Source organism: Aythya ferina, assembly GCF_964211825.1.
Source record: "Aythya ferina genome assembly, chromosome: 1".
Taxonomy (NCBI): Eukaryota; Metazoa; Chordata; class Aves; order Anseriformes; family Anatidae; genus Aythya; species Aythya ferina.
In genome coordinates, this window is record NC_140296.1 from 45,764,517 (window position 1) to 45,908,695 (window position 144,179).

The following is a 144,179-nucleotide window of genomic DNA, read 5'->3' on the forward strand; positions in this document are numbered from 1 at the left end:
AAGTGAAGTATTCCTAATAGAAGTAGGGAAATATTCATGTCACTGTGCCAGGTGAAGTTTAGTTAATTGGTTTCAAGCCATCATTTGCAATTTTCCCTCAGTTTAATTTTAATGTAGCTTTAGAATTTCAGTTCACATAACAGAAATAAAAAAGTCTGTACAAGAGTAGGTAAGTATTCAGAATAATGATTTATAAATTGCATGTATTCATAATAAAACATTCAGTTTCTTCTGACAAAAACATACCATAAACTACAATCTGCCCTATGAAAACTGTATAAAATAAAATTTAAAATTAAATAAATAGATTAATATGCATGGGATTAGAAAAGTATTAAGATGAATTCCTAGTTGTAATTTTTGTCAAGAAAGTGAAGAACATTGTAACTGATCTTCTGTAACTGATCTTGGGACAAAATACACCTGGGAGATGGTATGCATATTACAGACTAGGAAATGCATAATGTGCCTATGCTTTGTATGGAAAAGTTTCAAAGTTATACAGTACTAAGCAACAGTCTCTCTCTTACTATACGCTTGTGCACTGCTGCAGAGTCATCTGTTGGAAAAGGCACAGAATGAGAAAGACCTGAAGACACCAGTCTGATTTTTTCTTATAAATATTTTCCCCAAATCATCTCAAGGTGGAATTCAGCATCTTGAGTTACCCATGGAATGTGCAACATCTACACAGTATTAACTGATATAATAGATAGCCTGGAGACCAGGAAGGTACTCAGGACATCTGAAATGGCATTGTATTTAGGCCATCTATTTCCATCTATTTTTTAATGGAATATTAACAACAAGCATATACACAGATGCCTATCGTTATACACTCAAGGTTGGTCACTGGACATGAATTTCCAGCTGGTAAGTGGGATTGAATTGCCTAAACAGAGGCACCTACTGTCCATTTGGGCACTATGGACTATCTCATGTGGTCTTCGCCATGCCACCTGCAGTGGATTTACTGAAAGTCCTGCATCCAATGTGTGAGGTCAGTGCAGGTGTGTCTCATGATGCAAGTCAAAATGTATTACTGGCTGTGGGGTTATGAATCACACCTGGAGTATCTCTGCTGTCTGGAGAGACACCTGATGTATCTGCATTAGCGTGTAGTACAGTCCAAAGGGGAAAAGATTGAATGTTGAATTGATTGAACAGATGAATTTCTAGAATGAAACAGTTGATACTGTTCCCAACATTGTAATGATCCCAACATTACTACTGAAGATCTTGACCTTGGATTAGGTCTTCTGGTCCAGAGCCTGAAAACTCATTAGCATCTGGAGCTGACTAAGCACATATCTAGAGTACATACATGTTTCAGTTGGAAAAGAAATCTAAGACATGCGCACCGAAAGAGCTCAGTGATAGGTGAGAGGAGGAGAAGAAAAAAAAAAAGGAAGTGGGGGGCTGGGGGGCTGCAGGAAGATTTATTTCAGAAGGATGCTTATGCTCCCAAATAAAAATGCTATTGTAGACATTCTCATGGTCTAGCTCAAGTAGCAGAAAAGGTCTAATTGCAATAGCCAAGGGCTTTCTGTCTGCTAATTTGTTCCTTCCCTCCAGAGGCAAAAAAAAATAAATAAAAAAAAATCTTGTCCTTATGATGTTGAATTAACAAAAATGAGTTTTTTCATTAAAAGAATGCATTGCTATTTTCCTAGGGGAAAAAGGTGTCTTCAACCAGCATTAGCTATTTGCTATATTGCCCTACTCTGCAGTAGTGGAACTGAATCTTTCCTGGTAGCACAGCACTGAACTTCAATAGGGGAATCATCTGATCTTCTCTGATAAATGCTGTTCTCTACTGTGGTATATAGCTAAATTCTCCCTGCTCTTAATTAGCTGCACATATCTCATTAACGAGCTTTAAATCAAAGCCAGTCAGAAAGTGGCTACTGTCTCCTCTTGCAGGAGGGAATATTTCCTCCCTGTTACCCTTAGAGAATCACTAAACAATCAGCAAAGGAGATTTCAGAATAATGTGTCTCCTTGTCCCCTAAAGCTATGCAAATGATCTTTTTTATAACACTTTTCAATCTAATTGACACTTGTAATAAAATTCTGCCTGTACTGATCAATCTTACCTTAGAGTCATCCCACACCATCCCTTAAAGTAGTGCCCTTCAATTAAAACTTCCACAAGGCTGTGAAGACTGTAATAATCCACTTGTAAGGAGTGGGAGTTACTTGTTGCTCTGAGGATTTCATTAAAGATATTTAAGACTACATATTATAGGGCAATGGCTTTGTGAATCGAGCTTTGTGAGTTTATGAATTCCACTTGCTCTTTAATTATGGCCAGGAGCCCACTGCATGAACTCAATCAAAACCATCCCATGGTTTCAAACAGAATATATCTCTTTTCCATGTTTTCTGTAACTGGCATCTCCAACTATCTTTATTTGGTGCATTCTGCCACTGCACATCAATATAATGACAAAAACCACACATCATCAGTAAGCAAAATACTGTTTTAAGCAAATACTTCCAATCTCATCATTCCAGATTGATCACCAATTGAAAAGACCAATTAATTATTCTACAAAAGATGAATCACCACCAGCTACAGCTATTTTCAAGAAAACTGGTGAAACATTTGATGGAGCATTAGGAAGTCCTTCACATAAACAAAATAAACTTTATAAGAAATATAATAACATTATTTTTTATGCATAAACAAGATGTCTGCAAAAAAATAAAGCAGTTCTCCACATTGGTGACATAGCTGCCTATATTATAAAACAGCTTATATATGAAATGAACAGTCCTGCGTTCTGCTGGTCTCAGTCTCTGTGATCTCTTCCTAAAGGGAATCTAAGGGGATTTAAAATTGTTCCCTTTTACACTAGTACTGGTGGCACTGAACGGAGAATGACCATTGTTTTTCATCTAATACTTAAGACATTTTTATGTATTGTTGAAAAATGCAGTGTTGTTAAATAAACAAAGAAATTCAAGTGGTCTTATTTATTGTGAGAAACAGCAAAAAATATCATGTGATTGTCTATAATATAACTTACATATCAGAGGATTTAATATATTTTATTAACCATAAAGAGTGTGCTTTGGAATTGCATCTATTGAAAATTGCTGTTACCTTTGTCAGAACCATGAGAATCTCTATTATTGTTTTTTAACTCTGTGCGGATACATTTCTGATAACTACAATATTGTAATTTTCTGTTCTGACTTCAAACTGCTAATAAAGCATGCTACAGATAACAGTTGTAATTCATATTGCAGTATAGTGTAAGTAAAAGCCATTTATGTGCAGCAAAGCTTAAATGATTAATTTACAATACACATTTATGTACCCACTTAGTAACTAAATACCTGCAAAATGAATTGACAGTACATTTCTGTCTAGCTTTAGTAGGATTTGTGCTGTTACTTCAGTGCAGAATGAAATAAAATGTATTGCCAAATCATCACAGGTTATTCATACTCATGAAGTTCTGCATGTTTGCTCAAACTGTAAATGCAATGTCTGGAAATTCTACCAGAAAAGTTTCTAAACCTATCAGACAAATCCATATAAAAAATGGTAATAGGAGATTATGAAGTAGTTACTCAGTTTATCTTTAATGCATCACTTCTTTTTTCTTTTCTTTTTTTTTCTTTTTTTTTTTCTTTTTGTTGAAATAGTAGTGTTGTTCAGCTCATGAAGTTAATTTGATTGAATCCACACATTAATTCCAAATTGGTATTAATTCCCAGTGTGGAGTAAGTGCTGTAATTCATAATCAATGTCTTATTTTGTATGAATTTACAAGAGTTATCAGGTGTATTTTATCCAAAGTCTTTTGTTTCCCATGCTAAATAAAAGGTGTTAGTTTATTAGAAAAGTTAGAAAGATTCAAAGAGAGAAAGCTACACTGCAAAATGCTATAAGACAGACCTTTGGGACCACAAATACAATTTGTGATTGACCTTAAACAGCCATTCAGTTCAATGTAAAGACCTTCATTCGGTTTTGATGCATTTCAAACCTGGCATTTATTTCCTTCTTTCCTTATGCTAAGGTCCAATGAAAAAACTAAAAATGTTGGGAAGAATCAGAAAAAAATTCCCTCTAGACTCCTTTTTATTTCCCTAGTATTGTTTTTCCATTGTAAACAGTGTCATAGGTGTATAGGTCATACCGCAGAGGAAGAAAGGTCATGGTTTGTATTCCTTTAAAGCTTACAGGAGGCAATAACTTTCAGGTTAAGATGTTTTGCGTCTCTTTCTGAAATTCATTTGCATTTCTGGGGCACAGGATGGAACCTCTAAGTCAATTTACAACTGAATGGTTTGGTTACAGAAAGTGAGATTATTTAACTCACTTATACATGTTTAGCATAACCATTCAATATAACCAAGAGAAGAGAGAGCTGTGTGCTTTTACATCTGGACAAGTCAGAAATAGGCAGATACTAGTGAATGGGTTTTGGGAAAACTCACTAAAACATAGATACCAATGGGAGATAAGAACAGGACCTGCCCTGCTACTGGCACTGTAAAGAGCAAGAACAAAGCTGACTATGGTCTTGGCTTACTCCCTATCTTGCAGTTGCCTTCACTTATAAACACACACACACAAAAACAACAAAGCAAATAAACAAAATGCTGGAAAGCATAAGCAAGTCAAAACTCTGCCCAAGCTTTTTACTGCCTAATCATTTTGGAGTGTCAGATACAATGTATGAAGGAAGATTCTCACAGATGCTCAGTGCAGATGTGTGCATCAGGTCAATCTCCCTGGTAGAGAGCAGCATTTGTGTGGGTGTGAGTCGTTTTATCATAGGCCAGATACTGAAACTGTACCAGAATAATGGAACCCTTCAAATGCCTCTTTCTCTTTCCATCAGCTATAAAGAGAGCCTGCGGTGTCTGGCTCAGACATCGTCATCTACATTTTAGATATCTAAAATTAGATTAGATGAATCATGTCCTGTGAGTCTCAGAAAAGAACTGTCTAGCCTGTCCTCTATACATCCATCCCTGTGAGTGTATCTAAAGATCAGTCAGAGCCCATGTCATGGGCTGTGGCATTTCCTAGGCACTTGTTCAAAGTTTGTTACGCATGCTCAGTAATGCCTGTGTTGGGGAACAGGTGAACACTTCACCTTAAAGAGTTTATTTTATGAAGTTTAATCAGATTCTGTCTAATTTACTGGAATAGAACTGCACTGAGCATCAGAAAGCATCAATGATAGGGTTCTCTTTATGTTTATCTGGAGAATTTTCTCAGGCTGACTGATTTTTAACTAGGAATATCCCTCACCCATCAGGTTCCAGATGACTACAGGACAAGAATGACGGACATGGACACCTCTTTATTGTTCCCTCTGAATCTGATGGGTTTATAGAAAGGCTTATATTATTTAATAATGAGGATAAGGAGAAAAGTAAGAGAGAGAGAGAGAGAATACAGTTTGATAAGCAAAGTGAATTCTCTAAGGAGTACTGAGGTACTATGTTGGACAAATATTCTATAATCAGCAGTTGAAGCAGGAGACATGATTTTATTTTCTGGGAAACCTCACTAAATTACAGATTTTGTGTAGAGGAAGGAACATCCTCCCTCCACCCTGAAAGGCATCTGCCCTTAGCTTTCTGCACTCCAGTGTTTGAAGGTGTCTTCTTGAGACATGTTCAGACTTTCCTTGAATGTGTCCATGCCTAAGAGTTACCTCCAGGCTGTTCCAACATAGGCCTACACCCACTGAGCTGATCTACAGAGTTGGTTTAGGTCCCTCTGTGGTCAGTTCAGAGGAATGGGCTCCTGACCTGACATCATTTAAATGGATTTCAGAAACATTACCTCCCCCTTTTAAACAAGTTACCTAGGCTTTCAGTCTTGGAGTTCTGAAATACTCTAAAGAGACCAGAAATACACTCTTAATGTTTGCAGCATGGTGGATAGGTCCCTAGTCCAGCCACTGAAGATGCCTCTTCACCTCCAACCCAGTAATTTGTTCAACCTCTTTTATACTCAAACTTTGATACTAAGTCAGCATAACTAGCTCAACTGTCGTGACTAGTCAACAAATTAGAACGATTATAATTTTTTACTATTTTATAGATACATCAAAACAATGAAGAAGACAGCTCCAAATCTGTGCATTTTTATAGACATTAGCTTTGGTAAACGTATGCATTTTAAGTCAAAAGCTGCATAGGGCTGTAAACCGCCCCCCTGGAACTTCCTGTTCTTCCATACTTAATGAGAAGGCATAGACAGGATATTCCAGAGAGCTTCAGTGGCTGAATATCTTCCTGGAGACACTGAATGTTGCACTCATTTATTCCAGCCCTAAATTCAGCTCACATTTAGCTGAGCTGTTGCAGTCCTCAACAGTTTCTTGCCATTTTCGCCACCTACATTAGTGACATTTTCTAAAAGCATCTCCTCGCTAGCTAACACCAGTTCAGTTCCCCTGGGGCTAGCAATAATTTAAAATATATTTATCCACTTAGGAAGAGACAGATCAAAGAGCAGCTGGGTTAGAGAGGGGAAAAAGCGACAGCCAAGACTTGAGGGGATTCTTAGGTTTCAAAATAGAAGGGTTGCTTTTATACTTTTTTTGTTTTGTTTTTACATTATACATTTTTCTAGCATCTCCACAAATATGCTGATAGAACAAATGAATGCATTCTGTATGAAAAAATCTGTGACAGTTTGAAGGGCACAGGAATCTTCTGTTCCAAGATCTCTCTGTGGACACTGCCCAGAAGTGATGGGAATTCCTAGACTCCAAGTGCATACCACTTACATTAATTATTGAAATAAACTTCATATCAGGTTCAGCATTTTAAAATATATTTATTTGCACAGAAGAAGAAAGAAGTAGGATGCCTCCGATGCTTCTGCCATCTGCTCCTTTGAAAAGAAGACTCGTCTCCTTGTCTCCTGGCATAGATAATTTCTTATTTACAGAGCTGAAAAAAGAGCTCCAGAAGCCTATGTTAAACTCAGGACTTTGGAATCATAAAACAGTGTCTCAGTTTTATACTCCATTTTACAGTTTAGAAGTCTGCACCATGGATGTTCATTCTTGAAGATCAGGGTCCCAATCAGCTTAAGATGAAGATGATGTATTGAAAATGGCCTACTGGACTCTCTTTTCTGCTCACTTAATATTCCATCAAAAGCAGCTGAAATCTTGAAGTTGCTGCTTGTGCTATATTTAAAACATAGATTTAAAATCAATCTAAGAGCTAAAAGCACTCATTTTCTGATGTTCTAACTCCTCCTCTAAAGGTAGTTGTTACATATCTGAGAGTCTGGTGTCAGTCCAACAATCAGGAAATTGATTAATTCACCACCTACAAATTTTTCAATCATGTTTAAATCATAGGCTGACATCTTAAATAACAACAGGAATCTAGGTTCAAAAAGATAGTATCAGTAAGAAATTTATGATCAGGTTATCACCATGTAACTTAATAGTTACTTCCCTTATTTTTTTTTTTCTCCAAATTAAATTTAAAGAAAATATCGGGACACTTATTTTCTGTCCAGTGGGAAACAATTTTCAGTAAAAAAATAATTCTCACCTATGCAGCCTCCAAAACCAGAACATAGTCACAGCAGACGTTTCTCTTAGCATCTGATTGACTTTGCTTTAAAATCTCTGAGATGAGAGATATCCCATCATGGAAAATATTTTTCACAGTGGAGCACATAGCAACCTTCCCAGAACCAAAAAGGGAGAACAGAGCTTGTGAAATGGGGGTTTGAAGAAGGTGAAGGAAATCTGTCTGCAAGGGCTCTTACCTCCAGTGTAAATGTCTACAAGCTAGTCACTTGATGTGTCCTTTATATACATGCCGAGCTTTTTTTGTTCTTTAATGGCTAAGGTTCAGTCTATTCGGTGCCTTCCATAATGATGTTTGTCCCTTCAAAGCTGCTTTCAGACTTACGTGCTGAAGGCTATGCTCATGTTCAGCCTTCATCTCAAATTCCATTTTGATTCCCCGTTCTTTCTAAAGGCCTTCCAAATTAGTTTCCTTCCCACCTGCTACAAACTCTTCATGATATCTGAGAGGGATCAATGCAGCAGGATGTTCTGATGTCTGCAAATGAAACAGCAGCAATTGTTCCAAGTGTTCCTGCTCTCTTTGGTCATTACATGCTCAGTGTTTTGTCTTAGCATTTACAGCATCCTGACAATATTTTAGGTCAGTTCAAAATAATAGAATTAATTTATTTGTTGAATATTTCTCATGTAGAAACATCATCAATGTTTGTGAAGAACATGAATTGATTGTAAATCAACTTGGGAGTAACTGTGAACTAATTAGCACACGGTATTTTAACATAAATTGGATGGATGAAAAAGCCTATTCAATTAAACACCTGTTTGTTGAATGAGGTTTGTCTTACTTGATTAATGAGCCTGCAAAGCTAAATAACCGCCCAGATAACTGCTCTTTTATCTACTGAACCCTCTCTATTGAGACGTAAAGCAGATCTACAAATTCTGAGCTTTTCAGAACTATTGTCTGGTGATTTTGCATTAAATAGAGGAAATGTGTTAAATGTTTGGCAGTAACTTCCTCTGGTCCCTTTCATTTCTGATTGAATGATAGACATGCAGCTAAGGAGGAAATGTACTATCTTCAATTGAAATGGTCCTTTTTGTAGCAAACAGAATTCACCTACTTGTGCAAAGTACACTGCAAGCTTTCTTTTGGTGAAACTGGGGCAAAAACATCAACAGCTTGAGATGGAAGAATGAAAGATCTTTGTCAATGTATTGGATTTATATGACAACGTTTGGTAGAAGGGAGAGGCTGCTCTTAAGGAGACCCTCAATTCTGGTGAGGGTCCTGGAATATGGTGTTCAGTTTGGGGCCTCTCACTAAAAGAAGGACATTGAGGTGCTGGAGTGTGTCCAGAGAAGGGCAATGAAGCTGGTGATGGGTCTAGAGAATAGGTCTTATAAGTAGTGGCTGAGGGAACTGCGGTTGCTTAGCTTGGGGAAAAGAAGGCTCGGTGGGGACCTTATCAGGGGTTGCTGTTGTGAGCAGAGCCCAGCAGCTGCCCCAGGTCAGATCAGAGCCAGCTACAGCTGGCCCCAAAAGGGACCTGCTGCTGGCCAGAGCTGAGCCACTGAGCAACACTGTTTTAGCCTCTGGCAGAGCAGATTTAAGAAAGGGAAGAAATGCGACGCAACGGTAGCTGGGAGAGAGTAGTGAGAAAATGTGAGAGAACCAGCCCTGCAGACCCCAAGGTCAGTGCAGAAGGAGGGCAGGAGGTGCTCCAGGCCCCAGAGCAGAATTTCCCCTGCGGCCCGTGGAGGAGCCCCCAGTGGAGCAGGTGGATGTGGCCTGGAGGAGGCTGTGGCCCATGGAGAGCCCCCGCAAGAGCAGGCCCCGGGCCGGAACTGCAGCCCACCCGCGGGGGACCCGTGCTGGAGCAGTTTGCTCCTGGGGGATGGACCCCATGGTACGGAGCCATGTGGGAGCAGTTCCTGAAGAGCTGCTGCCTGTGGGCAGCCCCCACAGCCTCATTTCGGGAAGGACAGCATCCTGTGGGAGGGATCCCACGTGGAGCAGGGGCAGAGAGTGATGGTGATGGAGCGGCGGAGACTGTGTTAGGGACTGACCACAGCCCCTATTCCCTGTTCCCCTGCGCTGTTCGGGGGGAAGAGATGGAAGAGGGGGGGGGGGGGGGGGGAACATGTTTGTGGTTTGCTTTTAGTTTCTCACTTTTCTAGTTTGTTAGTATTAGGCAATAAATTACATATTTCTCCCTATGTTGGTTCTGTTTTGCCCGTGACAATAATTGTTGAGTGATCTCCCCATCCTTATCTCAGTCCTTGAGCCCTTTTCATTCTGTTTTCTTCCCCTCTTCCTTTGACCACTGGTCTAACACTTCATTGATAGCAAATGTGGAGAGAAAGGACATAAAACTCTGTGAAGAATGCCTTAAGAATTCAAAAAGAAAAAGGCAAAAAGCCTGTGGAGAACTAAATCTGTTTGCTAAGCTGCTGTGTCTGATATTGTGTAGTATTATAGTTCAGCAGCCTTTTATTTTAAATTCATAATTTGTTTACCTGTGATTTGTTTTCATCCCTGAGCATTGTAAATCGAGGATAGATTTTTTGATCACTATAAAATTATTGCCATGAAAAGGAGGCTATACCCTAATCTTACTCATACCTGTGCTACCTGAAGTCCCTTGACTCATACAGGTGAAACTATGCAGAAAATTTTGAGAGACTTCATGTAAGATCCAAAATTTTTCAAATTTTCACAGGAAAATAGGACCTGATTTAGAAATGCGCTAGCAATAGTTAGAACTTTCTTCTAAAGAAAGGAATTGTGTATGATCAGTACCTCCTTTGAATGAAGTCACACCGAAGTCCTTCTCTCCTGAACTGCAACACCAACAAAGTAAAACACTTTGTCCTCCATTTAATCTAATTAAGAAGTAGCATGAAAAAAGATCAATGAAATTGCATTGGCAGTCTGAGTATTTCAAGCAAGCAAATAAAAGTGTAAGAGTAGCATACAAATAATGAGGGGTTTTCTTATACACACACACACGCAAAAAGTGCTTTGTGCTTCCTTCATGGCTTTTAAGCTTTCAGCTCTAGTCTTTCATAAATTTCTTTGCAAACATAGTCAGTTCATTCTTTTTTTCTTTTTTTTTCTTTTTTTTTTTTTTTGATAATGACCTAGCCTATTAGGAATTATCAAAAAAGAAATAGGTTTCGTACAGAATGAGCTATATGTTTAAATATAAATGTTTTGTTAAATGTATCTTCCATTTGAAGGTTTTCTCACTGCTGGCTGTTCAGAATATCTCCTGTGGGGGGGTTCATGAGTGCTTAGTAAATCATAAGGTTATGCTTGACCCTTCCTCTCTGGGTCACATTGGTTTGGGAAATACTTACTATGCACAAAGAAAAACTGCTTTTATCCTGTTTGCAGGGTAAGATTATAAAGGCAGTAGTTACTTGTTAATGTACACAGTACACGCTACATAGTAGAAGTGACGGGAGAGTGGGAATGAAGCTGGTGTATGTTCTCCCTTTCTGAGAACATACAGCCAGCTGAAACAAGAAGGCTTGAACTTCTCCAGATGAAAGAAAGTGTCTACTGTATAATATTTCATAAATTATTTCTTTTTGTGACTGCATTTTTAATATAAAAATCTTATTGTGTTCTCCTTCTGTTCAGTTTGGGAGTGAAACACATTTCTGAACAATTTCCAGGGGAATAATAGGAAAGTACCTAACTTGCATTTCCTCCAGATCATACAAAAGATTCCGAATATACTTTTGGGAGGCACAGTTTCAGAAAATGTGGAGTAGCTCCTTAACTGCAAGGAGAGGTCACTTGGAAATGAGGTATCATTTGCTTCTCACAGGGACCATCAGCCAAAATCCTGACACTTACTCACAGCCTCTGGTAGGTAGTGGGAAAGAACAGGGTGTTCCTGCAGCACTGGATAAAGTGAAGAATTCAGTGCAAACATGATGTTTCGCTGCTTGGAGTGAAATGATGGTTTTCAGAGCCTGCTTCAGTGATAATGGACCCATGTCAAGAAGGGGTACCCTCTCCTGGCACAGCACCTCCAGTCTGTGGTTTTCATTTCTCCTTTCTATCCCCTCAGGGCCCCTGCATTTCCACCAGCAGCAAGTTGAAAGCTATTACATACAGACTCATTTTTAAAATATGAGCCGAGCAAAATCATCTCCGTGTACTGTTTTCCAGTTGCTCAGACTGAGGGATGGTGCCTTGTGTGAGAATCACAGTCTCTGTGATTGAAATTCAACCAAAGAAGTCCTCCTCTGACATTTTACTGTGCTAGAAATACGCTGAGACCTGATCTGCTTCTGCCTAAATATCTCTGCTGCCATCCCTGGTTCTGAGAACACCAGGTACTTTTTCCAGTGTGTGAATGGACTCACAGAAAGGGGGAAGAGGCCAAAAATCTGTGGCCTCTTACATCCCCCATTGCAAACAAAAGTTGTACTGGCAGAAGGAACTTGGAAAGTAACTGAAAGTCTTTGCCTTTCCTTCCGTGCTGCACTACTCATGTGGATTGGCTGCAAAGGAAAAACCTTGGGAAAGTATGTGAGGGAATGAGCAGAAGAGCATAAAGGTGTAGAGGACTTGCCAAGTGACATGATCCCCTGCTCCTGACAGTATACCACCCCCACATCCTGCTGGGACAAAACACTACCTCCTCTAAAACACCTTTCCCTCTGTGTCTGTGTCATCCAAAAAAGAAAGCCACTATTAGCAGAAAGGAAAACATGAGTGGAAGGATTCTGGAAATGTAGGAGATACCAAGCTATTTTGGCTGAGCTACAAGACACTAGGTAAGAACAGCACCACAAGGGAGAAGGTAAGCACAGTGAAAGAGGTGGCAATCTGCTCTTCCACAGACAGTAAGGAACCTCTTCAGGGATTCAAGTGAAGGGTTGGGAAATGGTGTAGGCTTTCTCTTTCAAATAACCTATTTGATGCCAATAAGCTTCTGGTGCAAACTCTAAGAGCCTGAAAGCAATGCTTAGAATGCAACAGTCCTTTACTCTTGGGACAAAGAGGATCCTTGGTTGCCTCCAGCCATTAATGAGAAGTTTGGAAATTTTGCTTCTTACACATCTCTCTCCCAAGAGCAAAATTAACTTACACCTCTTTTTCACAGAGATAAAACAGCAAAAAATGTAAAAGATGAGTGATGCTGGGCTAGGGGAATAAGAAAAGGAAATGTTAAAAAATGATATCTTATTCCCAAAGAAACAATATGGGCTCAGCCAAGCAAAAAAATGTGCAAATACTACTCTTAATTCACTCCAGACAATTTACCATTTATAATATTTTATTTAGAGTTCATGGAATAACCAACTCAGCTGTAAACTGCTGCTATTTCTCTTGTGTAGTTGCTTATTGGAGGAGAAGAATGGAAAGGTGGGCAGGGGGTTGTAGAAATCTATTTTAAAATAATCTGGCACCCTAGAAGTTAACACTGAGGTGCTTCTGATAACAGTTACTTCTCATTTATGTATTTCATTCTTTTTAAAGGTGAAATGTATGATACTCAAATCTCAGAATTTCCTTTTATTTTTGCTTTTTCATCATACTGCTTAAATATTAATTTATTTATGCAGTATAGAGAAATCTATACACACATGTATGTGTTGGAATAGGAGATCTGAGGGTAATTTACTAAAATGATGAAGTGACAGTTTCTTTAAGTCTTATTGACTTTCAGGGGAACTATATTTAAAGCTGGTCTTTTCAAGGAAATTGATGGCCAAAGTTTTCTGTGAGTTAATGAAAACAGTGCACATTAGTGTTAACAAATGTATGGCCAGTTATTCAGAAATAAGTTACCTTAAGCTGTGGCTTTGCAAAACACCAGCAAAAATGTAGTTGAACATTTTTTCTGAATTTGGCAAATAGCTGTGATGCAAATAAACAGAAAAAATGAGGCAGTCAGTAAATAAATGATCAAGTGAGAAATTTTCATTTCAGAAATTTTCATGAAATATTTTGATTTCTTAATTTGAACCTTTTCAGTCAAAAATCTTTTCAAGTCTACCTGAAAGGAAATTTCTTGATTTTTTTTTTTTTTTTAGCCTGAAGAGAAACAAAAAGCTTTTGTATTTCCTTGATTATATTTTTTAATTTGGTAGACTGAAATATCTGTCATTGACACTTATCCCATTAATTTTGCTGTGATTTCATTTTTTAAATCCCTTATCTTTTTCACAGTAGTTACACATCCTACATGAAAACTATAGTCAGTGCAACAACAGTTATTCCAAGTAATTATGCAAGTCTTTTTTCTCATGAAAAATGGCCCCATAGACATGAAAATTAAGTGTGGGCCCTTAACTTTCATTTTGTACTTCTTAAAGTCTTTCAATTGATTTGGAGGTAAAACTAACTGAAACAGATCTCCTAAATCCTAACTACAATACCAAATTTCTTCCCATAAGCAAATCACTTGATTGCCCCTCTGACTCTTAACTGAGAGGATATAATGTGTGGCCTGGTAAGCTAATAACAAGCTGAGAATATATTTATTTTTATTCTTAATTATTGCTTTACTGTATTTGAAGGTGAAAGTTACACTACTAAATCATTTTGGTGTCTGGGCATAGTGGTAAAACCATTACAAAAAACAATCCAATATTTTTTTGTAGATAATAGTTAATAAAAGAAGAAAAAAAAAAGTCTTCAGGAAAAGCTATAGGTTCCAATCATACTTCTAATGGAATTACTCGAGTGAGATCTGTGATGTTCTGATTATGTCAGTGAGCTTTCTCTACAATAAGTGTTTTCATTCTTCCCTTGAGATCTGAACTCTCAAAAAGGATGTATCATTAAGAGAATTCCCAAAGGCTAATTGCTAAGAATTTCAGGCTTCTTACAAAACATTTTTCTGTCTTATGTTTTGATTTCTGTATAGTTCCAATGTATTCCAGTTGTCACAGAGATTGACATGTGAGTTACGCACCTCTTGCTCCATACCTACGTAATGGAAGGTTTTATCCCTAATAATTTAGGCTCAATTTTTTTCTTTCTTTATGACTACATCTGGAAGAAATTATGCATGGATGTCATCAGCAGCCAACCTGCTGTGTGGAGATGGTCATCTATCAGAAGAGGGCTTTTACTCTCACTAGCTTCAAGCTACACATATCTGTTGTTCAAATCTTCCTTAAAAAATTGGAGGCCTCTATTACTGAGTAATTCTTCCCTGCATGTATTATCTTATGGTTGGAATACGTGGTAAAAGCTTTTTTTGTTGGGGAAGCTTTTTGTAGTGAGTTCCTGGTTTTATCCATTAGAGGCAGGGACATTGATGTGTATTTTAAAGCAAAGTATGAGAGAATCTCATCCAAAATACCATTCTAAGTCTTCTTTCAGTAGACTTTTTCCAATACTTTGACTTCTTGCACCCACTGAAAAAGACACAAAGTAGTATTAAACACTCTAACACCTGGCTTTCACAGCTGATCCCATGGACTATGTTATCTAATAAAAATTATATTGGAATGGGTCTTACGGAGGTTATCTTGTCCATTGCATTTTTTTAATTAAAGGATAACTCTGTTGCCATTATTCCTTGAGCATTACTTTAACCTCCTTTGCAATGAGAAGTGTTTTATGATGTACACTACTATCCCAGTGCTTCAATATCCATTAGAAAGCTTCACCTGTTATCCAACAAGAAACTATTTTTACTAGTTTCACTGTATTCCTTCTTTTACTGTTCACATGAATGTGGGAAAAAAAACGTTTTTTTCTGTCTTCAAAAGGAAATTTATGTGTTTTGAAATTTATACCAAATTTTCCCTTGAGCTACTCTTCTTCAATCTAAACAATCCCTATTCTGAAAGTCAAAAAGCTGTCTAAATATCTCATCATTCTTCTAATTCACTGAACTTTCTCATTTAGTCTGTGTCTGCCTTGAAATACAGTACTCAGACCAGGACAAAGTTTACAGTGGAGACCCTGTCAAGGTTGTCAAGGACATACTCATGCATCTTAAAAGGTATGTTCCTATTGATATATCCCAGTTTGACATTTGCCTTTCTTAAAATGTGAAATTTTCAGGCATGCTTGATTTGTGATTAGTTATAAATCCTTGTGCTAAAAACAAACAAACAAACAAACAGAAAAAACTAACTAGTTTTCTATATTTTGTATTTATACAGAATGTTGCTCTTTTTCATCAGTACCATTCTGACTTCTTAGCTTTTCCTAAGAACTATTACAGTCTTTTTTTATGCAATAGAATTACATTTAGAGACCCATATACTGGGCTACCTTTGGATAAAATTTCTACTTCCCTTGACAAGTGCAATTGCAACGTGGGGAGTCCACGTGGTTATGTTAAACCATCACAAGCAAGAAGAGCATCACTGTCTCCTCGCTGCTCTAACTGCTCCCTTTGATACATGTATTGTGAGGAGCTCAGCTTGATGGCACATCATTCTCTGCTTTCAAACATGTTTTCAAAGGCCTGTTTTCACTGTAGCATCCTGGAAGAGACATGCTTCAGAGTTTTTGCAAAGAATTGTTGCAAGTATGGTCACTGTGAGAAAAGTCAGACTATTGCCTAATGTTAGTCATGTTAAAAGGGAATGCTGGATGAGCAAGGCTGCTGCTGAGCTTGTCCCTGCTCTCTTCATCTTTGATCTGATTCAGATGCATCAACTAAACCTTGCTGGTAATCTGGAAAGTAGTGAACATAGTTCACTATGCTTTACAGAGCAGTAAACAGGGAATGACAGAGCCTGCCTCTGTTGCACTTCGTATCTGCTTTAACAGTGATATGTAGCTTTGGAGAAGCAGTTCCAGTATTGAAAACATTTAATTTCCCCACTGTTCTTCCTTCAGTTTCAACTCTGCATCACAGGGGTGAAAAGCTGTTCCTGATAATACCAAGTAGAGAAATGGAAAATAAAACTGGACAGATTTGGGGTTTAGCATCATTTTAAAAACTACAATGCATTCTGAACTAGTGAAAACGTTGAAGAAAATATTAAGTTCAGTTAATTTTTTTGTTTGTTTGCTTCAATTCTGAACATTGTAGAAGTTTTAAAGTTAAAAGAAAATCTTAGGATGTAAAAGCTTTCAAGTATGTGGAACTGCAACAATGCAAAAAATATTAACGTTCCCAAATCGTCTTTCATCTTCCTCACTCAAAATGCCCATCACAAAACTTTGCTTGTGTCTTGTAAAGTGAGAGTGTACAAAGAGTTAAACACAGTAAGAAGCAGAAATCTTTAGCAAATGGAAAAAGATGGGTCGACTTTTACTCCCCAAATAAGAGGATTGTTGAGTCCTTTGGGAAAATGACTAATGTAGAAGGAGCAAAAGACTCTCTTTCCTGGAATAACAAAAATACACATATATTTTAATCTCTGTTCTGGCTTTCATAATGCAAGTACATGCTTTTGACTCCGTGGTGCTGTCAGCAAAAATTAATTTTAAAAGTAGCACACATGAACGACTTCAGCCTTTGCCTTAATTTAGTTTTTCACTAAGAGCTGAGATAAGACGTAGCCGTGCTGAAAGAAGGATGGACGGCTGTACACTATATTGTAGGAGACGACAGTGCTAAATTAATCATGTTCTATCTGGAATTTGCAATTCTTTCAGAGATGCTCAAGACAATATAAAAAATTTAGTGGTAACAGTGAAAGTAGGCAGGAGGTTGTGAGGCAGAAAGCTTCAGAGGGCACTTTAAATGTGAAAGATGCATTACAGTTTCTCACACATGAACAAGATAGCATGCCTTACTAAAAATATAATAAATAAGGAGTGTATTCTGCCAGATGCAGCTGTGAAGGGAGCGCTCACCCAGTCAGATGTACTGAGCATGATTGACACCCCCTTAGCTTTGCTGTGATATGACTAAATATGAAAATGAACAGCCTCAGAACAATGTTTGCGTTAAGAACAACATGTCATTCTGTTACTTTGAGAAGCCCAGCAAATATGCCAGAAGTTTTTCTTCATACTAGAGGAACCAGTCTGTTCCTCAGATGTAATTTCACTTTTCATTGGTTTTCCTGCTTTTCCTGTTTTCTTTCTTCTTTCTCTCTCTTTTTTTTTTTTTAATTATTATTTTTATCTTTACCACATTGTCCCATTGCTTACTCCTGCTACAAACACCAGTTGCAGAAGGTGAATGAAGGGTGACAGAAGTTATCCCATTAGTAGCTTACTGCTGATAGCCTGCTCTAATTTGAATAAATCCGGCTGCTGCAGGAGCAGGCAGACAGATGTGCAGGCCTTGTATTCTCAGGTACCACTGCCATCCCTGCAAAGGCTTTCAGCACACATGGGCTTTGCAGTCTTGCAAGACTCAATACTACAAAGGGGCCCTCCTCTTCCAGAAAGTGAAAAGTAAAAGAAACACTCCCCTTTAGGTTTTGCAATAAATAAATAGTGAGCTTTCTTCTCCTTGCAAACTTACCTGCCAGTGTCAGTGGATTACAACCAGGTGTTAAGAGTTGCTCTGAGGGATATCACAGTACTCAGAGGCTCTTAAGGGGACCCTCAGCTCTGGTGAGGCTGCACCTGGAATACTGTGTTCAGTTTTGGGCCCCTCACTAAAAGAAGGATATTGAGGTGCTGGAGTGTGTCCAGAGAAGGGCTGCGAAGCCAGTGAAGGGTCTAGAGAACAAGTCTTGTGAGGGAAGTGGGATTGTTTAGCTTGGAGAAAAGGAGGCTCAGGGGAGACTTAATCACTCTACAATTACCTCAAAGGAGTTTGTAGTGGGGTGGGGGTCTGTCCCTGCTCAGAACCACCAAGTGATAAGACAAGAGGAAATGGCCTCCAGATGTGCCAGGGGAAGTTTAGGTTGGACATCAGGAAAAAATTATTCACTGAAAGGGTTGTGAAGTATTGGAACAAGCTGCTCAGGGAAGTAGTTGAGTCACCATCCCTGGAGGTATTCAGAAGATGTGTAGATGTGGTGCTTAAATGACATGGTTTAGGGGTAGATTTGGCAGTGCTAGGTTAATGGTTGGACTTGATGATCTTAGACACCTTTTACAACCTAAATGATTCCATGATTCAAAGCCTCCCCCTTTCTAAGGGAAGAAAAGATTGTTGGTGCCTTGATCTAGTGAACAAAAGTCCTTTCCCATCTGACTGAACTAATGATGTTTTTGTCTTAGAGCCTCTGCTGAGGATCAGTGTGGGCTTTTGACAGTAGCAAGGGACCTTTCACCATACCAGTATCTTTGCATTTGGGGATGCAGAAAAATGGGGAAGATACCAACCTTTCATAGTGTTATTACAGATTGTCCCAGCCTAGAAAATTCATGAAATAGAAAAGATGGTGGTAGTTTAAGAAAATTTTACTGCATTTTTTGACTTTGTTTTAAATGTCCTTCACACTATTATTTAATTTTCAAGTCTTTAAAAGACGTTTAGATGTAGAGCTTAGGGATATGGTTTAGTGGGGACTGTTAGTGTTAGGTCAGAGGTTGGACTCGATGATCTTGAGGTCTCTTCCAACCTAGAAATTCTGTGATTCTGTGTGATTCATACTATTGTTACAATTATGTTTATAACAGGTTTGTGTGCCAAGGTTTTGGTAGTGGGGTGGCTTCAGGGGTGGCCTCTGTGAGCAGAGCCCAGCAGCTGCCCCATGTCAGATCAGAGCCAGCTCTAACTGACTCCAAAAGGGACCCACTGCTGTCCAGAGACAAGTCAGGGAGTGACATTGCTTGGGTCTCTGGGGAGAGGTGTCTTCAGTCAAGGTTGAAAACTATTTAAGCCTTCAAAATTTGGGTTGGGACAGGAAAAACATTTATTTTTGGTGATGATTTTATGTTAGAGTGATACAGTAATTCTACTTCTGTATTGTACTGTGTTTCTATTATAGACAGGCTGGATGAGGAAAGACAGTCAACATTGGCCAGAGCTTTATCCAGAATGTGGAAAAGATTTCACTCAGAGCTGATGCATTCAAATCTGAAACATTCTGAAAATCTTGTTGCCTTTGGATCCCAAACACATTAAATAAATTAAATTAATTCAGCTGGTTCTGCAGTATTCTCACCCATTTGGAGAGCCTGTTCAGTGGTTCCAGTCACAGGGATATCCAAACATATGTTTCTAGTGGGACCTTCAAACTTTGTGTTGTGTTTCCTTGAGTGTTTAAATGACCATGATTTATCACTTCTGCCTAATAAGGAAAGAAATGACACTGATGGAGATTGTGTCATACTTCTATAAAAAATGGTCATAGAGAAATCACCACAAGACTGCCTCCCAGTCTGCTTTTTTGGTGAGGTACCTGCTGTTCTGCAGGTACAATGCAGAGGAACCAGTGCCCTTAAAGCACCTTCTCCTCTTCACATCCCTTCCAATTTTTCCCTGCAAAACTTCTGTCATTACATGCCCAGTGCTTTAGCTTTTTTGGAGGCCAGCAGGGTGCCCCAGGAATCAATAGTGGGTCAAGTGTTGTTTCACATCTCCATTAGTGATCTGGATGATGCAGTAAAGTGCACTTTTCTCTCTCTCTCTCTTTTTTTTTTTTTTTTTTTTTTTTTTTTAATTTGAATAGATTAATAACCAGTGAAAGGGGTAATATGCCCAAGGGTATACCTTGTGGAAAACTTCTCCAGTTGAATGAATAAAGCATAAGAGGGGTGCAGCAGCAAATAATTGAACTAGAAAAGAAATGAACTAGAGAGGTGTGAAAGTTAGTCTTGCTCTTGTTCTGTATACACATATATAAAATTGAACAATATAAAGTAATAGGCTGAATGCATGCAATGCAAAACTGCTTAAGGGCAGTTATTTATTTATTTATTTATTTATTTAGAAATAAATGCCATTGTTTGGCATATTTGTGAGAACCTACTCGTCCTAGAGTATCATAAGGCCTAACAAAGACTTTAATCTTAAGAGAGAGAATTCAAGGTCCTGAATTTGTAAGTTGGCTTCACATGTAAATATCATATACTGTTGGCATGAAAGTTTTTATGACAATGTTAGATAAAATATGTTAGTGCATCTGACCCTTTCTATTATAGTTGTTCAGAACACTTTCCAGTAGTTTAATTTTTAGGCAGATACTATTCATGACCGATTTTCACCTGAAGAGTAAACATGTTTGTTTTGGAGATGTGAAGCAAAAGTGGAATAGCCTTGCTGACACACAGATATGTTCCAGCTTACTTCACCTGGGAATGGAGTTTAGCTGAGAACAATATTCAGCTGCAGTTGTTTGTAGAACTCATCAAAGGATGCCTCGCTCTTGTGATGGTGATAGTAATCCCATCTCGTGTCAGTTCCCATTGGCAGTGCAAACTTTCACTTACCGCAAGTGGCCTAGGTGATAGTAATTGTGTTTCTTAATTAGGAAATATTATATATGCAGACATATAATTTGGGCTGGAACTCTGTTCACGGCCACTGCATTTGCGCTACTGCCCCTCATATCCCCTTCTGTATGAGTGAACTCTCTAGTCTTGAGTTGGCACTGATTTGAGGTATGGGGGGAGCAGAGGGTCTTTGTGGTGACAGGAATAAAATTTTAGATTAAATTAAGCTTCCTTCCATTAAATAAAAGTACAATAATTCAATTTTATGCTACATAAAAACAACTAAAAAAAAAAAAAAAGAACACCACAAAGCTGATTTTAGGAGCTTAGGATCAAACAAGGACATGAAAAAGGTAGATTCACAGAGAAAGATTCTTTGTCCTTTTTTTTTGTGGTAACCTATTGATTAGGGCATGCATCCAGAGTGTGAGTGATCTGGACATCAGCTCCTTCTTGCATTAATATTTAATAGTTATACAAAAGGAAACAGCATCTTATGAGAAACTAAGAACCTGGTACCATTGCACCATCAAGACAGTCCCCAGGGAAATGGGAGACTGATAGTCAGATATCATCACACAGAAGAGTGAGTTGAATCTAGGGCTCCTATATCCTGGTATGTCCTAAATGTCAGTAAAGGAGGCACATAATTTCTGCCAATATATCCTACAAATGTTCATCAGCTCTCCTCTACTCTTCACGCTTGCTTACTGCGAGGTAAACAGGTCAGAAGAGTGCTTGAAGACTGAGACTTACATGCCTAAAAGTAATTAATGAAAAATAATACACAAAGCCTTATAACATTGCCTTTGCCCTTGTCAGCACTGTTAAGCAGAGGTTTCAGAGGTATGAAGACGTATTATAACAAAAATAACACAATTGTGATTTAAATTAATATAATATGTGTCATGAGAAATGAAATCAGGAAATGCCAGTTGAAAAACTCTTATCTAAATTTGTTAAATAACTTTTTTTTTTTTTTTAATTTACTGTTGTTTTAAGAAGCTAGAGAGGTCCTGTGCAAAATAACTAAAGGTAGTATGAATCTAGAATTTGGGTACCATTAATTCAGGGAATTATGACCACTCATCTTTCATATGTATAGTTGTATGTTTTTCATGCCATTTATTTAAATGTTCTCAGATATGTTTATTTTCCTTTTGTTGTTAAGCTTATAACAAATAGCATATACTTCTAGTTAGAATGTCTTTCTTTTTTATGCAGTATATCCCATTCTATATTATCAGGTAGGATTGTTAGAGAAAAATTAATGTACTTATTTTTACCCTTGCATGAAGGTAGATTAGATCAATCTGTCTGGGGATACCCATATTAATCCTTTTCCTCCATTTCCTCAGAGTACATTGGACCCCTTTGCCAGCTTCCGACATAGTGGAGAGAGTTTTCAACAAGTAGGAGTGCTCTGCTCAGTGCCTAACTCAGAATTTGAGACAGGATGAACCTATCCTTTACTTAATTTTAAGGAACACGGAAAAGCAGTCTTCTGAAGTTAGTTGTTTCCACTCCATTGGAAGAGTTAGGTCCATTGATTCCTCAGAGGCAAGGAATCTCTCAAGGTCTTAAGAAACGGGAGATACTATTCAAATTTAGACAAATATAAAATTATATCCTTTGGGATCCTTTGAAAGCACCTCCATCCCTCCATTGACTTTACTGGGAAATTGTCTACTGTTGTAGGAATGTCATTCACATTGAGATGTAAGGTGAAGTGTCTGTATTAAACAAATTGTTTTCAATACTGTGTTTCAACAAATTACACAGGTAGAGCCTGGGATTCGTATACACACAAGCTCACCCCATAATAAATTTTGGTTTGTGTGCTGATAGACGGAGTCAAAGCAGTCTAAGTTTTTCTACCAAAATACTCTTTTGGAGCAGACTATAGACATGAATGGAGATGGTATGAAAAAAAAACAAAACAAAACAAACAAACAAACAAACAAACAAAAAAACACTTTACGTCAAGCATTCATCAAAATTACTTGCTACAAGTACCAAAACAGACTATGGAAAATTTTTTAAGAAACCCACCATGTAAATTCACTTTTTATGTATATTTCTGAGGTTAAAGGTTAGATACATAAAACAAAATATGTGTTCCATATATTTTCATTGTAGGATTGACCTGCAGTCCTTTATGGGACATTACAATAAGATATTCACTCCCCTATCTCTTCGAGTAGTAGGCATTCAAAAGACATTACAGAAAGCTCAGACAAAACAACATAAACATAATTCTTTAGGAAGTGCTTCTTTACCTGCAGCAAACCAATGCACACGGAGAAGTTTCTGATATTTGTATTCTGCTTTTTTTCCTAACATGGGTCAAATGGAAGTGAACTGGAAGGTATTCCAAAAACTGGGAATATGGAGGACAGGAGGTTACTTTTACACAAATATATACTTTATTTTGAACACAAGCTCAGAGGAGTGAACACCTCTCTTATTCTGATTGAGCTCCTAATTTATGAACTTAGAAATTTGAATCTTACAAGTACTTGTGTTCATGCCTGCTTAATTTTAAGCACAAGCAGTAGAGCCAAAATCTGACTACTGACACACCTGGAGTTCAGATTGCAGAACGTCTTTGTAGAGCTAGGCATTCTTGCTCACTGTGCCTTTTTAAGTGAGCCAGTATATAACGCTTGTGTCAAGGGGAGGACGTGGGGCACTGGCAGTAGCAAAGGCTGCAAGTAATAAAAAGCGCTTTTCTAATTGGCTGCAATAATGTTTAAATTTTCTAATAAATAACATTCACGCACAACACAAATAAGCCCTGGGTGGAATGTTCCAATAGAGATATTTATTTGATACACTGAGCGGATTACATTTAGAGGGTTATACTGCACAGCAGGGAAATCACTCTATGCGGAGTGACAGGGCAATGGCCTTATAGCCATCCAGTCCCTTTTATAGCAAAGCACTTAGGCGTGTGAGTATTGATTTCAGTGGAGCAGCTTGAGCTTAGTATTATGGATGTGTATTGCTGAACTGGGTCACGGAGCAGTGCAGAAACTAAGCAACCTTTAGGAAAATATTTATGGGATCCAGGTGGGGTGTGATAAGCCCAAGTTCAAGCAAAAGAGGAACACTGATTGTTTGTTTCCTTGTTCTTAGTATTATTCCCATATATTATAGGTAAAACTGTCAGAAAGATTATATTTTAAATGTGCTAGTAGGAACTGCATTCTCCAGAAGCACAAATGTACTCTGTCACGAGAAACATATTCACGACAATTAATTCATTTTTTAATTAAGAGATTTCATACTATTTGGTACCTTAAGCCATGCAGCTGCTAGTGTTTACTGCATCTCTCTGTGTATGTGTGTTTGGCCCTTACTTCTGTCAAAATGTTCTCCTCTGAGTATTTCTTTTTTCTCCTGTTCTGTGTAGAGATGCATGAGGGAACAAGATGAAACCTGACTAATATTGTTTGGTAATATGGTTGTTTGCAGTTTATTTGTTCTCTGGTGGATTTTATTATAGCTGCTGAATTTTTACTCATTAGTTTAATGGTGGTTATTTTGCAGATTTCTTTTATCCTGTATTTTTTTTATTGAATCCTTATTCACAATACCACAGTGATTTGAATGTGCTCTTCATGATGCAAAATTTAATTAGATACTAACTAAGTAAGTGGCCCATTAAAATATTATTCAGATTGTTCAGGGAAATGTTTTGGTAAACATTTTCTTTGGAAGTTGACTTTTTGGTAAGGGAAATGGAAAAAGATAAATGAATGTTACTGTTTATTTTGTCTCTCAGCATGCAAAGGGTGAGGCAGATCTCAATTACATCTCCATTTGCAGTGGAGGAAAGGACCTTGCCATTAGAGGAATCATAACATCCATTTATTATGGAGCTCAGGTCTAGACTGGCTATACTCTAGTCCATCAAAAAGTATTTTAGGGGAAAGATGCTCATAATGTAGCAGGGAGCTCCACTGCTTGAACGATGATGATGATGATGCACTGCAGTTGCTGAAGCCACATAATACACATTGCTGGAAAACATCCTCAGAAAGATTCGAGCTGGAAATAAAGATATACATTGTGTATATTTAAGTATGGCTCCATTCACTAACAAGAGAGGCTTTAATTATACATGGGTTTTCACAAACAAGTTAGTTCAGAGAGTGTTCAATTCACAAAGGTCTCTTTCTCTATACTCTGGGCTCCCAGTTCTAAGCAGTTTTGCAGCTATTGAAACAGCTGCACGATTTTTGATTTGGTCATGGATACTTTTAATGTGCACATAAAATGAAGAGGAGAGGGAGGGAACATCTCTCTGCCAGCTCCACACAGAAGAGTGAGCCAGCTTAGTGTCTGAAGAATATTGAATGGGTCTGTACTGACCTCATGGAGCTGAAAATCAGACCTCCCTAAATCACACGCACAGCTTTGATGACGAGCAGTTAGCCAAGTGGCAGCATATCCTTTGGTGGTGAGAGGGAGGGAGGGAGACTTGTTAAGTAGAGGGGTGAATAGGAAGAGAAAAGGTCAACTGTTAGAAGGATATGTGAACAGTATGCGAAGCAAAGGGACTAGAAGAAATGTCAGAAATAAGAAGGAAGAAAATTTCTTTCCCAAGACAGTGTAATGAAACCTTTAAGCCAGAGATCTGTGGTCAGAGGCTGTTCCCTCATCCCCCAGATAAACATTTTGCTTTATTACCAGAAGGCTTCTTTCTGCATTCAGGAATGCTCTGGTGCGAAGCATCAGCTGCTCTCTGCTGAGGTGTGGACATGGGGAAATATCATCAACATTTTGGTCATGGTGATCATGCAGACACAGAGTGTGGAAGCATTTATACCTAGGAAGCATGTCTAAACCAATGCTATGGATAATGAGAAAGTTAAATTAGGAGGCACAGCTCCAAAGTGGAAGACCACCAGCAGGAACTGCTATTCTTTGATGCTACTGTTCAGCAGATCAGTAATCCCACTGTGGGAAGAGGTCATCTGGGACTTGTACTGCTATGAAAAACAAGGTCTTAGGGGGATATAGCAGATGTGAGCCTTTTAGCATGGCTAGTGTTTTGCCTTTTTTTTTTTTCTCTTTTTTTTTTTTTTTTTTTCCTGAAGAAAATAAGGAAATTGCTAAAGAACATCTTACTGGACCAAAAAGTAAGCCAGATCCAAGCAGGGTGCAAAATGACCTGGGTGAGAAAGATAGCCATGTCCAGAAAAGATGAAACAGTCTTAAGATACTTTATAGCCAAGACTTTATACAAACCACTAACCTTCAGGTTTTCTGGCAGTTCCAAAACCAGGAAAATTTTCCATCAGTGGACTAGGCGATACCTCATTTGTTATGAATTTAAATCTTCAGGCTCACCTCTCATGTGAATTGTCTGTAGTGTTAGCATTTGCATTTGCATTGCAGCCTTTCTCCTCTGGGACAGGAGTAGGAACTCCTAGCTATATCTATAAACACTTAATTCAACACAATTTGAAAAAATTAGCACCTTGTCAAACATGGTTAAAATTGGATAATGTGTTTAAAATTATTGTGGTGAGAATGAGAAATACATATGCTTACAAGTGTAAAAACATACACATACACAGATGATCACAGAACACCATCATGTGAGATACATATCCTTGGGAAAACAGGTAAATGATAACATTTCAGGCTGAAAAAAAAAAAAACTTGTGTTTGTCATGTGCTATTCTGAAAGTTTGAGAGTTTGAGTTTCAACAGTGTCAATAAGATTTTAATAAATCAGAAAATTTGTAAATTGACTGCTTCTTTTCAGGCTCTTTCCTTCAAAGCATTTGCAAGACTATCTTGGTATTGCCAGCTCTGGGGTTCTCAGATCCTTTCAAAGCTTCAGTGGAAAATGACATCTAAATCTGAAAAAATTGCCTCTCTGAAAAACATTTAAAAAATAATAAAAAAGCAAACCCAAAATAACACCTATAAATTGAGCTTTTTTAGACACTTTTTCCACTCTCCTACACCTTGTTGTAGCAGTTGGAGTCTCTGGGGAATCAGGATGCCTTCCTGCCTTGGAGATTGCATGCAAGGGTGTGCTGCAATCTCCCTCCTTCCCTTACACAGATGGAAAAGATAGCATCCTTTCTGGAAACAGGATCTTCTCCATTTCCTTTCTTCACCTTTCCAGAAGTGTATGGATAAAAACATAGCATCTGTGGGAATTTGTGCCTGATCACCATAGGACTCATTGAAAATGTGTTAGAGAGATCCTAGAAACCATTCTTTCTGTGAGAGCCAGATGGGAAAGACAAAAAGGCATTGCAGGAGATGAAGGTGGAAGAAGGTGACTATTAAGCTCCTGTTATCCATCTGAGGCCTGCTCCCTCGCTCCTTCTCTCCCCCATGCAAAGACGTTCAGCCAACAGGCATTTTTAGCTTGCAAACAGAGAGCAGCAGTTTTCTCTTGTGTGTACTGTTTTAGGTTTCAGCAGTGCTTGAGCAGAGTCGCTTTTAAATGTTTATATTTTATTCAGAAAGCTTAATTGGCAGTTTTTCCTATCCTGCTGAAGCTATGGATAGGAAAAGTTAAAAACTGCTAGCAAATTACCACTGGCAAGTAATTTTTAAAGCATGAAGCAGCAAAAATTCTCTTTAGGAAAAAAAAAAAAAAAAAAAAAAAAAAAAAAGCAGTTGAGAACCATGGTGAATGAGTAGTGAAGCTGTATTTTCATGGCACTCTTAACACAGCATTGTCAGAGACAAGGGATTCCTGACCTCATCTCCCTTTCATTCTACACAGTTTAACCACTCTGTTTATGCTTTGAAGACAAATAGAGTTATTTAGTGGTGCTAGAGATGGTCTCTATTGTGATGAGTGTTTTGGGCAGGGCTGCCCCAATATGGGCTTTTATATAAAGCATGTGTGATGCTGTAGATGAAATGTGTGAGATGTCTGCTCGTGTTTCATCAATGATTCAAACTCAGCTGTGGGATCCCAATTCCTTTCTTCTTCTCTCTTCCCCTTTTCCTAAATGCCTTGCAAAATTCCTCCTTGATGACACTGCATCCACTGTGTCTGGTATCTAGTGCTGCAAACGGCTGTTGCTTTGCCACACTTGCCTTTATGCTGAATTATGTAGTAGAAGTGCCTTCTTCTTTGAGCAGTGGATGTTTCTCTTGTGTTTTCACGGTGAAGCTATCTAGGTTATTCCCATTCCTCATGTTGAACTTAACCAAAGAGGTTTCAAGAAAGGGTTTCAAGAAAGGATCAAATGAGAAACTGGGGAGAATTCAAGGACGTTTCAGTCAGAACTGGGCCCTTTCATTGAGTGACTTGGTCAGGTGCTTATCTGCAAAAAAACACAGAATTTATTGTATGCCTCTCAGCTTCTACCTGTCCCTACATAGTTTACCATTAAAATGGTGGTTGTGTGCCAAAGCTGTATGTTTTCAAGAGATGTTGGAGAGGTGGTTTCTCATGCAGTTTAGCAAAAGTCTCCTTCAGAAGCAACTGCCACAGAAATTAGATAGGTCTCAGTTGAGTCTACCTTGCTCAGCTACCTGAGTAACTTGGGATCCTCTCATAAAATATACTCCTATTTAAGTCAATATATGCAATTGTTACTTCTATATTTTAGGTACTATATATATACACTATAACATATACTGAGATGAGTGGTAAGGGGATGGTTGGACCAGATGATCTTGGGGGTTCTTTCCAACCTTGATTCTATGATACCAAAAAAGTAATTTCAATGCTTGAACTCTTTTGATGCTTTCTGTTAACTCCCCTTCTAGAATTTCTTGTGAGAGATCAAGCTACTGCAGGAACACTAAAACCAAGGGGTTGATTTGGATACTAATCCAAAATGCAGGTCTTCGTGTTAAAACTCTTCTGAGTTATAGGGAAAGTCTTAAAGAGAAAAGAGAAAAGCATGAAACCACTTGCAAAACTGCCATGTGACATAAATATTTTCTTCTAACTACTTTTGATCTCAAAAGGTAGAGACATGGGAAACCTTTTATTAAATAAATAGGTGGGTAGTTTTCGTTGGAGTCAGAGATAAGTATGATGTTGGAATGTAGCCATTTTAGGTTGCAGAAAAGAGATATGGAAATTGTAAGCTCGTAGTAATGGTGCTCTATATACTTTAACATACTGCCACTTAGTGATAGGAATGCAGTATGGCAAGAAAAGCAACACTGCTTCCATGGAGTAGATACCTATTATAAATTACCTGATTTGTTTTCACACTGTTAGGTGTGTTGATGTGGGGGGAGGGAGTTTGTTTTCATTTGTGTTTGGTTTGTTTTTTTTTTCAGAAATGATCTTGTGACAATTTTTTGTTTCCAGTCATCAGAAGTTATAAGGCTGATACTAGTTGAAGTCAATATACCTCTTAGATCAAAGACTTGCGTATTTACACATTCTCTTTATCATTTCAGACATCTCTCTGTCATGCTTTGCCTTCAGCCTGATCCTTTTAAACTTATTTTATATTTAAAGCTGGTCATGGACCTAATGTGTGGAGAGAGGTTATCTGAATCTTGCTGAATACAATGAAAATTACCTTCAGAAACAGGGCAGAAAAATTGAGCTCTTACATTTTGTCTTGATCCTGTTTTGACTCCCAAGCTATATTCTCTGGATTTTATCCTGTGTGAATTTTCCAAGACTGTAAAAATTCCCTTGTAGGAGAGATTGAAACTGATGTAAGATGTCCTGTTTGACATTATTGTCCTGAGCATGAGATACAATGACTCACCTTGGTTTAGTCACAAAAAAAAGTAAGATTCCCTGACTGTATTTTCATTATGAAAATACATGAAAAAATACATATGAAAAAATATATGAATATATGAAAATATATATAAAATATATGAAATATATATAAAATATATATAATATATGAATATATGAAAATACATGAATATATGAAACAATATGAAAATTTAGGACTAACAGGGTCTTCCTGGTCTTTCAATCCAGTGCCATATCACCAAGAGTTACTAGGTAACTTACATTCTCTCTTCCATGAATTTGACAAGCTCCACATGAAAATTGTTCCTTTGGGGGCTTTGCAACCATTCTTCATGTTGGAAAGCTTAATTTTTTTCTGCTGTAATCCACAGAAGAAACTATTTTTTTTTCCCCCAGAAGTTGCCCCAATGCACTTCTAGAAGATGGTCTTAACTTGTTTTGGTCCTTGCTTTGGACTTTTAATTTCCTCTTTAAATGTGTACTTAGATCCAGTCTCATTTTCCCCTATATTATGATAGAAAAATGAAGATGAACACTCTTTACCTTGTCATTTACACAGAACAAGGACAGTTTTGGAAAGAGAAAATGCTGGTGGTATGTGTTATATTTATGTTGGCTCAGTGATGAATACAATGAAATAAGTATCAAATTTTGGGGCAAGTTAATCTATCTCTATAGTTTTAGAAATTATAGTAGTCCAAAGATCTCTCCTTCTGTGATTGCTTCATACCTTTCCATCGTTTACTGCAACAATTGCAAAAGCAAGTGGTAGAATGGGTTTTAACCTATATTTTATGGGTCACAAATGGCCTCTAAAAACACTGCAGTCTTGCAATTTCATCTAGAGATAATTATTCAATAATGCCAGTAGTAAATTATTTGCTGCTCATATACTTCCTAATATTCACTACCTATTCCACCATTTTAAAGAGAAAGTACATTTGCTAGCACTTTGAAGAACTGTACACATAATGAGCAAACCATTACTGCTCCATCATTGACTGCTCAAAACAACCCTACCATTATAAGTGCTTGACTATAATCAGACATACCGCTGTCACTCCAGACCTAGAGTGACCTAGGCATGGAGTTGCCTCGTCATCCTTAACAGATCTCACTAGAATTGCTCTGAGTTCACATGTATGTAAGAGAGGTCAGAACCTGCCCAGAAGCCGGAAGTTTTTTGTTTGGTTAGTTGGTTGTTGTATCCTTAAAATCATTGGAATAGATAAATTTGACAATCACAATGTTCAACTTTTTTGAGAACCCTTTATCTGTGAAGGGAGACGAAAAGAAAGAAAGAAAACCATCATTATCATGAATACATTGTGTCCAGCTATTTCCACCAGGTCTGGTTAAGTGCTGAGGGTGCAAAATTGTACAGGTTTTACAATCTGGCACAGCTGGTAGCAGTATCTCATCTCGCTTCAGGCATCAGTAATGAACAGTGGAATCAGTCCCTCTTCAATCTCCCTTTTTGTCAGCAGTGAAAAACAGGAATGTTGTAAAGCATGCTTCTTCTGAACAGCTTTAAGCCTCTCCATTAGAGTGAAGGTAATCACATTCTGAATGTACCCATATGTGTCCATCAAGCACGCATGAAATTTCTGTTTCAGACAAACCTGTTCTGGTTCACTTTCTTCAGGTAACTCTTACCCAGTATGGTAAGAATTGATATAAAACTTTTCTGTTATAAAGTTGAAGTCAAAGACTGAGAGGCCATAAAATCATTTTAACACAGGCATAAAGGATTTAAACTTCTGTTTTCCAGGATAATATTGAATAAATAAATAGATAGATAGATAGATAGATAGATAGATAGATAGATAGATAAATAAATAAATAATGGGGGCTACCAACTTGCTTTTTTAGAGAACTTAATTCCTGTAGTGATGACTGGCATTAAACCATTTTACTGCAGAATGATCAACCACATCATCACCTATAATTTACATGCAGAGTAGATTGTGCATTTTATTTCTAATTAAATCTACATTCTATTTTCTTGTCCATTCCAGAGATGTCAAAACTACCTTTTCTGTTTTAAATTATAATTAATTCAGGCAACTCAGATTGTTTCCACATTACCACAGACCCAGCTACTGCTTGCAAAAGAGTTGTCCTATAGTCAAGTAAAATTAGATGATAAAACTAATGGTAAATTAAATTAATCCAAAACACATCCTTTACCTCCAATGAACCATGACTGGAAAGAAAAATGCAGACAGCAGTTTCACTACTGATCCACTGTGCTAAAAGTTCTTCATAAAGTTGATAAGTTGGTTCTGCCACGGACAAAATATCTTAGAAGTAATCAACAAAAAAGTGTTAGTGTAGTCTTGACTGTAGCCTTCGGTATGCAGTGAGTGAAGGTGTTCTGCAGAAGATTTTACAATGCCTTAGCATTTTTAGTAATAGCTTCCAAGCCACCTTTGTTTTCTTGTTAAGTCTACCTGGTGATGCTTTGCATGTCTTTGCTTGAGGATCCAGAACCCTTCCAGGGGATAAAAGAATCCTCTAAAAATCCGATTACATTATGTAAATCCTCAAAAGAGAAAACATCAGTTTCAGTTCTGACTACCAGTAAAAACATCTGTCACACTAATAAAACTATAGCTGGTCCTCAAAATGCAGCTTACGGAGCTCCTTTCTACAGAAACCACTAAAAGTAGTTACCTGTTCAGTGTTTTGGGAGTGCACTTTGCATTATTGGAAAACCAAAGAAAAGGGGAGAAAAAATCTAAGGTGAATCTGTAGCAATATCACTTTTTTTTTATATTTTTTTTTTTTGGGGGGGGGGGGGGGGGCGGGGTGAGGCTGGGTTAAATCACCATTTTTCACAAGACTCACTGCCCAAGTGGGTGCCCCTTACTAAAACTGCTGCTGGAGAACCTGTCAGATGGAGGGGACTTGTCAGAGCTGTGCTGGATAGCTCACAAGGCACACTGGCACAGTATCTGTGTTAGCTAATGCCATCAGCTTCTCTTTCATGAGTATTTAAATCATCCCAAATTTTTTAAAAGACTTGTCATTGTTTCTCAAGTAGATAAAAGTCTCGTTGCATTTCAGGCTACTGCGGCTGCCTTCTTCATGAGTTAGGTGATGTTAAACACCACTAAAAATTGATAAAGAATCAGATCACTGCCTAATTTACAAGCTAACAGTCAACTGACACCACATTAAAGGGCTGATCAACCTTCAAAATTATTGCAGTGTGTTTATTTTTTTAGATCATTTTCTGTCTGAAATGTCAAGTGCAGTGATCCATCGGAACTGCAAATGTGGATGAACATACACAAGAATGTCATCCGCTTGGAGAAGAGTTGAAAGTAACACCGCTTGGAGAAGAGTTGAAAGTAACAGCACATGGATTCATTACAGAATTTATACCTGCTCTGCATAAAATTCACGAAGAACAATGTAACCATTCAGACTCTGTGCTGTTACTTAATTGGTTTAACTTCTGAGAAGGATATCCACCTATTAGCTGACACGGCATTCAAGCATTCAGGAAAGACAGGGTCATTGTATCTGCCCCCTCCAAACCCTCCTGATGCAGAAATTCATGAATCTGCGGCTACAGCCCTTTCTCACACATTTCTGATGTAAATCTGATGCTGCACATGGTGCAGCTACACTTTTTAAACGATGAGTCTAAAGTGTCCTTAAGCCACACTCAGACTTCATAAAAGGGTTGAACTTCTGCAGACAGAGGCATCTGTAAATAGGGTATATATACTCACCAGTTCTATGTATGGAGATAGAAAAGTAATGTACTTGGGAATATGCAGCCCAGCTCAAGGGTTCTGTAGAAAGAATCATTTATTGAGAATAGCAATGATGTTACTTGAGAATTTCCTCTGACTTTGTGAGGAATTTCTTGATAGTCTCTGTTACTGGCTTTATTGCAGAGGCTCATACTATAAGTACTAAACAGCTTAGCTGCTTGACCTCAAGTGATTGCTGAACTGTGCTCAAAGCTGGGAGAAAACGGAAATAAAATTGTACTGGAGTATAAAAGTGGAAGAGTGCAGTACTTAAAAGCCCTACCACAGCCAAAACTTTGAGTATGGACAACATCTGGAGAAGGCTGTATTTCACTGTCAGTGCAAACATTGGTTACCAAAAGAAGGAGAAAACAAGGAAGAGGGTGGTTTTATTTCTGAACCTTTTTTTCTTTCCTTTTTTTTTTTTTTTTTTTAATAATTGTATATTAACTTGGGAAAAAATATTAATTATAAACTCATACTTGACATAGCCTGGTGCGTAATGAATTTATATATGTGACTGCATCTAAACTACAACTCTAGGTAGGAATTATTTTCCAGAGTTTAATGTCTTGGTACACTGTAGTTTCATTGAATGAAGTGGTGTAGAAATAATCCATAACGATGTCATCTATTTTATTTCACTAAAAATGGATCCTCTTTATCCCTGGTATCCCATTTAAACAGCGTACTGTTACAGACAATTTAGGGAATTTTAAAATAATATAATACAAAATACAGTTAATGTCTTTCAAGGTAATCTGAAAAACTGCATGATCAGTCACACAGACAACAGGTAGAGAATTCATTTTAATGAACACTTTTTTAAAAATCTTGCAGGCGGGAACAGAATGATGTGTAACAGAATGGCAGATACGAAATTCTGCTTTGGCAGTACTGAAAACATGTATTCACCATCATTAAAACTTGTTATTAAATGTAGTTAATAGACTAGAAATGCAACATTGTTGATGTTATTAGTGCTACATAGAAAGCTTATAATACAGGTCTTATCAGCAAAGCACTTAAAGATCTGCTTAAATCCTTGTGAAATTAATAGGTGTCAAAATCCAGGCACAATGTTAAACATCAGCCTTTGTTGAACATCTATGGACTCAAATGTATGCCTTTTTGAGCGTGGGTATCAATGTGAACATTGTTTGAATTATTTTTTCAAGTCTTGTGATTATAGTACAGAACAACAGATTCAGTGGATGTATAGTTTTAATTCCAATGTGTTATCATCAATAAAATTTTACCAGAAGCAACAGTCTCGAGAGACATGTTTTTGGAGGCATCTCCAAATAAAGTTCTGTAATTAGTAACCATTTTGTCAAGTGTCTAGAATAACTGCTGTATCAACACTAGGCTAAAATGAAACAAAACAAACAACTGCAACAACAACAACATATAAACCCTTTTTCCTATAAATTTAGGGTTTAAAATTATAAATATTTTAAGCTTAAATTTGAGCTGTTGTCATTTGCTATGTTTCTAGTCTACAGTTTTTATACTGTATCAACTGAAGATACTGTACCAGCTGTCACCTCACTATTACACTGTAATAATTTCTGATTTCAATACACATCTATTTGTTGTTGCTTAAGGCTTAATGACTCTCTGAAACATTGCACTGAAAACTTGCATTCAGTACATTGTATAAATTAGCCCTCAAAACCTTCCCTCTTTGTCATATTTAATGGATGTATTCTCTCTTTCAAGGTTGACCCATGCAGCCCCACACCAAGTCTGTCTCTTTTCTCTTACTTCTTATACCCTCAATTTTTACATTTTTTGTTGAGTTACTGTAGTGTCCAATCCATTCATGGCTAGTTCTCTACTGATTTTGTAAAATGCTAATATTTTAATCACAATATCGCTGATGTACATCTTAATGCCATGCAGAAACCCAGCTGTCATCACAGTTCAGAAGAACCCATGGTGAATTTCTGCTTTCAGTCAGATGAGCAACCCCACTCTTATACAATAAAATACGTTTTCCATAAATTTACAAGAATATCTGAAATTAACTTTTCTATTATACTTTCATTCTTTATTACTCATGTTTCGCCTCAGCTATTTTGCAGACGAAATCTCAGGCTAAATGGCCTACAGCGATCTAAGCTCAGCTTGTTGGTTTATTGTCATAATATTTTCCCTGCAGTTGTTCTTACATAGAATCTTTCTATAGAAAGATCCTATATATATATCTTATATCTTAAAGATCTTATGTTCTTATGTAGAATCTTTCACGTCAAAACAAAGCAACAAGTATTAATCATCAAAACCAAACCAAATCAAACCAGAAAAAAAAAAAAAGACACGAATGAACATTGTTTCTGTCCACATTTTCGTGTACATTTTCTCACTGTGAATAAAGAATTTTAAACAACTGAACAGAGATTTTTCCTGTTTTGCATTCAGACAATTCAACACTATTGAAATAAATCCATAGATGTGTAAGACCATGCAGGGAATGGCATTAGTCATTGCTTTAAATATATTTCTTATCTAGGTATGTGAGAAAAACAAAGTACTCACATGTACTGACATGTACAGACACATGGATGATTTTTGCTTTCAATTCTCTCAAATCAAGGAGGGATTAATTTCAAAAGAATCAGACTACTGAGAATTTAAATGCTTAAGAGTTATTGCCAGTTTTCCAGTATGCATAAATGCAGTTGTTTCTGATAGATCCCCTAAACTCTGAGAAATTATGGATACTGACCACTCAATAGAGGAAATTTAGGCATTTAATTTTGTTCATAAGGAAATATGGTAGTAGTAATAAGTTCGGAATGAGTTGTCACACAGTTGTCAATGGACTGCTGATTCAGACTTGCAGAACACTTTTTAAACTTCCATTGTTTTCAGCTTGTTGAAGTCTTTCCTCCTTTTTTTTTTTTTTTTTTTTACTTTTTCCTAACACAGAAGAAACAAACCCCAAAAACTTAAAGAGAAAAGAAAGTAAGAAACACTGCATTTATCATTTAATTTATAAAAAATTAAGTATAGTAGTGTGTTCTGCTCTGCTAATGTAACTTTATTCTTTGTCAGCCATGTTCCAAATTTTGTTCAGTTGGCCCAGGAATCACCAGGTTCTTTCTGAAAAGCCTTTTCTTGCCATGCTGCCTGCCCTGACAAAATTTGCTTCCTTCTTGAAATTCTGAAACATGTCAGAAATGGTGGAGATAAAACACAATGATTTTGAACCAGGTGATACACTCTTTCTGGAAACAGAGGAGAAACACACACTGAAGCTTTCTTGTAGTTCAAAGTCAATCATCCATGTGACATGGTTCTATTGGAAATTAGGCTTCATTAGTTCTGGTGCTCATGGTACTACTTGTTTTTAATTAAATTACTAAATGAGGGATTACGTGCAGAGACTACACTGATACTGTAATTGCTTCCAGTGATGAAATTCAAATTTCAAGCCATGAGCTTTTGTAATACAAATGGATCCTTTATTTAGCCAGATGTAGAGCTGCAGTCAGTTAAAAATAAGGTAATAGTTTTATTCACAAAAAAAGGACTGCTTTGACATTAACATGATTGTTCTGTGACTTTCCAAACAAACATACATTTAAACATGCACTCATACCAATGCATGAGTTGTATAGAAATTAGAGCTAAACTTGACTAATACCAATGGCAGTTAGCTCTCTTCAGTTATAATCTGAGTTTATGAGTATACATCTGAGTTTATAAGTATACATTTTAACAGAGTCAGAGTTTTCGATGGTGGTAGGTATAAGCCACATGAGCACAAGTATTCTTACCTCTATCATAACAATGGCTATAGAATTTCAGTTCTACACTACCGCATCTTGTGCAGTAACTTAATTACAGCTCAGCATTTACCAGAGAGTTGCAGGAAGAAGATGCATCTTGCCCATTTAGGTCCTCAACGTGAAACACATGGAAAGGCAGGTTATTCCAAAACTCCAGGCTCAGAAGCAGAAAATGCTTGTGTGCAAGAGTGGGACACGGATATGTTGGAGTGTCATTTTTCTTACTCCTTTACTAATGCCTTTCTTTCTGCCACATCTATATCCATATTTCATTTGGAAAAAATATCTGCCAACTTCCTTGGAATGTAAGAACATAAGAACTGCTTTCTTGAAGCTTGTAAAGTTCATTCAAGTTCAAAGGCATCTTCTGCCAAACAGGAAAGAAATAACACTGTCACCTATACTGCCTGTTTCTTTACAACATGCCAACAGCATTGCTCTGGCACTGCACATGGAAGGAAGGAGGGCTGTTGAAACAAACTGTGTATAACACATGCAGATCCCACTTACTGTAGTATTTGCATTAACCTCTGCTCATTTTCCTTGTATGTCAGTATCTTGATTCAGGTATAAGGCGTTTTTTATTATATAATACATTTTATTATTATTCTACCAACTTATTCCCCTAAAGGTCCCAGCAGTCTCCATTTCTACCATTTGACTATTAGCAGTGTTTCAAAGTAACCATTGGGTGCCTGTCCTTTTAGCATCTAATTACACTTTGTAAGAGCTTGATTACCAAAATGCATTAAACAATAATTAGATAAGGATAATTTACATCTAAACTATAAAGTTGAAAAGAACAATATAGCTAGTAATTGGCCTTGACCAAGGTAAATAATGTCCTCTTTTTTATTTACATTTGGTTTTCCCCATAAACTGCCTACTGGGTTGTATGGAAGTAAGAGGCTAGCAAAAATCTGAATCCCCATCCATCAGTATTAATCTCACACTTTACTGAGGCCCCATCCATTTATCTTTCCGACACAAATTAGAAATTCAAGAGTTTTAACAAATGAGCCTGCAAATGTAAACTTATTAGGCCATATATTTTTACTACACACTGTGCAGTGCCCTCCACAAAGCTGTCCCTTCAGAGAGTGTTTTCCTATTTTGTGTTATTGATGGCAGCTAACTAATCACATTTTTAATGTTGTCTTTGGGGAGGGCTGTTTGAGTGAATGTGGAAACTAAACTACCCAGAATAAATCTACCTTATTAAATGCTTGAAATTATGTGTCTTTTACAATAAAGAAACTCTCGAGCATTGTTACATTTGCTAACCTTCTTTTTGCAGAAATCAAAAGACTGGGATTAATTAAAATAATACATCAAAACAGGGTTTTGTACAGAATGTGTCTGCATGTGAGAGAAAGGCCAAGAAAAACTGGTTAATAGGTCTCTTCATCCCTGCTCACTTTCTCCCCTATCAAAATATCATTTAAATTGCTTTTAAACTAACCTTTTTTTTAGCTAAATGTTGTAATTGTCAAGGGCCTCAGAAAATTTACTAGTGAATCGATCAAAAAGCAAACCTTGAGACACAGCCCTCCTCCTGCACTCATCGCACAAGTTTGTCAAAGCTCCTGTGTGTCAGGGAGATTCCCCAAACAAAGTACTTCAGATTTTACAAAATTAAGTTATTTGATTGATAACCAATTCCTGAGAGTGTCTGTTAAGTGTCATATTCAGTTTCATATCTGTTTTTTTTGTTTGTTTGTTTTTGTTTTGTTTTGTTTTGTTTTCAGGCATAGTTGTTCAAATAAATGTCTTTAGATTTGTAAAATTATAAAGATGATGGCAAAGAAGGGACTGATCTGAATGGCATAGGCTTTTCTACAAGATCACATTTAAAACCTTTTAACATGCACAGATAAACATCTTTGACCAATTATATCCATCCATTATATCCATATATTTATCTCATCTTTCTTAATGTTTAACAAAATGATGTAATTACTTCAAGGATCTTTATTACTTTGCTAAAAGGTAGGCTAAATCATTTTAACCAATGATCAGTAGAAATGCTAATTGTCCTTTTATTGCTCCCTTCCCAGCAGCAAATACAAACACGGGCAGCGTCTAGATTCTCATTTTCAAAAATCAGGCATATTATCTCTTTTCAGTATCTGATAAAGGAAAGACAGCAGTTAGGTTGGAATAGGACCTTTCAGACTGCTCAAAGTAGTACATTACACTAGTGACATTTTCTGTTTTTCAGATATGTTAGAAATGAAACTTGAGAACTAAATATTGTATTCTTTCCTAAATGGAAGCGTGAGTTTTAAACCTAGTACCTTATAAAAAGAAAGAGTGGTAGCTTTGAAAACAAGGCCTGAGATGCCATTCATTTTGTGTTACATGTGTGACAGGACAGATGTCTACTTCTACACAAGTCACGAATCAAAATCATTTTCATATAGCGGTCACATTAGTTCCATGAAAATCTTTTTATCCTCCAGGCTAACTTGATACCAGCCCTAAGAGAAAAGAAGCTGTAGCACAGGACAAGAGTGAGCAGTATGACTTTTATTTCATTTTTCTTTATTCTTGCTCAAATATATTAGTTATGACAATAGACCAGTTAGTCATCACTTTTCTTAAGTAAACTTTAGATTCTACAGCGCTTATTAATTAATAAATTACTTGGGATTATTTTGTATCATCTGTATTTCCATATTAAACATATGGTTCTGCAGCTGTTGTCCCAAGCAAATTTACTACGTAGTCATCTTTTTTTTTAGCTAATTATTTGAAACTCTGTTTGAATATTTTTTTTAACACTAATATGTACCAACTGAGAATGCTAGAGATGCAACTATAGTAGAAAAATTATCTAGCAGAATTTCAGAGCAATGTGTATTCTGCCTCTACAATACAACATATATCCTATAAATAGCACTCTAATGCATATGAAATTACAGATACTGTTATGTTGTTGAAACCCTATGGCTTGTGCTATAGAGGAGGTCAGGCAGGATGATCATAATGGTCCCATTTGGCCTTACGATCTATGAATTTCCAAGAGTTATATGTATAGTTTAAGTGTACCCTCAGCATGAGTTTCCTTATTATTTAGCAGAAAGGGGGGAAAAGTAGCCTTATACACAGTTATAATGTAATACAGGGGGTCAACACACTTTTTACCCAGAGGATAAATGTTTACTTTTTTATATGTATAAAAAGAGAAGACAATTGAACATCCCTTTCTTAACATATACCCACAGACTATGGACTATATGCATGTATATGTCTAACCTGCTAATCCTTTCTGTATGTGCTTATCTATCTGCATTTTGTATTTACCTATAATCAAGAGTTAAATTTATGGGAAGCAGGTCAGCTTTGTTTAATAGAACATATAGGAAAGGATGGAACAATTGTCTCTCTTACATGCTGATGAAGTCAGTTGCAATCTAAAGCAAAACAAAAAGCAAGTTAATGGAAGTTTGTTTATTCTAACATTCAACCTAAGAGACTGAGCTGAGGAGAAACCTTTATTTACCCAAGCAGACCTGGGAAAATGAGAAAATCCCCATGAATTACATGAAGGTACTTACAGAAGCAGGGGAGATTGTTTTTAATCAAACATCAATAGATATCTAGTTGAAGGATAAATGGAAAGTGTACATTTTATTAGAGCTGAGGGAATATAGCAAAACATTTTCCATTAATACTTGTTCAAAATTTTAAAACACATTTCTTGCCCTTGCTCTGTTGTATTTTTCTGACATACCTAGCAAAACATTTTATGGGTAAGTATATTGAAGAATACAGAACTTGAAGAAATTTTGCAGTATATTTTCTGAAATTATATATCAGGCATTTACAACAATGAATTATAAAATTTGAGGATATAGTAATAGAGTTTCCACGTTCCAATACCATTAAATCAGAAATAAAGCAAGAAATCGACATCTTGCATTCTTGTTGAAATCTGAGAAAATGCACACAATAGAATAGTAACTTCATTTATCTGTAAGCATAGATCTTCCTATATAAGCATAGATCACACCAATATGGTGTGAGCCTAAATATTTAACTCAGTTCTACCAGCTTTACCATCTGTGAGATTTCCAGATCAAATCATTATATAGTAAGTAGATATAACATTTTATCAGTAGATATTAACCTCACTGTTGAAGAACAGTGTAACAAAGGAATTTTAATTACTCTCTTAATATGAATAAAATGGGTTTTGAAAACAGTACTTTCTTTCTTGAATAGATAAAACTTCTGCCTCTTTAGTCACTAAGATAGCTCAGGACATTTCAGCTACCAGGATGTATTCAAAAATTGGGAGGAGCTGGGTTAGATACACTATGAACCATCTTGTTGAAGGTTACTTAGAGTAATCTAAAAGTTGCAACAACAACAATATGGAAATCTGCTAGCCCTCTTTTTGGTCTGGGTCTTCCTACATTGATTGTAAGAGCTGCTACTTCATTGACATTCAGAATCAAATCTGTTGGCAATGTGGCTCTAGTTTGTCAAGTAGACAGGGAAGTTTCTTTGTTAGCTAATTTCTTGAATTTTCGTTGCTCTTCAGTTTGATGGTGTGGGCCTGACATACTAATGAACAGTCTCTTTCGAACACTTCTGACTCCATCTTTTCCAAAACCTTTATTTTGCAAATGTTATTTGTGTATTTAACATAATTCTTGAATAAACTTGAGAAAGAAAGCTGTTAGTGAGGAAGAACATAAAGTAGAGTGATGAGAAGGAAAGATGTGAAGAAGAAAATGATACTATTTTAGTAGTCACAAACATGTAAAATACATTGAGCACAGAGTATAGCATGAGTTATTTCTCCAGTTGCATTTTTAAGGACAGTAGAATTCATTGTTAAAAAATGGAAAAAGAACAAAATAATGAGGAAGTAAAGGACAGTGATCTCCAATACAGTGAGCTGTGAATGTTAATAACTTAAATTTCTTCTGTTAAATACATCAGACATCATCTGCCAAAGACCTTCCACAGTTCAGCCTGTTTAGCCTAGTAAAATGAAAGATGCAATGATATATGACAGCTGTTTATGAACGCATCATGGAAGTAAACATAGCAAAGGAACAAAAGCTATTTAAAACACAGGATAGTTAACCATAGTTAACCTGGATGTGAATAAGTCTAGGCTACAAATTAGATAGATCCTCATCATCAGAAAAATGTTTGCATTTTTGTGCGATCATACCAGAGAAATAGATTAAAATATCCTGCAGTTTAAAGAGAGGACTCAATTGGTTTTTGAAAGGGATTATGCCACAACTACCACTGCTACCCTGTGAATAGTGCCTGACATGAGCGTCACTTCAAGGTCTTCCCCCCCTTCAACAGATGAAATTAAACATAAATGCATTTTAAGCAAAATGACCTAATACTTATTTTTAAACAATACTGCAGACATATGTTTAATTTGGTGACTAACCATTCTATTCATTCCAAAACAATTATTTTGACATTTTAGTTCAGCCAGGAGAAAATATCAAATATTTGTATACTTGTAAATACCAGCTTTTCTTATCAGGTTGCTTTTAGAGGCTTTCCCTGGTCTTTATGGATTTGCATCCACTATGTTCGTGTTACAGTCCAGCTTCTTAAATGTTGACAGTTATGGACATTCAGAGTATAACCAAGACGGACACAAAAGGGATGGATGACTTGGATATGTAGATATTTTTAAACTTTTTTTTTTTTTTTTTCATTTTTGTATAGATAATCACGTGGCTGAGCCTCCTTCACCCTCACAACAAAATAAATATAAATAAATATAAAGAAGGAACATGACTTTCAACTGCTTTAATTGGTGACCTTATGTTATATATTATAAGAAGCAACATGTAAATTATACAGGTAAGTTAAGAGGAGTTGTTTTGAAATAGAAGCATGGTAGCAGCTAAAAGTACATTTCAAAAGCTGTGTCAAAACCCAGAGTTTTGAAAAAAAAAAAAATCATAGTAATTTGAAGAGTACTTCATTCATGAGATTACACACTAGTTCAAAACCAGGTATTAATTTGAAATAAATACGGCACATCTGTAATAGGCTGCCACAAATTACCAGAAATAGCCAGAAATAAGAATGTGTTATCTGTTATTCCTTTTCAAGAAGAAAATCTTAAGTCTTCATTTTGAAATAATATAAATTCTTCCTATATCAAAAGCAAAGGCTTTTTCAGGGTTTATAGGAGGACAAGATAAAATAGCAAAATGCAAAGGCATGTACCAGTAATAGACTGCAAAATCAATTTAAGAAGTGCAACTGCAGTTGTCTTTCCCAGGTTTTTAATTATGTGTTTGTTTGCCATGGTGGCCTAATTTAGTCAAGTAGATGAGCCAACATTAAAAGCTGGTAGGAGAGGTAAGTAATCCCTAGGGTGGGCTGCTTGTGTAGAGAGTTTAAAAGCTACACGTACAGAAGCAGAAGCCAACACAAATTTGAGAAGGGGGTCCACATGATAAACGGTGAAAAGCCAGCAAATCAAATTTTTCACAATTAGTTGAACAACAACTGTGACAGGTTCAGTGCTTAGCATTTTCATTTGTGTGCTCAAATTTGGTTATCCGTCCTCTTTTATGCAAATGTGATGTGACAGGAGAAGCTGGGAGCACTCAAGCAGGCCGATCACTCACAACAGGAGCTAGGTCTGTACAGCTGAGAGGCCTGGATTAAATGGACTGAGTGCTGATGGATAAATGACATAAGCCCTGCTGAAAGCCTCATGAAGTGATTTAGAACTTCTTGAAGACGATGCCCAGAACATAAATTATATTTTTTCCTCAAATTTAAAAGTAGGAGAAAAAACACCAGCTTCTACCAGTAAATAACCGCGTTTATAATCTCACTAAATCCAACATAAGTTACAAAAACTATCTCTAATAATTGGTTACGCACCACCATCTAACTATATAACTCACTGCAGTGCCTAAAGACCCAAAGACCCCAAAAGCTGATTAAGCAATTAAAGCATTCACTTGACTTTGACAGATGGGAGTATGGCTGATGAAATACATGTACCAACACAGAAAATACTTTCACATTGTATGTGCAGGTGACTTGGAAACAAAAAATATCCAGTAAGAGGATTCTATCCTGCTGCAGAAGGTATAATAATCAAGGTGATGAATTGAACTAGAAAGTGTACTTACACGTGAAGGGCTAAAGAACAATTTAACCACCTATAGGTTCCCCTTGGCAGGTTTATAGTAAGCTGCAATTCTGTAAGTAGGTTTTCCAGAAAAAAAGATCACAGCTTACTTCTTTGATTACAGCATTGCATTCCTTGCTAGGTTAATTTTCAAGATGGTTGATAATATTGGAGAGTTCAAGAGACCTCCAAACCTTACTAATGATAGGAAATGTTAAATATAAAGGCCTATTTGCATTTCAACTTTAAGACTTTACTCATTTTCTTTGATGAGATGATAAGGTTTCTTTCAACTCTTTATCTCACAACACCATCCATCATTTATTTTACACTTCCATTAAATCCAATAACTGCCATGGTCTATAAATTTCTGATAGTTAATTGCCATTTATTTGTACGCCAGCAACAGTACAAGCAATTCTGCTTTAAAAGTATCCCTTTTCTCTTTTAGATAATGACATTGCTAGGGAGGATGGATTCCTTGCAGAATAGTGTTGTTTATTGTCACTGAAGAACAGATCTTCTGCAAGACCTTGGTCTGCCAATGATCCCATTAGCTGCTACTGGTGGAAAAGCTTGGCTTTTAAATGTATTGCACATCTGATACAACATCTGAATTACTAAAACAAACAAGTCCAGCATATATCATACACACTGGAACTTTATTGTCAGTACTTTTTTAAATTGCCACAGCAGAGAGCTGGATTAGCTATCCCAAGCCAGACACCACTCCCAGTAGTGAATGTTGCTGTCCTGTTTGAAGTGTGTATGAGAGCTGTTCCATGCCAATTGCCCTCAGCATTAGCAGAGAGTACCAGCCATGTTTAATTTACTAGTATTGATGTAGACTAAGAGGATGAGTACCAACATTGAGACCTGGAACAAGACACTGAAATAACCTACGTCTCCAGTGAGTTCTGCTAAAAGCAGAAGCTACAAAGACATGCTGAAATGTGATAATGCTGGATGGGCAACAGACTAAGCCCCAGCGTGACTGTATGACATCAAGGTATTTGGAAGTCACCACAGTCTAACATCTTGCAAAAGCTTCAGGCAATGTGCTGCAGGCAGGAACAGTTTGCCTTGCGAGAACATTGATCAACTTTTCTCACTGCTCGTTTAATTGTTGGGGTAGAAGTGCAAGTTGTAAGCGATCATTTGTCCTTTGTTCCATAAACCTTTGGTGTAAAGTTCAGAAGGACCTGAGAGTCCTTCCTCATTTAAAATTTCATTCAGTATCTTTGTGAACATAACAGAATTCATGCTCAGGATTCCTAACACACTGCCTTAACCACTAAAAATACTAAACAGAGGGGCTAGAGAAGGCTAGTCATTTTTTGTTTGTACATTTGGGAGGAAATAAACTGTTGAGTTCTTCAAAAGACAATGCATACTTTAGCAAATAACACCATATATGACATTTGGGTACATTTTAGAAATTTATGTTACAGTAAGCTCTGAGATCTCTTTAAACTGATCACTGGATTCATGCAGATAAAAGAAAATTACTTTTCATTGTGATTTTTAGATTCCAATAAAGATGTAAGATTACAACCTACCTTTCCTTTCATAATAATATTTTCATTGTTTTCATCTTGATTTTTTTTTTAATTACCTGACTTTAGAAAGCAATCATCAAAGCATACACAACTTCTCTCAGATAATGTTTGGTATGGCTCCTAAACCCTTATGTGTTCAAGATCACTTGCCAATCTTTTCAGAGGGAAGGGCAAGACAGGACCATTGATTCTTTGGACACTTGGAGAGGTATCTGAAAAGAGTCAGGCAGTGAAATGCTTTGCACAGCAAAAGTGTCCACTTCTAAAGGTTCAGTTGACACAAACTCCTATTAATGTGATCCACACCTTCCAGCTTATTCTGCAGCTACGATGACCAAAGAGGACCCTGTACTCCTGCACTACATTATCGTTCATTTTTTCCATCTGAAATTATGATCTAACTGTTAAGTTGCTAATGCAACTGCTTCCTAACTTGCTTAATCAGGAAACAGGGTTAAACAGTTTAAATAACAGCAAAGATCTATTACTTGGCCTGCTTAAGGTAATAGATCTAATTTGGGCAAACAGGTTTGCTAGTCTTTCAAAACTGCAACTGTCTGACTGCAAGACACACTCCATGGGGATATCACAGAATTGTAGGAGTTGGAAGGGACCTCAAGAGATCATTGGGTCCAACCCCCCTGTCAAAGCAGATTCCCTAGAGCAGGCTGCCCAGGTAGACATCCAGATGGGCCTTGAGTATCTCCAGAGAAGGAGACTCCACCACCTCCCTGGGCAGCCTGTTCCAGTGCTCCATCACCATCACCGTGAAGAAGTTCTTTCACATGTTGGTGCAGAACTTCCTGTGCTCCATTTTTTGACCATTGTCCCTTGTCCTGTCCCCAGAAACCACTGAAAAGAGGTTGGCCAAATCCCTCTGTCTCACACACTTAAAATATTTGTAAACATTGATAAGATTCTCTATCCTCTTCTCAAGGCTGAACAAACCCAGGTCTCTCAGCCTCTCCTCATAGGGAAGATGCTCCAGGCCGCCGTATCATCTTTGTGGCCCTCTGCTGGACTCTTTCCAGGAGATCCCTGTCTTTCTTGTACCGGGGAGCCCAGAACTGGATGCAGTACTGAAGGTGAGGCCTGATCAGGGCAGCGTAGAGGGGGAGGATCACCTCCCTTGACCTTGCTCCTTTTAATGCGCGCCAGCAAAAAACAACGAATTCAGAGATCCCTAAGTCATTGAGAAGGAAATATCAAAGTGAAGTATATCTAAACTGTTAGGTATCTTGGATGTCATTTAACATTCCAGCTGAAAACCTCTCTGAAATCACAGCCCAGAAAAGCAGTATTTCTTTGCCCCATTTTATGGATTTGGTAGTATTTCCCTAGACTTTTATAGTCGTTTCTTCTGCAAGAAACTGGGCTGCCTCACAGGTGTGGCAGACAGCAGGTGGATTGCAAGAAAGAGAACATGCACATTATGGGTCATTTGGCCTGCTTCAGAACTTGAAACCTCAGCTTCCATCTGAGCAACTCTTTCTAGCAATACAATATTGGTAGTTTATTTTACCTGCACCCAAAAAGCTTTAACAAAAACAGCCTTGATGCTGTCTAACCTAATCACAAGTCTTATACATCATTGTACATCCTTGTCCTCACTCAGCTCTCTTCCCACCTGCTTGATTCCCTGACTAGCTCAGGTCCCTAAATGCCATCAGGATTGTCTGTGTTCCCTTCCAGCTTGTCTACGCAGGTCCATTTGTGGAAATGTTGACTTCCTGCTGCAGCCTGGCCTCAGGACAGTTTTACCCAGATGGAAATTTAGGAAGCAAAGTGCAGACATTGTGGCTCATTCCTTCAGCTCAGCTTTCCACTGTACCATGGTAAGAGGGAAGAGGAAGCAGCTCATAAGTATCTTGTGCTACTGCTTTAGCATAGTACTGACACAAGTCACACAGCATTTTACTCAAAACTAGTATAAAACCTGAAGTGTCTGACCAAATTCCTCCAAGGTTTCTTACAGTTCCTTTAGAAGCAATCCTTGATCCATCTGAGGGGCTGCCTTCCTCCTACCAGTGCCACTGAGGTATATACTGAAAGGAGTCAGTTACCACAGAGGAATCCCCATTTACATTGCCATGAAGGCTCCTTTTTACTGACTTCCAACTGGTTACAGAAGGTCACCTCAAATGCAGGGCAGTGCAGCTTCCAGTTGAGGAGCTCATCGCTGAACCACAGCATTGCCTCATATTTCTGAGGAGCCTCTGCAAGTGCAATGTTCCCAATGGCCCTTCTCAGCAATTACTCTTCCAATCTTTTGTTTGCTAAAAGCTTTGTTAAAAGCTTTATCCTGGATCCTGAAAATCAGGGGTAGAAAAGAGAAAAACAAGAATTGAAGCCAAACACATGCAATAGAGAGTAACACAGTGGCACTGCTTTTCTTTTATTATTTTTATTTTTTTTTCCCAATGGCAGTAGCTCAGGTTGAATCAAAACTGTGAGAAGAGCTCTACTCATCCCAGATGCTTACTCCCAACCCTAGCATCTGCCACCACAAATGTCTTTTCAGCCACATGGTGAGGTAGATTAGGAAGACAACTCAGTCATACTACCACATTTTTAAAAACTCAGCTCCTTGGACACTAATATTATCACACAAATACCTATGTCAAGTACAAAAGACAGGCAGAAGCAACCTGCCGGACTTTTCTTTAATGCTGGCATAGAAAAAGAGAGCATTTTGTGCAACTTAGTCCCAGCCATGAAAGAGTTACTTCAGCTCTATTCTAGAAAATGAGCTTTTGAAAAACACTATAAAGTTCAGTAGTGGGCAGAAATTATTTAACAAAAGAGATTCAAAAGCTAAAAGATAGCTTAGTGTTTGTTAATTCAGGGTGACTCCAGAGAGTAATTCATAAGCTTCTAAATTAATATTTTTAAGGAGGTCATAAAATGTGAACTTTAGTAACTGCTATAGCCAATCAAGATCCCATCAATCCTGCCTTAGACTACTAAAACACTAGCAATTACCTACTCAAATTACTTTAAAAGTTTAACAAAAGCTTATCTACACATAGTACGTAGCATGATTAACAGTCATCTTAATGGCATTGTAGTGAATGCTACTGGTTAATCTTTTTATCGCTTTAGATTCCATTTTCTGGAATTTATTCCTCCAATGCAAAGATTTCTCTTCAGCGTTTTCCTGGTACGCTCTCTTCAAAAAAAATCAGCATTTAGTATATGTGAAGGAATTAATGAATTTGAAGGGAAAGGCCATCACGAGAGTAAACACATCAGTTTTCCACTATATGTAGCATTACAGTAAATGAGGATGGAAAAGAAAAGGCACTTATTTTAAGCATATTTGAAAGGATTCTTAGAGAAAGTTCAACACAGAAACAGAAAAATAATTTTTAATGATTTTAATGTTAATGTTATCAAAACATAAATGGAGTGACTAAATATAAGTAATACTGTAGGAAGTTCACCAATACAAAATTGCAAATATGGACAGCATTAACCTGTTACAAGTTCAAGTGTAACAGTGACATGTTCTGTGATTTTTCATTATATATCAACAGGAAAAAAAATGTTCAATTTCACTCTGTTCTACTGTCAACATGCTTATATGATTTCTTATAGAAAAATAATTTTATAATTCAGGCCAGGAAGTAAATCTGCTAACAAGCAGTTCATATGTTAACCATCTCTCACCTTCTTCCACCACAAAGGTTCTTTGCTATTTTATCTCACATTTTTCATTAATACAATACCACCACACATAAATTTGGCTACATCCCAATGATACATTTAAGTACGCAATACACAGGCTGTTGGTTCTGGGAATGAAGGAGTCCGAGCTCTAAAACCAGAAAATGCACGTTTTTCAGATTCAAACAGGAATTTTGCAAACTGATAAAATTTTACCATAGCAGCAAAGCAAGAGAAGTAGCCTGAAGGACTACCAGGGGTCAGATGCTTGCATATTGGAAACAGATACTAAAAAATTATTGACTTAGCAATTTAAATGTAGGTAATTTTTTTTTTTTTTTTTCTGAAAGATACTAAATAAAATATTCCTAGTCATAGCAGCAAAAAAAAAAAACTCTCTGTAAAAAGATTACTCTCTCTGTAGAAAGATTAACCCATTTTAAAGGCAAACTAGCAGATAAGTAGTTATGGTTCCATATCCATCCCATTTAATCACTGGAATAATGTATGGAAGCAAGGTTTTTAGATATGAGCAGATAACATTTCCCATCACTGCAAGAATTAGTTTGAAAGATGGTCATGACTTCATTACTTAGGTATGGGAAGTCCACCTTTAAGGATATCTATAGTGCACAGTTCTATACGGCAAAGTTTTCTAAACCTGCTCACTTGCAGCCTACTTGGGTATTTCTTTTTCTGTGCTCTCAATAAAACTTGCATTTTAATCTTACAAAACTTTGCTTTATATGTGAATGTTATTGCACATGAGGAAGTTTTGAGAACTGCAGCAATGAGAAAGGTTAAGAATGTAGAACTTTGTAAACCAAATAAATAGTATGTTACCATTTTTCTCTGTTTTCTATGGTAAAATATTACTATGGAAAAATATAACTAAAAATTGTATCAAAATATATATGAACATAGTATGTCACTCATAGTATACTTGCTGCCAAAGTGTTAGAAATATCCCATGGGAGATATATTATCTTAAAGGTTATCTAACACCTCTCTGAGAACAGCAGTGGGTCTATCAAATCTGCATCATCTATCAAATCTGAATGCAAATAGGGGATTGTGATGATTGAAACCAAAGTATTCTTTCAACAAGAATTTCTCCTCTGACAATCACTTCTGGTAAGCAAGGCTCCCATCTTTACATGGGCTCAAAGATACTGACTTAGAAGTTTTCCAGGACTTTGTAATGTATACTCTACAGGTGACGATCCAGCTGCCATCTTTTAAGAAAACTTAAGAAAAAATGCAGATGGTGATGTCCACATAGCTGAATTTGTGCGTTACTAAGAATGTAACAAAATTAGTGGTTTGTATTTTCTAGTACTGTGCTTATCACTGCAAGGGAAAAGAAAACACCGCATAATAATTCAAATGTGCATCCTGCATATCTTTGGCCTAAACGCAATTTCTATGCATAGGTGTTGCACATTCAGTATTCCAGGTGTAGAGATGCATGGGCAACAAGCAGCTTCCCAGTTCACCCAGGCATGACAGTGGAGTACCTAAGAACTCTCAGGATGAACATATCTCAGGATTCCATATCATAGGTGAAAAATTGCTTTGTGTAGTTGCACTGCACTAGTTGGTGGAGCTACAGTAGTAATTCTTTGACATTTTTAAGATGAGTCTACCATAAAACAAAGATAACTGGTTACAGTGGTGAAATTACTTCACATCATGGTAGACTAGTAATTTCTTTTGCTATTTGTATAAAATATGTAATCCCACCTGCCCTGCCCCACCCCTTTGTAACAATTAACTTCTCTGTTCACTTCAGATGCCTTACTCTAGATCATAAACCCCAAAGATTTTTATGAAAAGCTTTGACAAACAGAAGGTAGCTACCCAAAGTTTTCTATAACTTCAGTTATAACCTATTAAAAACTAAATCAACTCCCAGAGAAGAACATATGCCTCTTGTAACACAGAAATGTGCCTCTGTTTTATCCAGATTTAAACACCTGGAGTCATATTTTATCATTGGTACCTAAATCCAAAGAGAGATACCTTGTTTCAGTTCACACAAATGGAATTTCTGCTGACATGGTACAGATGTATACAGGTTTCTGCAAGAAATGCAAATATTAGCATGAGAACTGAAACAGGAAAAATATTATAGAAGTGCTGAAATGAGAGCAAATTACTTCGAGTTATTGTCAGTTTCACTTGTGTAGCCATAGTGCCCTCTAGCATTGAAAAGAGAAAATACAGCATGTTATCTCAAGGAAAAGAAAATCTACAAAAGTGGAACTGTCCTTTTTTGAGCAGAGAAAGGACAGTTTGCAAACGTGAGAAAGAACATTTCCTCATGTTTAAAACAAGGTACTTTTAAGGGAAAGGACAGTCCTCTCAGCTGTTATGCATCAGAGTCCTGCAGAGCTAAGAAGCTCTGTAAAATGTGAGTTCTTATACCCTAGAGGCATTTCTGCACTTCATAGATCTCACCTACACTGTATATGCATTAGCAACTTGCACATGATTTTGGCAAAAGTATACATATTTTTACATGCATAGATCAACATACATATTTGTGAAGTCTTTGTTTTCTCTACAAAGAGAAAACAATGTAGTGCAAACATCTTTATTGCACAGAAGTCCGTACAATTTGAGGAATGAATTATGACTTTTAAAACCTAAAAAAAAAACAACTTTTTTAATTTCCCTAGAAATTTACTCTAAGGCATACTAAGTCTTCCGTCCATGTATTTCATGTCCATGTATTTCATGGACAGAAGACTCAGTATGCCTTAGAGTAGAATAAAAATAAAAATAAAAAAAGATCTATTTAGCTACAGATCATTAGGAAAACTTTTCGGAGTAGTTTTCCTTTGCATTTAGAAAAACACTAAGCCTAAAAAGCAGAAATTATGCTGTAGTAACTGTGAAATAGTCATCTATACCATTCACATTTTGAGGCCTGTAAATAAAATTGTGCATTTCAAATAATCTCCATAGCTTATCATGAGGAATTGTAAATACTGGTTTGTTTTTTTCTTTCCTTTTTAAGGAAAGTATATGCTAGGTCATATGAAAATATCTTTTTTGAAGAAAATATTTACCCATCAAATTACTATCAAAAATCTTATATGAAACTCCAACATAGAAAATCGTGTGCACATTAGTTAAAAAAAATCTTGAACAAATTGTGTTCGTAACTTTGAAGATGATTTTACCCTCTCTGCATGTGAAAGGCCAAAATAAAAGTACACAAGTCTACTGTAGATCTTTATAACTAAAGTGAGTTTTGAAGAGCACATGCCCCCATTTTTTTTTCACCCAGTTGCTGACAAAAACTAAAATCCAGTTCATCAACTACCATAGATAGATATGTTAACTAATATTCCAGTCTGTGCCAGAGAAAGGTAAGAAACTGAGTTAGTCTACTGTGCTAACATGAATTCCTGGAATTTAAAATACGTAAATTCTATCATCAAAAACATTAAAAAATACCATGGGTCAGGTGAGATGATATTCAAAGATATCTACTGGTCTCAGCATTACAAGCTTACTGTAAGAAGAAAATTAATCTTCACTCATACGGACAAACAAAGAAGTATTAACACTCAGGTAAACTTCAGCAATAACACACGTAGGAGGAATTTACAAATAACGATCCATTAGGAAGAAAAAGAGAAAAAATCCTTATGTAGTATGTTCTTGAAATCCTTCTCATTTGCAATCTAAAGAGAATTAAAATAAAGACCAAAATCAGTCTATTTTTGTTACAAGTGTTTTTGACATCTACAGATTAAAGCAGTTCAGAATGAAACACGCAAATACATTAAAATAAAAAATGAAAACTTTTTTTAAAACAACCAGTATTCAGATAACTGCGTGACAAGCACAGTAGGGGATTTACCATGGTCTACATGAGTCAACAAAAAAAAAGCAGTTCATTTTTAACTGAGAATCAGTTTACAACTATATTGGCTGAACAGAAAAACAGGTTTTTATTTTTCTTTGTGAAAACTTGATCAAGAATGCCTTTTTTGTATAATTTAACAGATTTATTGGAAATTAATCAAGATCTGTAATGTTAGTACAGTAAGAAACACCTCAGCTCAGGATAGAATGATAAAGAAACATCGAAATTATTCACTTTCATAATTAACTCAATTTCTTTTTTTTCACTAAAATGCCAAATTCCTGGTATTTGTTTCAGTTCTAGTCTTAATTTGTTAATTTTAACTTCATTTGTTAATTGCTGCAAAATTTAATCAGTGTAGGATTAAATCCAACCATACCACCTTTAGTTGCAACATTTGAACAACGCTGAATTACAGTAAATTAGGTGCATCATTGAAGGTCTACGCCCCTTTATGTTACTTTATGTATTGGTACAAAAGTAGTGTAAGAGAGTTGGAAAAAAGCCCCTCCCCACATCTATATTTGGTGACACAAACTAGGTTCAAGGTATCAGTTAAAATATATAGGGGACATAGGAAACTTCCATTTAGAATTACTGTGAGTCAAAAATTCTTGTGCATCTTTTGGTGTTCTTTTATGCTCATGAGACAACTGACAATTACAAATGTGCCCATTTCACCTAAAAAAAATAATCCTGGATAATATTTTGGACTCATTGCCTAGTTAAAGAGGAGAGACTGTTTTCAGAGAGTCATTTAGAAAAGAAGCTTATTTTAAATGCCTGAAGTTGTATGAATACTTTTCAATGAGTGCTTTTTCTATTTAAGAAATGGACTTCCTGTGACTCGGTTGTAAAGTCAGTCATGCGCCTTCGTGCTTCAGTAGGAGATAACTTGTGTACTTCTTCTGTGCGTATCCCAATTTGAAATAAGTGTTTTTTAAGAGACGGAAAAATAACTACAACACAGCCTATACATAATGCTTGAAAGAGGCATTCTTGCTGTTTTACTGTTGACAGCCTGAATTACTGACTCCCGTTACTTAACATTTCCTGTAATTTACCAAATGTGTCTCACTATTATATTATCGTTGAACTGCATATCAGATCACATCTTATTCAAGGACTTCACACCATCTAGTTGGAAAAGAAAATACCTTCTTAAACATTTACCTTTTTTTCCAAATAAATTTGGAAAGGCTTTCTGGGGAAAATGAGGGTAACCCATTCTTGGTGTTTCGGACTAGGAAAATCCATTTGCAGAACTGTTAAAAAGAATACAATGATTTAGCTAAGTACGCTGGAGACATACTTAAGAATGCATTCAGAAGGATCAGCTAAGTAAAGAAGGAAATGAAAATCAGCAGGATGCTTGGTTTGTTCGGTCAAACAAGGGAGGATGCAGCTCCATACAACAAGAGATTTAATTGAATGCTGAACTAATAAAGTTCTGACTGGACTGAATGGAAATGATAAGAGTTGGTTAAGTCAGTAGCAAAAAAAGGGAGAGCAAAGCTAGGCTAGGAATACAAGGTCAAATCAAGCCAAAAATAATTTAAAAAAATCAAGGAAATTATAAGGACAGAAGTACATACACCATCAATTTATATTGCAACCAGGAAACCATTACTTTATGCTGAATGGCATCCAGTCAGATTAGTTTCAACTAAAACAGGCATATAGGTTCGTTTTTAAAGTGGCGGTAAAACAAACTAATCTGATCCAGGTGGTTTTCAGTCATCCAAAATGACGTAAGATAACAGCAGGGAATAAAATATGACAGCAAGACTTTCTCTGACATCTTTCTCTGGTGGAGTTCGTGTACGGAAGGTGCTGAAGACTTTTTCCCCTTACAGGTAGACCAGGTTGCAAACAATTATTAAGAAAGCAATCTTCCATGCATGCTGAATTGAAGGCAAGCAAGGAAACAAGGAATAATCATCTTAAAAGTACATGATATAGCAATTTTGTATGTTTCATAAGCATCCATCTAAAGAATACACTAATATTTATCATTAGCTTGTGCTAGGATTTAGTGCCAGTGAAAAGGCAGGTTTGAGCAGAAAAGCACACCACACAACAGCCTTAAGGCAGCATGCACTGTTTGTGATTTTGTTTTTTGTTTTTTGTTTTTTTTTCCAGGCTGTACCTGTTCTGCAAGACAACACACTAAAAACTTCCACCTTCTGGACTGTCAATCTGGCAGCCTTCAAATGCACTAAATTATTTAAAAAGAAAAGTAGAAAAGCTTGTATTTAATTCAGTGAACTAGAAGTGCTCATGGGATAAAAAGGTTCTTAAAATATTTTATTTTGCTTTGAATTCAGTGTAAAAGGAAATCAATTTCCCAAATACAATTAATTATGGCAAGATTTAGAACTTACTTTAACAAGCATGGCAGTCAATTGTGATATTTCAATGTGAAACTAAGCCTGTATAAAAGTTTTAAGTGCATATTTTTTCAAGCATGCACACAGGAACACAGAAAAAAGAGCCAGGCTTCAGGCCTCAAAAAACCCTCAAACAACTGAAAAGCAGAGGACAAAGTCTACTCTTCTGTCTAGGACACTGCTATTTCTACTTTCCTCTGCTTGTATTATGGAATTAAGAAAAAAAAGAAAAGGAGGGAGGGATGTGGGAAAGGAGAGAAGTTCAGGAGAGCAGCTCTCTCTTCTCCCAATAGGCAAAACACAAGGACTATAGAAAATATACTGTTAAATGATGTACTATCCCTCTGCATCTAACTGATAGATGTGATAGTGGTATTACACTGCACTCATTAATGAGTTGATAAAAAAAATAACTATTATTTAATAAAGGGCTTTAAAAAAAAATACACAACAGCAGAATGCCACTGAAGGGAAAAAGAAACAAGTCCTTTAATGTGAAGAGCTAGGAGTTCCTCTTCCTAAGTAAAGGAGAAACTTCAGTACTCACACAACAAAATGCCCTGTTACAGCTATTTAAGTATTTCTGCAGAGTAGGAATTCTACTTACATTTTATGTATGTACATTTTCACATAATGAAAACAAACTACAGTATGAACGTAGTATCTGCCAAATACTACTTTTGAAATAGAAAAAAAATTAATTCTAGAAATCAAGGAATAAAAAAATGCATTAATGTGCGTAGTCAGAATTGTCAGTTAATACCTACCAAATATTCTGCTTCTCCTAGTGTGTAAATTACATTCCAGTAGCACATATTTTTGTGGGACCAAATTTTCTTCTATAATTGTACAGCGCAGAGGTAGAAAATAAATTCCTAACTGTTGAATCATTGACTTAAACCATTTTTAAAATTCAGAAAACACCCAAAAGCTTTTAGGTGATAGATTATACTTGTGTATTAAATGAAACTTCATTTTGAGATTTTTTTTTTATATCCAACGGTATTTTGAGGTGATAGTGATTATAGCTCCTTTTGTGAATATGGGGGTGGGGTTGCCATTTGGAATGGTCTTTTTTCTTTTCTTTTTTTTTTTCTTTTTTCTTTTTTTTTTTTTTTCATTCTGAAGGACCATTGCCTCAGCTTTTTTGGTTATTGCTTTTTTTTCTTTTTTTCTTTTTTTTTTTTTTTGAAGACCATTCCATTTATTTATTTTTTAACATCTTAAAGTCATAAGGACTTATATGCAAAGCAGTCATACACTTTATCATTAAAACCCATAGGTAAAATACGTACACAAATCCAACAAAAGGCTAGTACATAGTAAAGCCTAAGCATACTACTATGCAATATTATGAATACATAACTTTAGAGACTTCAGTTTAGTACTGTTATCTATTCATTTCTGAAAACATTCACAAAGATTTTAAATGCAAATTTTCGTTCCGTATCTGGAATAGAACAAAAATTATCTATGTTATAACAACTTTTGGTCATTTGTGCTTGACCAATTCGGTAAATTACAAAGAACCCAAAGAATTCTGTAACTTTCTGTAGAACTATGTAATAAAAACATTGCATATGTTCCTAATATGATGTCTTTAGCAATCATTTACTGAAATGTAACTCAAACATCAATCTCTCAAAACGTGTAACTGATCAGCTGCTTTTTAGCCTATATCCGAATTCAACTTCATCACAAAACCCCTTTTAATACAAAGATGCAGAAGTACATTAGGTAATACTAATGCAACACAGGTGCAGTTCTAGCATTGTCACTGATGAGTTGAATCATCTTCTCCATGAACGAGACTCATTGTCCTCCTCCTCTTCATCATCATCTTGAAGCAGCGAGTCATCCACCAAAGACTCTTCCTGAAACTTCAAGAGAAAAATGTGATAACCTCTGTTACGTCAGAAAGTGTAAGAGATCAAAAGGCAACGTACAATCCTCTGCAAAGGTTTAAGAACAAGCAAATTCATTTTTAATAGTTAAATGGTAATGCTTTCAAAAAAGTATACTGTATATGTGTGTATTTAATATGCACATATTAATATATGGCAAACGCAACTTGTTTTTTTCTTTTACTGGACCTCAAAATGACATCATAATTCAATAGATATTCTGATTCCTTAGCATGTCATCCACACCAAGGCTTTAACATTCTGATGGAACTTGAGATGCTATACTGAAAACTAATGTTAGGTTTTTGAAGTTAATATTAACTATGCCTCTTTTAATCCCAGAGCTTAATCTACCTGTGCTTTAGTATCAAAAAAAAAAAAAAAAAAAAAAAGAATATGGAATATTTTAATTTTGACAGCTTTAAGAAAATGCATTTTAAATCATAGCTCTGTCTGCATCTTGTCTCAATATACACTTCTGTACTGTAAGCTGAAATAAAACATTGCTTTCTGAGTACTCAAGTCTCCTCTTCTGGTGTACAGATGTCCAGCAGACTAAAATATGATAGCACTGCTGAAAAGGAGAGCTCTCTCTCAAGTAAAAAGCAACAACAGCAAAAAACACATCAAGGTCTTTCTTCAAAGTCTTAAGCCTCTTTATGATAGTATTCCTTAGGTGAATTAAACTTATCAATAGAGTTTAGACAGAAAAAATGAAACCTTTTTCATGTGTGTACCATAGTGGCTATAAAACAAAGTTACATAAATAGCACAATCAATTGTAAGCACATAGAAACTCGAGATGTCTCATACATAAAAGGAATACAAGACTGAAATTGAGGCGACTGATTACAGAAACCTCCACAGCCCTGATTCAATCCTGCATAAGTTAAAACTTTGAATGATAAAATTACATAAAAATTATTTTATGCAATTAGTTGAACTTCTTCAAATGAACATGAAGTTCTTGAACTTGTCCATCCAAGACCTGGGATTCCTAACACTATACTTCAAGACTAACTTAACCAAATGCTAGAAGCAATACGCAGTGCACACAAAGAATGACATTTAAATACAAAATTTCCTGAAGATTGCTGAAAGGAAATCCATCATACAAAGAAATTTTGTGAATGTCAGGGGGTCTAATTCAGCTGTAGAGAATTCAAATAAAATCCAATCTAATGAAATGAGGAAGATAGGGGAGCTATGTACACTTGATTTGTTTTGAAAATGGAAAGTGATGAGAAGCAAGTAGAGGTAAGCATGTTAAATGAGTAATCTGTAAACACTGGGCCAAGTAAAAATCCAGCAACATCACCAATAAAAATATAGATAAAATAAGATTTTTAATTATACATTTGGTATTGCAAAGACCTCAGCAAGCACACAAAGGCAATGAGTAGCCTGGTAGCCTGGATCAAATCCCTGTGCACTTTCTACAATACTTAGCTAATGACTGACTACAAAAACATTCCAGAGAGAGAGAAAATCAGCTAAGAAAAAAAAACAGAACTCAAGAAATGTGTTAGAGGAAAAAATCAAAAAATACTAGAAGATTTGCAATAAAGGTCAACATTTAAACCATGAAATTATTTCTTAATAGCTACCCCCCAAAAAAATCATTACCTCAATTTTAACTTACATCTTGAAAATTTGGTGTGTTTTGGATGGGTCAATCAACTTAGGAGTTACAAAGAACAGCCCCATGCAGTCTTTTCCCTAAATTTTATTTCCACACCTCATGACTCCTGTTAAGGAGTACAACCATCACCCAAAATAGATGTATCCCACTACTACAAACACTTCAAGAGTAATCAAGACAAGAGAATGTACATGTAAATCTGCCCTTTCCCTCTGCCAGGCCAGCCAATGCATTTAACTTGTTACCATCTTCATTCCCTTCCAATTTTCTTACAACCCAAAGGTTCCCTTCCACACTCAGTATCTTCAGCTAGGGTTTAAATCTAAATCTCATGATCACATGCCAATCAGTCTGTACTTTCCTTTCTTTACCCTGTTAAGTATTTGTATATCTTTGCATGCCCTTTCTTTCATTATGTAAAATGACAAAGTCTTAAAATGAAGGAGTTGCTCAATGAGACCTCCCACTACGGTAGGCTCCTTACAGTAACAAACATTGCTTCAGAAGCAATACATACCTGATGGGAAAGTGACAATATATCTAAGAACCTCTGAACATTACTCAGCATAGCCTCTTGTTCACTCACAGCTCATTACTACTTGACAATGTATGAGGCTTGTATATAGAAGAAGAGCAACATTTATTAAGTCAGAATACACAAACGCTTGAACTGAACACTCAGTGGTGAAAGTGGACAACTCTACCTGTCTTTCACACGGTAAAAATAAACTGGCATTTTTAGAGACAGAAAGAAGACAAGCTACATTTCTTCAGGAAAACAAAAATGAATGAAAATGAAAAAATGAAAACTGAATGATAAACAAACGTAAAAAGACTAACTGAGTTTGGTTATATCAAAACAATCTTGTGAAGATGCTTTTATGGTAGGTCCACCAAAATATCATAGGAAAAGACATAAATGAATACAGCTCCAAGTAACTCAAGTATACTTCAGCTCTTCTATGGCAGTCATTTATAATTGGCAGTAAATAAATTAGAAAAAAAGCTGCTTGACTTTTTCCTCAAGTGACACTTCCCTCCCCCCCCCCCAGTAATTCACAAATGTATGTAAATTTGAACATAAGTTACACATACCAAAAAATGCAGCCCAACAATTACTGTATTAACCTAGTTATTTGGACAAAGCTTTAGTATCTTTTCTTGCACCACAATGAAGACTGACACTCAGCAGGGGTTACTTTAGATGTCTAAATGAAGTTAGCAGATTATCTAAATTATTACTTCACCGGCATCCTACAAGACATCTCTCACTATAAAGGAAAGTTAGATTCTGAGCTATGATCCTCTAAGAAATTAGTGCTTAGAGATGGTACAAATAACTATGTTTTAGACAAGATTTTTGGTTATTTCTCATGCAAATTTGAACCCAGATCTTTCAGTTTCTAGATACACCCCCTAGAAATGAAACATTCCTGCAATTAGAAGTGAAGTATTTGGACTGTCAATAGCCTAGAAAACAAGAAAAAAATTGATAGATTACTCCACTATCTGATATTAATACATGAGTCAGGTTCAAGAAACATGAATGAACGGATCATTTTCTTTTGAATCAAAAATATTTCATCTTAAGAAATAAAAAGGAAAAAAAAAAAAAGCTTACTTCTTCTTCATCGGGTTCAGCTTCTTCTGTTTCAACAGCTGACATACTAGCAACAGGCTTGTTCCATGCCAACTTCAGCTCCTGTCCTTTAAACCGAGATCCATGAATCGCAGCCTAAAACAAGTTTAAACATCTTAGTTAAGTATTTCCTCATCAAGGGAAATACTAACTTCGCTAATACTTAAATCCCAGACGTAAGCCAATAGTCTGGTCTGCTTTTTCTGAAGAAAATCCAAGTTTTAGTATGTCCATATTGGATCACTGTTAATAGTTTAAAACAAAACAACTTATTAATTTGCACATCCTTTCAGTTAAATGATCAAAACATATTCAGAACAAAATTGACCTTGAAAATCAAGCATCGTTTGGTGATGTAACATACTGAACCCAACTTGTTTTTTTTAAAACTACCCTGATGTGTTCTTCACCTGTCAAAGACTGACACAAAACTGTTAACGCGTTATTTACTGGAAGAAATAAGGCATTCCACAAACACAAATGATTTAACATTAAAACAAACAAACAAACAAACAACACCTCTGTGATTACAACTTAATCTACTGGAAAATGTTCCACTTCCTGTAAAGCCTTTGTAATTGAAATGTAAAAATTTTTAACTTATGGGATATTCATGCCGTTTTAAGTACCAGATGCATTAAGTGGCTGCTTTGGAAATAGTATGTTCAAATTAAAGTAACATGAACTAGCATAAATCAGCGTTAGCAACATTCCGAAATAACCGTCACAGTCACAAAAGATTTATAGTACAATCTGAAAGCACAGCATAATGTGAAATGTAGAAACAATTACATGTTCAATGACATCTGAACATGAATTGTGTGATATTAAAGTCCCCAGGTATAAATTTTAAATCTGTACATATAAATTTATGATAAATTTAAAAGATTCTATGCCTATTAAAATGCAGCTCAGGAGCTTTTCGTCCATGGTCTCATCACAATGTCACACAACTGGAATTTTTAGAACTACTTATACGTGACATTTAGGTCCAGAAACAACTTGTAATCGTTGGAAAAAATTACTACTACATAAAAATGCAACATTTTACAACAGGGAATCCTCCTCTTACTTCCAGGCTAGAACATGTACAGTCATAAAGCTTAAGCCTTTTTTCATTTAAGAAGGTAAAATATTAGCTGCATTTACTTCACAATTGGTCACAGCAGATGCTTCTAGTAACTACATCCTCTATTTACAACTTCTTCAATTACTGATGTCTGCTGCACTAATAAACACAAATTCCAGTGAAAATGTTTAATATATAAGAATATCAAGAAAAATATAGACTTTACTGTATTTGACCTAGCATAGTTTTCATACAATTTTCATTTCAAAACAAAGGTGCAATTAGACGGTTACAAGAAGATGAGAAGTTTTAATGCTAACTGGACTGTGGGCATACAACACATCAATAAAGAATTTTAATCCAATTAAAAACCTGGGATAAAACTTGAAAACTTCATCTATTGGACTTGAAAACAATGGAAGAAAAACACGCTGTTTTTCAAATGCAGTGAAACTTATCATAGAAGAGTAACAAATGTACACAATGTTAACTTGAACTATTCCACCTACCATGTCTCCCCTCTCCTCTATAAATACCTTTCTGCATCCTCTGCGCTATCCTCTTTTTCACACACTGCATATATAAAAATTTCTTCACTTCATAATATAAAATCATATGTAAGAAGCTTCTGTGTTTGCTTCCAAAGCTACTGTTCTCTGTTTTTTGGGGAAAGAAATTTAACTAAGGCTGAAATTACTCTCCAGGCCAATTTTTCAGCAGTTCTAACAGTAAGACCTGTATTTTGCTGATAAATAACATCTGTTAATTTCCTTTGGATCATAGTCCATCTGAGAGAAGAAGAGACGTTATTTGGACAGTACATAAAAACAGGTAATTGTCCTAGGTCACCTATTTTTAAGTGTAAGCTACTTTCAATAATTGAGAGTATTTTTTTATATAATACCTATAATATTTCTTATATAAGCTACAACTATAACATTAAGTAATACGAAGGTGCAAAATCAAGTATCAAACGTTAGGAAGCACCAAAATTAAAAATTTCAACCATAACTCAGTCCACTTGTGAGTATACTAATTATTACAGCTTTTATCTGTGTTCATGTATTTCTTATTCTCCACAAAACTTTTGTTCACTGTTGAAATACAGTTGTACAGTACTGTTTTTTTCTCCTTACCAGTCATTATATACTACGCACACTAATTACACTTCCCTTTTTGCAGAATAATTACCATCTCTGTACAGATAGCACTCAACACTGTTACATATAAAATTTTCACAAACCATATTTCTATATTTCTTTGGAAGACGGATCAAATTATTTCTCAAAATAATGCATCAAATTATTTCTCAAAATTTCTCATCAATTTATTATTACATTATTTTTCATCAAATTATTATATGCTGTACCATATATATATCATATATATCATAATCATTATGATACTGTAAGTGTTCAAAACTACTGCACCCCATTGGCTTTATTTGCATTGTAAATGTATTTCTGTCAATCAGGTCACTGGTCTCTCAAGATAAAGCATACAGAAAGAGAAGAGTCTGGCCATGTATGAAAATTCTGTTCAAGTAATCTCCACAAGATGAACTTTGTGCAAAAATATAAACTTTGTTCAAAATAAAAATATAAAATGAAATCTTTCTATACAACCATACCGTAAATATGAATCCATTCTTTTTCTTTCGGGAAGCCCTATTACTTTCAGGATACTCCTTCCCAACAGTGATGCAAGGATTTTAAAGAAAACAAAATCATTTGCAGAACAACTCTGTTTGGTATTTTGCACAGGTTCATATACTGCACTATTTACTGAGTAAGGCAGGACTGCAGCTGAACCAAACACATGAAGTCCTAATGATCTGTATGCAATGATTCTGAATTACCACATACCTCAATGCTGGATTTTAGTTTCTACGAGTTACTTCTATAATTCTATACTTATATAATTTCATAAAGAAATTTAAAAAAAAAATGAAAATATCATTGTATAAGATTACTTTTACATTACCCTAAATTTTTAGGCAAATGTATGAAAACAAACATCAAACAGATTCCAACAATACCAAAGAAAACGCATAGGCTCAGTCTGCAGGATGTCAATGAACCTACAGAATACTGTGAGGTCTTCAGGTGAAAACAGTGCAGTATCCATGCAAAAACAACTGGTAATTAAATAAAGACAAACCAGGACATCTAGCTATGAATTCCCACACTTGTCTTGATCTCTCTTTCACATCGTGTATTTTTCCCTGGTTTATTTAAAGCATCTTCATTTCATAAGAATTTCAGTAACATGCTGTTTTGACAGATTTGTTTAATCTGGAATTAAGACTTCTGTGTCAGACTTCTTTTAAAACCCTTCTGAGTAATTAACTACATTAAATTTAATCAATTATAGAAATATAAAGCAGTTGAATGTTGAGGAGTATTTTCAACAAAGAACTATACTCACAGCTTCAGCTTCTGCTCTCGTCTTAAAGGTAATCACCGCGTGGAGAGAAGAGTCATCTATCTGGCAATCTTCAATTTCACCATATTGCTTTTAATATGAAAAAGAAAAAAAAAATGGTAAAATAGTCCTCCTCCTCTATCCTCCCCCTCTAAAAATGACGTCCTAAACGAAAGGCCCTCAAAAAGCATATAGAATAGTGTAACCCTTCACAGCCTCAATGCCAGTCTGAGGGCTTTGCAAGAAATATTGTTGTGTTTTTTTTTCCATTTCGAAAACACAAAGTACAGTAGTCTTTGGATTTCCTGACTGTAAATATACAGGAATGAAGTAAAATTACAACAGAAGAAAGAAGTTCTTCTGCTTCAATAATTCTCTCTTGATCAGAAAGTTCACATCTTGAGATTACTCCCTAAGTCTATTATGATACAGTTCTACAAAAAGATTTAATAGATACAGAAGAGGTAGCAAGTTTCCAATTTAGCTCGATTTCAGCATCTTAAGATCCTGCCCCATACATTCCTGCAAGGGTCTCTAAGTTTTTTTTAATTTTGAAGTTGGGTATTGTAAGGTATTCTTCTTTTTACCCCCAAAATTTATAAAATCTTTGTTTAAATGTTCAGTCTGTCATTAGGAAGTTGTATATCTACATATGTAGATATATATAGATCGTGGAAACACAAGACCTAAAAAAAATAATACAGTAGTGCTGGTAGGTTACTTTTCTTAACTCTTGTTCTTTTCAAAAGCTGCTTACACAGCTGCCAGACAGGAAATATTAAGTGCAATGACTGAAGTAGAATTTACCAGACTTAGTGGGTCTTCAATTTCTATCTTCAAAGACAACCACTGAAATTAAATATTGGAAAACAAACAAACAAAAGAAAACGCCAAGGTGGCGTGTGTTTGCTAGGGAAGGAGGGTGACAGGACTTACTTGTTATTTATGTAAACGCTGATATTCTCAGTATTCATCCCTCAAAATAAACTAATATTACTTTAAGCTTTTTTTTTTTTTTTAATGACAGATAAAGGGGTTTTATTTCTTTCTGTCCAACTATCAATTTATTATACTTGCATAAAAATACTGCTGAAATTCTGATTTTATTTTTAAATCGTGAACTTTTAAATCATGAATCTATATCATATTATAGATTCAGTCCTAAATAAAATTTCCAGATGAATTAAGTTAAGAAAAAAAAAAGTCATTGGAAAAAAGAATGTTATCCAAAGAACAGAAGAAGTGAAATTACAACATACCGCAAAATGAGGAAGAAGATCTTCTCTATCACTTTCTGTAAATGCAGAGATTTCTAATGCCCTAGGTCGATGATCCACAACCGCATGCACAGGAACTCCTCTGCCTCTACCCCGTCCACGTATTCCTCTACCTCTGCTACGTGATGCACCCCGACCTCTTGCATGAACCCCTCTACCACGAACTGAAGAAAGAATCCCTCGTTTGGCAGCCTAAGATATTTATACATAACATGGTGATTTATAAAAATTCATAATCTAAATGTTTAGACAAAAATACCAAACACGTTCACAGAGCAGCTTACAGGTTTTAAAATAAGACGTTTACAGAAACATTACTTTTTAGTAACAGATCAAAAACAGGACAGCAACAGAAAAAAGAACAAAGCATTCAAAAAAAAAAAAAAAAAAAAAAAGATGTCAGAAGAACCCTCATCTGTGATGACAATTCCTCGAAGGAGGTCAGACTGTAGTGTAACATCTGAAATTTCTCGATGTGGGGACTAACAATTTTCTTTTAATTCAAAAACAGGACTATCATTCTGACAAGAAAATATGGAGCATAGTAGGTTTTGGTTACAGGACTGTGAGGTATGAAAGAGAGGACCTACTAAGAACCTCCAAGTACAAAGCATTCTCTAAAAATTTGGGTCTACATAGTCACTAATTTCCATTCCTGCAACATCTGTGCTTCCATTTTTAAAGAACAGGTATGCATTCTCTAGAAGTCAAAAGGTTGGTGACAGTATCTCCATCAACCATTTAAAAAATAAGTTGCAAATAATATTCTACAGTGTTTGTTTACAACTCAACCACTAATAACACTATTTGAATACATGCCAACAGTATCATCCATGAGGAGATAATTTTCTTTATTAATGAAATCATTCAGAACACCTAAGAAATATTACTCACCATCAGAATAAATACTGGTAACTTCTGCTTGTGTTATTTCTCTACTCAGTTGGCTTAGCTTATTAACAAACCTATTTTCACAAGTACCAAAGCTGCATAACAACTTACTTTTGAAGTAAGATTTTAGGGCAACCTAGCTGTATATACATATATACATGCAGTGTTCATATGTAGTTACACATAAAACATGACAAAACCTCATTAAGAGGGATTTAAGCAACACAGTAGCCTTCTTCAGAGTAAAAAAAAAAAAAAAAAAAAAAAAAGTAGGAGCATCATGCAACTAAGTAGCTACTACAAAATCATATATTCGAGACAGTACAATATAACACCAAATAACCTCCAATAGTATTCTGAGATCCTTAGAATAAGACACAAAGAATCTCGCATAGACTTCCAAATTTTTGTAAAGTGATTCCTTTAACAAAAAGCGTATTTCTGTATATAGAACACATTTTGAGATACTGTCATTGTTTTGCTAAGTCCATCTTTCCTTCAACCTAATGCTGTAATAACACTGCTTTCTGACACTTTGGTCTTTTTGGTTATTAAGAGGATGTTGAGATTCAAGAAGAAAAGAACAAGCTATGTCTTTTATTGTTTTGTAAAAAAAACACAGCACCACCTATAGACAATATATTTAATGCTCCATATTCTCAAGGAAGCACTCCTACCATAAATCTGTAAAATACCATGTCATGTTAAAGTTACAGAATTTAAATAAATTAGAGATCAAAATTAAAGATAATACTATTTCTCTGGTCAAGGAGAGCTCAGAAACTTATTATGTATTATTGCTAACTGTCTGCATCTATAATTGGAGCTTAATATTGCACTGAAGAAAAAGTTTGATACAACACACAAGCTAAGAAATATATTTTCATTAAAAGTTATTTGCTACAAATAAGAGACAAACATACTTCCAGCTGCAGTTCTGTGTATTTCCGTCTTAATTCAGTAACTTCCTCCCCAGCTTGCATCTTCTTGTATAAATCCAGTTCAGTATCTAGTAACTCTTTCTGCATCTAAGAAATTGTTACATCAAATTATTAGTTCCACAGTTTACATTCACTTGTGAGGAAACAATTTTCTGATGAAACTCAAGAATCTATTGCTACACTCCTATCAGCAGGCTATTTCAGAAATATACAGTGACTTAAGGATTGGCCAGTGCTGGCCTTCAGGTGAGGTAGAAGTCTGCCACAGCACTTCTAACTGGAAAAAAAAAAATCCTAGAAACTCTAAGGAAAGAGAATTTGAAAACTACATGTAGTGGGATTTAAAATTTAGCCAAGTTGTGGCTTATTAATTTAGATCATAGCTGTAACTTCAGAGGTATACTGCTTAAAATGCTAGGTTTCCACTTTAAAAAAATAAGCCAAGCACAAGCTTAGGAGCGTCTTGGCAAGATAAAATTTCAACATGTAGTATTATGTTACTGAGCTTGGTGATGTCAAAGCCATCTAGTCTACTGCGCAAAGCCAAAGCCAATAGAATTTGTTCTAAACTACATATACACAAAATAGAAAATGCAAAATTAAATGATAGTGATGATGAGATAAAAAGGGATTCTACGAAAAAAAAAAAAAAAAGCAGTAGATTTATGAATGAATACACAATCTATAATCAGTAATGACAAAAAGCTTCTAAGATTACCACGAGCACGAATGGTAGTTCTGTTCAGACCACAGTAGAAAAAAGCACAGTGAAAAGATCTCTGCTAACAAAAAGCTGGACTCTGATATATCCAGAATTGCCCTCCAGCACATGGTACCTTAGAAAGAATTATTTAAAAGTTCAAAAATATCTATGAAACTGAAAGGTGTCTCTGAATCCAAATTTAGAGGTGTTCACAGTAACCAGAGGTGCAGGACATGGTACAGGTGCAGGAAAGAGCTTTTACATGACTGTGAAAATTTTATTTCAAGTTCCAAACTGGAAAGGTTTTTTTTTCCTGTTTTGTTTTGTTTTTAATGGAAAAAGCAGCAGCCAAATGTTCTAATGACATCACAAATGAAGGAGAAAATTATAGATGACTATGAAATAGTTTTACATTTACACCCGTTGATTCAAAACCACAGCATGTAATGTATTCAAAGGCTGGTTGTCAAGAGATGAAGGTTTCGCAGTTGTGACAGTTGGAAACCAAGTATCACCACTGAATGATAAAGAAGGGGGTTTTTTGTTTCTTTGTTTTTTTCCTGGAAGCTTTAAAAGAAAAAAAGCTGGATTATTCAACTGGCAACTTCAACCTGAACCCCTTTCATCCCCATTTTTCACCATCTAGAGCAACCACAAAAAATCATCTCCTGTATAATGGTTTTCAAAGTTTTCAAAACTGGAAACTGTTTCTCTCTAATCCCACTGCGTGTTGCTAAATAAATGACACGACAAAACAATCACTTCTGAAACTTCTTAATGACCAGTAATTAAACTCACAAAGTAGCCAGTGACCCTGGTGTCATAATGTCTCTAAACTTTTGAGGTTTCTTTTTAGTTCTCTTAATGAAGACTCCTCTTTTTATAGAGCTGTGCCTGGTCTCAAGAAGATAATGCCTCCTTCAAGACATAGCAGGAGGCAGCAAATGTTTCTACACTCAGGAGAAGGGGATTTTGTAATCTACATGAACTGGAACACACAAAAATATGTAAAGATAATGACACGTTCGCATGGGCCTCACATACAGAACTATTCCTGCAAGTTTGCAGGGGCTTCTGAGCTGCCTAGGATTTAACAGCTAATAAAATGCAAGAGAACCTTGTGCAAAGCCTTTCAGAAAATTGCCAAAGTAATAAATTTTAACTGAAGAATGCTCTTAATTACTCACTTTCACAAAATTCAGATGTTTTTTCTCTCTTTCAAATGTTAACAAAACAATGCTCATTGTTAATACACAATCTCCCTGAGAAGAAAGCTATCAATAACATCAACTCTTCTACAGTCTAGATGTTTTGTCCATTATAAACTGTTTCTTCACTTTTCATATTACAAAATAGAAAAAAAAAAAAACAAACACCTGAAGAACTGCTTAAAAACTCTAATTAAAGTTAGTGTATCATCTCACTTTTACTAACTAAAAATTAAAATCACATGAGAAACTGATGGACCAGGTTACCAACTGAAGAGTGATGTGGACTGAAGTGATCCCAAGATCAACATACAGGGTTGAAGAGGGAAAACCTCAAGCTTGCACATATTAGAACATAAGTAAAGGAGGGCCTACAGAACAGTATTGTAGGGGAAGACCTCATTACTTTTTTGGGAAATCAGTGCTTCTCTAAAGATCCCGTACACTGATATACATGACAGGAAACAAAGAGGAGGAATTAGATGTCTGCACAGTTCCAAGGCTACAATCTTACAGAGACTACAGAAGCATTGCAGTGTAACTCACACAACTGGAGTGCTGCGGTGGATGGATACGGGCTCTTCAGGAAGGCCAGGCCTGGGAGAAGCAGGAGCTACCCTCTGTGTGCGAGGGAAGTGTGAATGCATGTAGCTCCGCCCAGGGACAGATGATAAGCCAGCTAGAAATTCATCAGATGGCAGACCAACGTGGGTGACACTGCAGTGGGCGTCTACTACATGCCATCTTATCAGGTAGAAGTAGTAAATGAGGCATTTTTTAGGCAAGTGGAAGCCACCTCATGGTCCTAGCTAGCAGCTGCAAGGGCAGGTTGATTTTAAAGAATCATATCCCCCGCTTTCCAAAACATGCGGGAAATAAACAGCAGGAGGCCTGCATTAATGCCTAAGGAACTCCTAACAAAAATCTAAAAACAAAGTGTAGGACAGGTGGAAGTAGGCTCAGACCACACAGATACAATACAGACAGACTGCCTAAGCATGCAGGTACGATTCTGGAAAGCCAAAGCCCACCTGGTAAGGAACAAAAAAAGCTTCCGTAGGTCTATCAGCAACAACACAAAGACTATGCTATGAAAAATGAAGACCCACTACCGAATGTGGAAGGGGACTTGTAACAAAAGACATGAGAACAGCCAAGGTACTCAATGTCACCTTCTCCTCAAGTCTTTACTCGTAAGACTTATCTTTGTTAAAAGAGATTCAAGTTAGCAAACATTTAAGCTAACTGGACATATACAAATCCCTGAGACCTTATAGATGCGACGGTTAGTACCGAGGGAGCTCACTGATGTCACTGCAAGGCCAATCTTAATTATCTTTGAAAGGTCCTGGCATTTGGGGGCGGTTCCTCAGAACCGAGAAAATGCAAATGTCACTCTGACCTTCAAGTAGGGCAAGAAAGATCTAGCAAGTACATACTGGTCAGTCTCATCACAATACCTGAGAGGATAATGGAGCAAATAATCTGGGAAACCATTCCCAAGCATACTAAGAACAAGAAAGTGACTGGGGAAAAAAATCAAAAGCAACTTTGAAAATATTGCCAATTCCTAGGACTTTTATGACTCAAATTCACTCTACAAGAAGTTAACTTCTTTCATCTAAGACCTCTAAGAATTATTTTCTCATCAGAAAGCATCAATTCTCTCTGAAAATATCAGAAAAATCTCTTCTATAATTTAAGAAAAAGTTAAGTTTAAATAGCAGTGTCTGAATACTGGTGTTACTACCTCTTGTTCCCCCTCTAAAACAGAGTTATTCCACTGCAACTGTAGTCATTCTAAGAGGCATACACCAACTCCCAGTAATCACACACTATGTCCATCTTCAGGATACAAATGCACTGCTTCCAACTTTTTCCTGACTGACAAACAAGAAAAGAAGTTACAGTGAGTACATACAGGTCATTTCAGTACTACCTTTTTCCCACACCTGTACATCACTGTAATTTATTCTGCATGTACTTTTAATGCCTGTATTTCTAAGCAAAATTAAGCCTTAGAAATGTTCTGTCAAAATGAAAACTAATGATCTGTTTAAACTAAATCCGGGTTGTAACGTTGCACCAGCTTTTTACAATAGAATCCCAAACTTTAGTAGAGATGATGAAGCATTCAGAAGATTTAAGAACTGAATGAAAACAGCAAGAAAAGATCAAGTGTTTTTGTTGGCGGCTGAAAAATACACTGCATAAAAATCTAGCCCTTTATTGTTATGTACTTCCTCATTCAATAAAGCAAGAAAAGCTTGTAATATGTTTAAAATGCCTCTTAAAAATTCCTTAAAAATTTATTATTTCTCAAAGTCTCGCTGAACTCTTAATCATGTTGTCATCTGTTTAGGAACATATACTTCCACAAAAAGTGTAATACTGGATTTAAAAAAGGTAATGTAATTGCATATTTAAGTAGAGTCAAGAAACAGATTATAGCAATATATTAACATTAAGTATAGCACAGAAGAGAAACTCCTCTCAACAGGTTCAGCCCAAATACAGATAGCTAAATCAAAGGAAAACCAACCAGTATAATCTTCTATCTAAATCATTTTGCAAACATTTCAATTTCTGCGATGTAAAAAGAACAAACAAAAAATATGTACCAGTTCAGTAGTCAACTAGCTTCATGAAGCACTCAATTTGGGTATTTAACCTGACCAGTGGATATCTTTGTTGCACAATGATAATCCTTTTGCATAAGAAATACTATTTTCACTGTTTCTATTAACAATGTATGAAAGGAACAGACTAAAAAGACTGAATAAGGCAAAAGACAATCATAGGATTTCTGTTTTGGTATCTTCCAGATCATCACAGAATCATAGAGGTCTTTTCCAACCTAAATGATTCTAAGATCATCTAGTTCTAGCACTGCCAAGTACACCACCAATCCATGTATTGCTTCATGACATCTACAAGTTTCTTCAATACCTCCCCAGGCAGTGACTCAACTACCTCCCTGGGCAGTCTGTTCCAATACTGCATAACCGTTTCACTGAAGAAGTTTTTTCTAATATCCAACCTAAACCTTCCCTGATGCAACTAAAGGCCATCTCCTCTTGTCTTATTACTTGGTGCTTGGGAGAGGAGACCAGTCTCCACCCCGCTATCGCCTCCTACAGTATCTGGGTAGCAGTGGGTAAAACTTCTAGACAACAGCACTGTTTTTATATTAACTATGCTCCTTTAAAGAGAGAGCAAAAACAATCCCATTTCATAGAAGACTTCAAAATTAAAACAGCATACTTCTAAATACCTCTGATGTGGCTGCATATTTTCATTCTGGGTGCCGTAAACATGTACATTCTTTTTATTAGAAAGCTGACCAAAACTTGAGTACCTGAGTCTTAGTTTTCATGCTTTTTAGAGGAGTCCCTCCTCCTGACGATACACCCTTTAATTCATCCTTTAACTTGGTAATGCTATTAGTCAGTATTTCCAGTGTTTTCATGATTTCTGCTTTATCTTCTGATTTCATGGCTTTATTTTTCTCCAGCTTCGAAATCAGCATCTGTCCAATTAAAAAAAAATATTAAACTACACTTACAGATCTGTTTTCCAGTACTCACCACAGCTAATGGAAAAACATAATTTTGCATTACCCTTGCTGTGATCTTCAAAACTCAATAAAAAAGGCATTTAACAGCTTATATTCAGATATTTTAATCTCTGGTTAATTAATTTGCTAATGAACATCTAGCATCTCTATTTTATTTGGACAGATAAGTTGAACATATTGAAATTATTCCAATATTTGTATTCAACCTAAATGACATTTTGTCCTTTTTCCCCTCTCAAGCTTGAGTGCACTCATGAGTACTTTTCAGTATCAATTTCTCTTGCTCTTCCCAAGTATAGAACTCTCTGACTTGCACTTGTTCACCAAAAGCACATATTTTGCACCTCAAGTTTTTTAATTTCAACTAGAAAAAAGCATCCAAATTGTAGATGCTCGGAGTTTAAGTGGACTAACATGGCAAGTTTGATTAAAACTCTAAACTTAAAAAAAAGAGCATGTTTTCTCTTGAATTAGCATTAGCACATTACTTTAAGTCAGTTTGGTAGCTCATGCCAACAAATTCTGAAATATTTTCAAGTGAACTGAGTTTTACAACTGAACTGCTGGCCTTGTACAGTGCTAATGGTTTACCTTTTGTGTTTCAATGTGCTTCTCCAAGATTTCTTGCTTCTTTTTTCTCACGTCTTGTTGAAGTCGCAACGCTTCCTAAAAACATTTCAAAAATTACAGAAAGTTTGTAGATTTTGTAAAACAATTTCAGAAGAATAATACACCATATCTGATAACTATAAAATAGTAACTTACAATATAAGGAAAAAACTAGTGAACTCAAAGTACTGATAGGAAATACTTAAATTTATGCTTTGAAAATCAAAGCATCATTACCTCATTCACTAATTCGGTTATCTTTATTTGCATATGTGCTGGAAAGACCTCATTAGTTACGTAAAACAATCTTTGCACAACTCCACCGAAAGTTGAAAGGCAAAATAACACACTACCACCACAAGAGGTAAAGCATACAAGATTTTAGACTTACTAAGATGGTATCTTGAAAGCTACTGTAAATCAAGTCCATCAATTAAACACACTCTCCAGTATAGCTCCAGGCCAAAAAAAAAATATATATATATGTTCTACTTTGTAAAATTAAAATGTTACCCACAGAAAATCATCTCTTTTATGTCTGCTAAAAACAGAATCTTGGCATTCCAATAAGCAAATCATAATCAACTGAAACTGATTAATTTGTTACATATTGCACTCAGAAGGAAATGTAGGAGGAGATGGCCACAGCTGCTGCACTCAGCTCTTCCTAATAATGTTTCTAAAGAGAAAGCAATTGCTCTCAGATACAGAATGTAAAAGGTCTTAGGCACCAGGATAGTTGCAGAAAACAATAAAGAGCTTTAATAGTAACATATTTAACAGGATAAAAGTGGCAGAAGATGATTTTGATTGCCAATCAACTTGTATCAGACTGCAAGTCAATTACCATATACAACGTGTAAAGGCACAAAAGCCATAAAAAAAAAATAGTAGTAAGGTTTGTACATGTCTTTCCAAATACTGGCAAATTCTGATGCGTGAAATGTTAGGTTTGCAATATAATGTGCAATTGTTTTTTCACAGGGAAAGGAAAGATAAGACATGGGGATGAACGCTAAGAAAAACTAGGGTGACAAGAAGGAAGAAGGGAATGAGTCCCACAAAACCATGTTTTTCCACAAGTGCTAGCATATCATAATTTCTGAAGACAAGAAAAGAGCACAAGAGCGCAAGAGAAATGAACCAATCATTTAGCACGTCTTCAGTGTTTTCTCTCAAAAAAAACAGGTGTTATGATGAGTCATTAATTTCATTCCAGGTTTTTCAGCATTTCGTAAACACTCAGTTTCTTATCTTGAAAGGTAAAAGCTCTAATTCTGAAAAACATGTTTTGGGGGACAAACATGAAATAAAATCCCCAAATTAGAAGTGATTTCTTTAAAGTCTGGACCAATGCCACAACTGACATGCAGCCACAATCTGTTATTTCAAATTATATCAGACATTAGATATAGAAGTTGACCAACAGGCTTAGTAGTATAATGGTTATACTACTCTCAATGCTTACGTCTGAACCTAAATTAATATTCAACTCTTAATTTGTGATTTGAAGCCAGTGAGATAAATGTTGTCCTATATTTAGTTTTTAGGAAGGTTAAGAATAAACCTTAAAAAAAGGAGCTTTACTGGGCACTTTGAAAATTCTAAGCAAGCTATACTACCAGTAAGTGACCTGTTGAAGGCCAAACACATTTTTGTTGCACTTCCTCTTCAAAATGAGAAATTCTAGTACTATGCAGAAACAAAAACGGATGCAAGAGAACTACAGTTTGGAAACAATAAAATGCAGTCGTACAGTTCTCAGCTCTATCTGATGAAGAAACAATACTCGTCACTGCAAGTACAAAGTACACTGAGGAAAAAAGGCCAGTTTAATGAGAACTAAGGCCAGTTCCATCTGATAAGGTGTAAGAGAGAAGAGCAGTGACTATACTAAACTGCCTTGTCACTCACAATAGACAATTCATGCCTCAACATGGAGACTCTGTTTCCAGGAAAAAGTGCTTCGCACTTTGAACCACTAAAGAGCTTTACGTCTGCTTACACTGCCTGAACATGCACTGAAATAATAATAAAACAAATACTGAATTTTATTGTCCTTTGAAAAAAAGTTATAGTAAATTTTATCTTGTAGCTAGTTTCATCTATGCTCTTGAGATGAGTATATATATTGCACTATCTCTAGTGGTCACAAATTCCCAATCTAGGTCCATTTTAGAAAGAAGCATATTTAATTTACCTGTTTTTTCTTCTGTGCTTCATTAGAGTCTAGCACGGAAGTGGAAACAACAGGCAAAGATTTCTGTGCTGCCTTCAAAGCAGCAGGGTTGTACACAGTTTTTGTCAAGCCAGTAGAAGTGGATAAAACCTATAGAAGGAAATCATTTTATTTTTTTTTTGCCAGTGAACTTCAGTGCTTTTTTTTTCTTCAAAAAAAAAAAACATGACTGCTTAAAAAATGTATGTCTTTTCTTTTGTCTGTTTTGACGGTATGAATATAAAAATTTGGCATAACAATTTTATTTGGAGTTGCTGAAGTTAAACAACTTTTGAAGAGGCAGCATCACATCAAATATGTAAGAATTATAAACATCAGATTATAAATCCTTTCCATTGAGATTTCATATATATTTCCATGCTTAAAGTATGTAAAATTTAAGGTATTTGAACATAATTAAGAAAACAGAAGACTGTGATTTGCCCAAGAATAACTCAAGTTTTTCTTTTTTATTTTGAAGTTTAAAATACAATTTTCCATAGCTGCACAAATTTTCTAGGCAAAATTTCAACATAATTGTAGAAACTAAGGTCCAATGTAGACAAAATAGTTCCTTTTCATATGCAGCTTGTGCAAAATACAGCTTGCACAACCAACAAGACGTAAGAGGTGTAGGCAATCACTGAACATCATACAGGAAAGGAAAAGACTCCTATGTCTCTCTTTCCTATGTTTCTAAGGAGATACAGATATTTCTCCATGACCGAGAGCATAGTTGCCTGCTATACAACCTCTCTAACATCTCTGCAATACCTGAGAACTTGGAATGTTCTGTTTCTTATCACAATACTTGAAGTACACTTTGGTCACATCAGTATTGAAAAACCCATGACTAACTGCTGGAGATGATATTGCCATGATCTTGCCTGCCTTGTTAGCAAGTCACAACAATTATGCGTTTGGTATCATCTCTGGGAGTTAAAAAATAGTTTATATACACGGAAAATTAAAAGATACATGCAGAGTCTACTGGTCACCATGCACTCCATAAAATAAGACACAACGCCCAACAACAGGAGAAAAAAAGGGACAGCCACAAAACTTTAGAAAGACAGAAAAGATCAAAAGATCAGAAGAACACTTCATATAAAAGATCTGCACTTCATTGTGCTATTGATACTATTTTTTCCCACAGATATTTTCCAGAGTAGGCAGTGCAGATGGAAAAAACAAAAAATTCAAAGCATGTTATGGGGTATTATAAAAGCTGATATAAAATTCTCTAAGCAGGCCATCAAAAAGGAGATGGAGTAATTGTATTTATTTATTAACTTACTGAAGCACGTCAATGTATGCACATCCCTGTAGTTCCTTTTACAAAGTAGCTTTAAGACAGGCCACATCACAAAGAGAGGACTGAGTAAAGAACAAATATACTGACACATCCCTTTCGCCCTGAAATTTCCTCATGTCTGAATGAACCACACTTACTCATCTCAAATAATAAGGAGAGATGCTACAACAGATGTACCTGCATTAACTAATACAGAAGAGCAAGAAGCAACACACTATCGGTCTTGTAAGTCTTTTAATGCTATTCAAGAGTGAACAGTGAAACTTTTCACAAGTTCATGAACTGTAAGTCCCTATCCAGATCTGAAAAAGCATTATGATGACTGTTTCATCTCCATTTCCTCCTGCTCTTTGGGAGGCAAACCAACCTACTTTCTTACTGGAAAGTTCTTGCCATTGCCTGTACTTAGTCAGAAGTAGAAAAACATCTAGGAAACATCTACGCTTTTGACAGCTGTAAATCTAATTTAAATCTAATCTAATTTCTAATGGACATAGAGCACTATCAGAGCAAACTAAGCAAAGCATTGCCTTGCAAAGGGAGAAGTGTTAGGTCAAAACAAGTTTCAGAACCCTAATAAAAACGCCAAAGGAAACTGCTGCTCACAAACTATCCACTGAGCAGTCCAGCAGCTTATCAAAATCAGTCTGTACTGTAAGACAACACAGTGGAAAAACCTTTTATAGCATGAATTTGCTCTTTGTAGAAAGGTGTTTCAGCATAACTCAGCTGTTGCAGAAGGAAAGTATTCCCACTTCAACTGAAGCAGACTTCCTATTTCTAAAGTAGACATTTAATATACATATAATACTATGTATCCCTGAACTACATTTTATGTATTTTAATAATTTAGGGCAACAAGAATGCAATAGAACATAGCCAGGAAGCCACAATAACTATATTTAGGTAGACTGTTTGGCTTGGAAATGAGTCGAAGAGACATCTGCATTTAAAACTCAACAGTAAATAATTACTTTTGTGTGCAAAGAATAGCACTGTAACTTTGCAATGAGTTTCACTATCAGCAGTAATGGATGCACTGTCAGATAGAGGAAAATGCACTCTATCATTAATTTCAGTCAAAGCCAATTCAGAATAGAAAAGGTATATAACTAGGCAGACAAATCTTGTTACTGGGTAAAACTTGCTGCCTTTCCACAAAAAGTTGTCTCGAATGTTACAAATACCAAGGAAGACCATGACCTAAGGTGCTAAACAGATTGAAAACATGCCTTATAAACTTTAGTAGTAAAGTACTGAACTTCATCAACAACTGTAATGAAAATTTCTACTACTGGAAAAAATATGTAACACTTAACTACCATTCAGATACACCTCCCCCAGCTTACCTCTTAGTCCTTTCTGGTTAATTTTCACTTTCATCTTTTCATAAGTACTACAAAATTGTAAGACCAATTAAGAAAACAAATGTTTACAGCATCACCTTTTAAGGGACACAAAAGCCTAAAAGCTTCTTGGAGATTTTTTGTGTGTGTGTGTATTTTTTTGTTATGTTTTTTGTTTTTTTTTTTAAATAAAGACTTTAAAAAGATTCATATCTAGTACTAACATATATATGTATTTTTGAAATGAATTTTGGCATTGTTCTAACAACTTAGGATCCTAGAACATTTCTAATTATTTTCATGACTGAAAAATGGAATCTATCACATTAAAACAAAAAACACAGAATAGCAGCTTCTCTCCTAGCATGTTTTACTCTTGCTGTAATCATATAGCCATCAGCTAATCAGAGTTTCTATATACTATACTCCATAAAACTAACCTTTAACAAATGACTGTATTCATTTCTTGTGAAACAAACTGAATATTGACACAAGGGTTTTTGTAATAGAAATAATTCTTACCTTCTCAGTTGCAGGAGTAACTGGCTTTGACACAAAACCCAGTCTGTCCTTCACAGATAATTTAGTCACATTCTAAGAAAACAAACAAAATTAACTTTCAGGTATGTTTAACATTACGAATACAGTAACTTATGATTTCCTGTATAATTCCAAATGTTAGGGATTAAAAAAAAAAAAAGATTGGCATAACAAAATCATAGATTACTGAGCAACATTAAAAGGAAAACAATATCAAAGCTGTTGAAAAATGAATTTTATATATATAGGACTTCAACAGCTAATATGCTCCTATGTGATTTAAATGTATTAAAGAAAGATACAGCCAACTATGGAATCACAAATTATGTTGTTGCATTTTTTTTATTATTATTTTTTTAAAGAAACCCACAACATGCTAATAGATTATTTCCAAGACAGGCCCTTTTAAATACACTTCACTTTTTGAGTTCTGCAAGCTGCTATTTACAGGCATCATTTGCAGGAAGCTGTGGTTTGAATTTAAAATCAGAAATTCAAACCTTTAGAATTTAAAAGGTGAAGCCTTCCTTCTCAGAAGGAAAACTAAAGTAGTGACACTGTTATTTATGAGAAGATACTTCCAACACAATCAAAATTTAAAGGCTATTTCGTATGTGAGTAACATGACAGATTTTGTCATGATTTGGATTGACATTACAACTATCTTCTTCCTTAAGGGTGATGTATGCATACTGAAAACATTTTCAGATGCTGACCATTCGTTTAAAACAGGTTGAGATGTTTAACATATATGAAATTTTAAAAGGGTAACATTTAGTTTTTTAGTAGACTTACTTTGAAATCTGAAAATTGACTTTTAGCATAACATTAATGAAACATTTTTAGAGTCTTTTGTTTTTTGAACTGAGTAAAAAGTTATGATAAAAAGAATTTTAAAAAGACGTATCATTGCACTTAGGAAAAACTGCAATATCAGAACACCACTCAGTCAAATTAGATGCACTTAAAAGCAGTAAATATTTATTTGCACTGTATGATTAACTATAATTGATACATTTTTTGGCATGTATTTATACTCTATGGAACCTAATACAGAAAGAAAATTCTTTTTTTTTTTGGCAGATCATACATACCTGAGTGACTTCTGTATTGGCACTCTGTGCTTCTGTAGGTTCAATGTTACTTGCGGGTACTGGACCTAATCGCTCCTTGACTGATTGTTTCACTACCGGCAAGCTAGGTTGCTGAACTAAGGGTTGTATTACCTGTAACACCCCCCACCCCAAGAAAAGCACATTGTAATATTAATAACAAAAGCCTACTACATATACAGTTCAGAAAATACATGATATTCCTGTAATGGTATTTAGATTTACACTTTCTAATCATTCAATAGCTTCTCGCCTGACTGCAAAAATAAACACTTCATGAGACTTAGGATGTTACTTTGACTGTGAAGTGCATACAGCTGTAACATTTATTTGGCACGTGCAGCTCACAGATCAAACACTCTTGGATCTGATTCCACTAATTGCGTCTAATTAGACTATCTTAATTTCCATCCAAAACTGAACTGAATAAAAACCAGCATCTGTGATTCCTTTCACAAATCAATCTTTCATCAAACACCTAGAGAATGGCAGAACACAAACTTGTATCATAAAGATTCTCATTTTTTACTCTGATATATCCCTTTTCATCTCTTATGCATTTAACTTGCACAAAAGAGAAAAAGAAGGAAGAATATGGAGACATGCACTAGTGGGACTGAGGAATCAGAAAACAGCAGCTAATCTTCAAAACTACCATTGATATACACTGACAGCTAACACTGTCTTTTTTTTTTTTTTTTTTTTGACAAAAACTCTACTTAAGCAAAAAACAAAACAAAACAAAAACAACTTATGCATCTAAGTTTCTAAGCAAACTTGACATTGTATTTATGGAAAAAAAAAAATCACAAAAGTGGAAGAAACCCTCAAGAAGTCACCTAATCTGTTCCTCCATTCCAGAAGTCAGCTATACATAAAGCATTTGCAGTACTATAAAATACTATAGTACTATAAATGAAATACTATAAAAACTATAAAATTGAAATACTATAAAATGTAGTATAGTACTTGAAGCACTGTAATTGTAGCTATAACAATAAATATTAATTTAAATAAAAAGGAAAGTAAATATTCACACCCCCTAGAGGCTTAAGAACTAAAAATACCTGTTTACTCATTCAACAATTTGATAATTTTTGTACTTAAGGGTAGAAGAAAATGAAAGCATTACATTTAAAACTTTAATTTCCTGTTCAAATTTTGTTACTGACCACTTGCCCCCATAGTAGACTTCAAGTTGTAGTTTCCTGACATGAGACAAAAGGTTGTTCGTTGTGAAACAGGAACCTCTAATACTGTCACCTGACCTTGGGAGGAATTCAATCTCAAATTACTCAAGTTTACATATCAAAGGTGGTATGCTGTGAAACTAACAACAGAAATAAAATCCCTAAGACTATTTAACATGTTCTGCAAAATCACAAATACAAAGATCTGGTATCTGGTTGTAAATACACGGGTAATACTCCCAGGTGGATAGCATAATAGTCAAATAAACCGATGGCAGTAACTATTCAAGCTATCCTACTCAAGAGAGGCAATGTCTGTATTCCTGCAAATCACATACTCCACTGCCCTCTTCTGGCTGATCTGATGTAAATCAAGCTTAGAAAATAATGTCGAGTACTGCAGGTTCAGATCGGGGATACTTATAAATTTGAATCCAAAATCAAACCTAAGGGATGGTAACAGGATAGTTAGTGAGGTGGGTGTCTTCACCTACAAAAATGGAGTTTTAGTAAGCAGAATACAAAAGAAGGAGACAAATGAAACTGTTACCTAAAATGCCCTACAGCAGGATTGATCTGGAAAACTGGGTCATTTTTCTCAATGATGATGACATACACCATCAAGAAAAGGGAAGGATTTAAAAACCTGGAGCAACAGTTGAAAGAATCCTCCAATACTGGTTATTATATCAGCACATATAAATACAAGAATATTTCTTCCACAAAGTCTTTGTCATGTTTTCTAAGTATATGATGTTCCACAGTGACAACAAATCTAATCAGGGAGGATACATAAGTATTTAGAGGGAACTGCTATGCCAGAAGCTAACTGATAAAAACTCTCTATCCAATAACCTACATGACTTGGGAGAATCCAAGCATCTTTTTGTGTTTCAGTGGAACCATGAGGCCTGCTAAGAAATCCAATTTAGCTTGTTACAGTCTATGAACTTAAGCTCCATAACAGTAGTTACTGTTTCATATTCTTAAAAATTTTCCAATGATACTCCTACTATGCACTTGACAACTACCAACAGGTGCTCCAAAAATGTAAAATGTCCCCTTCTGTTCCCCCAAAATTAGGGTAATGTAGCTCTTCCTCTTATAGTGGAATTTGGACTTCCTCTCCCTCTATACATATGTGTGTGTGTGTGTTTACGCATATAAACATATTTATCTTTGGATAAAGCCAACTCTGCTGCAATCTTCTATAGCAGTATGCAAGCCCAGTAGGAAAGGAAAAAGACAGCTAGAAAAAGCAGCACCTTTTGGAAGAAAATGGAGATCATCTTTCAAGAAAATGTCCATAAACACATATAACTGTCTTATGGTCACCAGAAGGGAAAAAAAAAAAAAAAAAAAAAAAGTAGTTAAAGCAAAATAGAAATTATTCAAGCAGATGGTAGCATCAAGATAATAGAGCGTAATTCCCCAGAAGTCAGAGAAGTACTTTCATTTAGTATCTTCGGTCCTACCATGCTATCAACTCTTGAACCTTGTACATGAAGTAAAAAAAATCTACAATTACGGAGTAACTTTTGGAAAGGAACGACATCAAATATTGCCTATTTCAAAAATATTTAACTTACTTTCCATAAATATTTAAAAGCAATGTTTAAAAGAACGTATTTTACATAAAGCTCTAGATAGAACAGACTTAGATCCTCTACCTTCTGTGTGGTAGTTTGTATTTGTGGTGCACTGCCTTCTCGATGCCAATAAACTTTGATAAAGCGATTATTTAATACTGCTTCTGTACTCGATATAGCTTTCTTTGCTTCTTCATGTGTGGCAAACTGAATAAGGGCACCTTCTGGATCACCTTGATATGCAACCTAAGATTTAAAACAAAAACAGAACTCACTCTATGTAGGATTTTCATCTGTGTCACAGCTACTACAAAACCAACAGTTTCAGAACCTTATGATTTAAAACCGGTACGGATCAGTAGATGAGTATTTCCCATTCATGATTCTGTTTGAAAAGCCTGGTGTCAAGAAGCAACCTTGAGATTAAGTTAATCAACTTTAATAGCTAAAAACCACTGAAGTAAAATTCCTGAACAGCAAAACAGGATTTCTAATTGCAAATATGTGTAGCTCTTCGAAACACAAGAGGAAGCATCACTGAAATAAAGGCAACTACTGTAAAAAAAATACAGGAGTTGATTAATAAATTCCCTACCTAATATCAGAGCTAAATAACAAAGTTCATTTTGGTTTTCCTCCTTTGGATACGAACATGTTATCTTAGAAATCTTCAAAGAACAAAATTACACCTTTTGGAAGATAAACACAGTTTATAATCTCTGTCCTGTCATGTCTCTCCCCCTCTTCTCACTCCTTTCTTAATGGCTTAAGAAACATTTAAGAGCAATTAAGATAAATCTCAATTCCCTCAGTGTTTAGATGGCAACAGAACATTCATTCTCTACTGTGTCAGTGCACAAGAAATACTCCATAACATCTCTTCATTCCATCTCCCAGGGCAAACAGGAAAGCATACATGAAAACACTAGTATCTGGAATTTTTTGTTGCTGATAATGAAACACGATGAAAAATCAGGCTGAGTAACTTAGATGCTAGGTACGAAATATTGACATTGCACACAGCCTTCAATATGTAATACATCAATCGAGCTTAACTTAGTTTAACTTAGCTCTTTGCATCTCTTTTGTACCTTTCTCTAATTGTTTGCTTATTTCAGTTTATAAATAGTTTATAAATAACTGTTTTTAAAAAAGTGGGTCACTCAGATGTACTAGGAAGTAAGCGTAAGCGATACACCACCACTATTATGGAACTGGTAAGTAATCATATAAATGGGGACTGTTTTCTAGATGAGAAACAATTTTCTGTATTTACAATTCACCTCAAAAAAAAAGAGGGTTTATAACACAAGATCCAGAGATGTGGAAAGGTCAGAAGAAAAAAAAAATCAACAATTTTAAATGTTTTAAATAAATTATTGAAAAATCTCATCTGTTTTTTACAAAATCTAATCAAGGACTGAAACATTGTATTTCTGCTTCTTCAAACAACAATTTCATTGAAAATAAGGGATCATGTTTAAGAAACAGGTTAGGAAAACGGTAAGAGGAGTTTCAGGAAACCAATTGCAAGGCACGTCACATTCTTTTAGTAATTACCTCCAGTATTAAGCCAAAACCTACTTGCCTTCTCTTTGTTATGTCTTACCTGCAAGTTGACTAAGTTTCCAAATTTACTGAAGTGCTCATTAAGTTTGCTGATATTGTTAAGTTCTGGTGGAACTTTCCTCAATTCAAGTTTTGTATTTTCATTTCCAAATTGCATTTTCTTCTGGAAACCTGGACTGTTTGTTCTGTTAAAATTTTGCCTGCAACAAATGAAAAACAAGCCAGAAATCCATAGCAAGCTAGCAAACAAAGTTAAATTTTATTCTCACAGACAGGATTGTGTGTATCACACAGAAAGATTGGCAGACAAAAAAAAAAAAGCATACATTTTTAGGGAAGTGTTGAAGAGGAGTGTGACACACAGGCACCATACCTACAGTTTCACCCACCCATACTCTCACCATACCTCAAAGCATAAATCTCTAAGATAACTGACAGAGCATAAATCTCTAAATCTGCTTGTGTAGAAAAACTTCTCAACTTAATCACCACACCAACATCTCAAGTACCTACTATTTCAAAGCAGTCCCAGTAGTGTCTTAAAATCCCTTCCAACTTTTTGTCACCCCAGGTATATCCGAACACTAAGCAACACACTCCACATTTTATGCCAGTAACACAACTGGCAACTGGATCAAAACTGGTGACAATAAAATTAAAAACTAATCCAGTCAACCCTAATAAGTATCACAATGCAGGTCATTGTTTCTTAGTTAATTTCAGCTTTCCATGACTGGATCACAGTATCATCCAAAGCAACTCTAGCTATCTCTAATACAGCCTTTGAGTCACCTCTATATTATGTTTTATTTCAATACAGTCAGCTTAGTCATACTTTAACTTGCTTGCAATTTATATACTTCTCAGATCAGAGAAAAGAGCTCAACTGAACTGCAACCTTTAAGCCAACCTTGTGTTAATGATCACTCACTTGTCAAACCAAGTCTTCTTTGTAGGAACTCCACCATCCCCTGCACCAATTGTTCTTTTCCTGGATTCAGCATCTACCACTATTCTCATACTGCTTTTATTAGGAGGTTTTTCTGTAAACAGATGAAAAAGTTCTATGTTAATTTTTGCATTTTCTGTGCATTTGACTGCAACACATTATTCTGCTCACAAGGAATTTGCACTTAAAAATATAACTGTTTATTCTGAAATGACCACCTTCTTCAATCAAACTGGATCAAATTTTGAATGCAGACTTCTCTGCTTAATCTTAACTATCAACAAATGCTGTGATCAATAAGAACACCTAATAGCTTTCATTTTGTCACAGTAACATCATACAAAAGGAAAACAAAAGAAGTGTGACAGAAGGCTTCTGCCTCCAAGTGACTACACTCATTCATTCACAAAGTCACATGGAATATTCTGAAGTTCACACCATTTTTGCTAACACTTCCATTGTACCATTACATGGCACACACAAAAATGCTAATGATAGGAAAGGTATGGTGCTCCAGAGCACTGACACCCAGGAGCAAGACAGAGGGGAGGAAGGGAAGGCACTGTCTCTTGTTGAAGAACAGAATCATACTGCTGAAGAACAGAAACATACTCCTTATGGAAAACACATCAGCAAAAACATAAGATTAAATGCAGCTACGTACCAATTCAAGTAAACCCACAGTCAAAAAAAAAACCAAACAACTATTTTTATTTCTCTTCTCATTTTGTATACTGCTACTTCTCAGGGCTACGGGAACTATGAGGTTAAGATTCCTTCCGTGTAACAGTGTGATACAAGATAAAAATGACTGTCTCCTCTCCATAGGAAAAAAAAAAAAAAAAAAAAAACACACAAAAAAACCCTCTAAGATTGCTAGAAAAACATCAACTATTTCTATATGGGAGATGCATAAAGTGATCAGTTACTGCACCAAAGTGCATAATTTGTAGAATTTTCTGGTAAAAGATTTCGTTTTACCTGCAAAAATACACAAACAGACCAAGAATAAACATAATTCCCTGCTCAATAAAACTTTTAATGCCAAAAGATTTTCAAAAATTCAACGATCTCCAGTATTACATTCTCTGAAAAGTTTCTCAGTTTACATTGATGTGAGAAATGAAGCTAAACGAAGTAAATATAGCTTTGAGAGCATACCTCTGGGTGGCAAATCCATATCACCTGATGTGAGTCCTATCAAATTTGGTCTTTGGGCATGTACTCTGTGTCTATACATAGGTCTTGAAGTGTTTGTTATACTTGGAGCTTCTGGATTGTAGCCATCTGTGTCATACGTTTCTAGTAAAAAACAAATTGTCTAATTAAAATAAATTGCAGTTAAAAACCAAGATTGCAAATATTATATTTCATCTATTAAAAAGACAGTTACAATGGAACAGTCTGTTGTATAACAACTATAGAACTGCTGTGCTATGTTTTTGCTTACAAATATAACAATGCAAATATTATTCCACGGTCAAGATTTACTTTTTACATGCAAATTTTACTTCTGTCTTGAACTAAATTGTAAAAAAACAACCAAAAATTATTGTCACAGTCTAAGTGATACACATTTATTCTCCCAAACTACTAAATTATAATCTCTAAAAAGTACAGTACAGTATGAATCAATGTTATTCTATTTAGCAAACCTTGTGGGCAAAGCCTCAGTACTACACCTGCTGTAAAAAGAGAGGGTGGAGCAGGAGGCGGCTGGTGATGAATACCCGTTGTAACAACAGTAGGAACTGAGCTAGTTGCTGAATTTGGGGGAGCATCCATGCCAGCAGGCTGCAATGGAGGAAGAGGAGGGGGTGGTCCTGTCAAAAACAAAGAACAATGTATTCACATATTATCCACTAAACAAGCATCCCCTCTGGCAAATGGCTCAAAACTTAGATTATAGAGACAAATGTTTGAACGGTTTAACATTTTTCTAAATAATGTGTATCAATAACCCAAAATTTCACCACTAAGCCAGTACTTATCTTTACCTTTTAAAAGATACTGTAACAAAAATATTCTGTGACGACAGTAATGAACATTTGTTTTTTAATACAAACACACAAAGAAAAACACATTACTCAAGTGGAAAGTCAAAGGGTTCTTTCCTAAAATTGAGCTTTCTTATTTATTTAAGCAAAAGGTAATGTGACACTTCCAAAGCTGAACAGTCAAAACCTGGCCTTCAAATTAATCACTGGTAAAAACACATTCTGCAAAATCACATATCTGGACTTCCCAGACACATCTGGAAATACTACCTGAAGCAGAACTGATCACCCCAGCAAGACAGGTACTATCTATGCTAAGTGAAATAAATAAATTCAGTTCTTACTTAAAGATACTGCTAACTGGAAATGAAAAGTTTAAGAAAATTTCAAGCAATATTAAACACCAATTACTTTTCAGTAATTTTACCAAGTGGGGCATTTAACTTAATAAAAAAAGGATTAGTCACATCGAACTAACACACCAGGCAGTTTTTAGACCACATCAGGCATCTGATTAATAAATTGCTATTTTAAAAGTGGGAGTGAGGACAGAAGTCTTCATGAAGTCATTTTTAATGCATGCATCTTTCCAATGAAAGAGTAAGCAAACTGGCAATTTTTCATTGTTGCTTTACAAGTTTAGGTTTCAAAATTAATCACAAATGACATTTTCAGGTGTAGATTTGATGTGGTCATGAATTCTTATTAATTTTAGTATTACAAATGAAATGCCAAGTGTCTGTCGCTTTAGGGTTTTCCCTTCTTCTCTAGCATCTAGCAGTAGTCATTTTCATGAAGCTTCTCCTAGTAAATCCAAGGAGTTGGGTTTTGCCATACCATTCCATGATTTTCCTTAAACACAATTATTTCAAGTATAATTTCATATTCAAGATTCACATTTTATATGCAAATTTTACAACTGACACTGCAACAATTACCATTAAAACAAAGATCATTTTGGGGTAAGCTATGCCAACCTAACTTTGAAAACACAGTACAATATATTTTTTTATAATATAGTTAGCTTTCTTACACTTTTTGTACTGTATAGAAGTAACATTGATTTCTTTCTATCCAGAAATGTTTTTTAATCTTAACTACCTGTTACAGGTGGAAGGCTAGGTGGCAAGGGGCCTGGTGGCGGTACTGGAGGTCTAAGGTTAACAGGAGGAGGACTCAGAATTGGTGGAGGGGGAGGAAGTCCAGGAGGAGGTGGTCCTTCGACAACAGGGGGTTGTGCTGGAAAAGGCAGAATGCCAGGAAGATTCACATCTTCTACCACTACTGGATCGCTTCCATGATCAAAAGGGCACATGTCTCCTCTCATACAGAAACCCTTTTCTGAAACATCAAATACAAAAAGAATCACTGTTAGTATTCGAAGGCTGTATGTATTAACTCTTCTTCAGGAAAAGTTACAGAATACAGAAAAATAAAAATCCCTCTGAAAGTCAACTAGAAAATATTTAAGTGAAGATAGGAAGAACAGTATTTTGGAACTAGCTAGCCACTAAAGAGAGAAATGAGCTTATAAATTCAAAATACACAGTCATAAGAGAAGCAACTGCAAGAGATATCTACAGAGGTATTTTAGTGATAGCCAGAAATGTATCAACAAAAAGTAAAGATGTAAGAATAGCTATGTCATAGTTTTCCAACACAGTTCCATTTGCTTCATAACCACAAACTGGAAATAAATGCTATGTGAGATGAACTTTCAAAGATACCAAGTTCCAGCATTCCACCTGGAGTTTTTACTTCAAAAGTTTACTTACTTGCCCCCGCATCCATTTTCCTTTCTAAAAATTCTATAGAACTAGAAAACTGTGACAAAACACTCTACAGCTCAGCTTGCACTGGAAGAAAATTTCCAAACAACTACACTTTCACAATTGTACCTGACAGTCCTGTTACTTATACCTGCAAAACTATTATTTATTAGTATAATTCTGTCAACACCTGAGACTTTAGTCTCCCATCCTCTTTTTAAAAATGTTATTATTCTAAAGAGAGTCCTGAATATAAACTGTCCTAGATCTTCGACTCATTGTGGTATACAGCAGAAGAAAGCCTCAGGAAAAAAAAAAAAAAAAAAAAAAAAAACTTTAGGAGGAAATTAAATTCTGTTGATTTAACAAGTTTACTGTCTAGACTTAGTTACATTACGGCAAACAGCAACAGCCTCTTCCACTGATTTCAGCATAAGACAATCAAAACAACAGTTTGTGCATATAAATAAGCACAAAACCCACTCAATTTTAAGAAATACCTGTTCTGTAAAAACGGGCAAATCTGAGAAGTTGCAGCTCTAGACCCTTCTAATTAAAAAATAATCTCTCTTAGATAGGATGGAATAAAAGCAAAAAAATGGCAAAGACAATAAGGTCATAATTATGGTCAAAACAATTAAATATGTCTTCTTCAAGCCAAGTAGTAAAACAAGAAAATTGGGAAAAAGTCCACTAGGATTTTTGTAGAACAAATATACTATTTATATATATATATATATATATATATATAAACTAGTAACTAAAAAAACCTGTATAGACACTAATAAAGACATCTAAAATGCAGGTGGATCAAAAAATGGGATACATTTACATTCAGTAATTGTGTTACAGAAGAAAAGCACATTATTATGGAAGAACAAGAAAATGACCTTAATCTTTCCAGAAAGATGTCTATCACTGCCGCAGGAAGGAATTTAAAAAAATACAGACTTACCATCATAATCCCTACAGCGTTTCTTTGGCAGCGGAGGTCTTCCATAGGAGTTGTGGTCCAGCTGCTCTTCATGGAACTCTGACCAGCTTTCAGTAGTGTTATTTCCATGATGAGCAGGAGCAATAACTGTAATAGTGCTGCTCAGTGTAGGGACAGGATAGTGGCCAGATGAAATATTTGTCACAGAAGAAACTGGAGTATAATTGTTCTCTAATGGGTCTGTTCTATCCATATCATATTTCGGCTTTCCCAAATCCCTTTCTGGAAGAAAAAAAACACAAAACACCACAACTGTGTAAGTATCCGTGTAAGTAACTACTGGGGTATTTCAGCAACAACTATACCCGTAATACAATAGAAACCCTTCCAGAGGAGTAGATCTTCTGTAGTGATCCATCTATTCTAAGAATGTCGTATGTCAAGTTATCCTGAATAAAGGAAAACGACATCCAAGAAAAAAATAAAAAAAAAAACCACCGCCAAATGAAAACACTGGCAACACTATCAAGATAATACTTATGTAATTTTAACATTTCAAAACACTGTTATTGTTGTATTTTCATGCTGTTTATCTTCATTTTATCTGCACCCAATTGCATAGATTTGATCAAACACAAAGCTTTGCCATCATTGGAGAAATAACACTTGACAAGTGAGGAATGCTCCTGGCCATATACAGCAGCAGCATGATTTTTTATTCTGAATACATACAAACTGTTCTCTTAATTTGCTAGCACCACCACCAATTAAACAGTAAGCATCCAGATTAAGACAGAAGAGTTCTGTCATGAGATAAATTGGTAGACCCGAACAACATTACATTAACGAAACATTAATAAAAATGTCTTAAAAATGGCATACAAATATGGGTAAAACAGGCTTCTCCCTCAGTCCTTAGTATCTTACAGTAGAAACTTTTTCTATCTGTAAAATACTATCATTGTAATAGCTGTAAAATATTCCTTAAATTAAGATTTAATCACATTGCAGTGTTTTAGTTAAACTGCTGCATGCTATTGAATTTAATCACTCCTAAATTGTTTGGAAAAATATCTGCTTGCTTTTCAGGACCTTTGCGCTCCCACTTGTAAGGCCACGTTGTCAAGACCCATTCTCCACAGAAATAATAAACAGGAGATCTAAACTAGATTATTTTTACCTCTGTATTCTTTATGTCAAGATAACAAGATTATAAAATGACTGTCAGTGCTCTTTTTCAATTTATCAATAACTGCAGAGGGAAAAGCATTCTTTTTAGGTGAAACAAAACAGCTTTGTTTCTGAAGAAGCCTAATTTGAAGAGCAAAACTACCATATTGAAACCCTAAGTCCTCCAGCAGTGTGTGCAAATGCACATACTTACCACAGTAATTTCAGCTCCTACCCAAAGGAGGGGCCAACACAAAAAGAGCACAGAGCTCTACTGTTCTGTTTGACAGTTTACTGCCAAACAGGTAATTTCTGCCAATCCTACCTCTGTAGATAGGTATTAATTTCTGTATATTCCCAAACAAGATTCCGAGTTTCTTAAAACTTAATGAAATGCAATTAACTCAGATTTTTCTTCCTCTCTTACAACATTGTTTAGAAGCAGCCAACACAGCCAAAGGTATTAGAGAAGAATGGTGGGAAAGAAGGGAAAACAAGAACTGAAAAAATAATCACATAAGCCTTATTTCCACAGAAAACCAAACTAAAATTGAATAAAGAAACAATAACAGTAATGGAAAATTTGGTAGACCTTGAAGAGACTGTTTAAATCTAATGTCTACATTTTGTAAGTAACATTCACCGTATTTTAGAGACCAACTGTTGGTACCTCTGCTTCGTGTTCTGCTCCTGCTTCTGCTCCGGTCTCGATCCCTGTCCCGCAATCTCTCTTTACTCCAACTTCTACTTCGACTCCTGCTGTAGCTCCGACTTCTCCCTCTTCTTCTGTTGTATCGATCCCTATAGGAATCTCTTCTGGGAGGATTTCGGTCATAATCTCTCTTCCGAGAACGTTCATCTTTCTTCCTTTCATCGCGGCTTCTAAACATGCAATTTTGGTGGTTGTTACTTACAAGAATTAAAAATCTCAAAAAATGGCAACGTTAATCAAGATAAAAGATAAAAAATGAATTTAACTATGGTCCTTCCTTTCTTCTCAATAGACTATGAAAATGCTTTTGTTTAGTTTATGAATTTTCCTTTTATCATCCAGGAATCTTTTAAATTGTAAAGTATTGTTTCTGCCCCAAAATGCACCTTCCGCCAGTTGGAGATAACAAAAAGATAAGGGTTATTGAACAAACATCTTCTAAATTCAAATTACCTCTATTCAATCTCAGTAGTGAACAGTAAGTGTTGTAATATAAATTAGCATTAAAAAAAAACAAATATAAAAGTCAAATGTAATAGTTGTACACAACTTAGAGATAGTTTACACAGTCACTTGTATACTCACATTTTAACTGCTTTTGCATAAAAGCAAAAGGTCTTACTTTTAGGTGACTATAGGTGACTATAAGGAAAATAAATATTTAATTGAGTAGCACTATAAACATATAAAAATCCAAATCCATCTGATTATTGATACAAGAGATCAAGCAAATTTTATTACCTGGTATCTCTGTAGCGAGAACTTGACTGAGGAGGGCTGTGATTTAGCCTTCTAGAAAACTTTTTCTCTCGTTCTTCCTCTTTAACTATCTGAATATTAAATACATACGTTAGACCAAAACATGAGTATACTGTACTGAAGACTTCTGCACATCCAAATAAACAAAAATCTCAAATGCTGAACGAAGTCAGCAGTAACAACTGAACCAAAACAAGATTTTTACTTCTAATGCAATGAGGGATTCTTTGTAACATATTAAGTATTTAATTTCTGAGAACATTCAGAGCAGTGGTTGCCAGAAAATAAAGTAGCAAAAGAAACCCTTACTATGCTGCACTGAAAATACATTAGCTTTTAATACAGGTAGACGTTTCCATATTGAGGTGAAGCAACAGATCTGCAGGGACATGAATGTTCAACAACTGGTACAATAAGGTCTTTTCCTCGTCAACAGGTTAGCAGGTTCAGATCATGCTCATACAACCAAACCTAAGCTGCTGTTGGAAAGTGCCAAACCTACTCTTTTCTGGCTTGTAGAACCGACCAGAATTACCAGTACCAGGGTAAGGATCGAGCACCTCGAGGAATGACAGCTGCCATTAGGAAGGGAAAATTTGAAGTGCAACATAATTAGAGCACCCTCCTGAGCAAAAAACTAAGGCAGGTTGTATCATACTTCCCACGATACTCAGGAACTTTATTTGCATTTGCCTAGTAGAACCATTGTGGTTTACCTATGAAATTATGTTACAAAAAACTGTGCAGCAGTACTCAACATTAAAGAGAAAAACTTTCTGACATTTTAAAGCTGTCATTCGAGATTTGGGACTACTATTAATAAACAAATAAACATGATGAAATAAGTAAACTGCGGGAATAAGGGAAGACATACATTTAAAGACATACATACTCAGTCCTTACCTCTTCTTTTTTTGTTTCTTTTTCCTGGTGCTGAAAGAACTCTACTTTCAAGCTTCCTGACGATGGTTGCTCTGGTGGAGGTAGATAGCTTTTTGTATTCACAGCATCAAACAATTTTTCCACAAATATCTGAGTTTCTAAAAGTAAAGGAAGTATGAAAATAAATATCCAACATTCAAAACTTCAGTTAATATTAGTTTTTAGAAAAAAAAAAAACACCAGAAAGTTAAAACAGTGAATAGCACTTTAGCATGTTTTTTAATACTCTTCTTTTATGCTTTGTATTTTAGAAGGAGCTTTACAGAGTCAAGAAATGTCAGTAACGACAATGTTTAATAAAGGCTTCCAATCCCTGAGTTTTTAATGTCTTTTAATCAACTATCTGGAATAATACTTTCGGAATATATACAAAGCTTCGCTGCTTTTAATTCAGGTAATAATTCTTACCATCTTCAATTTTCTTTCAGGAATACCAGTAGACAGAAAACATACTTAATAAAGCTTACATATTGTGCTATACACCTGTTTAAAATATATGTATCTATTTATGCAAATAGAATTACATAATTCCAAGTAGTAAAGCTTATAAAGAGATAAACACAGGATTCTACATTAAAAGATTGCTTAAATTTAACCAGGCAAACTTTCAATCAGGCTTAATATCTAAATACTATACCTTTTTGAAGAAATACATCCAACTGATCAACACACAATGCCTTCAGTTCCTTCTCACTTTTATCCTTCTTTACCAAAGCCAGAACATATTTAGCTAGGGCAGATGGATCTGCATCGCATCTGAAATTGAGAACACATAAAACACAGAATCCATTAAATTACAGAAGTGAATGTCTGTAACTGGTATGACCTGTATCATATAGAGGGCCCAAACCTTTCCTAGCAAAGTAATTGAAAGACACCCATGGGTATTTTCTAAGACTCAGTCCAGATATGAAAAATCACAAGTATCACATTTTTCTTCAGAGAGATGATTCTCTACAAGTGACATTTCCAAACAATATTCCAGAGTACTTTAGAACAAACTAGAAAGATCAATTTAGAGTGAAACAGCTTCAACTGCTCAACGGTCTTAAAAATACAAAAACTACAACAAATACTTCCATAATTTCTCAATTATGGAATCTGTGAAACCTCTGTAACACTGAGTGACTGGTGGAGAAAAAGTCTGTCTATAGAATTGTAAATGAATTAAGTGATACATTAGAAGTGAGTGATAATATATATATATAAAAAAAAAAAAAAAAAACAGGGAAAATTTGACACTTGGATGCTAGTGATGTGATACAGACAGCTAGCTTGTTTGGCTTATGAGCAAAGTTAATAATGGTGTTTTAAAAAAAATAGAAGAAGAAAGACACTTGCACTGATGTGTCCTAACTGTACATTCTCCCTATCAAAAATAACTGCAAAACAAGTAATATTAAAGTATGGTCAGGGAGTTGCTCTGAATGTGAGTGTCACACGAATACTGACTGCTACAGCAAATTATGTCCACAGTGACTGAACAGAACAGCAACTCCAAGTCTCTTCCACGTTAAAACTCATGAAATTTCAACACTGAATCTTAATTAAAAGTCTGAATGTTGTTAATTTAACTGACACATATTTTAGATGCTGGAAACAAATCCTTCACAAAATCATGCTACTTAATTAATTTTCCCAAAGAAGCTCTCTCTTGCACTGCACCCAACATCCTCTGCACAAACATATCCACTAAGCAAAGAAAGCAGATCTGTCAGCATATATCCATCCTTAGGAGATCCCCTGGATATCCTGGGCCCAGCATGGAGTACTCTGAAGTTAAAGGTCAAAGCTTCAAACATAACTCAGCATCCTCCAGAAAGAAGGTAATAACAGAACTTCATGCTGTAAAAGCAACCTGAGCTGCTAGGGGACATAGCACAATTTTCTGTGTTAGCCTGCATTACTCATAGATACAGGAGATGGGAGTTCACAATCGGCCTAAACTCCAGAAGAACACACACTAAAGCAACAAAATGCAGATGCATACTGTTAATCAAAGAAAAAAATTGCACACACTCAAAAATTCTTCCAGAACCTTTGTCTTCCAACTACCACATCGGTTTGCCCCTGCTCAGATTTAACAATTCTTTTACCCAGCAAGAAAACGCTGCCCAGGCACAAAGACATCTTGAAAACAGGCACAGAGCCTTACAGGTTGAGAACAGCAGAACTGCATGACTACTGCTGATCCACTGCTAGCACCGAGCACATCATTTCACCAGCCTACCTGGAGGCCTGGGTCAACATGTGCCATGAGGCATGTTGGCTGCAGTAAGGGGTGTCATCTTGTACAGCCCCCATGAGGCCAGAATTCTAGCATTTCTCCACTTCTCAACGGTTGAATTTGCAAAATTAATATTCAATTGTTCCTTAATCCGACTTTAATGTCACCACAGAAGCTTTGCATTCTTCTCCCAGTTTAAAGCTGAATCATGCTTCAAAAAAACACTGTGCCATTTTCATACTGTATATCCACAGTCACAAGAGGAAAATCATTTGGGTAGGAGGGAACAATTTTCACGTAATAATCCTTAAATTTCTTCTTCTCCACCTTTCAATACTTCATAAAACTCAGATAAAACACTACAATCTTTTTTTTTTTTTTTTGAAATTTCAATTTCCCCAATTTGTTTTTATACAATAATACAAAGTCAGATATCAGTTACAAATGTGCTACAAATCATTTAGATGACACATGAATGCACACAAAACTATTTAGTGGGAAAAAAAAAACGGCCTAGAAAGTAAAAACCCACTGATATCTAATGTTAGCTACTGCAGTTTATTTTATTTAATTCTCCAGCTACTACAGTAGCAACTATAAGATATTAAGTATTAAATTTACTTTAATTTTTTTTCTTCCTCTCATAAGCAGAGCAGAAAATATAAAACCTTGACTGGAAAGCCATCTAGATTCCAAAAACTTTAAAACATAGCACACAGCAGTTTAAAAATAACAATTAGTGCTTTTCTCCCCTATCCTCCAAGGCTATTATCTATCCAACAACGATCTCAGAATTTTATTCCATCCACTCAACTCCAAGGAAACATCCTCAATAAAAACGTACATAAATGTGCTTTTCATTTCCAGAAGACAGAACCTCATTCTCCTGTGGCACTGTCTTTGCATTTATCATTCCATATGTGATACTACCACACATGAAAGATGCAAAACAGATTTAGTGAACTCTGTTATCACCATACAATACATAACTGAAGAAATTCCGCTGTACACAACAGGAAGAACTTACACGTTTTCAAGTTAAAACTACATACTTTGGCTACTCAACGAATTTTATTTTTTTCAGGAAGTACTAAAACGGATGAATTATTTTGAATCACCGCCAATTAAGTGATAAGGAATATAATGTACAGTGCAGTTGAGATGGCAAAAACGTTTTTGTCAATTAGCAGAATGATTTTGCGATTTTTTTCTACTTTTTATATAAAACTGCAAATTATGCTGAGAAGCTGACTTCTTTCTTGATGTGACTTGAAAGAGAAGCTACTACTTCTATGACTGTTGTTCAAAGCTTAAAAAAAAAGAAAACCAAAGAAAAAATGATTGGTTTTCTCCACATTGTCATGAAGACCATGCTTGTTTCTGTACTAGCAGATATATTTAACGAGTTTTTAGTATGATCTTTCACTGGTTTTTGGAGTCTTGTATAATGTTGTTTTCTTAAGATGATGGAAAAATCAAACTGCTAGCAACGTAAGTGGCAGAAGAGAGCAACAAGAGGCCTCATCGTGTTACAAAAGATGTTTAAATTTACCGAACTGTGAATCCAGGAGGTCACCCTGACATTTTCTGCTCTTTACAGCTATTTGAGTTCTGGATATTACCTTTCATGTTTTTGTTTGGGGGAGGGCTGCTTCACATCTATTTTTTCACTCTGAGATGATTCTGACATATCGTGTATAAACTCTCCATCCTCCACTAACTTCAGTCAGAATCTACTGGGTTTTTGATGGAGGGCTTGCTGGTACCCAAGTCCTTACGTTCTCTAGTTTAACACTACACTCTTACAGAATATGAGCCTTTGCCTGTGAATAATAGGCAATATACTTGCAGTATCTCTGCTGTGCGCACATGGATGTTTCATGCATATTGAGCTAGCTTTATCACACTTTGTGAGCCTGACTTGTATTTTATACTCTTATACTTGACAATGGTTTATTAAGCGATGTCACTCTGAAGAAAACAGGCCCCCACACTGAGACAACAGCAAAATACAGTGTAGCACAAGGATTCTTCACACTGTATATAGCATGTTGTCTTCTTGCAGGTTAAAAAGATCAATAATAGTGTGAAGAACATCCTTAATCGACTATTTAGAAAAATTAGAAAAATGAGGCTACCACCTATGCATTTCAAATAGCTTAAGCACCATTTCAGAATTCAATATCAATTTATATTTCAATTATAGCATTTACTGAATAATATACTTTCAATTGTTCAATACAGGTTTGAATCCTTAGCTTATACCACAGACCTAAACAGAAATAAATATGTGCATTAAAAATATGTTAAATTTAGATTTAAATTCATTCTTATGCTAAAATTTGGTTACTTGAAAAAAACATTAAAATGCATTTAAATGTGTAAAAGAACATTTCTCAACTTTAAATCCTCTATCTACATTCCTTCAAGATTTTGTAGGGCAGTGCCTCGATAATCGCATAGATTTCTATTTTTTTTTTTAATCAAGCAAGCAAAAAACAGTTGGCATAATCATCTGAACCAATTTTCACTTTAGAAGAACATTCCAATGCCTGCTACAATTAAACACTACACCACATTTTCTTTCGCCCACTTACTAGATATATGATCTTAACCAGAAATGCTAAATGTTTTTACTTCTAGTATTGCTTTCTTTACAGGGTTTGTACTATATTAGTCAAAAATGGTGTGTCTACTGCTCTATGCTAGACAAGGGAAATTACTCTGGAAATCCTGCTTTAATAAACACTATTTCACATACAGGCAGAGATGGAAAAATACTCTTGCTAGAGCTCTACATGTTCTTCAGGGAATGATCTGGATACTTCCAACTGCTAACCACTGGAGAAAAGCGTCAAAAAGGAAAGTAATGGCCAATCAAATACTCTGCTCAAATGCAGGAGCAAGAGCTGGTAACTACAACAAAACTCAAGGAAAAATTCAAGGTGCTTCTTTGAAAATCCATTGCTTCCAATCTCATCTGCTTTTGCAGAGATTATTTCAATTCACCGTTTCAAATAAAGAAAAAGCAGAAGAGGAAAACTGAAGATGTAAAAGCATTTTTAACCCATAAAAAGATGTAAGTAACCAATGCTTTGAGGATTGCACTTCTCTGCACCATCTTTTTTCCTCTTCTAATTTATTTTTAATTTCAAAGTAAAGTAAATTTTAATACATCTCAATTCTTTAAGCACCATTCAACCCATCAGCTTCCAATATTCAGATTTACATATTTTAAAATACAGAATGCTAAATACATTGAGAACCCACTTTAATTTTCATAAACACATTCAATTACAAGCATCAAACCAAATTAATCTAAAAATTCAGTGGGTGTGAAATACATTCAGAAGTTGTTTGCCAAGAAGTTTCACTGGTGTAGCTGTATATACAAAACCTCTTACCAACAGCAAAGTTTATACTGACTTGAAAAGACTTTGGCAAAATAGCTAAAAGCAATTCCACAAGGCAGATAAGCTAAACCAGCAAAATACGTTTGTACATAAATATTGCAAAAGAATCATTTTCTAAGACACTGAATGGAAACACAGTAAGTATCTTCCAAGTTTTAAGAGTGAACAAAACCAAACTTTGCCTGCAGTATGCTAAGGACACGTTTTACCAGGTTGGTGCCTGTGAACATGTTTAAAGATCAGCAAATACATATAAACTCAAAGATACAACATTCTGTTTGAGTATTTTAAATACAAGACGAAGACAGATCTGAAAGTCTCTGTTGGGCTCAGTATCCAACTATCAATTGAGAACTTCAGGTATGTCTCCCCTACAGGGCCCTGAACTCTCCACCAAGAGAGAGATCCCAAATACTGTACGTAAGGCCACTAGGACTCCTGTTACAATTCTTGCATCAACTGAAGGGAAAACAAAAACAACAACAAACGCCACACAAGTGATAAATTCTTAAAACATGAGGAGAAAAAAATGCAAGGAACTGAGAAGTGTTAAGAAGAGTCAAGAATAATAAAATGATAGTTATGAGGTTGATGAGAACGTATATGAATATTTCACATATTGAAGTATCTTATTAATGTTACCTGTCCTACTCCAATCTGATTTCCCCATATGATGTTGTGGAATAATTGCCAGAGTTGATTTAGAAATTAAACTGATATTCACATTTTAAAAAAAAGGTAGAGCAGTGAAGATGCTTCCAGAGTGGGGTGTAGCTGCACTACCTAAACATTCCCTAGGCCTCCATCCTTAAGTGTTGGCCATACTAGAAAAATTTGGTGTGCTGGCTCTAAGAGGAACTGTATAGAGGGTGGAGTGGAGTGGAGACACTGCAGCCAGGCTCTGTGATAAAATGGGAACTTGAAGGTACATCGGAACCAATAGCTGCATACCTCCTACCCTGGGCCAACGGCCTGCGATGTTTTTGACAAAATGCTGTCCTTCTGGTGAACTTCTCATCATAATGCCAAAACAGACCTCCATCCCAGAGGCTACCTGCCTCCAAAGGTGGCCACACCTCACTGAGACTGTTTTAAACTTTCCTAGTCTATATCTTTAAAAGCAAAGTGAGAAAATTTCAGGCCTTAGTTATATATAACTAGAGTCACTTAAACTCCACCTAAAAGATTGAAAACTATATAAATTATGTTAAGGGAGAGAGGGTGTTACAGAAGATACCATCGTGTAAGGGAAGACACCTTCTGATTTCCGGGATTGGTCGTTGACAGGCTCTGCCCCCCCCCGGGACACCTTTGGGCAAGATTCAAGCACTTGCTTATGCCAAGTGCCCCCAGGAAACTTAGAAATCTCTGTAGTCGCTTTCCATCCTTTGACACATTTGTAGCCAGGCAGTGTTACTTTAGGTATTTGCATGTGCTTTGCAGACAGTGAATTTATCACTGGCAATCCAAAGAACCTGTGTGTGTACCTGCTGCTTTAATAAATTGCACTAGTCATTAATCTAGCCATGGTAGGTCTCATTGAACACGACCAAACTCTTTAAGCGTGGCCGTGGGACGTGACTAGACTGAGGGTGTGCTACGTTATTTGTGAATCCGTAATCGTGATAGTTCAGTGCCCTGAACAAGACTGGACTTATAACGATGCACTGGACATCACTTCCAATTACTTTAACCTTTAACATAACAAATGCCTTCCAATACAACAAAGCACGGGGGAAGTAGAGATGCATATTCTTGGTATCCTACGTATATACCAAGCTGAAGCGTTTTAAAATTGTAAGCAGTTTGCTTTAGGAAAGGTCTGAAATATCTAAAAATCAGACATTTTCCTCCTCTCAAGACACACACACCACATTTGCAGTGCTAGAAAGTTCTTCATGTTGCAATTTATCATTTAAGTCAATTCTCAATAAACCACAAAGCCAGTCTGAGATGCAACTTCAAAAGTGTAATTTTTTTTCCTGTACGTAATAGCCACAAAATTTGGTGCAGACCTGGCACTACGGTGTTTCAGTAAATACTTTAAAAATCATTTTAGTGAGAGAAAAATCCTTTATTTTGTTAAAAATCTAACAGGCATGGCAAAACAAACTGGTTTACATTTTACAGTTAATGAACAACAGATTAATCATTGCATAGAAAGTGAATTTTTGGCAGCTTTTCACACCTTTCCTATGAAGGGAAGTTTAGTATTTCAGTGTCTACCCTCTGATGACAATACTTGGTCCTTCCATGCAAACTCCTAAAGGGAAACATACCTAAGAAGTGTTGAACTATAGGGCACTAAACCATTTTACTGTGGGGGGGGAAAGAAATCCCAAACCGAAACTGTTGTAAACTGACAGTTTTCACAAAATGAATTATTACTCAACTTGGGGGCAAAAAAAAAATGTTTGGTGGATGGAGAGGAACAAGGATAGAGCGGAAACTTCCATCAAGTCTCCTTGTAACCCAAATGCTGGTCAGTCATTTCCAATCTTTTTCATTGCTTTCCTTCAATCTAATGCCAAGAACCTCAATCTGAATTTAACTAAGCTAACTTTGGAGACAGCTTGTGCACACCCAACTATTTTTTTAAGAGGTAAAAGAAACTACATGAGTTTGTTAATTCTTTTTTAAATAAATGTACCTTTAAATTAATGTACAAAAATGAATGTACAAAAAGATAGTGCAAGTCCTTAAATTTGTTAAGGAACTAGTTTCAACTACCACAACAAATTATAACCACAAAAGCATGCCTGAAATCCTCCAGGCAGTGAATGGTCTTTCTGAAGAGAAAAGAGCATGTAGCTGCATGTTATTTGTCTCACTCTAATCCTCAGAATTCACAACCTAAACTCCATGGTCTAGTTTTGTTGCCTAAAGATTAATATTTATACTTCTCTAGGATACTGTTCAGTCCTTGACATTAACCAAGGTGGGCATGGCTATGTTTGAGGGCTGAGAGACATTCTTTGTATTTACCCGGCTGAATGTGTGCAGAAAAATTAGTATGCTGCTCACTGGACAAAGCAGCAAGTCTAACACAGGCAGCTGTACCATTTGGTTGTGTTGCTACCACATAAGATAGTATATTCCACAATCTGTAGAAAGCTGCAGAACTCAAAAATTAAACTGAATGACAGACACATTCAGCAAGGTCTGAATTTTATCTTGACACAGTGCAGTATATGGGAAGGACAACTCTCGTAATGCTCACTTTCGGTAACTCTTTACAAGCATTGATATACTTCAGGAACGCAACAGCCTCCGACGCTCTTACACAAGTTACTGATGTCATTACAACAGTTTGAAGTTACAATAGCCTAATCTTACAAGTTCATACAGGTGCAACCTGCAACCAACAGCTTAAAAAGCCACCTCAGGACTCAAAAGAGCTTTCAAGAGGCAGAACAGCCACCAGCTTGCTGGTCATCCAACACGTGTTCAATGTTGAAAGTAAAAATCATTGCTGTATCTCCAGAGCCTGAAAGGCATCCAAGGGATTCTATTTTGCTGGTAATGAATGAAAATCAGAAGTTTGATGTAACAAGAATAATTTTCTCATCTTATAATACTGATACTGTCATTCTATCACAGTACCTTTTGAAATAAGCATAACCCCATCAGCATCAGAGGTTAGGAAGGTTCAGCTCCAAATACGACAGCTCTCCGTGAGCCAGGGGTGCCAACGAGAGTTCAAACAGATGCATCAGAATAACCAGCAGTAAAAATGCTACAATGCTGAGTGTTTGTGACTTATAATAGTTATAAATACTTTAATGTAAAGTGTTAGCAGAGGAAGTTAAGATAAACATACACTGCTTTTGAACTTCTTAGGAAATTTCTTGGGAAATTAAAGTGAAGACTCCTGATGGGCTGACGGGTATTACCAGCTGGATGGTAAGCAACACGTATAAGGAAAGGAACGCTGAGGTTTTGCATTTTGACTTCTTTCAGTATTTATTTCTTATACCATTGATCAACCTCCTTTATTCACCACTTTCCTGAAGTTAGTGGGTGAACAGAACTAATCAGTAGTCAATAATTAAGAAATGATACAAATGCACAAAAAATATGAAGATTTAACAGAGAAAGGTTGAAAAACATGGCAAACAAATAGAATAGTGAAGGCACAGCTGAATACCAGCTTGTTTTCCATAAAATATTCCAGTAACAAATAAAATATTCTTTAACAATTTGGATTTTATTCCCTCTGTTAAAGTAGTTACAATGCAATGATCATTTATAGAATTAAATGATGCAAAAAAAGCTTCCAATTTTAATGAGGTATGCTTAAATATCACATAAACAATGTTTTACATTTTTGCCATCTTTCTTTCAAGTCTGACTCAGTAAGTGAACAGACCTCAGAAATGTAAATATAATAAAGACAAAAAATAGATATGGGAACCTTAATCAACTTTTACCTAAAACACAATGGGCCAGCAAAAGATTTTAATTAAATGTATTTTACACAAAGTAATTAAAAATAAGAAAATTTTTCACTGTGAAGAATTAGGGCAAGGGGGAGAACGTTACCATGTCTTATAAGGCAAAACAGAGTGCAGCATTTGGACAGAAATTTTTTTAAAACTCTAATTAAAGAAAAAAAATGTAGAAGACCTGCCTACATGGGACTCTGCCAAGCCAGATCCTGACATCCTTGCAAGAATATATACACAGTATATACACAGGATCTGGAATGCACTTGCAGAAAAGAAATCCATCACAATAGATACGGCTCAGCAAAGACTTTGCTAGCACAGAAGTTAGAGGTGACAGGCATGAGGTTATATTCCAAGTTTACAATTACCTTCAAACACTCTACAGGAGCCATACCATGGACAAGAAGTTATATAACAATAGAAACTTAAGCACACTACAACCTGCAAGAAACAAAGACGGCTGTTGACACAACTACCTTCTTTACAGAGCTGGCCTCAGCGAAGCATACTAGATGGCTCCAGCCAAACACAGAGCACCTACGGCACAGAAGTACTCCCGGTACTTTGTTTACACTGGTACTACATTCACACACATGTAGCAATCATGGCTGCATGCACATTTTGTGATTCTCTAGGCACCAAAGTCAGCTTTTCAAAGTTATTCCCCAAATGACAAAAGCAACCTCTGCTTTGGAGAACTGTACAAAGTTACTTACTAGAGAACTACCAACCCTCAAGTTGAGCACAACAGCACTTGCAGTTTCTGCCCTCCTGACAGGAGTGTTTGTACGGAGGGTCACCGAGGCTTTGATGCAGGCATTAGAGAAGTCCAGAAAGTTTACCAGAGAGAGAGAAAGGGGAGGGAGAGGTGGAGAGAAAGAGAGAAAAGTACAAACAAACAAAAAATCCCCGAACTAAACCCTCTGTCATCCCCCTCTCCCAAGCTTTCTTGTCTATAAACAGTATTCCCTAAAGGCCCCATACGAGAGTAACCCAACAACCAAAAAGGCCCAAATATATACAACACTGGTTTCACGATACTTAAAAGCTGTTGTTCCTGCTAATTCATTTTAACATTTTAAAGGTAAAACTTTCTGATGAAAGGAAACAACCATTATGGATTTTGACGTTTTCTAGTTCTGGAATATACACTTCAGAAACATCTCTGTTACAGCCTTTGGGTTAAGTTTTATATCCTGACCAAAAACTGCTAGATACTTTGAAATTGGCAACTTGGAAAATAATAATTATCCATCTTAGATATCTAGCATAAATATAAACCTATACAAAGTTGTCTATAAAATTGTTTTCTTCTTAAGAACATTTCTCCCCTTGCAACCACCAAGAAAACAGCTCCATAAAGATCTGATATGGTGATATATTTCTTAGTGTAGTTAGGAAATCCAGTTGCCTATCTTGCAGCTAAAGGTTTCTGAAAGAGCCACAAGGTTGAACATCTGTCACTTTTGTTTCATTAAAAGGAAAAGAAAAAAAATATTTTCAAACTACGGTAAAACCACCAGGTGCCCAGCACTTAGGGCCTTATTGTACTAGTACTGAACTGACACTTCCAAAGAAGTAAATGCATACTAAAATTTTCATATGGCCAGAAGCTACGGCTGTAGGTATACATTTCAGATACCTGAGATCAGAAGCATCTCCAAGAGTATTTGACTGCTAGGAAAAGACAATACTTCTCTGCTAAATCCAGGGTTTAATAGGATAATGCAGTTATATAGGACACCGCACAAAACTGAGTGACAGCTGAGTTTATCAGTTCCTGACGTTTTTTTCCTCCCAAAATTAAAAATTTAGAGAACTCAACATCCTCCATGTCAGCAAATTCCCTACCCCACAACATATTTTCCAGCATGGGAACCACACTTAAACTGCTCACACGTTACATTTAATTTAAGAGAAAAACGTGCCTGAAAAACTGATCTCAAAACCTGAAAATCCTGATTTCACTGTTTAACTGCTGTTACTAGCAGACAGCAGATCAATACTCAGACAAACAGAGGAACATCAAACAACCTACCTGGGCTTGTTACCAGGATAAGAAATTATAACTATACATCACTAATGAACAGAGCCTGCAGAGAGGATGGAGGAACTACATTGATCTCTAACTAAATAATATCTGACAAACTTTTGTTAGTTTTTAGATTATAAATAGGAAATGTATAAACCAGTGAAGTACAAACTTCAGCTCCTGATGTGTAATATGCAAGTACAGAAAAGCAGACTAAATTCATTTGGACATGGATCTGCAAAATTAAAATAACCTGACACATTTACTCAAGAAAGGGATTTTGAAGTCAGCTGAAGCCCTGCTGCAAACGTTAACATCAGAATTCCATTTTCAGATTTCACAGAATTTGACAATGCTCATAAATTGTTTGTGGCTAACAACTCAATCCCCAGCGCCTTCTTGAGAAGTAAGCATGCAAGATTCAACATTTCAAACTACCAGCACCTATTTTGGAAACTATGAGGTTTTCTGAAGTTAAATATTACCTGTTACAAACCTCTCAAAGAGCATGTTCTTAATATTGATATCAAACTGCTGATTACCATTAAGAGAATATTCCTGCAAGAAAGCGTTCAATTAGTAATCAGGAACATTCTGCATTTGAAGAATGATGATGGTAATAGATCAGCTGGATCCATTACCACAGAACAAAGTATGCTTTCTTGTTTTAGTAACACCTTACAGTTAGGCTAAAGGAAGGTTATTCACCTTCTTCACAAGAAAAACAATAAAAAAAATCTTACCACAGTCTTAAGGGTCGACCGTTTTGTGTAAATGCACCCAGAGAAATTTATTGCAGGCCTAATTCAAAGTCCACTGAAATTAATCTCAAGAGTCATCTATTTCAGTTTTGTTTGGATTAGGTCCCATGGAAAAATGAACCACCTTCCTGCAAAAAGCCCAAGTGAAGCTCTCCTGAAAGTGCCCCAGAATTTTAGTTCCTGCGCCTTACTCAAGTTATTTCAACATGAGCCATACAAATTGTATGTGTACATACAGATACTTAATGTTTATGGAAGCCATAAACCAAATTTTCCCTCCCCCCCATCCATTACTGTCAGAGTAAAGCCCATAGGGGCCACACATCTCAGAAGAAAAGTTAATACCAGAATTAGCTTATAAGCTCTAGTTCTACTGACTCAAATCAAGCTCTAGAAACTTAACATAGCTCTGTTATAATTGTGTTTTGTAATGGTAAGTCAAGAGCGTGTTTTGATCTCAAATATCTATAGGCACTATACTTCCAGAAGATGAAGCCTTTTAAACTGAGTTCAGGTATTGATGCTATTAAAACACCATCCAGAGAAGGAAGGTGTGTATTACACGGATTATTTGCAGTAGAGTCCTAATTACTCACGTGGATGTTATACTCAGAGGCCCAGCAGGTACTCACAAATAAGCAAATTATTCTCTGGGGCTCCTACTCCCAAGAGCTCGTCAGAACTGATGCAACAGCGAGGGAAACGCCAGAGTGCCAAATACTCAAAACGACCACGAATGATGGCTGAAAAATATTGGGGGGCAGACCCCAGAAACGCAAAATGCCTGTAGTATCAGACGTGATCCCTCTCAGAGAAGGGCACCGCACAGGGTGGCAGGCCGTGGCCATTACCCTGGCCTCTCCGGGGGGAGCTGCGCGGGCTGCACACGCGTTACCTCCCGCTTACTCCGGGCTACAAAGGGAGCCAGCACGGGCGCTGCCGATGAACGTGGTCGCTAGGGGGAGAAGCTGCATCCTGAAGAAAAAGACGGTCCTAGCCTACCTACCTCCCAGCCGAGGACTGTGCCGGGAGAAGCGGGGGCACGGCACAGCCACGGGCCCCCACGGAGGGGGACGAGGGGCAGCAGGAGGACACCTCCCAGGGTGCCCTCCCCTCCCCTGAGGATCCCCCCCCCCCCTTTTTTTTTTTTTCCTCCAAAGGAGGATTTTATTTTGGAGGGGGGGGAGAGGAGCAGGAGGGGGGCGAGGAAGAGCGAGGGGAAGGGTCGCGGCTACTCACATGGGCTCCAAGGTTTTGCTGAGCCAGGATTTCAGCGCCTCGAAGTTTTCTATGATCATTTTAACCACCATCCAGAGCGGCCCGGGCCCCCCGTCTCCCCGGCAGCAGCAGCACCAGCAGCAGCACCACCACCACGGACAAACAACGACGGCGGCGGGGCCCGTGCCGTCCCCCCGGCCGGGACCCCGGCTGCCGCCGCGCCTCCCCCCTGGCCCCCCGAGGCTGAGGCCGAGCCCGAGCCCGCTCCCGAGGCCGCCTCTCCCGGTTCGGCGGGGGCCCGAGGCCCAGCGCCACGAAGGGGGCGGAACCGAGCGGCGGCGGCTGCTCCCCGCTCCTTCGCCGGCAGCCGCGGCCCCGCGGATCCCTTCCCTTTCTTTTTCTTCTTCCCCTTCCCTCCTCCTGCTCTTCCTCGGAGGCGGCCGCCAGGCACGACGAGCCCCGGACCGCGCCGCGCCCCCCGCCCCTCCCGCGCCCCTCAGCCGCAGAGCGAGGCGGAACGAGCGAGCGAGCGAGTAGCTAAGATGGCGGCGCGGCGCTCTCGCGAGGAGAGCGGGTCTCGCGAGGGCTGGGCGGCGCGCGGGGACGGGAGGGGGGCCGGGCCGGGCCGGGCCGGGCCGCGGCTGGGGGCTGATGGCGCTGCTGGAGGCTCCTAGGGAAGAAGGGCGGGAGGAGCTCGGTTCTCGCTCCCCCGTGGCACAAAATTTCTCAAGTGGCACAAAAAAAAAAAAAATGTTTACAGATGGAAAATTAAAAAAAAAAAAGTTTCTTTTAAAAGAAAAAAAAAGTAAAAGTTTCTTTTAAAAAATAAAGTTCTCAGCATTTTCCTGACCAGATCTTCATACCCCATGTTTTTATACTGGTTAGAGTAAAGATTACTTTAAAAAAAATAAACTTCTCAGCATTTCCCTGACTAATTCGTTATATCCCATGTTTTTCTTACTGTTCAAAACCTCGAGGGAGGAGGGAAAGGTATTTTACACCCACCGGTGTCCATCCAGGTAAAAAACACCAATTTGGTCATCAAATCACTAGGGTTGGAAAAGCCCTCCAAGATCATCTGGTCCAACCATCCCCCTATCACCAGTATCACCCACTAAACCATGTCCCTAAGCACCACGTTCAACCTTTCCTTAAACACCTGCATGGACAGTGACACCACCACCTCCTGATCACAGTGTAAAGCCTAGCGTGGCATTTGGCACTGCTCTTGGGAGCACAATCCCAGCAAACACACATATTGATCTCAAAATTGAGGTTATCCATACGGCTTAGGCCTCGCAAGGCATGATGAAGCTCTGCTCCATCTCCCCAGCCTCAGGCTCATGGGTTGGGCCCCCAAGAGGAGAGTCTGCAACAGTATGGGATCGGCCTGTGAGACATCTGAAATAGCAATACGTGCTACTTATGTTTTTTTTGTTGTTGTTGTTGTTTTTGTGTGTGTGTTTTTTTTTTTTTCTGTACCGCACATTGACTGAGTAGTAAACAATAATGCCTGATGTGAGATTTCCTTCCTAGATTCCATCAGACTTCTGAAAGGTTGGCATCAGTCCTAAGAGGAGTGTTTCATATAGTTGATAAACAAAGGCAGATATCTGAGGAAATCATTCACTCTACCTGTCTGAGGACAGAAAGGATGACTATTGAGCTGCCTTCCTGTTTGTCTCAGGTTTTGAGGGACTTTGGGTGATCAGGCTAGATTAGGCAGCAACTTTGGTCGTGGCCAATCTGTCAACTGATCAATGTCCTAATGGTCTATCTCTGTCACGTGAAATCGGGATAATAGCAAAAGTAGTTCTGGAGAGCACTGCTGATGTGTTCGGACAGATTAAAAATGCCTGGCTGTTTTCCTGGTTTGGGAACTCCTTCAAGATTTTCTGCTATCTTCGTTCACCGTGTTGATGGCAACCCACCACAGCCTGTTGGTACTTATTTCCCCTTGAAAAATCTCAACTATACCTCTCTGCATCTCGAACAGAGTACAGTTTGTAGGTTATTATGATCCTTATTTACAATTTTTCACACTGTTTTCAAGAACTTCACCTCTGCAGAGAAAGTGTTAAGAAGTCTGGTATCTATGATAGCTAAATAAGAGTTGGAGGAGTATATGGCAGCTGCGTATAATTATTTGTACTTTGACTGTTATCTTCAAAATTTGTTTCAAAACTAGAAAGTCTAGCAAGCCAACCAAATAAACTGCCAGCTTAGTGGAGGACTAAGTGAGGACTTTCCAGTTACAAGATACACTCTGATTTCCTTGTATAGTGGAGAGTGAGCAGCATATCCAGTCTGTAGACAGAAAGATATTCCTGATATTCGCCTGATATTCCCTGGAGGCTGTTTTTTACACAAAGGCCTCGGCTCACAATCACCAACTTGTAAGTAAATTCCCCCTGAACATATAAAAAGGGACACTAAGCTTGGGATTCTGATCTGTCTTTGAAGGGACAGGCACATAGAAATTAGGCATTATGATAAGAATCTAAATTTGTTTTTGGATCTGGCCATTAATCCTTTGCAAAAACCAGTGTCTAGTGGAAATAATTCAGGCAAACACTGTCAGTCTGCTTCACTCTCATCTTTTTAATGACCTTTGATCCTCGAATATACAACAGCCAGCAAGAAAACACATCCTCAAAGTCTTCCCTTCATAAAATGTTTGGATATAAGCATGGTAGTAACTTTTCTGTGATTGACACCTCATTTTCTAAACTACTATTCAGAAGCACAGGACTGTAAGTAAGTGAAATTTGTTATCCACAAAAGTATTTCACAAGCACATTTTATGCACTGCGTAAGACTTGTCTTCATGTGGTAATTTGTGGATGTTACTGTGTTGATATAAGCATGGTATTATCACCCTTCTGTGGCAATATCAAGAGTAACTATAATAAATAATTACAGTTGCTAAGATTCCCTGCTCCAAAGTTTGCAGAATAAATCTTAAGGCCCGATAAAGATTTAGATCCAATATATTCTGAAGTGACCACAATGTTCTGTAGCATTTTTGAGGCAATCTTTATTTAACTTCATGGCAGAAATTAGAGGAGTGCAAAGTGAAAAAAAGTATTTATTACATCTGAGAAAAAAAAATCTCTGTAATATAAGGTGGTTTCTATACATAAGGTGGTTTCTATTTAAGACACAGCATCTAAAGGTGCTTCTTAACTATAACTATTTCTTGATAGTTTAACAAAATACAAAATAAGGAATAGTCTTTGCTTTGCTAAAACTTTAGTCATACATGAAATCAGCACTTTATCAAAATAAATAAATAAATAAATAAATCCTGGAAATCATGTTTAATTTAATGGGATTATTTAATAATAGAGATTCATTGCGATGGGTTGGAGTAATAATTAACTTATACAATGTCATATTTCTGTAAGACAAGTAAGCTGTTATTTCTCTGGTAGCTGTTCAATGTAAAGTTCATAAACTATCCAAGGGGAAAAAAATAAAACGTCATCCTTACCTATACAATGAAAATTACAAAGAAAATACCAATGAGAAGAATTAATCTTTGAAAAGACTAGAAAGCAACAAATGAAAAATTAAAAATGTTGTTCTTACACTCCAGTGATAAGAACTTTTGGAAGAGGTGGAAGGTACTGTGAGAGAGGCTATAAAAGCCAGGGAGCGAAGCAAACCTCCTTATGCTATTTCAGCAGAAGTATCCTAAGAACTTGAGTCAAAATAAGAGGTATCTGAATCCTCAATTGTGTCTTCAGATGGATCTCTGGCTGAAAATGGAGTTGTGAATGAGGAAAAAACAGCTTCCAGGATGAAGGGGAACACAGGAGACAGCAGGGCTTTCAATCAGTTTGAAAATGCCTTGAGTAATGGTTCTAAAATGTGCGATACAGATTCTCACTTAAATTTACTAAATGCAGACAGTATTTGCCATAAAGATGGTACTCTTGAGGCCACTGTCTTAATAAATAAATAAATAAATAAATAAATAAATAAATAAAAACATTTTAATTTAAAAAATCAGTTCTTGTTGTTAAATGATAGTGATATACTGTAGGTATACATGTATGTATGTGTACATGTGTATAATCAATAGGAACCAAACATTTAATTGCAACTAAATTACAGATATCTCAAAATACAGAAATAGACATATACCGTCTGCATTAATACAAAAAGTGTGTTTTAACATCAATAATCTTAAAATATAAGTACATTGTCAAAATATAATAATTGTTGAATCTAATTTCCTTATTTATTCATGCATCAGAATTACCATTACTGATTCCTAATAGCCCTTTTGGCTTATCAAAACATTGCTAAGTTCTTCAGAGTATAGATGTTTTCATATATCTCTGGAATTTCACAGGTTTGATGTGTGCCTAGCTTGTAGTAGTCTTATCTAATGCAATTTAGTCACTTTTGGTTTCTAAAAATAATGAGCTGTGTTTATGCACATTTTCATAGTTTAGCCACTTATGTTAGAGCTGAAGATTGCCAGACAAGACAGAGATAACAATCTTTTTTTCTTTTTCTTTCCAATTCCTAACCGACTGCTTTCCAAAGCCAAAGGGATTTTGATCATAGACACACTTTGTCAATGTGTAAAGCTTGGATTTTTAAGCATTAATATTTTTTTGAAAGGTGTCATTTTTTTTTCAATATCCACAAATCTATATTTAACTCAGATTTGTCCTTCAAAGTTGTTTGTTTGTTTGTTTGTTTGCTTGCTTTTTCTAACAAAAAAAAATGGCTATAAATGAGGATAAATTTTAGGAACTTTTTATCACTCAGTGTTTTTGTCATAAATAAAATATTTTTGTTTGTTTGTTTGTTTGCTTGCTTTTCTGTGAATTTATTTTTCTGAAGCTACCACACTGCTCTATAGCATTATGAAATTCCTTAATTTACCCACCTAATGCTTCATATTATTATTATTATTATTATTATTATTATTATTATTAAGTAGGAAAATGAGATTGCATAGGTAGCCATTCATTTCTGGTTGTAGCTTTTCTACTTGTGTACTAGTTTGCACGGTAGACCCACCAGTTCCAGCCATGAAGCCTGTCATATCTCCCAGAAATCCAAACAAATGAAAGAATATAAGCATTGCAGGCCTCAGGAGTATCTGACAGAAGATCTGACAATAGAGTTTCATGTCCTTGCAATACACCATGCCCTGTAGCATGAGAGCATTAGCTGAAATAGCAGGGTCAATGAAACTGGATGGCATCAGGGTGGTTTTATGGAATAAAAATATCTTTTTATGTTGTTCAGATTTTTAGTTGGCACTTTCTATGAGTTTTGGGTTTTGCTGATAGTTGCTCTTTAGATATGTGTAGATGCACATCTTATATCTGTGGAATTACTGCCTTTGCTCTGCGTAGGAGAGGTCAAATGATACTACTCACGATATTTTTTATCTACCTCACATACTGTAACTGTGCTCAGCTCTGGGGTCCCAGCACAAGAAGGACAGGGAAGTATTTGAACAAGTCCAGAGGAGGGCCACAGGGATGATCAAAGGGCTGGAGTACTTCTCCTATGAAGTCAGGCTGATGGAGTTGGTGTTGTTCACCCTTGAGAAGAGAAGACTCCAGGGAGACGTTACAGCGGCCTTCCGGCATTTAAAGAGGGCCTACAGAAAAGCTGGGGAGGGACTCTGTCAGGGTGTGTAGTGATAGGACAAGCAGTAATAGTTTTAAGCTAAAGAGAGTAGATTTCATTTAGACATCAGGAAGAAATTCTTCACTCAGAGGGTGGTGAGGCACTGGCAAAGGTTTCCCAGAGAAGCTGTGGATGCCCCACCCCTGGAGGTGTTCAAGGCCAGGCTGGATGGGGCTTTGAGCAACCTGGTCTGGTGGGAGGTGTCCTTGCCTATGACAGGCGGGATGGAACTAGATGAGCTTTAAGGTCCCTTCCAACCCAAGCCATTCTATGGTGCTAGGATTCTAGGATCTACTGTATCATTAGATATTTTTTCAGGAAGCATAAATATGAGCTGTGAGGAGAATGTCATGGAACAGGTGTGTTTCCTCGTGAATACACTTACTAGTACAGCAACAGAGTGGCAGGTTGACTTTGTATTATTTGATTGTGCCTCAGAAAGATCGGTGTTTTTACAAATGTTCACTCATTTGCTTTTTACTGTTGAATCCTGCATGGGGCACTGAAAAAAAAAATGAGGCATTGCCACTTAAAAACTGGGGCCTGTAAAAGCTCTGAGAAGAGCAGGTGGTCTGTAATGTCGCCCTCTAATCTTGAAACCACACATTTTTAATCATGAAATAGGCAGTGAACATTAGATGACTTTCTGTGACTATGGTCTTTCTATACCATAGACCTAACTGATGAGCTTGTATATTGCTCCTGCTTTTTGTTGCTGCAGGAAGCAGCCAGGTGATAGAGCTGGAAAAAAGGACTCTTGGGTGGCCCTGCTTGAGCAGGGGGGTGGTTGACCAGAGGGCCTCCAGAGGTCCCTTCCAGCCTCAGCTGTTTGGTGGTTCTGTGAAAGGCTTCTGTCTGGTTGCCTCTAAGCCAGGCAGAGTTGAGGCTCTGTTTTCCGTCCCTGTGTCTATCTTACAGATGTGCTGGGATGGACAAAGCACTTCCATAAAGAATAATCTTGGGGCCTGACTGTACAAAGGGCACATATAACCTCTCTCCATAAAGTTACTGGAGTTACTGTGTTTTGTTCCTTTGCCTTATTTACAGGTGGAGAATCAGTCTCATGCATTTATATTTTTAGAATCAACAGCTGAGCTTTTTAGGTATTCCAAAAGTATAAGATTCCCAGACTAACAGATTAGTGGATATTTCTGAAAATGGCTATTATGTTGTCCTGCTTGCTGCAGTTTTCACATACGTAAGCTAGGGACATTGGGGATAATCACCTTCATACACCATTCAGTCACTATCCATGACTGAAAATCTGTGAGTTGTTATTTTTATTCTTAATTTTCTGAACACCTGAGTGACAGGTCTTTGAGATGTTTGTAGATGCTGCATGTTACATTTAGCCTGAGTTTGCAGGTCATAGAGCTGAGCGTTGCTTTATTGGACTGACATTAACAGTTGTTAAACAGGTTTTCTTGAAAGTCAAGGTCAGAACAAGTAGTTACAGTCAAAAGTCAAATCTACAAACTCTCTGTGTTATTATTGTTTAAATATAGAGACATTACCAGTAGTGGATATTTAACAACATTCCTCATGCTTCTCAAGTCACAATATACTAAGTCTATATGGTATATCTCTAAATGTTACTGTGTTCAAAAAAAATAAAATGTGTGAGTGTTACAATACAAGATGCTCATGCTGTGGAGCCTCATTAGTTTGCACTAATGCAGGGACAGCTTGTTGTGGATTGCTCCATTTTGCCAATGGCAGCAAAAGTAAGCTTAACCCCTACTTCTGCTATGGGAAGAATGACTGAGAAAGGGCCCAGGGTGTAATTAATACATCCTCTTCTTCCCCAAACGAGGTGGAGCAGGAAAGGAAAGACACAGCTCATAACTCTGCCCCTATGACACCAACCAGCAGAGCTTCATCTTCCAGAAAGCTTCTTGGTGCAGTCAGCAAGTACCAGCTGTGTCATTCTGGTCTCTGCGCGAGCAAACAATTATGGGGCAGAGCCACACCTGGATTTGTGCCTGCACATGGGCTAAGCGGCTGTGCATATTCCCAAATTCCTTTGCAGGAACACGGTGACTGGATGAGCCTGGTCAAGGCTGGATGCAGCTGTGACGCTGATGACAGCACTGTGGTCTCAGCCTTTGCATGATGTAGCACAAGCTCTGTACAGGGGATTTCCCACTGGAGAAGAGAGGCTGTCTTTCTATTAATTTTTATTAATTTCTATTAATTATGTCCATCCCAAATGTCATTCTCAAACTCCTGTCTTCCATGCATCTTACATACCAGCTAATGCTCTGATCCATTTGGGGCCATAAACCTGCAATTTTGTGACATGTTGCACAGTACATGGACTGTTGACTTGGCAGATTTTGAGTTGGTACTACCTGATGTATTTTGGTACACAAATCCTATGTAGATATACAGAAGGCATAGTACCCTTTGAAAGTTATATGTTATACATAAACCATGGGAGGAAGCAAGCAGGATCTTGGTTTTGCCCTTCCTGCTACCTAGGCTGGCCCACCTTCCTGTTAAATTGAACAAAAGTGGAAACTTCCCCAATTCCCACCCCCCAAACCAGTGTTTGTGCAGGATACATCAGGCTGGAGTTCAGCCGTTCCTGAATCATGGTGTGAACCATTTTCTGCCTCTGAGATAGCTCAGCTATTTAAGGTCATAATCAAACTTGTAGTAAATGAGACAATAATCACAAGTAGCAGAATGTACTTTATCCATTTACCTTAAAACCACTAATTTAATTATAAATAAATGCTTGTTTCAGTTAAAACCAAATGCCAGCCATCTTGAAAGGCTGCTCAGACAGGCCACATGACTAATCCAACAAAGATGGCTTCACACTACGGATGGAAGAGCTCTGTACTCAACATATTCAAAGCACTGACAAAGAATTTTGAAGGATACATTCATATTGGAGGCGAAAGTCGTATTGTTCACAGCACCCATTGTTCTTCACAATAGGCTACTGTATACAGAATCAAGTATAGCAAAGCAGTGAAGTCTCAGTTGTTGAGTTCTTACTACAGAAATGTACAAATAAATCACCCCCAAGAGAAGGACTTTATTTTTTAATTTCTGTTACTATTTGTTCTGGGGGAGTAATTGGGTTTACATATTAATTAAAAATGATCTAATTTTAGCATTAAAAAAGTGTGTGTGAAGAATTAATTCAATAAACTATGTTATTTTACAGTTTTCAGATTGCCCACCACAGATATCAGGATTTCAATAGCTGTTTGGATTACTAAAAATTACTCCAGTGTTACAAATACTGAAAAACTGCTGTCATCCACTGGGCAAGACATTTTTATATTTTTCAACTATCAGTCCTTGGGAAAAACAAACAAACAAGCAAATAAACAAAATTAAAACAAACAAACAAACAAACAAACACACCACTTTGGAAATACAATATATTTTTGTAATGATTTGTTTTTCCATTTGAAGCCACTTTTAATTTTTGTTACTCTTTAGAGAAGGTGAAACAATATGGTGCTTTACGTTTTAATTCTCTGTTGTGCTCTATGTCAGCGTATTTTTTTTTTAGGTCGATGCTGCTGCAGAGCCAGAAGAGGGAGCACAAACATTGTTTCTTGTTGGTCATGCTGTAGGGGCAACCTAGATGATTTCTCTTGGGGAAACCAATAAATCTTTTTTTCCTCTCTCTATTTATTTATTTATTTTCCTTTAGGGGAGGCTTTCTAAAATATTTTTACGATCTCTTTTACAAGATTTAATGAAGGTGAAACTAATATCTAGATATTATCAGCAATTCTTATCAAGCATAAAAACTGTTGATAGTTTATAAATAGTAAATGAAGTATTCTGATTTATAAAACCTTTTAGTGATTTTTTTTTTCTTCTGCAGACACTGAGAAAGGGGAAACTTATCAGAACCCAAATATGCTAGAAATGTTTGAATCACTTCAGTCTAATATTAGTGTCTTTAAGCATGTTATTAACCACTCCTATTGTGAGCTATATTTGTGTTCTACCCTTAGATCACATACTTACTGAGAATTTTCAAATATAATTATTAAAGAGTATTTTAAAGACACAAAGTATATATAAAAACATCCTCCAACTTTTAAATACTAATTGTTATAATTGCTCAAATCTCATATAATTTCTCACATTTCTCAATTGTTGTAATTTCTCATACCACTTAGATGTTCCTAACTTTATAGAGAAAGTCACCAAAAAATTATTTGTTGCACCCTGATAGTCATTTCTACTGCTTAATTTACTAAAAGGGGGGTGGTCCTATTTTCCTGTAGCAGGAGCTGCATGAATTTTGTTTGTTGTTTTTTTTTTGTTTGTTTTTTAGGTAACCACTGAAATAAAATAGAATGTATGATCTGTGTGACAGCTTTGCACTATTAAAAAAAATAATTTCCTTTTACCCCATTGTTTGTACTTAAAATGGCTTTTATTTACTAAGGGATGTTATATATGTTTTTTAGTTGTTACTAATTAATATATATATATATATATTTGTTTTATTTTTTTTTTGTCTGCAAGCTGTTTTATTTTGACATCTGACCCTGCTTGAGAAAGCATCTGACCCCTCCTTGATCTCAAGAGGTCCCTTCGAACCTCAACAATACTGGATTCTGTCATTTTCTAGTAACTGTTTAAGAAAATAATTTTTTTAAAAATCCTTCCAAACACACATTCAGATATGACCTAATTAAACATTTATGATACAGTATATAGAAACAGAAAACTGTGTTCAAATCACCTGCTGGCCTTCTCCATTAAAATCCTTTCTGCAAGCTATGAATTGTGCATTTCATTTATTAAGTTCCTGACCTGTTGTTCTTTTATTGCACTGAATAACAATACTTGTCATTTAAATAGCTCCATTTGCTTTAATATAGACTTTCAAGAAGAGTAGTGATTTTCAGTGTAAGAAGCAAGGCAGGATATTTCCCTAGGAGTCAAAGTTACTTAACACTTCCAGTCTTCAGAGTACTAGCCATGAACAGCAGGATAAGGGAGTGTGAGTAGGATCTGAGATCATCTATGGATTACTCTTTCCAAGAGTGGACATTTGCAAGTTGTATGCAGCATTATGATCTTGGTCTTGCCCTCTTGGATGAGCATAGTTAAATACTGCTCTTACTCCTAAAATATTGGTCCTTTTGCTACTTCCTGTGGGTGAAATTACAGATTCATTAAATGAATGGATTTAACCCATGAGTTTTGGCCTTACAAAAGGGTAAGTAAATTTTGTAATAGATTTAAATGAAACTTTCCTCTTTTCCTCCTTCCTTCCTTCCTTCCTTCCTTCCTTCCTTCCTTCCTTGCTTCCTTCCTTCCTTCCTTGCTTCCTTCCTTCCTTCCTTCCTTCCTTCCTTCCTTCCTTCCTTCCTTCCTCTCTCTTTCTCTCTCTTTCCCTCTCTTTCCCTCTCTTTCTCTCTCTCTTTTCTTTCTCTCTCTCTTTCTTTCTTTTCTTTCTTATAAATTTCTTTCATACCAGCTCCTGTCTTTTGACTAATATCATATATGTTCCTTCAAATCTCTTTCTGAAGTCAATGTTCTTTGCAGAACTGCATGCAGGTGGTCAGATAATTAATGAAGTTTAATCTTAAATACCATAGTGACTAAGCACGAAATTCAGCTTCCAAAGACATTAACTCACAAAAACACAAATAGAATGATTTTGATTGGCATCAAAATAGACAGGGAAAATGTTACTTATACTGTATTCTGTATATGATGGTGAATGGATTCTATTTTGAGAACATATTTCCCTGATGCTGCAGGATGGTCAAGTTCACAAATCCTTTGTGCAAGTTTATGTTAGCATAGTTCTGTGGAAGCAAATGGAACTGTAGCCTACAGGAAGGTTTTTAATTGGGCCTGTTCGTCCCTAGAATAGCTCTACTGCAGTAGTGACTGAATTTCTTTGACAAGTCCCAATCTTTCCAATAAGACAATTCAAAGAAAAAATAAGGAAAAAGGAAAAAAAAAAAAAAGCCCACAAAACCACACAACAGACTGAATAAAAGTGTGTTGAACCCCACACAAGGGAAAGGATTTGTAAAAGCCTATTACGAATTAAGTGTGAAGGTATGCCTTGTAACCAAACAAGAACAATGTTTGTGTTAGGCGCTACATAGACACAGAGTAGATTATTAAATCCTCAATAAAATTGAGGGGTTTCTGGTGGGCAGAACTAGACAATTTGAGAATCCTGTGGTCACAAAAGAAGTCCTTTGGTAGAAGGCCCCCACCAGCAGTGGTTCCCATTTTAAAAGTGCTGAATACTCTGCTGAATTCCCTTGTGGTAATTCTTCTATAATTAAACACTGGAGAGAAAACATACCAGAGAGGAAGCCACAAACCTTACCAAATCCAAAATACAGCAGAATGTTGAAGTGCATATTTTGACAACTGACACAGATTTCATTGTCCTTGAAGAGATGCAATAGAGCAATAACACCCCAGAAGCATAGCAGATTGCAGCAAACCAAGCCATGGTCCTTCCCTCTTTGCAGAGCATCAGCCATGAATGTAGACACAGAATACCAACACAGTTTGCGATTATTGCAGGATAAAGCCCTATTCAAGATGTAAGTTTTCTCTAGAGATTGTCAGTGGCCCAGGTCCAAGCAACATGGAGTCTCATAGGTCATGGCTATAAGATTCAGCTTCTTAAGCATAATTGAGTTTCCTCAAAAGTAAATACAGCAAGAACACAACCTCAAAGGCTAATCTGAAATGATGAAGTTACTTTTTAAAAGAATCAATAACTAGGTATTTCCTACCTGCTGTTTATGGAAAAAGGTGCAGGATTTTGCCATTAAAAAAAATAAATAAATAAAAAGGTAAATCCCATCATCCCATCATTCCACTTGATATAACAAATCTACAACTTTTTTTTTTTTTTCTTTTTTTCTTTCCCCCCTCTCAGGCAGAAGTTATGAAATGCACACAGAAAACATAATAATCACAACAGTTTCACAGTTCCTTAAAGCAGTCTGACCTGGCCTGATCTACAACGATTTTTTGCACCTAGCTTATGATTATTCTGGCAAAATGCCCATTATTCTTTCCACTCTCCTTATTGCAGAGTTGGCCTATCTTGCCCTTCAGTCATGTGATGTGACAGAAAAAAAATAATAATAATAAATATATATATATATATATATCCTTCTCTTCTGCCACTAGAGGTCTCTCCCAAAATTCTTGTGGGGGATGGCTCCAGTGACAGAGACTTTTCTACACTAGATAGGCATTTTTAGTAGCGTGACAGGCAGAGTAATGACTAGCTTGCAAGGAAATAAAATCAAATGTCTGCCAGGTTTTGTAAAAAGATATTTGCTTATTTTAACATGGTTGTGTACTTGCTGGGTGTTTAATTCAATGAAACATGCACAGTCTGACATATGAAGCTGGCAGAATTTTTGAAATATATATTTTGAATTTGAAAGAATAAACACAATTTCTACAGGAAAAAAAAAATATTTATCTTCATTATCACCCACAGTAATATGCCTATAACGTTGACTCAAGAAAACCTTGCTGTGCTACAAATCTGAAACTAAACACTTGCACCAGCACTCAGTAAATATGTTGTTGAACTAAAAATAGGAATTACTGTCATCAGCAAAGGGTATCCATGAGGGAGTGATATTTCCTATAAATATACTAAGATACATGTGGATTAGTTTAATCTAATGAAGGATATGTAAACAAACCAAACGACATACCTCTGAATGGAGGAAGTAGGATGGATAGAAAATGTTTGAGGGAAACTACTCTGCTTGTAAAAATCCTTAATTTTATGCCTTGATTCAGAAGGAATACGAAGAAGAAGAAGAAAAAAAAATTTCTTGTTTGTTGAGCAACTATTAAAATACTATCCACAAAGATGAATTTCTTGGGGAGAATTTTGTTAAGAATTTCATTCAAGCTGGGATATCTTCTATGTCTATCTTACATTTTCAAATATTAACCTGTGGTTTTAAGTATCTAAATTTCAATTTTCTATCTGAGATGCATCAAAAGGGGCAAATTTTCATAGGATGATTGCGTAGTATTTTCTGATTGTAGCATTTTCTCAAAACAAGATGCATTTACAACTCAGGTAAGGTTTCCAAAAACTCATTCAGAATAACTGGTGACATGTTAAATGTAGGCCATGGAATTAAAGGCGTTGAACATTTTATAAAGAATAACTTATTTGCCTGCTATTAACCGTTTAGTGTTTCCAAATTTATCTGTAATCAGAAAATGATTGCTATAAATGGATTAGTTATTCAGAGCATTTAGGCAAAACCTGTATATGATAAAATTTCAGTCTCTTGGCTGTTCACAGTCTTTGGGTCAGGACTATCCAGTGTCACTGTCCCACATTTGGCCATGAGGAGTTCAAATTGAAGAATGTGTCAGATGCTTTTTGGACCATAATATCCATGACACAAGAAAAATACCAAGGATAAACAGATCTCACACACACAAATGGTTTATTGTTATAGTAGTAATGCAAGAAACACTCAACATATGAAACATCCTATTTTGAACAATTTGAAAAAAAATCATGCATTTAAATATTAAAAAAAAAAAAAAAAAAGTTTTAAAGTATCAATGAGGATAATACTGTAGATAAAATACAGATAATGGTGCTGTTTGCAGTCATATTACAATAGAAATTCTATAGAAATAACTTCTTTAAATTTATAAAGGCATAGACACAAGACACCGAGGCAGAGCTCTTTAAGCTGCAAAGTTTGACTCCCGTCAATATTTATTCTAATCTCTTTGGTGTAAAAAACAGTGTTCCACATTATTTATTCAAAGTGGGAGGAGGATGACGGAAGCCCTTAGATAGGTGCAGTGTCCAGTGGGACATGGGAACACATCCAATGCCCAGTGGGAGCATGAGGAGCACCCAGATTAGCTGAGTAAAGAGTTCTCTGCTGTGCAAAGCAAGGCAAGTTACCAGCCAGCTTTGAAGCCCAGCCAGATTTAAGCAGGTTAAATTAGTTCTAATATTGAACTAATAGTCAGTAAAAATAAAGTCATGAAAATCAGCTTGTATTTAGAGTCAGTGGGCAGTCTTATCTAAGGACACAAAATACCTTTGGAAGACATGATCTAATTTTTCTTTAATGAAAGTTATAAAGCTAACTGTACTGTAACTTAAGTAGAGTACAGTTAATCTCATCACTGTCCCCAACTAACTGCTTTAATAAATGAAATGAAAGCAATGACATCTTAGGATTTAACACACTACAAAAACCTGCAGATATTTTCTATTGATTTTCTCAAAGGTATAGCCTAAGCTTATACTGGGCTACATATAGCCCAATATATATATAGCCAAAATTATCCAATATATATTGGATTATTGTTCTTCTGAAAGATAATTACCAGGAAGTGAAGATAAAGGACTTACGTACAGATAGACTATAAAAAGTATTTGGCTAGATATATTCTCTACAGTTAGCCTTTTTTTCACAGTAATTTTGGTGTTTTGTAGCTGTTAGAGGTCATACTTCTGTTATTGACCCTCAAATGTGTGTTTGGCTCCGTACAAGTACAGAGAAAGTAGCCATGTTCCTGCTCAATCATTATCCCCAAAATTAGCTACCTATGATACTAGTGGAATATGTGAAGCAGTAAATATTGGGCCATATAGGGAACAAACAAGTGTTTTAAGAAGGGAGTTGAATGAGGAGGGAGGATTACGTGACAAGTTACAAGCAGTTCCAAAATATTTTGTAGCACCATCCGTAATAAAGCACACATGGTGCTGTGTGCACAGTTGAGTTTGCTGGGTGCTTTAGGGCTCGCCTCTGTCAGGGGCAGCCGGTGATGGGTGTTCCTCAGGGGTTGGAGGCCAGCTCCTGGGGGCTGGCAGGGCAGTGACTCATGGTACCTAAACAAGGTGAACCGAGGAGGGCAGGTTATGGTGAACAGGCCAGCCAAAAACCCAGGTCTCTGGATGTGTCTGCAGCAGCAGGACAGGTCTGGGGTCAAGCAGGAAGTCTTATCAGTGGATGGGGATCATGTCTGTGACAGCAGCCAAGGTCAGCCACCCCTCCAGTGATGTCCAACCATGTCCATAGTGATGACGTAAGTCCAAGCTCAGAGTCCTGATGGAATGGACAAATAGATTGAAAAAGAATTCTTGCAGCCATTCAAAATGATGATGTACTGCAGTTTCTTTGTTTTTAGTATACATTTCATCCCAGGTATTGGAACAATGCTGTTGCCAGCAACACGGCTAAATGCTACATTGGTGTTTTTTTTCTTGATTGTTTCTGTTTTTAAAATACCTACAAATGCCAGCTGACACTGAGAACTCTGTCAGTCAGAATGCCAATGCATATGGAAAGATTGCAATGGAAAAGTTTACAAGCTAAACAGAAAATACAAGTACTATTAGCCTCATTTTAAAATGAGGAACAGAACTTGCTCCAAGTTATACAAGAAGACTTTTTGGCAGAAACAGGGCTTGGATTCAGTTTAACAATTTATGTGCCAGACCAGCCCTCTGTCCATCACTTGGCTGGTAAATGGTCCGGGTTCCCTGGTAATGATCAATGACTGCATATTCCCAGCTGGAAGCTGCCATGACACAGATCTGTTGTCAGTATTGAAGGGCTCCTGTGATTTGACCAAACCATAGGCAAACATTTTTGCTAACTGAGCAGTGTGTGAATGCAATAGCAATGTTTATATTATCAGACCTGGTGTTATTATCATGTTCCTCAGGCCAGATGCACAGCCAGCTGTGAGACACAGGCACACAGTAGCATCTCTATCTCCTTGTAGACCCTCATTTTTGAGGGAAAGAAAGAGGTATAAACACAAACCAGAAAACCATAGCTGCTTACATGTCAGTTCTATCAGGAGTTCAGGACCCCACAGCATGACCCCAGTAGGTCAGCCTAGACATGAAGAAAAAGACTTACAAAAAGACTTACAAGTCCTATCACAAGTATGCTACTTCAATTAAGCCGTTTCCTCAACTCTCAAGTCTCATGTTTATTCCAGTACCATCTAGCCCCTTCCTGCTGCATGCAATGATCACTAGGTAATACAGACCATCTAGATATCTATTTCCACTCAGTTCTTTTCCTCAAATTTCTATGAGAAAGAGTGTTTTTTTTTTCAATTGATTTTGTCCTGGGAGATACAAGAGCCATCACTGGGCAACAGGCAAGAGGACTAAACTGTAGGCTGGTCACAGATTTGGCTTGAATAACAGCATTGTTTTGTAGTCTCATTTTATTTTAAGTATACACAGCAGACTTTCAATTTAATGCAAATTAACTGACTGATTTGTTTAATAACTGTATGTAATGGAGCCCTCCAAATGGTAAAAAAAATCCATACTTTGGATGTTAACATTATATGCTAAAATTCCAGATGTGAGAACAGTTGCTGACATATTATCTGTTATGCAAAATTTCTAGCTCTCATAGTGTGTTTTGTGTATTAGTGCTGCCCTGCAGATGTTAAAAACTACCTAATTTTGGAATGGTTTATAACCTATAAAAGCTGTAATAGACTAACTCTGAATCTTCAATTAGCCCATGGAGGTTGGTATGTACATATGCAATAAATTAGACATCATATTTTATAAATTTTTAAGGATACTATAAAACTATAACATAAAGTACAAAAAGTGCTCTAAGTGATAGTAGTTTATTAAATGCATGCAAATTATATATTATTGATTACTGTTATAATTTTAAATTGTATAGAGTTCCCAGATGACTATGGGCTCTGAACAAATAAATTATATACATTTCAGGCTACTAAAGCTGTGAAGTGCAAAGAGAGAAAAGGTTAAAAAAAATAGATAAATAAAAGACAATAGAAACAGAGAGTTGCCTAAAGTCATAGATCAGCTTATTAGAGTATCTTCAATGTGCTAAAGATTTCTAAGAGCTTTAAGACTTTGCTGGTCATAATGCAGTAGACATATTTAATGCATCCTTCATCCTGATTTAGCTAACTGTTTCATCACACAGTCAATTCAACTATGGTTTTAAATCCAATTGAAGTCAGTAGACTTAAGCTCTTCTTCTCCTAAAATTAACAGGCTCCAAACCCCTCAAAGAAGCAATGCTGACAAGTGACCATTTACTCTCTTGGCACTCTTATGGCATCTTTATAATTCATGAGATTAAGCAAAAATGCCTTCTGTTTTGTATCCCACCCAAAGGACTGTCAGCTTTTGCCCATCTCATAGTACAGAAAGGATTCACTGCAGCTTCTCATCTCTACATGTGGAAATGATTCAATGTATAGAATAACCATTTTCACTGAAGAAAGTGCAAGGGCATCTACCCTGCAGATGTGCAAACACCAGAGCTGGCACCAGCACTGGCACCGTGTGTTTTACAGGACACCAGAACCAAAGAATGTCAGGCCCTGAGTGCAGAGTACTCACTGAGTACAACACAAGATGGGATGTAAGAACCTATATATTTTTTCATTTTAGACTTAATTTAGGAACCAAAATAAATGTAAAGAAAATTCTTTAATATTTTGTAAATCAAAGACACTTCTCTTTTCATAATGAAATAGTCAACTAAAGCTGCATAAATGTAGGCACCCACACAACCATTATCTTGCATAACATGTTTAACTTCTAACTTACCTTTGACTTAAGCCAGGTGATATGAACAAGAGTTATGATTCAATATACCTAGTTTTATATCTGTAGATACAACAAGAAAACTATGGGACTGTAACAAGGAAAATGTGGACTTGCTGCTAAATGGTGTCAGTGGTTTAGTTGCAACAGGCAGAGATAAGCTTGAGAAACTTGATAACTTCTTTCCCTCAGCCTTCACCAACAAAGTCTCCCAGGCCCCCGTGAGGTTGAAGGAGGAGAGGAGGAATCAGCTGTAGTTGAGGACCAAATCAGGAATTTCATCAGGAGACTCTTTCCAAACAAGTCCATGCAACCTGCAGGGCTGAGAGAGCTGGCTGAGAAAAGGGCTGAGAGCAGGGCTGAGAAAGCCTTTGGAAGGCTTTCTAACATCTTTAAAGTGTCACAGAGATCAGGAAAGATCTCTGATGACTGGATGAAGGCAAATATTGCACAGATCTTCAAAAATAATCTGAAAGGATGTTCTGGACAATCCCATCAGGTGCACTGGGAAACACATGGAATGAGCCCTCTGGGAACATAATTCTAGACACACAAAGGTGGAGAAGTTGTTGGGAACAGTCAGCATGGACTTACTATGGGCAAGTCATGCCCAACCCCCCTGATTGCTCTCTGTGATAAGGTAGCTGGATTTATGAAGGAGACAAGAGCACAAGATGGCATTTACCTTGACTTTAGGAAGGCTTTGATGCTGTCTCCCATAATATTCTTGTATCCATGTTTGAACACTATGATCCAGATGGGGGAAGAACCAGTTGGATGACTAGTCTGAGAGGGTAGCTCTGCTTGGAGGCTGGTAACTGATAGGATCTGTACTGGGACCTCTCTTGTTTAACAGTTTTAGGAGTGACCTGAAGGACGTGAGGCACTCCCAGAAAGTTTGCATACAATACAAAACTAGAGGTGACCAGTAGATAAACCGGAAGGCAAGGCTCCATCCGGAGGCACCTAGACAGGCTGTGTTTACAGGAACTTAATTAAACTAAACAAGAACAAATGCAAACTCCTGTTTCTGGGGAAAAAGACTCCCTGGCAGTGATAGAGCTGTTCTGGGGAGAAGGCCCTGCAGGACAGTGAGCTGAACATGAGCCATCAGTGCACCCTGGCAGCAGAGACAGACAGCAGCATGCAGGGTAGCATGGGAAGTGATTATCCCCAGCTTTACTTAGCACTTGTTAGATCACATCTAAAAGCTCTGCCCAGTTTTGGGCTCCCAAGTACTGGTAAAGACACTGATAAACTGGGGTGAGATCAGCGGAGGGCCACCAGGGTTTTTGGGCCTGAAGCACTTTCCCTTCAGTGAGAGGCTGAGAGAGGAAGGCTTCTTCATCCTGGAGAACTGACGGTTTCAGGGGCACATCACAGCAGCCCCTGGTGCCCACGGAGAGGTCAACAGGGAGACGCAGCCAGGCTTTTCACAGCAGTGCGTGGGGGATGATGGAACAGGCACAAACTGAAACAAACTGGGTATCAGGAAAAATTTTTCCCCACAAGGGCTGACAGGCAGTGGAGCAGGTTGCCACGAGAGGTGCTCTTTCCATCCTTGCTGGTTTTTGTGACCTGACCGGACAAAGCCCTGATGAACCCGTTCTGACCTCAGGGAGCAAGTGGTTGGCCTGGAGATTTACTGAGGTCACTCCTAGACTGAGGTATCCTGCATGTTTACAGTGTATGTCTCTGTTAGTCACCTTGGACTCTCTTTATGATTAACAACATTTCTAGGATGTGATTAATTTGACCTAATTATGGGAGGAATGTTGCCATACTACTGCCTGTTTCTTCACTATGAAGATAGTCTAGACAGCTCAGATTATCAACATGTGAGGCATCTAAAATGAGGTCAGATGGTGCTTCTAAATATCAGGAAGCACTTCGCTGTGTGGCTGATGGAGCACTGGCACAGGCTGCCCAGAGGGGCTGTGGGGTCTCTCCTCTTGGACATCTTCAAAAGCCACCTGGACATAGTCCTGGGTAACCTGCCCTGGGTGTCCCTGCTTGAGCAGGGAGATGGACCAGATGAGCTCCAGAAGTACTTTCCAACCTAAACCATTCTGTGATTACATGATTTTGTGAACGTTTGTTTTCTGTGTATTTGCTTTCTGTGTGTTTGTGCCAGCTCCTTGAAGGCCCCAGCTGAACATCAGGGAGAAGAAGGAAGTTATTTCTGTACAATGCCACAGCAGCTACAATGCTTGCCTCAAAAGAAAGATACTTGAAATCTGGAGCTTTATTTATTTATTTATTTTAATCCAAATCCTCATTGGTACAGAACTAACAAATGCCCATACTGTGGATTTCTGCATTTCTCTGTTCATCCTGTTGTTTGTTTGTTTGTTTGTTTTTTGTTTGTTTGTTTGTTTGTTTTTGTCTAATTCTGTCTCTGGTCCCCAAGACCTTGCACTGGGCTGTGCACCATAAACTGTGCACTGTGCATTGGGCTCTCATGCTGTGACAGAACCATGGCTTCTCCCAGAGAAAACCACAGGACCAGCTCTCCCTTTTCCTCAGGAAACAGTCCAGCTAGTAAGCCTAATACTGGGTTGCCTCAACACCAGCAAAATTATATTAAAAAAAAAAAAAAAAAACTTGTTAATGTGCTTCTGGTGGGACTTCATTTTCTGGCAAACAGATTCTAATTTTGAAACTGTTTTTTTTTTTTTTTTTTTTTTTTTTTTTTTTTAATACCTTTCTTGATGTGATTTGTAAATAGACTACAGAAATAACATTTGTGCTACCACAGTGTCTTGCACCTTTGCCAGTGTAACTGTAGCTGACAGAATCTGTTTACACGTACAAATACATTTTATACCTGCAGCCATAAAGACTTCATCATGTTTATTTATGTTACTAATAACATGTTGATACCAACAACAAAATTAAATACATCAATAAATGATAATAGGTATGATACTATTGAATTCTCCCTTGATAACTCCGTTCAGGTTCTATATTAGAAAAAGTTCAGTAGTTTTTAATCCATTTCAACTTACAGATCAGGAGAAAGAAAACAAAAAACAAGTAACAACAAAACACCTTCAAGCTTGCTAGAAACATCTTTGCTGTTCTTGGCTATTTTTATTGCAAATAAATCCCATGGTGTGTCCATAACATGCTACAACATAGCCTTTTCAAAATTGTGCCTTTAGCTTAATTATAGCCATGTTTTTTCATGCCTTATTATAGTTCTGTGATCCATGATCTTTTTTCTTTCTTTTTTTTTTTTTTTTTTTTTTTTTTGTATATTCATTATACAGACACCTTACTTTACATTATTTTTCTTCTATCACTTTGCATGCTAGTAACCTTCTCCTTTGCAATTCAAGCAACAAACATCTTTGTTCATAATAATTCAAAGCAAGAATGTGATACTACATTCAACATTGTAGGTGTTCCTGACACAACTCTTGCTACTACATGGTGTATTTTGTCTTCAAACATTACCACCCCAAGGCACACATATGTCTGAGTCTTGGGAATGTGTAATTTCTTTTGAAGTTTGTTTGCATTTCTAATTCACAACAGGGTGCAAAGTTAAGTTTTCTGAGCACAGAAATAAGGACTGATTACCATCATTTATTTTCACCATCTCATCTATAGATGTGTACATTATGTTTGTAATTACTGTGAACTGTAGACTTTGTACATATTGACAGATTAATTTTGTACTAGACTATGAAAGAAAGTCTGGTTTGCATTTATTGTGCTAAACTATTAGAAGGAAAATACCTTCTAAATAACAAAATTGGTAAAAAATCATAGCCACTGAAATAATGTTTGTTGGCATTCTCATTTTTAAAGATAGTATCTTTACCTATATTAAATGTTATTGAACAATAAAGATTTAATTAAAAACATTGGATTTAAAGATGTGATTCCTGTGACCTCAGAGAACTTAAATGGGTGCTTAACTTAAAGAATAAAAATAGTGCTACTGTGTGTGCCATATTTAGCTATTTTTTAAATACTTGCATGTCTTTAAACACATACTTAGATACACAATCGTGCTGTCAAAGCAAATTGAGAACCCTCAGCTTCTTTCAAAATGTGTTTAGCTCTCTTCAGGATTAGGATGCTACTTGTTCTCAGATTTGTATGTCTTTAGAATGAGCGTGTGTTTTATCCTGGATTGGGTTGCAAGGGATAGGAGTTTTTTGCTTGTACCCATTTTCTGATGCTTCAGAAAAGGAACAGAGAGATAAAGTGAGGAAATGATTGTTTTAAAAGAAGAGTGTAAATTTAAAAACAACAACAGAAAACACACACATAAAAAAGCAACAACAATAACAACAACAACAAAAACCCCACAAATCTTTAACAACAGAGTAGATGGAATTACATCTTAGATACCTATCCAAATAATGCCACTTTCCATTTTCGTTTTGTGAATATGCACACCTTCAAAAATCATATTGTCCTATTTTTTGGTGTTCAGTCTTGGAAACACATATACAGTGTTTCAGTTTCAGACATCTAAATAGAACTGTTGTAAAAAGTAACATTCCCATGTAAAATTAACACTTAGGAAATTCTATGCTGGATAAGTCTTGTTGCAGAATATTTGAAGAGTATTTGAACTATATTTTACAAATTTCTCTCCTACTCACTTTACTCAGCGCCCATGCTTTATAATGTCAGAATATTTTCTGTATTATACCATAGCTCTGTCTGAGAAAGCAAACACTTGAAAGGCAAGAATGAAAGTAAGCAAACGCTTGAAAGGCAAAAATGAAAGTAAATGGTATTAAAATGTGCTCTCATACAGGCCTTGCATATTTCTGATGAAAAGCAAGATTGGTAAAACTAATATTCATGTCCTTATTTATTGAAGCAGACGCTGTTCAAATATGGAAGCAATTATGTCCATCCAGTTGTTTATCCCTCCCCTGCAAAATATATGTTATGATAATTGGGGGGTTAGAACTAGATGATCTTTAAAATAACAGATTTTTCTTGCTTGTTTCATTTTTTAGAAAATAGTCGTTCCATAATGACCGTGTTTGTTGCTTATCTGTTACAACGTCCTAACACTATATTATTATTTTTTTTTATGTTGCCCAATTAAAAATAAAAATAATTTTAAAAAATCGTCAGTATATGTGAACATGTAACCATTCTGTGCATCTTTTTGTTGTGTCTCTCTATTTTGCCAGGTGTCACTCATTTTATAGTTATGTTACTGATGAGACACATACATTTTGAATATTATAATTTCAAATGTACTAGTGAATCTTGAAACCAATGTGTAGTCTTTTGCATAGCCTTATTGTGAAGGCTTTTAAATAAACAAATAAGAATCAAGATTTCAGTAGTTCTTATATACATGAAATACCCTCATTAGTCTGATTGACCATGCTAGGGACCATAAGGAATTTTTGAGTATAAACATTAAACATTTATTTGCTTTGGGAAAAGAAATCTCTGGATAGTTCTGCTTAGTTCATGGGCAAAATAAAAACATGTATTTTACCCTGCATGTCATCTCGGAGGGAAAAAAAAAAAAAAAAAAAAAAAAAAAAGAGAGAGAGAGACTGAAATCCTTTGATTAGAGAAAAATATATGAAATAATTTCCATCTCCTTTTTCTATCACAGCTGATGATTCTCAAGTATTGGATTCTAAGGCTTCCTACACTCTTAATAGTGATTAGTGTCTTTTTAATTATGGAGGAAAGCGATGCTTTAATCTTAGTTTTTATTGCCATTTGGCTGCTCTCTAATATTTTAGAGCTCAGATACATAGTTTCAAGATCTCTTTTTCAAATAATACCATCCTTAAATTGATACCAGAAGTAGATAGCTCTGACAAAATATGGGTTTTGATAGCAAATCAGGAGGAATAGGAGTACCTTTTATGATTTTTTTTTGTGGTCTTCATCCAAATGGAAGATAAGAAAATGTTTTAATTACATTTTAAATTATAATGATTGAACTTGGTTTGAGTCAACTTTCAGGTTATAATTGTCAACTACAGAAGAATTAGACGTTCTAATTGCCAGTTTCTTCAAAATACTATACTATATTAGGCATAAATATATTTAGACTGCTTTTCTAAGACTTCTGAAATATTAAAAAGAAGCAATCTCAGGTCTGAAATATTGTTTTCTTCAGCCACTTTAACTCAACTCTTTAATACTTATTAAATCTAGGAATTTTCCTGCCCCTACGTTCACAAAGCTAACTTTGTAAGAGTTTTTTGGAAAGTTCCTGACATTTTGTCTTTCAAGCCAACACTTCTTACCTTTTTTTTTTTCTTCTTTTTCTTTTTTCTGTATCTTCAGTCTTACCACAGATATTTTTAGTTTTTAACTTACAAACCAGCAATGTAATCTATTTTTCACTTCCTTTATTGATTTACTTTGTTATGAAAGGTTAAGGTTAACTGACATGACAATCATAGAACCGTGGAAAATAAGGTGGGAAGTGAGTTCCAGAAACTATGCATACCAGTGTTTTTCCACCATTGTTTTTTATTTCCACTACAAGGAATCCCACTGATATTAGTGGAGTACTCAAAGTAAGATATTGTTTACTGTAAGCAAGAGTATCATAGGACAGGCAAGAGTAAGTATTGCACAAGTCCATTTCTAATTTTCTGAGGTTAATGTGTAACCCCCTTATCAAAGAAAGAAAGGTGGTGAACTGCTGGAAAGAACTTCCTAGTTTAGTGGGAAAGATATGAAGATCTTTCACTGATATTAAAAAAAAAAAAAAAAAAAAAAAAGACAAAAAAAAAAAAAAACTTGGCTTTTACAAATAGGAACTAAAAAAGAATGAAAGGAAAAGAAAAACAAATCAAACAAACAAAAAAGGAAAAAATAAAAAAGAGACCTAGAAGTGCCACACCTGCCTGCCTGTACTGGCAATTTTAAGAGGCTAGGGAGTATCTCAGGCATTGTAATTCAGTGGCTTATATCATTAAACTGCAAGTATGATCCTTGGAGAAGTTTTGGCTTTCTCCGGATTTCTAACAGTTCCTAGGCACATGGCTTGGGAAATAACATGGGTGAGAAGCCATTCCCAATTAAGGTCAGGATACCCTATTCTGGAGAGTCTAGTAGCATAGTTATGGGAGTGAGGGGCTGCTCCATGCCAATTGCCTTTATTGCCAGAAAACAGTCCTTGGTACATTTGATTTCTTAATTTAGACCAGCCAGCTGATGTGGAAATTTCCAGATGCTTGACAGTTCTGAAGTCTGATTACTTAAGTTGAAATGTATGGATTGATGGCCTAATTATAGACTTCTTTTTAAAATGATGTTGGCCTGAATAACTGAACAAGTACAGGGCAAAGAGTTCTTCCCTAATGCTGAAGGGAACTTGATGGCTAGGAGACATGCCAGCTCCCAGCTGGATCACTCACTATGAGCCCTTTATTGGCTTTCCCCTCCTTTGGCTGCTCAATAAGTGCCCAGAAATGCTCCTTCCATCACCCATTTGTACATGATTTATGTACACCGAAAAGCTTAGGTTATAACCAGCAAGCAGTTGTGACAAAAATAGCAACACAAATGACTTGACTTGGTTTGCTTATACTCCTTTGTCCTCTTTGTTACAGCAGTACATTTCTGAGGAAAAAAAAAAAAAAAAAAGGAGAAGAAGAAGAAGAAAAAAAAGTAGATGAGCTAACAACTCTAAGGTTTCAAATAAGTAAAAGAAATCCTCATGTTACATGCTCAAAGAAAAAAAAAAATCAACATTGCCCAGACTTCACTCCTTGGAATGTACAGCTGCTTTTTGCTTTTGCCTTTAATGAACACAGATAATATCATGGGTATAATTTGCACCTGGGTACTTGGATCTTCATAAATCCTCAGGCTGCTTGAATTAGAAAAACAGTTGTATATGTAGGTACCACCTAGACATTTTTCTTTGTGTCCTTCCTTTTGAATCTATTTACTATTTCAAGGTATTCTGAAAGAAGGGAAGAAAAACTCAAATGATAATTAGGTTTCCATACATTTATTGAAAAAGAAAAAGAAAAAAAAACCAATAACCTATAGATTGTTTCTTTATTTTATGATACATGGAATTGTCTTTCTTCCTTATTACCTTTTCTATAAAAGACAGTCTTTCACAACTGATTTTTTAGAGCTAAAATTGTCTAAAGAAATATTAGAGGCATTCAATTTCTGCAACCAGGCCTCAATTTACTCTGTCCCCAGATAATTCTCAATTAATGCTGGTAAGCATTTAACCTGCTTTAACTTACTGATATTTACGTTTACAGGTTAATATTGTATGCCAACTTACAACAATAAGTTTGTTTTTCAGTTTGTTGATCTTAACTCCTTTTTCCTAATTCAATAACTTTTTTCACTCATCTTCTATTTCTCCTATCATAACTAGACAACTAGCATATCTAAAAAGATGGTAGAATTCTGTAGTTGTGACATTCTGAAAATTTTACCTTATATTAAACTATTTTTTTCCATAGTCACTTTAAAGAGGACAGAGTATTTCCCAGTGTGCTCATGAACTGATAACAAAACAAAGAGGAATTTCCTTCCCTAATGTTGCAGTGTATTTTTTCAGTTCTAAGCATGAAAAAGTTCTGATTTTATCATTCAACTGTTTTATTTGAGATTCCAAGTATTTAATCAGAGCTCAAGGCTATTTTATGGAATACCATAGTATTTTCCATGTTTTTCTTGAGCCACTGACAAATTTAAAATATTTTATCCCTAAGGCTACCTTTATTCTGAATACTATATTGATGTTCCCTTCTCATTTTTTTTTTTTTTGATTTTGAGATACTTTAATATAGATAGCATACATGGTAGAGATGGCATAATAATCTTTAGATTAAATTATTAAATTATGTTTTCTCATAATTTGGTATATTAATTTGGTATATGTTAATGTTTTTCTGTTCCACTGAGATACCTCCAGTATCCATAACCTAGTTCTTTTTTTTTTTTTCTTTAATTTTATGTGTTTAATAATTAATCAATAGATTTGCCATTATCTGTTAACAAGCTGTTCCCAAGCAATCTAATCTTTTCTACAGTTTCTTTAAAAATTTACTTCTCCCATTTTTTCTTCCAGAAGGAGTTTGCTTTTAAGATAATTAAGAAGCTTACTGAAAGTTTCCCTTTTTCTTTATTTTTTAATAAGACTGTTATTTAAAAAACAAGAAGGACATGGACCAATTTGAATGAGTGTGGAGGAGGGCCACAAGGATGCTCACAGGGCTGAAGCACCTCTCCTACAAAGACAGGCTGAGGGAGTTGTGGGTGTTCAGTCCGAAGAGAAAGCTCCAGGGAGGCCTTATAGTGGCCTTCCAGTACTTAAAGGGGGCCTACAGGAAAGCTGGGGAGGGACTTTTTGTCAGGGAGTGCAGTGATAGAACAAGAGGCAATGGTTTTAAACTGAAAGAGAGTAGATTTAGATTAGATATAAGGTAGAAATTCTTAACCAGAGGGTGGTGAGGCACTGGAGGTGTTCAAGGCCAGGCCAGATGGAGCTTTGGGCAACCTAGTCTGGTGGGAGGTGTCCCTACCCATGGCAGGCGGTTGGAACTGGGTGATCTTTAAGGTCCCTTCTAACCGAAACCATTCTGTGATTCTATGAAAATATTCCAATTTTTTGCTCTCCATCAGAACTTCTTCTCCAGTTCAAGTATCTTCCCATATTCCTGCTCTATCTCCTTCACAGAGCTATATGTGCAGTGCTTTTAATACCAGCACTTCACTGGCTCTTTCAATACCACACTTAGAAGGTCTGAAAAAGAGAAGACCCAACTGAGATACAACAGCAGTCTATACAAGTAGGGGGAAGAGCATGAATAGAGAGCAATTTTTCATTGTCTCGGGTGGGTGGGGGGAGAGGTATCAAATGAAGCTGGCAGGTGACAGGTAAAAAAAAAAAAAAAAAAGGAAATACTTCATCATACAGTGTAGAACCCTTGGCCATTTTGCACTGGGATATTAAAGGTTTACAAGGGTTCAGAAAGCAATGAACAAATTTATTGAAAAAAATCCTACCAAGGCCTGTTAGATACAAAGCTCTTTCATGTGGTTTTTAAGCCACAAGTTGCTGGAATCTGGGAAAATATGCTGGGGATGCATTACTAAATGCTTATTTTATTTTTACCCTCTTATTTATGCAGCTACTACAGACAGACTTTGTGAACAAGATCCTGGGGGGACCAGGACATTTTGTGTGACTTGGTAATGCTGTCCTTGTCCTCTCTTCTTTATCACATTTTTCAGAGATTCTGTTTCCAACAACACATGATCTTTGATGCATATCAGTTCTCAGTTGTTGTGTTCCAGTCTTCATAAATCCCGGTTCATATCATTCCTGTTGCCACGCTATCTGACAGTCTCCATGTTTATGTCAAGATCAGCCATAACATTCACACTTTTAAAATCCACAAGTCCGATTTATTACTGTTATTTGATATCCCTATCTTTATTTGGATTCCTCAAAATCACTGTATTTTATGAGCAACTCAGCTATTTTTTTCCTATTCTTTATTGTGCCCTGTTGTTTGCTTGTTTGTTTGTTTTGTTTTTGTTTTTGTTTTGTTTGTTTGCTTTCACTGCCTTGCAGATTCACAGTCAACTTCCCTTTCTGGTATTCTGGCAGACAAATTTTAAGTGGTCACCAGCTGGCATCATCATTTTTCAAAGCATCTGCTGAATTTAGTATATGTAAAGCATATCTATATATTCTATATAGATAATAGAGGAAAAAAGTAAATATGAGTATGCTAGCTATAAATGTTCCTTAAATATAAAATGTTTGAGAGGTAGACATTATTAAACTAGTGTAATTACTGTCCATAGCTTTTAGTTTTCATTAATACTTGATTGGAACCCAGTCAGATTTCAGAATAAATATTATATGACCAAATATTCTTATGGAGCTAGACAAGAGAACTCCCATTCAGTTCCATCTTAGAAGCCCTCAGGTTTCTCAGATGGATGCCATCTGACACCTAAGAAAGCTGAGCCTAGATTCTGCCAATCTTAGTGGGTTGTTCTGAGGTATTTTAGGGCATTTCAGATGACCCTCACCTAGGGTCTCAAATGTTGGAAAAAGCACTTTTGTGTGGGGGGCTCTTTTGTTTTTGTGTTTGTTTGTTAACTCGTATTTCCAACTGATTCAGTAAATTGTGTAGTACAACCAAAATATCAAGGGAGAAAGAAAAGAACTGCTTTAATCCAGCCTTACTATCCCATCAGCTGGAGTCAAGTCTAATGACTGTCATAAGTTAATAGTGTCTTACAACTTTTTTTTTTTTTTTTTTCTAAATTCCTGTGGTCTACATTCTGATTCATGGGATAGCTGTTCTATGCCAGAAAATATTATAAATAAATAAATAAATAAAGACATTTTGGAGCAATATAGCAGCTTGATGGCACCTGAGAATTTCTCTCAGAGGGAGTTATGAACCCTGTTTTCATAGCTGCTTCATGCCTTTGGGCAGATCAAAACTGTTAGGGACATGCAAAGTATCTGACCCTTATGGGTCAGAGATGTTTATTTTAGCCTTGCTTATTTTAACCCTAGGAAGTTCTGCTATTGTGGGGTTGCAAAAGGCACTATTATCTTATTCTATGCTTGTTTAAATAGAAATGATAGTGATTCACTGAATGAATTATTCATACTTGGCTGAAGTGACAACATGTTATTGTACCAGGATACAGGAAAATATAAAATTGTATTGGTTTCTTTAGCTTTGGACACAAGGGTATTAAAAGAAAAAAAAAAAAAAAGAAGAAAAAAAAAGAAAAAAAAAAAGAAAAAAAAAAGAAAAAGAAAAAAAGGAAATACTAATGTGTACTTTGGCACAACATCTTTAGTATTTGTGTCTCCTTCTGATAAAAGGTGATGCAAGGTCTTTCATGCAGCCTCTGTGCAGACAAGGACACTGCTTCAGGGGAATGCCAGACAATGCAGTAGCTCTTCTACAGTAGCCAGGGAAAACATACTTCCCCTTTCAGTTAGCTGCAAAGTAGCCTTGTTTTTATCCTCTTTCCTTTTTAACTACCCAATCCTGCTCTCATTGATGTATGAATGAGATCTTTCACAGGAAATTTGCTTTTGTTCTGTAGAAATTTGAAGGAAGGAAATGGGGCTTCAGGAACTCATTCCTATGAATTTTATGATTTTTCTTTTACAAGGTTCACAGCAACATCATTTCCACTGTATTTACCTGCAATTCAGTAATAACTTTAAACTCTCATTGCTGTCAACTGCACATATTTATGTTTAGCTGCCTTAATATTTTGCCTTTATGAAGCAAGATATTAAGGATCCTGCTATAGTCTTAGAAGAAAGATTAATGTTAAGTGCTTCCTTAAAACTCAGAAAACTTTTATTTATGTCTTTTTGCATTCATTGCCACCTTCTTGATGAGATACCTGTTGCTGAGATACTGTGCCTCTTTTGTTTTGCTCTTATGAAGAGGAACTGGACAGCCTTTGTCATTGTATCTTACTATGAGAGAAAACTACATTACTGCTTGTTTTTTGAAGCAAAAAGAAGAGAAAGGGTTGTTTCTTGTTGTTTTGTTTTGTTTTGTTTTTTACAGTCTACAAGAGATAATGAGATATGGTGGGACTATGCAAAACTCATAAACAACCATTGCACTCACTTTTGCTTGCTTCATTTTCTTAAAACAGCGGAGAGCCACTGCAGATCTGCATCTTTTCTTCGTTATCACAGACATAAATCAAAGACAGATTTGGAGACAGGTGTTTCAAATCTCAAACTCTGCATGACATTCAGTACAAAGCCAACATAAAGTGGTTTGTTTTTCTGAAGAATCAAGTTTGAGCACTTGTTTAGGAATATTCCAGTTTTGGCATACATAGTGCATATACTTAAGACACATTTTAGTTAACAATGTCTGTTGGGATTGTGTGCTTGTGTCCTTAATATTGCCAGGCTCTGTACTGAAGACATGGAGAAAGAAGCCTAGTCACGGATTAGGGTTGTTTTACTTTTTTTTTTTTTTTTCCCTATTCATGTTGTTGGGAAGTAAGCTAGTTAATGCCACCTGGTATTGGGGGCATGGGTTAGACTCCTTGATATTTTTGCTCTAGTCATTTGTTTATATATATACATATATTATTATTTTTTTCCCCTGGGATTTGAATTGAATCTCAGTCTTTTAGTTTTAAGAGCCTATATACATTGTGTCTGTGACACAATGATCACATAAACCAACTCTAATAGAGTTTACAAACACAAGCACTGAATATAATTACTTGCATTTAGTGGTAACAGTACTAAATAGTACTAAATTAGTACTAACTAGTGAAGTGAATCAGCAACTTGCTATATTGGACATTATTCATTTGCCAGCTAGATTTAGACAAAAAGAATATAGAAGAGCATGATATCAACATTCTTATATTAAAAGATAGAGAATACCGGTACTGATTGCCTCAATACTGACTAGTTCACTGTTATTCTCTCTGACATATCAGTCACTAGTACATTTGTCATTAATAAACATCAGGAATGATGCTTGGGAACAGTGGGATAACAAGTTACAACAAAGATTCATACTTATTTTCCCCTTGTTAAATCTGAATTTTTGTATCAGTTTTCTCTCCTGTGATAAACAACCTTCTCAAAATTTATACAGGCTAATTCTGTAACACATCTCTAGACTCCCATTACACAAACCTCTCTCCTACTTAAGCAGAACTTTTCTTTCTGTGATTTGGGGAAAAGCCTTTTTTTTTGTCCTGTCTGAGCTCTGTTCTTACATTCTCCCATCTGGTTCAGATGGAGTTAAGGGTTTTCTAGTTCATTCAAACATCTTGTGCTATAAATATTCATGCCTTGGTAGGATTCCAAACTTTTGTGTCCATTGGCTACTTTTTCTAAAAAATACTGAAGTGAGATTTACCCTGTCTGGATGCTTGGTCAGAATTATCACTGTGCCTTCAAAGCCTGCTGAATGAGGAAGAAAACTGATGTTGCTTAAAAGCATTTAAATAGCTACACTGAGTCAGACAAAAAAGAAGAAAAAAAAAAATGATTGGCATCCTCTCTCTGACACTGATCAACAACACATGGCATATTCGATAGGGCTAGCATGATTACACATTGAATTTTTCAACCATTCATCAAGTTTTGTCTAAAGTTAGCAAAGAAACCCTTCTTACAGCCAACAGAGAGCTGTGAACTCTCTGTTCACAACTAGTGAATACATAGTTGTGGAGCATAGATGTGAACTCCAGCTGAAACAGATTCTCTGTATTTGGAGGTAGATACCCAAAATTTGACTAAGCAAACCCTGAGTAACCTGATCTAACTGGGTCTAGTCCTAGCAGAGAGTTGAACTAGCTGACCTCCATGTGTCCTTACCAACTTACACAACTCTGTGATTCTATCCCTTTTATTTAGTGCCCATACATTGCTAATCCATTGGTAGGAGAAAAACAAATCTTTCTAGCACTCAGCTGGGATCTTTTCAGTTATGCAATGAGAACATCAAAACACACATTCTGTAGCATTTTGAAGGCACACAGGCTACAGCTATACCTACTAGCTGAATTCGGGTGAATTCTGATATGTTGCATGGCAAACTTAAAAAGTCAAGATCAAAGGACTGACTATACAAATAACTAGTAGCAAAGACTTGTTTACAGATTGATAATTTTCCCTCTGCTCTCATGTCTTTTATGATAGGTGATAGCTATAATTTCTACAATCCAATGGTAAAAGAATTACATTGAGATCAGTTTTAATGTGAGGTACATAAATGATAACTAAATATAGTTGTCTACAAATGAGCTGGATGCCCAAATTCCCACTACAGTGAGTGGATATCAAATTAATACAGTAGACAGTTGCACTCAATTTTAAGAATCTAGGTTGCCCACATTCTCTATAAACTTGTTACTAATTTGTTGCATTTAAGTTACATCTCAGGTTGCTCCTGCCAATTTGGTGCACCGCAACTTGTGCAGTTTATGTAGGTCACACACGTTTTATGCAGAACTGGGAATTTACTGCTAGTCTAATTAAAGTCTTGACAGTCTAATCAAAGACTTATTATTAGTCCAGGTACAATGATACTAACAATTATATTTCAAATTATCCAATTATTACAGCTCATCCCATGATACAGCTAAAACCAGAATACCCAAACTTCCTAGCAGTCATTTCTTGCTCTTTCTCTGGTATCATGCTCACCCTTCTGTTGACACTGGTGACTCAGAGACCACCTTTTCAGGCTGATGGCTTCAGTTGTGGTGTGAAGGTGTCACAGCAAGTCATTGACATCCCGCCCTTCACTGGCAAAGGTGTGACGTTGGGGGGTTCTTTCTCCTTTTTTTTTTTTCTTTTCTGGAAATACGATGAAGGTATTGGTTTCTTCCTCCTCGCTCGTGGGTCTGCCTTGTGTTATTATTATGTACTGGTTAACACGATCTTGATCTTTATTTATTGGTTCGCTATTCCATATTACATCCAAATCTACTATGTATGGTATTTTTTACATATATCAGATACCTGTTCCATGTTCTTTTTGTTCCCCTTGAACTGTTTTACCCAGCTCCCAAGGTTGCATTCCTTTTGCAGACAGTAAATGACTACTGCTGAGTTGTTTATGACCCAGGGACCTCTGTTATCATCCCGTGTCTGCGCTTTCAAGGCCCAGTTATCTTCCTGTGTCTGTACTTCTCTACACTGCATTTTTATTCTAGTGTCATAGTTCATTACAGAAAGAAAAACTACATGCAGTGAATATCTATAACTCATAAAAGTGTAAATTACAGCAAGTCTTACACCACCCAGTTGTACAAAGCTAAGCAAAGAATGAAACAAACTGAGTAACAGTTGTATGTCAGATAACAGTTGCTACAGCTAAACAGATGAAAAACAAGCTCTAGGAAGGCCAAGACCAGCCCAGATGAATCCCAACATGTCCTAATGCCTGTGCTGTCAGCTTAACACAGAGCCTGCAGCCTGTTATTGGTAACGGGAGCACTGTATGCCCTGAGCTGTACAGTTGAAGAGTCTGGAGTTCAGCTCCCCCTGTAACAGTTACCTCCCTTTGAACAGCTCAGACCCACATGTAGTGTCTTAAATCTGTTTTGAATCTTGACGATGCATTCCTTGATCTTCAAGGAGAGTGAATTATTAACATTTTCTTTCTCCATTTCTGCTAAGATATATTTTTTGTTTCTGCAAATCTTCCTGAAAAGCACAGGCTTGGCAAAACTATTTTGAAATGTAAATACCATGGCCTTATCTACACACGCTTTACCTCTGTGAGAGTTCATACGTCAGAACAACTGGTACCTTACACGGTTGGAACCAGCTTTTCAATCACTCATAACTTTGATGTTGTCCAAATAAGCCCAAGAAATATTCTACTTCTTTCATGACTGGAACATTTGCCTCAGAGTAGAAACAGTACAGACCAGTATGTTCTTCTAAGTAGACATTGGTGTGCTGAGATAAACAACATTCTTTGTTGCTTGTTGACACCTGAATTCCAGTCATATTCCTACACTACTTGCTGACTTTTTGCTCTACCTGCTACATGTAGATTCACTTCTTTAGATATATATATATATGAAAAAAAATATTTGTCTCTCATTAAGCCAAAATTACGGGCTTCATTGCGGTTAAAATTTGGTATGGTGTATGCCAAAGGCTGGGAAATTTGTTATGATGCATGCCCGGGGTCTGTCCTTGAAGAAGAGCTGGGTCATGGTTAGGGAAAACAGGGCCTAGGAAAGCAATCTTCGACCCATGAGTATAGAGAGCAAAGGACTATTTCTTAGTTACAGTCAAACTCTCTCAAAGTATCAGCCAATGTCCTAGGCAGTATGGTTTCTCACATCTGCTAGTTTCTAGGTTTTCAAAGGGTCTTGCAAATAATTTATCTCCTGTTTCCTTGCTCTTTGATACCTTCTCTTCTTTCTGAGACTTAACAATGTCTGCAGATTTTACAGGGTCTCCCATTTTCATTTCCCAACATCTTGTTTCTTATTACATTTGTCAATGCAAACAGCTTAATAAGAGTATTATCAGCACATGATCTGGCATTCCTGGGAGAAGTCACTGAACAATATTCCAGAACACAATGAAATAAGCTCACTTAAGTCTTATTTTATCTAATTCTTAAACTGTATACTTATTTGCTAGAATATGTTGTGACTGTGATCATCAGTCCTCCATCATTCTCCTGTCTGAGATGGGCACCTGGTTTTCTTTTCTGCTGTGGCTGCATTGCAGAACTAGCATGGTGGTTGATACCCACAAGTTTTTACTTTCAGGAGAATATAGTGGGCATGTAGACACAGTTCCAGAAGGACAGCAGACTAGTTTCCTATGCCTAGAATTAACCTTTTGAATATCCTTTTCCCATTTCATTTTCTCCCCCTTACGCCTTGATGAGCAAAATTATCTCTTAAGTGGGCTATTCATCACTTTTCCAGACAGAAATACACAGGACTACCTCTATTATATCTGCTTAGAACTAATGCATTTAGAGGAAGACTTCAAAGCCTTCAAAGGCTACAGGAGCAGATTGAATGAACCCTAGAAACTAAAGCAAAGTGCCATTAAGATGTATTAAGATCTAATCAACTGAGAGCTAATCAACAACAACAACAAAATGAGACTCAACACGGATGTGAAGTAGCTTCTGCTGTTTTTCTAAGAAACACACCCTCATCAAGCATACACCCTGTAATTACTTTCTCCTGCTTCCACATCTTGTGCACTTCCTTTTTATATCTGAATTCAGTTAGGAGCTCCTTGCTCCTCCATGCAGGCCTCCTGCTGCCTTTGTTTGATCTCCAGCTTGTCAGGATAGGCCTTTCTTGAGCTTGGAGGAGATGATCCCTGAATATCAACCAGTTCTTCTGGAATCCCATGGGATTCTTCCATCAGATCTCTGAAAGAGTGAAGTCTGTTCTCCTGAAATGCACTCTTTTTTCTTGTGAGGATGTTCAAATACTGTAACAGCTTACCAAGTGGAGTTTACACCTGTTGAGATTCTCAAAACAGGACATGGTCCCAGGCAATATTCTCTAGGTGACTCTCCATGAGCAGGGGGGTTAGACTCCGTG

The 144,179-nt window shown here is 36.4% G+C and overlaps 1 protein-coding gene and 1 long non-coding RNA gene across 5 annotated transcripts; one reads left to right on the plus strand and one right to left on the minus strand.

Annotated features, from left to right (window-relative positions):
* Positions 1–9,052: 9,052 nt before the first annotated feature.
* Positions 9,053–22,668, plus strand: LOC311429648. The gene is made up of 4 exons (XR_014688323.1): positions 9,053–9,233; positions 11,647–12,361; positions 15,427–15,523; positions 22,182–22,668. It is a non-coding gene; the product is annotated as an uncharacterized lncRNA (long non-coding RNA).
* A 34,125-nt stretch (positions 22,669–56,793) lies between these two features.
* On the minus strand, positions 56,794–108,337 carry RBM26 (RNA binding motif protein 26). Of its 4 annotated transcripts, none has more exons than XM_084536766.1 (22): positions 107,864–108,337; positions 94,381–94,499; positions 93,705–93,841; positions 92,784–92,872; positions 92,001–92,212; positions 90,182–90,442; positions 88,559–88,798; positions 87,143–87,283; positions 86,622–86,762; positions 85,443–85,554; positions 84,552–84,711; positions 83,024–83,188; positions 80,146–80,277; positions 79,034–79,105; positions 75,833–75,961; positions 73,615–73,689; positions 72,805–72,975; positions 67,518–67,622; positions 65,686–65,895; positions 64,430–64,516; positions 60,916–61,029; positions 56,794–57,628 (listed from the first exon to the last, which is right to left on the minus strand). In XM_084536766.1, exons 1-22 carry the CDS (start codon positions 107,932–107,934, stop codon positions 57,539–57,541), a joined length of 3,033 nt encoding a protein of 1,010 aa, XP_084392892.1. In that variant the 5' UTR covers positions 107,935–108,337; the 3' UTR covers positions 56,794–57,538. The 4 variants fall into 4 exon arrangements, with proteins under 4 accessions (XP_084392892.1, XP_084392891.1, XP_084392894.1 ...); XM_084536765.1 differs by having other exon boundaries at positions 87,116–87,283; XM_084536768.1 differs by lacking the exon at positions 75,833–75,961 and having other exon boundaries at positions 107,864–108,335.
* Positions 108,338–144,179: the final 35,842 nt, after the last annotated feature.

Coding starts and splice junctions, on each gene's coding strand:
- RBM26 (XM_084536765.1), bottom strand. CDS start 107,934: ATGGTGGTTAAAATGATCATAGAAAACTTCGAGGCGCTGAAATCCTGG. Junction 79,106..80,145: donor CCAATACAGAAGTCACTCAG/GTATGTATGATC, acceptor TTGTTTTCTTAG/AATGTGACTAAATTATCTGT. Junction 73,690..75,832: donor AAGCACAGAAGAAAAAACAG/GTAAATTAAATA, acceptor AAATGTTTTTAG/GAAGCGTTGCGACTTCAACA.